Consider the following 144,179-nt stretch of genomic DNA (forward strand, 5'->3'; position numbering starts at 1 on the left):
GTAATAGTCACTTTTGTTTCTCTACTGTAATAATATAGTCTACAGAAATATTTGGTATCCCACAGAATTAGGAATTGTGGAGTCAATTTAAGTTGGATGTCAAAGATCAAGTCTATTGCTGTCAGAACCTTATGTCAAAAACTCTAGGGCATTCTGAGAATTCATGTAGTTGTGTGTCAAGGGCTCAAAAGCATCTCCAATACCTATTTGAAAAGTGTCAACTCATTTTTGTTATACTGTCATTTCCCAGAAAAAATCTCATTAATAATTTATATCTAATTTCAGCTTAACACATAGATTCTGTTAAAAGAAAAGTGAGTGGGATTAACATAGTCAAGTGAGGAGGATTAACCAAATCAAATGTCAAATGAAAATGATGACAAGTACCTAGCATTCCATTTCCCCCCTTCTTGGCACCCCCATTTTCAGGAGACATTTATCAGAAAAAAGTCTTTTTTCTGTGAAGTTTTGTACGTACATTTACAAATCATGCTCTTTATATAGAGTAATTTATTTGAAGACTGAATATCTCAAACATGAAACCAACTTTATAGATAAGACTGATATAGATCTGTGCCTTCTAACCATTACTATCTTTTTTTTTGCTCTTTTTATCATTAGGCTAAGAGTCTTAACTGTGTATTTCCAAATATAGGTTTCTCTAGTCCATTACCCCAAATGTTTTTGGCATATTCTTCTGCATATGCCCATGGGTGTTTGTGTGTATCTTTTTCTAAAGAAAAAAAAAGTTTAATTGATTAATTTTGATCACCTCTCATTTGCCATCCCTTAATATAATTATCCCCCCAACCTTGGAAAAATAAAAACAAAAAAGTGAGATGAAATCATTAATTACCTCAACATATAGAGCAAGGCAACAAAATATGCAGACTTCTACACCCATAGTTCACTACTTCTTCACCAAAAATAAGGAAGTACACTCTAACCTCAGTCATCTTTCTAGATTCTATTCAGTCCTCATGCTTACTAATTTCTGGGAAGACAGTCCCGCATTGTCCAGTCATCCCTAGTCAAACACACAAAGATAGATGGGCTTTCTCTTCTCAGATACTCACAGATGCTATTTCCAAACTTTGGATTTTTACCTCTTATATGCCTTACCTAGCACCCAAGCACAGAAATTCTCACTGCCCCCCTTACTCACCTTCAATTTACATTGCATCACTGCTCAGATGTCAGCCTCATGCACACACGTATACGGACTACAAATACGTTATAATTAAAGAAATAAAACTTGTTGGCATGGAGCTAGAAAAAAGTTGAAATGCAGGGGAATATTCTAGTTATCCTATTTTTAAGGCCTTTAATTTAATTCCTTTTCTTCCAATCAAATGACACCCATTTCAGATTGCATTAACTGTCCTCTGTGTGCATGTGAGATGGATGAGGTAGGAGCAAGAAGAGAGAAGGGACAGATTCTAAGAGTATGATTTTACATTTATCCCTATTAAATTTAATTTTATTGGCCCAATATTACTTCCTGTCTTTGTCATCTAAAGTGTAAGCTATGCTTCCTTTTTTATTTCATCTGCAAATTTGATAAGTTATCACCTATGTTTTTGTCAAAAAAATGTAAAATGACACCAAGTATCAAGCACGGATCATTAAGGCACTTCTCTGGACAACTTGATTCAGTTTATGAACCATTTATGAAGTATTTAATGTCTGCCAGGGGCATTCCTAGGAGCTGGGGATGCAAAGATAAAAACAAAAGCACAGTTGATACAGATGTAGGGAAGCTTACATCCTGTTGGAGAGAAGCAGCATGTACATAGATAAACATATACAAATTTTGGGCAGAGTAGTGCACAGTAATCTGGAGAGAGGTTCAGAGAGCATACCAAGGAGGATGAGAAAAGAAGAGGCCTTGAGGAGAAGGTGGCATATGAGCTTACTCTTGAAGGGATTTAAGGATATCAAGAAGCAGAGATAATAAAGACTATCCCGAGCATGGAAGACAGCCCATGCAAAGGCACAGAGACTAGAGTTGGGATGGCATGTATGGAAAGTAGCAAGTTTGCCAGTTTGGCTGTAATGTAGAGTGTATGACAGGAAGCAAGAGAAAGTAAGAGCAGAAAAATAGGTGGCATCCAGATTTCTGAAAAGCTTAAATGCAAAATAGCAGAGTTTGTAGTTGATGTTAGAAATACTGGGGGACCACTGAAGCTTTTGAGGAAGGGACTGACATAGCCAGGACCTCACTTTAGGAATATCAATTTCACAACTTTATGGAGGTTGGACTGGAGAGGGGGAGTAACTGAAGGGAGAGAGATCAATTGGGAGGCCTCTGAAAGAGTTCAAATGAGAGATGATGAGGGACCGAACTAGCATGTTGGCTGTGTGGGTAAAGGAGATGGAATAGATGCAATAAAGGTTGTAGAGTTATAAAAGAAAAGAGTGTAAGGAAGAGAGAAGAGCTAAAGATGACTCCAATATTGTGGACTTCAGTGACAAAAAGGTGACCTCTGTAAAAGTAGGGAAATCAAGAAGTGTGTGGATTTTGGGAGGAGATAGAATTCTGTTTTGGACCTGTTGAGTTTCAGATGTTAATGGCATATCTGAGAGATGTCTAACAGAAAGTTAGTGTTACAAAACTGAAGTTCAAGAGAAAGATAAGAAGATCTGGGAGTCATCTGTGTGTAGACAGATAATAGTTGAATCTATGACAGCTGCTGAGTTCATCAAGGTACACAGAGGGAAGAGAGGGAAAGAGAAAAACACATACATACACAGACAGAGACAGACAAACAGAGACAGAGAAATAGAGGAAGGAGAAGAAGGAGAAAGAAAGGGAAGGAAAAGGCAAAGGAGGAGGTCAAAGGGGAAAAGAAGAGGGAGGAGGAGGAAAAAAAGGAAGAAAAAAGAGAAGGAAGGGAAGGATGATGATGATGATGAGGAGAAGCAGCAGATATGGGGAGGATCAACAGCAAAAGTAGAAGAGATGGCCTTGGCAAGAAGGACCAAAAAATGATGACAGAGTGGGGGACAACACCAAGGAGATCTGAGGTTTAGAACTGGGGAGCTAAAGGAATTCATGATAGAGAACCTCAATTTTTTTCAGTTAAGTATGGGAAAGTACAGGTCTCTTGCTGTTGGGAATTGGGGGAAGGAAAATGGTTTGTGCAGAGAAGAGAAGGTTTGGTACAGTTGTTGATGTGTGCAATAGAGTTAATCAGAAAAGAGTAAAAAGGTTTCTGTGAAGCCATGAAGGTCCAGCTGACATTAGATAATATAAATTTTTAATGTACCATTTCATCATGGCTGTGCAACCCTTAACTAGCTTTCAGCAGTATGTGAGGAAGAGAGGAAAATGATGGTGTGGATAATCCAGTGTTCATGCTTGGAATAGGATGAACTTCAACAGGATAAGGCAAGGCAAAATGTGAAGGATTTATTAAGTGCTTATTGTGTGCTAGGTCTGTGCTCAGCACTGGTGAAATGAATACAAGCAAAAAGAACGGGGGAAGATAACATAAAACCTAAGGGCCACTGTATTCTTATTGTTAGCAGGGCAGGGTGTGGTGACTTGCATGATCTTCAGACTTTCACTAAGTCAAAGAGGCCCAGACTTCATGTGGTGGACTTTTTTTGTGCCCTTAGGTAACCAGAAAGCCCAGGAATACAATCAGAAGCTACCAGGAAACTGCATCTGAGAGGCATGTGCCAATCAGACCCTGAGAATAGCTTTGTCATCTTTTGGAGAAAACTTGTCTGTGTTGTCAGGGGAAGGAGAGGAGGAGTGGGGAGCCTTTACGGTAGATAGTATTCCTACCACAGATAGTAAATAAATAATTGCTGGGTATTTCAGCATGCTTGTTTCATACTTAGACAAATATAATGGATATAATCAAGAAAGAAGCTAAGGATCTGAAGACATTATTAGAAAAATTAAGCACGTTCAACCTTTGGTAATAACTGAACTGCTTAAGGAGTATATTTTTTCAGTATTGCATAATAACTTTACAAAACTTGACCTTGTACTAAGACACAAACAACTCATGAATAAATGCAGAAAAATTAAACATGTTATTTATAGACCATAATACAAAATCAATTAACCAACACACATTTATTAAGTGCTTATTATGTGTTAGTCATTGCACTAATCAAATACTGAGGATACAAATAAAAAGCAAAAAACTGCCCCTGTCCTCAAGGAGATTAAATTCCAGGGAGGAGAAGATCTATACCTGAATAAGCACATGCAAGATACGTACACAGTAGACAGCAGGTAATCTAGAAGACTAATTAGCAAGTGGGAGGTAGGGCTGGAAAGCCAAGCCACTTGCCAAAAGTTGGCATCTGAGCTCTGGTCAAATATATACATCAGTACCCTATTGGTGGGTCTATGAATTGGTCCCACTATTCTGCAAAACAACTTGGAATTATTCAACAAAAGCCATGAAACTATTCCTATGCTTTGATCCAATGGCTCCATTTCTAGGCAAATACTTTAAATAAGTCTAACAGATAAATAAAGGTGTCATACATATCCAAGTATTTGTTGTAAAACAATTTTGTGGTATCAAAGGACTAGAAACAAACTGACTACTTGTCAGGAATAGTCGAACAAATCACACTATATGATTATAAATGAAACGTGATTATATCTGGAATATAAATTTAAGGAGATCTTATTGTATCACAAGAAGTGATTAATGTGAGCAATTCAGAGTAATAAAAGAAGATTTGTATGAACAAGTAGAACCAATAGAAGAGTATTCTCAATGACTACCATAATGTTAATGAAAACAACATCAAAAGACTGTTGAAACTGTATTAATTTCAATGATCAATTTTGGTACTAGAAAACAGAGAATGAAACATTCTTTTCTCTTCTTGGCAGAAAGGTAGGGGCCTACGTGTATAGAATGTTGCATATCATTTAAAAGCAGTCCCTTTACTGACTAATTTTTCTTTACTGTCTTTGCCAGTTATAAATGAGGAGTGATATCAGGTAAATAATAATATATTTTTAAAAATATTTAGGGAAACAGAAAAGAAAAGAAGAATGTGAATACCTGCTGCTTGTATGGAAGGGGAAATGTTGATGGATAAAAGATGTATCTTTACTACTAAGCTTTTATTTTGGTCCTGTTTTCTCTGTCAAGTAGAATCTTCTTTGGATTGAAAGGCTAGCTAAAAAATAAAGGGGATTGAAGCTTAGGATAGGCAAAGTGATTGTAAAATAGAGTGTAGCTGCCCTAAAGGGCTCAGGAGTCCTGGACAGAAGACCTATCAAGCCAGGCTGTAGAAGAATATGTAGATGTGTTTGCTCAACCACTGTCAGTGATCTTTGAGAAATCTTGGAAAAGGCAAGGAGTGCTATAGTATTTACTATACCAGAAAACAAAAGATACCAAGATCTTAAATGTACTAATTTTTAAAAGGGGGAAAGTAGATTAAGCAAATTAAAGATTAATGAGTTCGACCACCATCCCTGACAAAATTCTAGAATCTATAATTAGCAGCAAACAGCTATCCACTAAGAATAAAGCATTCCAGATTAATCTTATTTCCTTTCTTAACAGGGTTACTAGACTGATAGATTAGGGGAATACTCAGATGTAGGCTATCTAGATTTCAATAAAGCATTTAACAAAGTTTCTAATAATGTCCTTAAAGACAAAATAGAGAGATGTACACACATAGAGATAAAAAATGTTAGAAGTAGAAGTGGTGAGTTTGGAACTGGTTAATTGATTGAATTAACCAATCATTTTCATCCAGGAGAGAGGTGTTTAGTGGGATTTTAGAGGGATCTGTCAGAACTCTGTCATTGGCAGGGCCAATAAAGGTGGAGTTAAAAAGGCCATCTGGGTAGGATCTCAAACTCAAAAAGAACTGCAAATTTAGCATGTGCTCTTGCAAGAATCACCTTATTTAAAAATATTAACTAATTTATTTTCAGTTTTTTAACATTCACTTCCATAAGATTTTGAGTTCTAAATTTTCTCTTTCTCCCTCCCCTCCCCCTTCCCCAATACAGAATGCAGTCTGATGTAGGCTCTACATATACATTCATATTAAACATATTTTCACATTAGTCAAGTTGTAAAGAAGGATTGGAACCAATGGGAGGAACCATGAGAAAGAAGAAACAAACAAACAAAAAAACCCAGAGCAAATAGTATGCATCTGCATTCAGACTCCATAGTTCTTTTTCTGGATGTGGATAGCATCCAGAATGAGTCTTTTGGAGTTTTCTTAGATCCTTGCATTGCTGAGAAGAGCTAAGCCTATCTAAGTTAGTCATTGCACAACGTGGCTGTTACTGTGTACAGTGTTCTAGTTCTGTTCATTTCATTCAGCATCAGTTCATCTAAGTCTTTCCAGGTTTTTCTGAAGTCTGCCTGCTCATCATTTCTTATAGCATAATAGTATTCCATTACATTCATATACCACAACTCGTTCAGCCATTCCCCTAATTGACACGCATCCCCTCAATTTTTGCAAAAAGAGCTGCTATAAATAGTTTTGTACACGTGGGTCCTTTTCCTATTTTTATGATCTCTTTGGATACAGACCTAGAAGTGGTATTGCTGGGTCAAAAGGTAAGCACAGTTTTATAGCCCTTTGAGCATAGTTCCAAATTCTTCTCCAAAATGGTTGGATCAATTCACAACTCCAGCAACAATGCATTAGTGTTCCAATTTTCCCATATCTTCTCCAACATTTATCATTTTCCTGTTTTATCAAGTTAGCCAATCTGATAGGTGTGATGTGGTACCTCAGAATTGTTTTGATTTGTATTTCTCCTAGTAATAGTGATTTAGAGCATTTTTTCAAATAACTATAGATATCTTTAATTTCTTACTCTGAAAACTGCCTGTTCATATTCTTTGACTATTTTTATCAATTGGGGAATGACTTGTATTCTTATAAATCTGACTCAGTTCTCTATTTTAGAAATGAGGCCTTTATCAGAGGCACTGGTTGTAAAAATTGTTTCCTAGCTTTCTGTTTCCCTTCTAATCTTGATTGCATTGGCTTTGTGCAAAAACTTTCAACTTAATGTAATCAAAATTATCCATTTTGCATTTCATAATGTTCTCTATCTCTTCTTCGGTCATAAATTCCTCCATTTTCCATAAATCTGACAGGTAAACTATTCCTTGCTCGCCCAGTTTACTTACAGTATCAGCTTTTCTATCTGAATCATGTACTCATTTTGACTTTATCTTGGCATACGGTGTAAGATGTTGGTCGATGCCTAGTTTCTGCCATACTATTTTCCTGTTTTCCCAGCAGTTTTTGTTTAATAGTGAGTTCTTATCCCAGAAACTGGAGTCTTCAGGTTTATCGAACAATAGATTTCTATAGTCATTGACTACTGTGTCTTGTGTACCTAACCTATTCCACTGATTCACCACTCTCAGGAATCACCTTCTAATGGGCAACTGAGACTGATTTAGGAACCCAGAACTCTCAGATGTACAAGGTAGCTGCCGCTCAGGCAGGAAGTGCTCATCTCTCAGGATTACTGGTTCCTTGTTGCAGATCTAGGCTTAGGGAAGAAAGAAACTTAAAAGCAAAAGAAGGTTGCCAATCACTAGGCCAGAATATAATGATTGTTCAGTGATTTTAGCCAACATTCTCAGTGGTTGTGGGGTAAAGAGGAGGAGAAACCCCTTCCTCCTTGTTGGAAATTTTAGAGAGAATCACTGAAAGAGTACAAAAGAATCTGTTTAAAAAGAAAAGGAATAGAACCTTTCTATAATCTACCGAGGAATATCTTCAGGGCTCAACTGCTGGCTGTCTTCAAAATAACTTCCCAGATGTTGAGACCAGTGATATCAATTAAGTAAAAACACATATCCATCCCAATGGAATCAGAGTGTATTTTCCTTGGGATCATCCTTCTTATAAATAAAAAGTTATTAACCTGCTATTTTTAGAACACTGTACCAGGTTCTGAGGGAGGAAAAAATAGATAAAAGCTTTTCTGAGAGTGCTTATAATCTAGTAGGGTGATATGATCTATGCACAGTTAAAATAATGTGTACTAAAACATTGAAAAAGTACAAATTAAGGTGATAGAACAGGGATCCAAAAGATCTCTGTAAGCTGGAAGTGAAACTGAGTAAGGATACACACATAAAGGTTGAATCAGTTCCTTGGACTCGCAATTGTACAAGTATAGAATGGCAGTGATAGAAATAAGCTTTAGTTTAATGAAAAAGGCCTGGCCAGAGTTTTTATTGTATTTCAAATTCACTATGAGTTAATAGAACATGACTGCCAGCAAAGCTAATTCAATCTAAGCCTGAATTAACAGAAGTATAGGGTTCAAAATGAGGAAAGTGATAAGCCTATAGCACTCCACCAGTCAGACCACATCTGGAGTACAGTTTACTTCTGAGATCTAAATTTTAGGAGGGACATCACCTAACCAAAAAGTGTCTAGAAAGTTGTGCAGAGTACAATATTTTTTACATGTGCTTTTGATCATCTGAAACATTGGTAGCTATTATTATTAACGAAAGGTGGTATGCATAGCGGATAGAAATCTGTGCTTGGAGTCCGAAATTCAAGTCCCATCTCTGACAGAAACAAACCTGGGCAAATTGCACCACCTCTCTGTGCCCCATGCAAGTAAGCATCTAAGTTGTAGGGAGCTGGTAGGAAGTATCCTCACTGAGAACTCACTATACCAATAAAATCACAGATTTGATCCAACAAAACATTATCGATTATTTCTATTAAGTCTTTTTTCCCCTTTATAAAGAAATATTTTTGGAAAACTTCAATTATAATTTAGAGTGTGGAGTAAAGGGGAAAGGGAGGAAAGATGGCCTGGGTACTAAAGCCAGTGTTAACACTGTGACATTTGGGAGATAAGGTTTCATGAGAGTAAAAGGTTGAATTTGTCCTTGTTTTGCTGAAGTGAACCAGAAATAAGAGATTTTCATTTATATTTTAGTAAGAAGAATCTCTGGGCCAAAGTCAAGTTCTACTGGACCAGTTCTGGTAAGGAGTTCATTCTGCAGGAGGTTAAGTAACTCAGCTTTGGCTTAGAGAAATCTCTTATAATTTTACAAATTATCTATCTCCTGTATTCTTTGAATTCTTTCCTCAGACACATATACTCTAGGAAATGCTTACCTTTTAGAGAGAAAAAAATAAAAAGCAAAACAGAACAGTACTCCCTTTTTACAATGACCCAATCAAGAACAGCTCGTCTCCAGGAACGAATCCTTTATGTGATCCAGTGGCATAATGCATTTTGTGAATAATTGATATATCCAAGCCTAGGATACATCACCAACTTCATATCATTTACTATTCTCTGCCAGTCAATGTAGGTACGGGTCACTGGAAGATCTCTTCTTAAAATTCTTTTCAGTGAAACTGCTAGGTCCTGGAATTCTTCTATGACTGCAGCTTGAAATTTGTTTTCTTGTTCTTCTACAAACTTGGCAAAACCTATAGCCAGTTGAGCTTGGTTAACCACATCCAAGCAGTCCTGCACATCCTTGCTGATATCAAGATGAAAGTTGACTTGTTTATAGAAGTGTGCTTTCACATAAATTGACCCTATTACTTGAGTGAGAAATGGAGTTATTGAAAAAATCCATTTTGATTTCCAAAGGCCATTCCAGTAATCTGAAGCTTTGTAATGATGATCTTCTATGCAGGCTATTAAGAACTCTTTATTTCTTATGGTTTTCCTAAGTACATTGCAATTTCCTGATGGGAAGTGTTTGCTCACATAGATTTTTAAAGCATAAGATACCACCATCCTCAGACATTCTGCCTCATTACGTAGAACACCATGACTCTCAATGTCTTTCAGTTGATTCTCAAGAACATCAAATTTGAAGGAAAGCCTGGTATGAGAGTCAAAGAAGCGATGGTCACCCAGTTCATTGTGGTGAGCAAGTAGTACCTGATGTCCATCTATGTTGAGTGGTACAAAATATTTTTTGCAGTATTTGTTACCAGCCCATTCACCATGTCGTCGCATTAATTTTTCGTCCTGAACCAGCAGAGAAATGTCATCAAAACTGTTTATAAATTCTCCTGGAGGGGCTTGGGTTAGCAAATTTTGAATGGCTTTTTCTTTGTCTTTCTCACTCACATCATAGTGTAAGTTCTCCATTGTAAAGATAATGAAATTAAGTATGACCAAAAGAATAAGAGAACATTATAAAAGCTACCTTCCCCATTGACATGTTAAATGTTCAAGAAGAAGTTTTTGTGATCACCCATTATCAAACAGAAGGTCTGGAAGGTTCTGACCTTCCAAATGTTGTCATAATGCATTTTACTCAGCAACATCTAGAACTCTTGAGAATGTCACAGAACGTATTCGCGTGGAAAAAACTTATAAGACCAGCAGTCATCTGATGGGCTGATTTCAGTGTAACAGCTCACTGTATTCTGAGGATTTAAAGAACCCAGGAATCCTGAATACTTCTCTGTAAAGGTGGTATGTCTGTGCTTGTGTTCCACACTGGGAGATAATCTAGAGAAGTAGCACCAAGAGTCAAGGCAAAGTTAAAATATTTGGTACCTTAAGGGACACTAGTGAAGCTGGTTCCTTGAACTTCTTGAGCCATTAGTATAGAGCCACTGACATAGCAGGCTCAAGTTATTTGAAAACGCCCTATGATGAGAAGGCCTGAATAAGTGTACAAAGAAATAAATGTAAACATTCTTATTGTCTAAGTTCATGGGGAGAAGGCCAAACTCTTCTAGTTTAAGGAAAATGTGTTGTTTTACATGGACATAAAGAAAAGTAGCCTACCCTACATCATATAGAAATGGACTGGAATAGGATATTTTACCTCGCACACTGCCATGTAAAAGAAAGTGAAATGCTATAGATCATTGGTGGTTCTCTGCTCTTTCTCCAGCATCTTCGTGGCCGCAGCAGGTGCATTAATGCGATCTATTACTTCAAGAGGCAAACCTGAGTACCTTTGAATGCACCATAAGAACAAGAAACATGGAATACTTGGCTAATTAAGAATGAGGCATAAAGGGGTCCGAGAAATGGAGAACAAATATCCACTTAGAAGTCACTTCTGCTTCCCCCGTTCCTTCTCCTGATCTCATCCCTTTCTGGGTTTTGATCTCGAGGTTTTCTAAGATTTTCTGTTAAGTTAAAATCCATTCCTTGAGCACACGCTTTTTGTTAACCTCACGTTCTCTTAGGTTTCTCTAGTTTTGATATCAGTCTCCTTATCTGGTAAAGAACAAAAGGGTTGTCATGCTTGGCCAGACCCATGATCCACACAACAGAATTTTTCCTTTGCATTAGCACCATGGCATGCTTTTTAAGAGGACAATTCCCTCTGAAATGCCAGCCTCATAAGTTTAGATGTGTACCCCCAAAATACTTCAGTAGATCTTAATACTCCATCATAGAAAGGCACATCTCTCATGACTTGATCTGAATCTTTTAAAAAAAAGTACTTATATTTTAGTTCCTTATCTCTTAGCAGTAATAGAATCATAGTATAGATTTAGAATCGGAATGGGCCTTAGAAGCCACCCCATCCAACTGTCTCATTTTGTAGATAGTGAAACTGAGGTCCAGTGAGGTTAAGTGACTTGTTCAGGGTCATTCAGCTATTGTCTGGATTTGAGGCAGAATTTGAACTCAGATCTTCTTGATTGTCTATCACTCTATCCATTGTGCCACCTAGCTGTTCTTATGATTTCTGAAATTTTCTCCAATTCTTATTATTAAACAATATTTCTTTTCCGTGCCCTAAATTTGTGTATTTCGAGCTTCAATTTTAAAGCTCTACAGAAACAGTAATTATCTTACTGTTATCATCATCATCATCATCATTCCCATTAGTTTTAATGAGAATTCATTTTTCTGGTAAGTCTATGTTATTGTTATATCTGCCCCTGCCATGATTTTATCACATCAGATTAAATTGCCTCTCATCATTCATTTTATAGTAATTTTTATAGTTTATATATATATTTATATATAAATTTTATAGTAAAGATCTCCTTAATTCTCATAATAAATGGCAGTTTATGTCTCCCCTTCATCATTTTAGATTTTCTTTTCTGGACTTCATTGAGGTGTGAAAACTCAATCTTTATCCAACTTGCGGGTGTGGACATACTACATTTTCCTATTCCTGAAAGTGCTCAGAATTTGTTAGCCTCTCTTGGTACAGCAAGCCCATTAAACTCATACTTTCAGAGATGAATCTGCAATAACTACTATGTTCCTTGCTGGTGTCATGACTTCCTTTTTTCAGGTTTTCTTTCTCTCACCTGTAATTTTTATCGTTTTGTGTCTTTGAATACCTTTACTCTACTGAGATACTTATATTGGTCCAAAAACAGTCTCTCCCCCCGCATCTAATTTTTATTATTCTTTGGTGGGTAGCTAGAAAACATATGTGTATACATACATACATTTATGTATGTGTATATATATATATATATATATATATATATATATATATATATATGTATGTATGTATTGGGAGAGAGGGTAAAGGGGAGACAGAGGAAGAAGAAGAGAGACAGACACAGAAACCAAGAGAGAAAGAGTGCATATATGTTGGATGGCAGGGCCGGGATGGGTGGAGAAGTGTTACATGGTAGGAAGAGTGCTGGATTTAAAATAAGAGGACATTTCCTACCTATGTGACCTTGGGTAAGCCACTTCCTTTCTCTGGGTTGTAGTTTCCCCATCTGCATGTATGATATACACATAATACGGCAGCTAAGTGGCACGATGGATAGAGTGTTGGGCCTGAAATCAGGAAGTCCTGAGTTCAAAGCTAGTCTCCTCTTACCTGTGTGACCCTGGGCAAGTCACTTACCCTTTGTTTGACTTAGTTTCCCCATCTGTAAAATGAGCATAATAATAGCACCTACCTCACAGTGTTGTTGTAAGGATCCAATGAAATGATGTTTGTAGAGGCACAGTGTCTAACCTATAGCAAGTGCTATTGAGATGTCAGTATTATTGTACACACATACATACACACACATATACGTATTTACACACATGCAAATGTATACACACACGTACATACCCCCCATATAGGTATATATACATATGCATATTTTCTTTTAGCGTGATCTTGCTTTAGGGATATGGCCAAGTTAAACTGGCCCTGTATTTGAACTAATACAGCATACTGTCTGTACCTTTTGAAGCAAAATATAGAGCACCATTTAAAACAAATATTTTAAACTGCTTTTGAGCCAAACTTTAAATATTTAGGTACCTAATGATTTGATATACTAAATGTTAATCATGAGACTTTCCTTAACTTGTTTTTTCTCCATACATGGTTCTTATCTGTTATTCAGGAGGACTTTAGAGCAGGAAGAATTAGCGTAGAAAAAACAGTGAAATTACTTGAAAAGCTAGATATCCGGTGTGATGATAATCATGTCAAATACGTTTTTAAGGTGAGAAGATATATTTATTTATTTTTCTCTTAAGGGCTTGTGGTATTGGATCTGTTTTATGGTTCCTACACAAATTGCACATGACGAGTGAAGGTCTTTTGGAAATCGAATTACACATTAAAGCCCATTTCTGGCAATGGATTAGTTTAGACAAAAGGAAAATATGACAAATATAGCAGAGGATGAGAATATTTAATCATCTATAAGATTTAATACAAAGTTGATTAATCTTTTTTTGTAGAAAATTTGCTGACCATAAAAATGTGGATGTAATATCATCTGATTTAGAATATGTATCATCATTGTTATTGAAGCTAGGTTCTCTACAACCCTGCTGTTTTAAGGTCCTTTTTGAATCTTAAAGTGCTATCTAAATAGTCACAACTATGATTGTTATTATATAAATATGAATTGTTGTTATGCAGGATATGAATAAGGGTTCCATGAAAAAAAAATCATTGTTAACTCCAATTAGTCACCAGTGCCAAAGCCAAAACAGAACCGGTAAGGTGGGTGGAAGTGAGTTAACAAAGTGGTAAAGGGTAGATATCTAGGGCTTGCCAAGGGAAATACTACTCTTGGAGCATGAGTGGAGCTAAAGCTGGAGGGAGAGCTGACTCAATACTTGCCTCCTTACTCCTGCCTCTTGTTTTGGACACTGAAGCTTTCCCAAACTGCGGTTCTTATAATTAAACACAATATTCCAAGTGTGGTCTGACCGGAAAAGAGTATGAGGAAACTATCACCTCTATATTTCAAGAAGTTACATCTTTCTTAACCCAGCCAAAGGGTGAAGTTAATTCTTTTGGCCTCTATATCACACTGTGTTGCCTGATATTTAACATGTGGCCTCCTAAAAGTCCCAGATCTTTTTCAGACAAAAACTGTGTAAGCATTTTTCCTCCTTCTTGTGCTTGTGGAGTTGGTTTTTTGAACCAAAGTATAAACTTTACATTGATCTATTTTACATTTCATTTTACTAGATTCAGCCCAATGTTTTAGCTCATCAGTTTCTTTATTTTTGAATCCTGACTCTGTTGTTCAGTATTAGCTATTCCTAATTCTAGGTCTTGTTCAAATTAGATATGCATTCTATGTATGCATTTGTCCAAATCATTAATAAAAATGTTAAAGCACATGTAAGACCAAGCACATGGGGGCAGTGTGCTGGAGACTTGTTAAGTTGATCTCCAACCATTAACTGAGTTTCAAATAACTCCACATTTTCTACAAGAATAGATACTATATCAAAAGCATTGCTAAAATCTAGGCAAACTAAGTAGAATTTCATGATTTACCTTTTTAATAATGCTGTCAAAATGGGACATAAGGTTGGCTTGGCAAGGCCTCTTCTTGAAGTAATTCCGGCCTATAAAAATTATTGTTTCCATTTTTATATACTAAGTAGCCTATTCTTTAACAACCCATTCTCGAATTTTTCTAGGAATCAACATCACCATTGAATTCCCTCTCCTGTAGCCTACTCGTTCATTTTTTATTTGAAAATCAAGAATAGTGTTTGTCCTTTTCCAGTCCTTCAATAGCTATCTTGTCTGTTTTCTATATGTTGCTTCAGACATCACTGAAAGTGGTTCAGCAATCACATTAACTGATACTTTGAGTCTCATGAATCTCGTTCATCCAGGTCAGGGGTCTTGAATTTGTCTTAAGTGGCTAGATGCTTTCTTACTTCTCCTTATGTATCTTGTGTTAGCACCTCCATTCTATCCATTTTTGTTCTGTTGTTTTCAATGAAAAGGTCATTCTCTTTGGTGGGGAAAACATAAGGAAATAAAAATGAGCAGCAATACCTTCCATCTGTTGTCAGTTGTCACCATCCCATCTTCCTTGAATAATGACTCTCTCCACACTTAATCTTCCTCTTAATCCTAATGTAGCTTTTGTCCTTAATTTTTCTCACCAGTTAAAGATCGTTCTGAGCTTTATCACTCCTGATATTCTTATAGTATCATGTTACACTTCTGTAGTCATTCTGTTACCTTCCCTTGTATATTCCATGTATGCATACACATATAATACATAAACATGCATTTTTGTATGTGGGTACACATACATATGTGGATGCATTATCCGTATATATGTGTGTGTGTGTGTGCATGTCTGTGTGTGTGTGTATGTGTGGTCCAATGTGGATGCACAGAGAACTGATACGTATGTGTATGTATTTATGTATATACAAAGAATCTAAGTGTTTGTTCATTCATACACATACATATATATGTATATATGTGTGTATATATGTATACATACATACACATGCATATTATATATGTACATATATATATATATATAGTTTGGTCTATTCTTTCTGCATCCATATTAGTATCTTCAGACAATTCTTTTTTTCCCTCTCTTTTTTTCAGAATTATTTCCCATTGTCTCACTAAAATATAATTATTTGGAGAGATGCATTGAGTTTAAGATGCCTGGGTATATCCAGCTGAAAATGTGATGGAGCTCAGGAAAATGATGAGGCTGGAGTTTTGGATCTGGGAGTCATATATATACAGATAATAACTTAGCTAATAGGAGCTGATGGAATCATTAAAGGAGAGTGTAGAACAGAAGTGGGCACAGGATAGAACCATGGGGTATCTCCATGGTTAGGGACAGAAGTTGGGATGATGTCCACATAGAAATCTGAGGAGTGGTCATTACAGGTTGAAGGTGAGCAAGTACAGTAATGAAAGCATATCCAGGAGGACAAAAAGAACTTCAAAGAGGTCAAGAAGGACGAAGCCTAAGAAAAGCCTAATGGATTTAGTAATTTAATCGAATTTAAAATTAATTTTAGCAAAATGCAGCAGTGATGTAACAAGTGGCAGAGTTTTGCTATTGGGTGAGGATCTTTGAGCAGAACCTTCATGGATAAGTCTAGACATCTAAGGCCTTAGCTAAATGAGACAAGAGTTGTCACCTACAAAGGGACAGAATTCAGAGAACTGTTGGCACTCAAAGAGCCAGAGAGAAATTGGAATTACTCTCAGGCATGATCCAGTGCTAGGTTAGAGAGGGACAGATAAAAATGGGGATGAATGTTGTGTTGACAAAATATGTCCTCATTACTGAGAAAGATCAGTAGTCAGTGAGCAGTCCTCCATGGTAGATAAATGCAGAAACTGTGTCAAATATAATTTTAAGTGTACATTTTTAATTCTTCTTAGGAGAAAGCTACACACTTTAGTATTCTATGGATTTCTTTGAATTTTAGACATTTTGTAAAAAAATTTTTCTATTTTTGCCTTCTTGGAATCCCCCTTTGAATAGAACTGCTATGCTTTATTGTATTTTTGATTTTATTTTAATGCTTTAATTTTATTTTAAAGCTTCATAGTTTTGTTTATTACTTTAGATGGTTGTTTGCTTAAGCATTGGTATCTGATACACTGTGAGAGAGAGAGAGAGAGAGAGAGAGAGAGAGAGAGAGAGAGAGAGAGAGAGAGAGAACATTTATTGCTCTCTAATTAATGCTAAGAGATAGGGCTACAAATACAAGTAAACGAGATCATCCTTGACCTCAAGGAGCTAAAATTCTAGTGGGGAAAGCAACTCATAAAAGGGAGTGGGGGGCTGGAGTGAAGCTGGCCAAATACTCCTGCAGAGTCCTGGTGATTTTGGTCAAGATAAGATGAAAGTTTACCTATCAGAAACCAATGTCTCAGAGGTACAGTCCAATGTTTTGCAGGCAAGAAAATGAGAATTGTGGCCAGAGAGCAGGCAGCATGATGTTATTTAATTTAAAATGAACAGAATGGGTGGAAAATCACTAGAAAGTTGGTTCAAAGTGTTGGGATTTAAATCTCATGACAGACCTTTTAAAAATTATTTTGAATTGTAAAAATGTTAACAAACATGACATTTTCCATATACGAAAAACAGAAATGGAGAATTGTACATGAAATTATGAATCTCTTTTATGTACCTGTTGTTTTAAAAGTATATATTAAATATGTCATGGTAGTGCCCACACTGCACTACCTGTCTGGCTCCGTTTCTGAAAGTCCTTTTGCACTCTTCTGTTTATTTCTTTAATGTTTCACTGGGGCTCTCTTCTTCTTTTGATGACAGTACTATCTCAGACCCCCTTACTCTTTACAATTCCCACTCCCTCCCAGGAAAGTCTTTTCTTGTAACTAATATAGTCAAGCAGTGGGCAGAGCATGCTGATCCTGGATTCAGGAAGATCTGAGTCCAGATTTGACCTCAGATGCTTTCTAGCTGGGAAAGTCACCTAACCTCTGTTTGCCTCGGTTTCCTCAGCTTGAAGTAGGGATGATAACAATGCCTACTTTGCAGGATTGTTGTGAGATCAAGAGAAATAATATTGGTAAAGTACTTAGCACAATGTCTGACATGGAGTAGGCACTTTCTAATTATTCTCCTCTCCTCCCCTGCTCTCTCTTTTTTCGTTTTCCTTTTCCTTCCTCAGTCAAACAAAATAAATCACACATTGGTCTTGCCTGAAAATCTTATTCCACACTCATAAGTAATTAGAAGCACCATGAGATTGGAGATTTGAGGATGAATGTCTCAGTTTTCAAAAAAGAGGGAAGATTACGTATCACAGGTCAGTGATCTTAACTTTGAATGCTAGGGAAATTGTGGAATGCATCATTAAAGATATGTTTGCTGACATTTAGAAAAGGATGTGGTGATTGCAGGGAACTGCAATGATTTTAGTTAAGAACTTGTCATTTCAAACTAACCTCATTTCCTTTTTTGTATTGCTAAATTAGTAAATGAGGGATATGTTGTGGATTTAGTTTGCCTAGATTTGAGCAAAGCTTTTGATAAAGCATCTCATGTTATTCTTGTGGAGAAAATGGAAGGCAATGGATTAGACAATGACACAAGCAAATAGATTCAAAACTGTTTGGATAACCAGGTTTGAAGAGCAGTTGTTGATGGTTTAATATTAGTGTGGCAAGAGGTCTTGTGTATCTCCCAAGTGAATTGTACTTGGACTTTTTTTTTTAACAAATTACTTGAATAAAGATATAGATGTTATGCTCATCAAAATTGCAGATGACATAAAACTAGGAGGGCTAGCTAACACAGTGTGTGACAGAATCACCAATTAAAAGGATCTTGACAGGCTAGCACTGGGCTATATCTAAATAAGATGAAATTCAGTAGGAATGATTAAATTTGTCTTTACAATGTCTTGCACCTGGGTTCAAAAAAAATAAACTTCATAAGTAAAAGATGGTGGAGACATGAATAGATAGCAGTTCTGAAAATTATCTGGGGGTTTCAGAATATTCTAAGCTTAATATGAGTCAGCAGTATGATGTGGCAGTGAAAATAGCCAATGTCATTGGAGTGCATTAAGATGGGTATAGGTTCTGTGAATAGGAATTTAATAGTGAAGTCCTACTGTTCTCTGCCTTTATTAGGTAGCTGGAGTACTGTGTTCAGTTCTGGGTGCCACATTTTAAGAAAGCCATTGATAAATTGGGGATTGACTGGGGTAGGGCAACCAGGATGGTGAAAGGCCTTGAGTCCACGACCTATTAGGATTGCTCAAAGGAACCCATCATCCTTAGCATGGAGAAGATTCAGATTTTGGGGTGGGGAAGGTAGATAATAGCTATCTTCAAATATTTAAAGGGTATAGATGTGAGGAAGATAGCTTTCTATCATTGCTGAACTCCACTATTGCCTACTGAAAAAAAAGTTTTCTGCAGCATTAAACTTACCAGAATAAGGTTGTTTTTTGGAATTCAAGTTCTGAGTCTGTGAGGACAGTGCAACGAGCACAAACTTACTACATTTTGCCACTAATACTTCACCTTATGATGTTGGAGCTGTGCCTAAGCTACAGAATGTCAGATGACACTGTGATACTACTTACCACTCAAGAATTATGTCCTTTGCAGAATGAGGTTTTACCCACATATAAAATAACCCTTTCCTATTATCAACTTCAACTGTGACTTGTAAATTTATAATATAGACTTATCACAAGCTTCTTTTAGGTTATAGAGGTAAATGCGTACATCTTTAACTATTTTATAAAGAATGCATCACTGCAGCCTTCTGCTCAGTGATTATGACTACACAATCCAAGCTGCATTGAATGTTGATGAAAAGAGCGGTGTGCTGCTGTAGATCCCAAATTATGTTTTGCTATTTTGACTAAAAATGTGCAGGTTAGAAGACCTCCTTGATCCTTTACTTTGAGCTCCTTAACTCATGCAATTAACCGTGTAGGAATTCTACCCTGAAGAATTCAAACCATTTTCAAGTTGTCAACATAAATGATCTGGCCACAAAAGATGCCTTTTATTGGGGGGAAGTTATGTTGCTGTTCCAGAAGGCAGTCATCATATTACTTAGCGAGTGTTTATATACTCTTTAGGGAGATCATGAAAATGTGGCATTATGCCTGGAATCACAGAAATCAGGGACACCATGAAGGATGAGAAAATTCTGAGGGTAACAAAAATTCTGAACTGAAGGCATTTAACCCTTAATCAGTGGGCATTAACATCACTGATCACTAATTTGACAAACAGCTGTAAAGTGCCCACCTTGTCCATGAAAGTGCTGGCTTTTGGAGAATAGAAGCTGTTTTTTGTTTCTATTTTTGTAGCTCCAAAACTTAGCAGAGTGCCTCGAACATAGGCACTTGAAGAATTGAATTGAATTAAGTTGAATCGTGGAAAGCCCACTGCTGGGGGATGGGGGAGCTATAATGTTTAGATAAGAAATGGCACTTTCCCTCCTGAAGCTTATTGACTGACAAGTAAGGAGATAAGACGTATAAAGAAATAATTGTTTTTAAAAAAAAACCTGAAAAGTCCAAATAAAGTCTATACCCTAGTGGAGTGCAAATTCCAAGCTGGAAATTGGGCCTGGTGAAAGACTGTGGACAAGCCTAGCCCAGCTGGAGAGGCTCCTTACTAAGATGGCCACAGAATGATATATCTTTTGGTCACAGCAACTTTCCCTCTCTTAATTAGAGATGGGTTGTTGCATTCTGCACTGGGGAAGGGATTACTCAAACTGATGAAGCTATAGGTCCTTGAAATGTTGAAATAAGTGGCAGAAATGTTTTGTAAGATCAGTTGGCAGAGCCTTCGATAACCATTAAAGACTTTGAGGATGAGGGAAAGCTTTATGGAGGAAGTGACCTTTGACTATAAATGGATGGGCAAAAATTCAATAGCCAAAAAGAGAAGTTATTTCAAACGTATAGATCATCATAAGCAAAATCTTGGAAGTGAAAAAGAATAGGGCATGTCTGCAGGACAGTGTTAGTCTAGTTTGACTGAAGTAAAATTTACACTGAATGAGAAAAGGATAGAAAGGTCAGGTGGCTTGTTTTTAGAAATCAGATAATTAGATTGATTTTGGGGGTGTGGTTTGTTCAGTTCTCACATAGATCTCTGATGCATTGACATGATTTAGACTGATGGAGGAGGGGAATATAGACATAGCATTTTTAGGTGGCACACTACATGGAATGCTGGCCCTGGAATCCAGGGGACCTGAGTTCAAATCTAGTCTTGTACTTAATAGTTGTGTGACCCTGGGCAATTACCATAACAGCCTATTTGCTTCTGTTTCCTCACCTGTAAAATGAGCTAGAGAAGGAAATGGCAAACCACTCCAGTATCTTTGCCATGAAAACCCCAAATGGAGTCACAAAGAGTCAGACATGACTGAAAATGACTGAATAGTATGTCTATATTTCAGCAAATTACTCAACAATATCTTCACCCTGTTTTGTGGACATAGTTGATGGACATGGGTTAGATGATAGTAGAGTTAGGTGGATTCACAACTTGTTAAATGACAGAAAAAAAAATGATTATGTGAGAAGCAGAGTGGAGCAGTAGCTAGAGTTTGGACTTGGAGTCAGGAAGATCTAGGTTCAATTTCTGCTTTACAAACTTACTATACGACCCAGGAAAGGTCATGTAATATCTCTATGCCTCAGTTTTCTTATCTTTAAGATAAAGGAGTTGGAATCAATATCAACATTGTCTTCTAGCTCTACATCTATGCTGCTATGAACCTTGTTTGTTGTGATTTCATAAACTGGATAATGGGAGAAACGCTCGATGAGGATTACCGCCCTCTCTTCTCTGCCACTCCTCAAATGTCTTTGAAAACTCTAGGACACTAGATTTGCCATTCATTAAAGGGTCTATTTGTTCAAGTTTAGGACACTGACACATTTGAAATCACTAATCTTTTCTTATTCTGTTTAAACTAGCATAGACCAATTTCTTCCTGTTTTGCCAAAAATTTTCAGGGGATAAACTATGCTGAACAATTACATTTCTTTTAAAATAAAGCTCACACACTTGTCTTGGACCTCAATATTAAGATCTTTGCAATGCTTTTTATATAATATTCAGATTTAAAGAAAATTAGTTGCAGCTCTGTTGACTATGTTCTAAAACATGGTGCCCAGAATTAAGCTCATTCCTCCAAACGCTACCTGACCAGAGTAGAGTTCAGTAGGTTTATTGACTCCTTACTGTTGGAGGCTATTCCTTTCACAATGCATCCCAATTTTCTATTAGCACCATTAGTGACCTCATCATCCTATTGACTTACTGAGTCTGAAGTCCATTAAAACCCCTATATCTTTTTCAGATAAATGACTATATTACCATGTTATCCCCACCTTATACTTGTGATGTCTATTTCTAAACTAGGAACAATGGGTAGAAGTGGCAGAGATAAAAATTTAGGCTTTGTGTAAGGAGAGGCTTTGTTATAAGAAGAACCTCAGAATGGAATGGCTGCCCTTGGGAAATAATTGACTCCTTTCCATGGTGGTCTTCAATCAAAGGATGCTGGATCATTTGCTATGTATGCTGTAGAGTGCATTTTCTTTCAGGATGGATTTATAAGGCCTCTGATGTCCCTTCAGACTCTAAAATTCTGTGACTGTGTGCTTTCTTGCTTTTAAAAAGTGCATTTTCATTAAGCTTTAGGCAAGAAAATTGCTTTTCTAAAACCCACTTACAAAAAAAACCTGGCTAAACTAATTTCATTGTATGCCTAATATGGCAGTTCTCAAAACTGGAGTTAGAATTAGCAGATAGAATTGTTCTTTGTGAGCCTTAGCATCATAATATTGATGAGGGCCACATCAAAATCTTACACCAGATCTTTCTTAGTATATTTTTTCCAAGATGTACATAGATATCTATTTTTCTAATTCTTCTGCTTCAGTGTCTGTGTGATTTTTGGCAATGTGTTTCACAGACCAGAGCCTCATTTTTTCTAATCTGCATGATGGAAATCATAGTAGGTACCAAGTGTATCTTGTAGTGTTGTGAGGATTGAATGACTGATATATTCATTAGTTAAGGGTATTATAATTCTGAGGACAGCACATCTAGCTACTTTCTATAAAATTCACTTTTTTTTGGTATATACAGTACTATAATGAATTGATTTTTCTTCATTTCTCTCCCTTCTCCTCCCCCCACCTTATATAGGCTTCGTTTTGCCTGTTGTGCTTTTATCCCCTTTCTTTCCACTGTTCACCGTTTTCCATTTTACTTCTTTCTCCATTTTGCTGTCTTTCTTATTATCCCTTCTCATCCCTGATCCTCTTGATTTCTCTGTGCTTGGACTCTCATAGGACTTATTTTTGCAGCTTGTTCTTTCTTTCTCTCTCTCTCTTTCTTTTTTGGTTCATCAACCAATCATTATGTTTCTTTGAACTCAGGGCCTTGGGAGTTATTGAACTGAACTCTCACAGAATTTCCCTGTGCTTTTTGAACTTTGAATCAGGAATCCTCAGCATTATAATCTCTCCCCAGTGTCAATCTGGATTTAATGTATTTGTGGAGTAAAAGGTTACTTGAGGGTTTTAGTTATTTCAATTAATCAAGATTTAACTTTTCTTTAACATAGAATATTATATGAACCAGTATAAAGTACTATGGGATTCAGATGTTTAATAATTCACATTGACATTCACCCGAGTTTGCCAAAATTAATGAAGTTTTATTGTACAGTACTAAAAACAACTGGGGAGGGGTGGTAGATGGAAAATGCAGTACGTCAACAGTATGATGTTGTAGTAAAGGGGGCTAATGTCATTTTGGGCTTCATTAAGAGAGGCATAGCATCTAGGAAAGAGGAGGTATGGAATGCTATTTGTTCTTCGTTCCTATTCCCCTCCCTAAGATTTCCCTTAAGATTCTAGATCTTTTTTTGTCTACATATGAATTTCAAGATTATTTTGTTTAACCTTTGGTAGTTTGAATTGTATAACACTAAATCTACAAACCAGCCTAGATAGTTCATAAGTTTTATTATGTTGGCAAAGTCCAGCTTTAAGAAAGAAACACCACTCCAGTTAATGAAGTAACCAAAATAAAAAATGAACAAAGTGAATTCACAACAAAGATATGGAAGCAATCATCAGATTACCTAGAAAATATCAACCCCCCAAATTAACAGAACATGAAATAAAGAATTTATTCCAATCTCTGTAAATGAAATTGCATGAACCATGAAGGTAATTTTGTTGGTTTCTTTAAAGACTATTTGAGGTAGGGTGGTTTGAAGCCTCTATTTCGTGTTATATTAATTTAGACATTTTATATTTTATGGGTACTAATAAACTACCAAGGACTAGCCAAAATAATAACAAAATCAACTGGGAAGAACAAAAGGTCTAGAATCTGAATGAATGAATGAAGAAGCATTTATTTGTGATGTGCAAAGCATTGTGCTAAGCACTGGTGATACAAATAGAAAAAAAAAGCAAAACAGTGTCTGCTCTCAAGGAATTCACTTTTTAGTGGGGGGGCAACAAATGTAGGTGTTTTTAGTTTCAAGTCAGATGGAAAGACTCGGTGGTTCTTAGGACACAGAAGTAGTGAGCATCTCCTTTAGTAGCATTTCCATTGATAAAACTGTATCCATTTCTGACATTGGGTCATTTGACAGTACCATTTCAGCAAATCAGTGATAAAAAACATGAACTCCTAGGGGAAGAATTTTTTATTTGATAAGATATCTGGGAAAACTGGAAAGCAGTTTGGGGGAAAAAGATTTAGATCAGTATGTTATACCATACACCATGAAAAGCTAAAAAATGTATATGTGTTCCAAACATTAAAGGTCACACCATTAAAAATTTAGGCATCAAGATCAGATAATTTTCATAATTATGTCTAAGGAGAATTCTTAATAAAAAAGGGATCAAGAAGAAATCATAAAAAGAAGAAATGGATAATTCTTATTATCTGAAATTGAAAAGATTATGATTAAACAAAATAAATGTAGTTAACATACGAAGTTAAAGCATTTATTGGGGAAAATCTTTTAGTCAAATATTTCTTCTATAGTAATATATAGGAAATTAGCGCAAATATATTGGAGGCAAATTGTTAATCAGGAATTGATACCTATGATAAAAAAAGAAGATAGCAGGAAAGCACCTAGTTACCCTTGATGAGTTCAAGTCATTAAATCCAGATAAACTATATTCTGTGATACTGAATTAGGAGATATGATTGTTGAGCCACCATCAATGATCTCGGAAAGATTGTGGATGATGACAGAGTGTAATGTCAACATTGAAGAAGGGCAAATTTCAGAGAGAGAGAGAAAGAGAGAGAGAAAGAGAGAGAGAAAGAGAGAGAGAAAGAGAGAGAGAGAGAGAGAGAGAGAGAGAGAGAGAGAGAGACAGAGAGAACCTATAAATTACAATAAATTTGACTTTAATATCTGCCAACATTCTAAAACATTTTATAAGGGAATATTTAATGGGTGTGCAGAAATGCAAACGGTGACATAAAGAGCCTAATATGGTACCAACAAGTCATACCATACTAAACACTATCTTTTGAAACTGAGAGTAGACTTGTAGATCAGTGGAATTATATAGATGGTGATTCAACTAAATTTTAGCAAGAAACGTGTGGGAGTCTTTCATGCTATCTAGTCTTTGGAACTGATCTGGGTGTTGCAACCTTTGAGCCACTTCACTCCTCTATTAAACTCACTTCTGATATATCAAATCTATTGTTACATTGCACTGTTTCTACCTTCTCAACATCTTTTGTACATGTCCTTTCTCCACTCACACAATCACCTTGGTACATGATCTAATCACTTCATATTTGGACCATAGTAATAGCCTGCTGGTTACTTTCCCTGCCTCAAGTCTCTTCCCACTTCAGTTCATCCTCTAATCAGTTGACAAAATGATTTTCCTAAAGGACAAGTCCATGTCATCCCCTACTCAATAAACTCAAATAATTTCCTAACATCTTCAGAATAAAATATGCAATCCTATATTTGGCTTTTAAAGTCCTTACATCCTAGCCCCTTCCTACCTTTCTAGTCTTTTTACCTTTACTCTCTTCTACAAATTCTATGATCAAGTGACATTACCCTCTCTACTGTTCCTTGCATAAAACTCTCTACCTCTCTGCTCTATGCCTTTTCTTTTTTTTAAGTAATGTTATATTTTCCCCCAATTACATGTAAAAACAATTTTTAACATTCTTTTTAAATTTTTGGTTCCAAATTTTAATTTTTCCTTCCTCCCCACCTTTTCACTCATTTTGTGGAAGAAAACTCAAGAAAGAAGGAGAAAGAAACTGGAAAAACAGTATCCCTCAATCTGCATTCAGATGGCATCAATTTTTTTTTGGCAAGTCAATCGAGGTTAAGTGACTTGCTCAAGATCACATAGTTAGTGTCAAGTGTCTGAGTCCAGATTTAAACTCAGGTCCTCCTGACTCCAGCACTATTGCACCACCTAGCTACCCCACCATCAATTCTTTCTCTGGAGCCAGATACCATTTTTCTTCATGAGTCCTTTGGGGTTGCCTTGGATCATTGCATTGTTGAGACTAGCTAAGTCATTCACAATTGTTCATCATAAAATATTGCTGTTACCATGTACAACATTCTCCAGGTTCTGCTTACTTCACTTTATATCTGTTCATGTAAATCTTTTTAGGTTTTTCTGAAATTATCCTATTCATTTCTTATAGCATGATAATACTCCATTACAATCATATACTACAACTTGTTTAGCCATTCCTCGACTTATGGGTATCCTCTCAATTTTTAATTCTTGGCCCCTACTAGAAGAGCTACTATAATTTTTTTTTTTTTTTACAAATCAGTCCTCTCCTCCACTGCCCCTCATAAATATAAAAAAATCTCTTAGGGATATAGACCTAGTAGCGGTGTTGCTGGATCAAAGGATTTGTACAGTTTTATAGCCCTTTGGGCATAGTTCCAAACTGCTCTCCAGAATGTAGGATCAATTCACAACTCCACAGTGCACTAGTGTCCCAGTTTTCCCACATTCCCTCCATCATTTGTTATTTTCCTTTTCTATCATATTAGGCAATCTCAAAGTGTGGGGTGATACCTCAGAGTTGTCTTAATTTGCATTTCTCTAATCAATAGTGATTTAGAGCATTTTTCTATATGACTATAGATAGCTTTGATTTCTTTGTCTGAAAACTGCCTGTTCATATCCTTTGACCGTTTATCAATTGGGGAATGACATGTATTCTTAAAAATTTGACTCAGTTCTTTATATATTTTAGAAATGAGACCTTTATCAGAAATATTTGCTGTAAAACTTTCCCACCAGTTTTTTACTTTTCTTTTGATTTTGGTTGCATTGGTTTTCCTTGTGTGAACCCTTTTTAATTTAATATAATCAAAATTATTCATTTTACATTTTGTAATGCTCTCTATCTATTGTATGGTCTTAAATTCTTCCCCTTTCTATAGAACTGACAGGTAAACTATTCCATGCCTCCCTAAATTTGCTTTTGGTATCACCTTTTGTGTCTAAATCATGTACCCATTTTGACCTTATCTTGGTATTCAGTGTGAGATCTTGGTCTTAAATTCTTCCCCTTTCTATAGAACTGACAGGTAAACTATTCCATGCCTCCCTAAATTTGCTTTTGGTATCACCTTTTATGTCTAAATCATGTACCCATTTTGACCTTATCTTGGTATTCAGTGTGAGATCTTGGTCTATACCTAGTTTCTTCCATGCTGTTTTACAGTTTTCCCAGCAGTTTTTGTCAAATAGTGAGTTTTTGTCATCAAAGCTGGGTCTTTGGGTTTATTAAACACTAAATTACCATGGTCATTTACTATGATGCATTGTGTACCAAATCTATTCTAATTCACCACTATTTTTTAACTAGTACCAGATTGTTTTGATGATTAACAATTTAAGACCTGGTGTAGTTAAACCACCTTCCTTCATATTTTTTTTCATTGATTTCCTTGATACTCTTGAACTTTTGTTCTTTCAAATGAATTTTGTTATTATTTTCTCTAGCTCTATAAAATATTTTTGGTAGTTTGATTGATATGGCACTGAATAGGTAGACTAATTTAGTGGAATTGTCATTTTTATTGTATTGGTTCAGGGTACCCATGAGCAATTACTAGTTTTGCAATTATTTAGATCTTACTTTGTGTGAAAAGTGTTTTGTAACTGTGTTCATTTCCATGCCTTCTCTGGGGGGACTAACTGTTCCCCCTCCCTGAAGGGGCATTCCTCCTGTATCCTCTTGACTTCCCTGACTTCCTCAATTCAATCCTTATCTTCTTGAAGAGGCTTTTCTATTCTGACACTCCCTCTCTCATTCCCAGTTAGTGCCTTTTCTATGAGATTACTGAGATTGCCTCCCATTTACATTATGTTTACCTTGAATATATGTAGTTGTTTGTATATTGCCTCCCCCAGTAGAATCTGAGCTCCTTGAAGGCAAGCACTGCATTTATTGCCTTTCTTTATATCCCCAGAATTTAGCACAGTGCCTACCACATATTAAGAGCTTAATAAATGCTTGTTTATTGATTAATATGTGATAATACAGCTAGATGAACTCAGAACTGCTTTAATGATTGAATTCAAAGCCTAATCATTAATGGTTATGTTTCTATTTGAAAAAAAATGTATTAAGGGGACTTTCTGGCCCTGTGTCATTCAACACATTTATTAATTACTTTGATAAACTTATATGCGCCATGATTATCAAATTTTCAAACGACACAAATCTTGGGGGAACAAAAAAATCAGATAATAGATTCAGTTTCAAAGAAAATTTCAATAGTCTAAAGTATTTGGCTAAATCTAATTTATTCTGAAGTTCAGTAGGGATAAATGTAAAATCTTATATTTTGGGAATTCAGTTTTGTAACTAAAAAGTCAAAGAAGTATAGCTTGATGGTGTTTTGTCTAGAAACAATATAGGAGTTTTCATAGACTGCTAGCTGAATATGAATCAACAGTATGGCTGATAAAAAAGTGAACATAATCTGCATTAGGAGAAGAACAGTATCTAGTACTACAGAGGTGATAGACTCCTTATACTCCACTTTGATAAGATCAAATCTAGAGTTCTATGTCCAATTCTGGGATCACTCTCTAAAAAGGACATCGATAGACTAGATAGTCCAGAGGACATCAACCATAGTTTCGTATTATACTTGATAATAACATTCCTCCCTTCTATTCCTACCAATTATCTTGATCTTCTTCCTCATTCTCTCAAGTCTGGAATTCTATAAACAACTCTCTCTTTATGCAATTCCTTCCTCTAACCTTATGCCAAGGCATTCTGCACATGGCTATTAGATCGCTTTTCCTAAAACTGTTTTCATTATGTCATTTGCCTACTCAAAAAAGGCTATAGGGGTTCCCCATTGCCTACAGGATAAAATACAAACTTAGAGTGTTATTTAAAGTCCTCTACAGTGTGGCCCCAGTGTACCACCCAAACTTTATCACCCACTGTGCCTCAACCTTCTTTAATTCTACTTACTGCTTCCTAAGTATATTTTGTACATGACGTCCTCCATTTCTTATGTCATGCCACTCTCCCATCTGGAATGTATTTACTTTTCTTATTTGTTTATCCATATTCTATTAACTTTTCAAGGGTCATTTCCATTCCCTACTCTTTCATGAACTTTCCCTGACCACCCCAGCTTTGTCTTTTGAAAGATTATATGACTTATTTTCTCTTTCTAAACTTGAAAATACGCTACTTTCAATTGTTATTTGATTCAATTGTTTATCTCTTGTTCCCTTAGCTGTCTTGAAAACTCAAGGGTAGTTATCATTTTTTATAGTGTTATGACTATCATACCACAGTATTATTCTAACATTTTAATAGATCAGGGGTGGGGAACCTGTTGCCTCGAAGCTGCATGTGGCCCTCTAGGTTCTCAAGTGCGGCCCTTTGACTGAATTCAAACTCCAAACGTTGTCCTGGATTCAGTCAAAGGGCTGCACTTGAGGACCTAGAGGGCCACATGTGGTCTTGAGATCATGGGTTTCCTACCCCTATAATAATAGATAATCGATAATATCTGTTGAATGAATTGAAAGACAATAATTTTTCCCCTCATTTTAATCTACATTTTTAACTGTGGAGTAATATAAGTGATAATCTAAGTTCCTGACTCTTTCCTGTTCTTCTCACCACCTTACATAGGAGGCTTCACATTTCAATCTGTGTGGGTTTTTGATAGTAACATTTTACTTTCTTTAAAATGTAAAATATTTTGTACATAAAATACTTTAACTTAAAATATAAATTTTTTGGTAAAAAAATGCCTATGTCACTCCATAAATTCTTTCTTTTTTTTTAGTAGGAAAATGACACACATAGGAATGGAAAAATAACCATAGAGGAATTTAGAGCAATTTATCGAAATTTTGCCTACAGAGAAGAAGTTGTTGAGATTTTCAATACCTATTCTTCAAACCGCAAAATTCTGTCTGAACAAAATCTGACAGAATTTCTTAGACAAGAACAGTATGTTGAGATGAGTAAAATCATTGCCTCTGAAATAATTCAAAAATATGAGCCCATTGAAGAAGGTATAAGCTATTCTTAACTTGTATTAGTATTTACATTGCAAAGATTTGTAAAGTTATATATGAAATATTTTTTATAAGTCAATAGTATTGAACTGAAATTTAATGATGGCCCGTATTTATTTATATGAAAATGGGACATGCCATATTAAAATATTCTCACACATACAATATTGACCAGTTTTGTGTATAACTTTTCTTTTCTAGGAATACCCTTCTTTTCCTTAACTGTTACTTTCAACATATACTTTCTATTTTCTCTGTGTGTCTACTGTCTCCCTTCCTTGCTCCCATTTTCACCTTTTCTTCCTATTTTTTCCTTTCTACTTTCTTTCCTTATCTATGGCCACCACCTATTCTTTATACTCAGCGTATTTCCTTCTCTCAGGTACCTCACTTTAGAGATCACCTATGATTGATAGCCAGATTGACAATTCAGGGTCTCCCAAAGGATACTCAGTAGTCTCTTCCTTTTCTTTCTAGTGCATTATTCAAAGGTGGCAAGCTGAATAAAAATGCTAGAGGTACATAATAATAACATATGCTCTATAGTGTTGTTGGTTTTTGGTTATTCAGTAATATACGCAAAATACTAGCAATAGTTAACACATGACTTAACATATACTAACATGCGATTGCATGCAAGGCATATAGTACATGGGCAAACATTAATATTACCATCTGGGTACATTTTTAACCACTTTGCTTTCTCTTGAACCAAAATAAGTTTTCTTAATCATAGGTTAGATCATTAGATTCTCATGAACTATTAACATTGCTGCTGGTTGATGGTATAAGCTGACTTTTAGCATTTTGTAACCTCTGGATTGTACCACAGCAGGTCTCTATATCTGATATTTAGTTCTATTCACCTAGTCTCTAAACCATTTAGTGACAGCACACTTTAAAGCCAAGCACTCCAGTTTGTTCCTGGGATAGCAAGTCTCACTGTCAATAGATCTTCTACTGGGGAATGCAATCAGTTCCCCATGATCAGCACTCTTGCAAAAGATAATTGCTTCACAGCCTTCCAGACTAGTATTTGTACTCTGGACAAAAGGTTTCCATGGATCTGCACAGACCAACCTTGGTTTATGTATCAGGCAATTGACAAAGTCTTTGAGAGCTTTTTCATATTTGTTTCTCTAGTAATCTCTAAATGGATTCATAGCATTTAGAAAAAATTAACCTTTCCCACTTTTTTTTTCCTGATTCTCTTTGTGTCCATGAGTGAGATTGCATAACGATTTAGCCATAGCTTCATACATTAAAAATTCGTGATAATAGCCTCCCAGGCCCTAAAAATGTTCATAAATCTTGCAATATTTTGGATGTGGCCAGTATGTTTTCACAGTTAGTCTTATGTCTTGATAATATTCTGCAGTTTTCACACTTAACAGAGACTCTGAAAAACTGGCACTTGTCAATTGACAGCTTCAGACCAGTCTTCTTTCTGGCTGATCTAACATCTTCATTAAAACATCTTCATGTTCTCTCAGTGTCTTTCCAAAAGCAATGAGACTATTTAGGTACACCAACACTTCCAGAAAATGTGTATCTCTTGCTACTTTTTCCATTGGTCACTGGAAAGCATCACATGACATTGAGATGCCTTGGGGCATACATTCAAATCATAAAAATCTAATTGAGCAGATAAAAATTGTGATGAAACCGCTTATCATCTGTCATAGGAATCTGAACTTATTCATACTGTAAATCCAACACCAACATTGAAAGCTACTGGCAGGCTAAGAAATAGTCCAGGGCTTCTTGGACCCTTGGTATAGTGTACTGACCCCCTTGTATTTTCTTGTTCAGTCTTGTAGTTTTAGTCCCTGCTCTACTATAAATAATGTATACAGGATACTGGATTCTGTGATGATATCATTGGTCAAAAGTTCTTTCAGGTAGTTTCTGAAGTATCCCAGGAAAAATAAACCTAGATTGGAGGTGGAATCAAGATAGTAGAGTAGAGGCAGCAACCCAGATGAACTTTCCCAACACCGCACCCCCCCAACAACTTTAAAATAATGCCTAAAATTAAATTCTGAAAGTCTGGGTGAGACACTTTTTTTCCAGCCCAAGACAACTTAGGATGTCAGGAGAAGATGTTCGTGACTCCTGATGTGGGGTTGGCTTGGAGTACCAGCATTGGGCCTTGGAGGCAGTATAGGCAGCAGCAGCAGTACTTTCAAGAGCTCTCAGACCACAGATGATAAGGGGGCTGGAAAACTACTCAGAAACAGATTACAAAAGACCCTTTGCTGGCACTAGGTACAGGACCTGGCACTGTTCAGCAACTCTATTGCCCATATGCAGTTCCAGGGTGCAGAGGATTGCCTGTGGTCAGCCTCAAGGGAGCAGGACCCCTGGTCACAGTTCTAAGGCAGGGAGGAGCACTAGTGCTTGCTGCAGCAGAAGATCAGGGGACCTGCTCACAGTTCTAGGGACAGGAAAAGCACTAGTGGTTGCAGCTGCAAGGGAGCATTGGCCCTTCCTGGGTAAAGACCAAAATGAAGACCAGGAAAGCAGTGACCACACCTCTCCCTGGATCACACCACCTTGGAAGCACTGAAAACTCACAGAGCCCTAGAACTAGTTCTGAAAATAATAACACCAAAAAATCTGAAGCTTGGGATAGTGCCTCCCCACCCCCAGTTGAGCAGAGGGAATTTTAGCATAAAATTCAAAGTGAAGAAGTAGGCTGGAAAAATGAGTAAACAACAAAAAGAACATGACTATAAAAATCTACTATGGTGGCAGCGAAGACCAAGATGCAAACTCAGAAGAAGACAACAATGTGAAAATAACTACAAGCAAAGGCTCAAAGAAAAAGTAATAATTTGATATAAGACCAACAAGAATTACTGGAAGAGTTAAAGAAAGAGATAAGAGAAGTAGAGGAAAAATTGGGAAAAGAAATGAGAGTGATTTGAGAAAATTATGAAAAGTGAATTAACAACTTGGGAAAACAGGCACAAAGTAGATCAAGAACTGATCTCAAATCTGGGAAGACCTCGGTTCAAGTATTGCATTTTAACACATATTGGCTGTGTCACCCTAGGCAGGTCACTAATCCTTTCATTGCTCTATGTACTTCTTTAACACTATAGATTACAGAGAAGATGCTGGCCTGCATTGGCAGATGGAGTTTCTTCCCTCAGAGTTTCCTATACAAATGAAATCACAGGTCCAGTTGCTGTTGAATTTCTGACACTTATTTTTGTCTGTTCATTCACTGGAACAACATTTATTGTACTCTTTCTATGTTTGAGACTTCATAAATATACAATTGGTTACTATACACTGTACCAGCTTACTAAAGTCAAATTGAATTCTGGTTCTATTATCTAAGGTACTGGCTAACCCCAATTCCAACTCCATTTTAGCATTATCTACAAACAGCAAATAAATTTAATTCATATTTTGCCACTAGAAAACAACTATTGCTATTTAGTTTCCCATATTTTGAAGCATACTTAAATATATCAGTTCTACTGATTATACGAGAACAAAGGGCTATAAAGTTACAAATTATAGCTGTTATAATTTTTTTTCAAGTAAAAAAAGATTTTATTGTGGGGTGGTAGGAAAAGAGAAAGACACCAAAGCAAAAAGCAGCAGGGTCTGCAAGCTTCAGTGGGGTATTCAAAAAAAATGTTCATATTTATTTCAAGTAAGAAAAGATGTGGGGTGGTAGGAAAAGAGAAAGACACCAAAGATAGATGGGCCAGATGAGCATGTTTGCTGGATGCTGTCTAGTACTCTTCACTTTCGTCTTTGCCCTCTATAGAGTCTGTGCCTACCTCCTCATAATCCTTCTCTAGGGCAGCCAAATCTTCCCGAGCCTCCTAGAACTCTCCTTCCTCCATGCCTTCACCCACATACCAGTGCACAAATGCCTGCTTGGCATACATAAGGTCAAACTTGTGATCTAGACGGGCCCATGCTTTGGCAATGGCTGTTGTGTTACTCAGCATGCATAGTGCCCGCTGTACTTTTGCCAGGTCTCCACCAGGTACCACAGTTGGGGGCTGGTAATTGATACCAACCTTGAAGCCAGTGGGACACCAGTCTACGAATTGAATGGTTCTCTTAATCTTGATTGTGGCGATGGTGGCATTTACATCCTTGGGTACCACATCACCTCGGTACAGCATGCAACAGGCCATGTACTTGCCATCACGTGGGTCACACTTTACCATCTGGTTGGAGGACTCAAAGCAGGCATTGGAGATCTCTGCTACAGAGAGCTGTTCGTGATAGGCCTTTTCAGCAGAGACAATGGGCGAGTAGGTGATGAGGGGGAAGTGGATTCGAGGATAGGGCACCAGGTTGGTCTGGAACTCTGTAAGGTCTACATTGAGAGCGCCATCAAAGTGCAGGGAAGCAGTGATGGAGGACACAATCTGGCCAATGAGCCGGTTGAGGTTGGTGTATGTAGGGCGCTCAATGTCCAGGTTCTGGCGGCAGATGTCGTAGATTGCTTCATTGTCCACCATGAAGGCACAGTCTGAGTGCTCCAGTGTGGTGTGAGTGGTAAGGACGGAGTTATAGGGCTCCACTACAGCTGTGGATACCTGTGGGGCTGGGTAGATGGCAAACTCCAGCTTGGACTTCTTGCCATAGTCAACAGAGAGCCTCTCCATCAGCAGAGAGGTGAAACCTGAACCTGTGCCGCCTCCAAAGCTGTGAAATACCAGGAATCCCTGTAGCCCTGTGCATTGGTCTGACAGTTTTTGAACGTGCTCCAATACAAGATCAATTATTTCCTTCCCAACAGTGTAATGGCCCTGGGCATAGTTATTAGCAGCATCCTCTTTGCCAGAGATCAGCTGCTCAGGATGGAATAGCTGTCTATACATGCCAGTCCGAACCTCATCTATTACCGAAGGCTCCAAGTCTACAAAGACTGCTCTGGGGACATGCTTGCCAGCTCCAGTCTCACTGAAGAAGGTATTGAAGGAGTCATCACCAACCCCCAAAGTCCTATCACTGGACATGGTACCATTGGGCTGGATACCATGCTCTAAGCAATATAATTCCCAGCAGGCATTGCCCATCTGCACTCCAGCCTGGCCGACATGGATGGAGATACACTCGTGCATGGTGGCTCTGACTTGTGAAGACAGGAGGGTGCTGTTGACTGCAGACGAGTTACGGGTCTCTGCCAACACGGGAAATTCTAGCTGTTATAATTTACAAGGTACCATATAACACTTGTCCTTGAATGCACGCAGCTTCTGACATAGAAGTGTGCAAAATAGAGGTACATGCACTGTACGGTGCTGTCAGAGGTTATAGAACATGAAGAAGACACTACTCTTGCACTCAAGATGTTTATAATAAATAAGCAAACTCCTAACATTAAAGAAGATACCTGTGGAAGTGTGCATGTGTAGAGACGTATCTTTTTTTTAAGCAATAGAAGAGTTCTTGAAAAATTACATTAGTTGATTTTCTTCCTTAATCATAATTTAAAATACATTAGGAAAGCTTGCCATATAATGGAGTCCTGTGACAAATATTTTTGAAACTAAAAACTAAATAGTGAAGTAAATAATACTTAGTTTACCATTAAAAAAACCGATCTTTTATAGATTTTAGGTTAAGAGAAGTACATATGGCATATTTTAGGGCAATTAGGTGGCACAGTGGGTAGAAGATTTGGAATCAGTAAGAGATACTTATTATTTAAGTGACCTGGGGCAAGTTACATAACCTTGATAGTCTAAGTTTCTTCATATCTAAAGTTAGGATAATAATGGCAACTACTTCCGGAACTGTTGTGAAGGTCAGATGAGACAGTATATGCAAAGGACTTTGCCAATCTTAGAGAACTGTATGAATGCTAGCTATTATATTTTAAAATACTGGAACAAATTTATATGGATTTTATATACTTTGCTTCCTGATGATCAAATAAGAATGAAATCGTTTGAGATAATTAACTGAGAAATTTTATTAAATTAATTTTGAACTGGAAGATCTCAGAATTAACTTATTAAAATTTATATACCAGGACAGTTTGAAATTCTAGAAATTTTAACTATGTATAAATATTTCAGGGATAACATCCACTGCTAAATGTTTTGAAATAGGTGTACTTTGAATTGGTAAAAATAATTTTTGCTTTCTTTTTAATCTTTTTTTGTAGTGAAAAAACAACACCAGATGACAATTGAAGGATTTATAAGATATATGAACTCAAACGATTGCTTGCTATTTAAAAAGGGTTGCACACGTGTTTATCACGATATGACTCGTCCTTTAAGTGATTACTTTATTTCATCTTCCCATAATACCTACCTGATTTCTGGGCAGTTAATAGGGCCAAGTGACCTTTGGGGCTATGCAAGGTATTTATTTTTGCATTTAATTTGAAATATTGTGCCACCTAAAAAGCAGCTAGCTCCTGACCCATGCTTGTACCATATGCGGACCATCAGTTGACAGGAGTACAGAGTGTGTTTGGCATCTCACTGGAGCAGGTAGGCAATGACTATTCCTATCTGTGTGCCTCATAACCACCTACTTTGCTAGTGAGACATTTGACTAGTTTCCTATGTAAGGCCATGTCTATGCCCACTGACCAGTTAGGGGTAAAAAACGTTTTTTCTAGTTTCATAATTAATGAAGTTAATAAGATGAGAAAAAGAAAAATTGAATTCCTACTTCCACCGTACTACCACCACTGAAACTAGTTTGTGTTTGTTCCAGGGCTTGATATGGTTTGTAGATATGTATGTCCATAAAACTGTTTCTGTGCAATCCAGTGATTATATGCCATTCTCAATGTTTTAAATATAATTTCTGACCAACTTAATGAAAAGAAAGAATGCTTTTCATTTAGATAGCACATAATAATTTTTTAAAAGTACTTTCATGTGGATCATTGTATTGTAACAAATCTATACAATTTTGAAAGATCCCTCTTGATTTATACTCTATCATCACAACTGTGCCATTGAAATTAGGAGAAATTTCAAATTGGAACCAGTTTTCAAAATTTACATAAAAGGTATTTATAAAACATGTGCTTTCTAGTAGTAAAAGTGTGACACATTCAATCGATAGAGTTAAAATAACTACTTTGAACTTAAACCTAGAATTCAGGTCTAGTGTAATTACGCCAAAGACTTTATTCCAATAAATAACAAAGGCCAGTGCTTGGGAACTTGATGGATAACAGATTTTAGAAATTCAGTAGAGTAGAAACTGCTCTCTTGGTGGTTCTTTGATGGAGCCCAAACCTAATGCCAATAAAGAATTTCTAAACAAAAACTGATTTACTAATCTCTTTACCTCTAGCTGCAGAGAATGCGTGAATCAGACAGGTGAGAAAGTGAGCACCAGAGGCATAGTCCCTGATACATCACTCTCTTTAGAGGTGATGTTTTGTAAAATCAGCATGGAGTAGAAACAGGGCAAAATTGTGACATAGGTGAAACTCACCTTTGACTTCACTAGCATCAACATTCTGTGTTCTTTACACTTTCAGTGTAAACTTACACTTTGAGTGTAAATACTACAAATACTCCCCTAATCTGAGCATCCAGGATTCCTAATGTCTCTCCATTTTACTTACGATCAACATCTACCTCCTGGGCAAGATGAGATGAGGAGATGAATTAATTTCACTAAGATGTAAATGACTGATGAAACAATCATAAAAGAGTAGAGAATTTTAGAGTTGCAAGAGATCCAAGATTAATCCATTTAAGAGGTATTCACATTTTAACAAGAAGAAACACTTCACTCTAAAGCAGGAAAAAAAATCTGACCGTGGAATTTGGTGAATCAATAACACTATAACATCATACCACAGTGGCAGAGATACTGGAATCATGAGGAAATTGAGGCAAACAGGGTTTAGTGGCTTGCTGTAACAGCAAGTACCCTGGCACACCCAGGATGGCCTGCAAGCACAGGTTCTTTGATCTGCTTTTCTTAAAGGAAAGGCAACTTTAAGGGGGTCAACAATCTTACTTTAATTAAACATATATAAATCATTCATTAATTCAGGGGAAAGGTCAGCACCCTGAACCTGGAGAAAATACAAGCAGAGAGAAAATATAAGCAGAGAAAGTATCACAGAGATCAACAGATAGGGCTCCAACTGTCTGAACAAAGTAATACAACCACCTACATACACCACCAGATTGGGGGAGCATCAAACATCTGAGTAGTCAGGGGGTGTTAACTCAGAGTCCTGTCCAGGGAATCAAAAGATCCTTCTCATGAACAAGCACCCAAAGTAAAATACCAGCCTCAGAATATATATACACTTCTCAGAGCCAGAAGGTGTAACAAAACTGTTACTTGGTGCTACTGTGGCTGTGTAAGACCAATAATACCAGCAGAATGGAGGGCTGCTAGCACAGGTTCTTTGATCTGCTTTTCTAAGGAAAGCAACTTTAAGGGGTTTACAATCTCACTTTAATCAAATATACACATATCATTCACTTAGTTCAGAGGAAAAAGTCATCACCCTGAACTTCAGAGCAAATACAAACAGAAATTACAAACAGAGAAAATATGAATAGACCAAATAACCCAAATCAACAGACAGGCTTCTAGCTGTCTGACCAAAGCTATACATACACAGTTGCCAGAGAAAGAAGCACCAACAACTGGGTTTTCAAAGCCAGGGGGCTTCTTAACAGCTACCCAAAGTCTCATCTTCTCAAATCACGTGACACTCTTCCAGTGAGTGAGCCCCCATGCAAAATGCTAACCTTAGAGTATATATACCCTTTTTCAGGGCCCAAGGGCTTCACACCTCTCGTTACCTAATTAGCAAAAGAGTGTGGGCCTTCCTACAAACAAAGGCAAGACTCAATCAAAGGCACTGGATTGCCTTAGTGCTGAGAAGCACTTCAAAACAAAAGACAACAAATGTCCCACTTTGCTTGCCATTAGAGAAGGCTTCACAACCCTCATGACTCAGTGCCTAATTAGCTTAGTACCAACAGGTGTGAAAGCCTTCCTACAAGCAAGCCACCCCCTAAGCAAGCTTCCTCTTAGGCAAGTTCCTCTCCTAGTGGGCCCTATGTGACTCAGGATGAGTGATTGAACACATGTGGTCACATGGGCCTGTTAATGGATGGGGAAGATCTTCCTGTTTCATTAACTTTATACTCGTCCAGAGTCACACAACCAGTCAGGATCTGAGGCTGGATCTGAGTTCAAGAATATGAGTCTTCCTGACTCCAGGCCGGGTACTCTACCTGCTGTGCCACCTAGGTCTCCAAATGAAACCTAAGAAGGGACAAATTGAACACTGCAAGATTCAGGGAAATTTTTGATCTCATCCCAAGTCAGGTCCTTATAGTATGCCTTTGCTGGTTTCCATTAAGTCTTGTGATCCTCAGAATACTAAACTTGCTGATATATTAGGACAAATGTAAAAATGTATTTATTTAAAAAAATATAAGTGGGTTTTGGGGGGTGATCTGTTGTTCTAGGTTATTTGTTACCTTACTGACTTCCCTATACTGGTGAGATGTCTGAGAAGTATTTGGTTTTCATTTTATTCAGTGCCCTTGTGAAGGGATGTCGTTGTTTGGAAATTGACTGCTGGGATGGATCACAGAATGAACCTGTTGTATATCATGGCTACACACTAACGAGCAAGATTCTGTTTAAAACTGTCATCCAGGTGATCAACAAGTATGCATTTACGGTGTGTATGTACTGTTGTTAAAGTGTAATTACCTAATCCAGGCTCTTAGTAGTAGTATTAGCTTTAAATAACAATACTCAGGTTAGATTGTTAGATAAACAGGCAAGTGTATTTTACCAACACTATAAATTCATAGAACCTGAGTAGGAAGAGACCCTAGAGAACCAGTTCAGCTCATACCCAAATAGTAATACCCTCTATAACATATATGAGAGGTAACTATCTATTTTTCTATCCATTTGAATACTTCCAGAGAGGGGGAACTCACTACCTCCTAAAGCCATGGTATTCTATTTTGAGATTACTCTTAATTAGGAACTTCCTGCTATTAAGCCTAGATTTTCCTCCTTGCAACATTTACCCAATGTTCTGACTTCTGCCCTATTTGGGCCAAGTAGAACAAGTCCAATTTCTCTTCCATGTGACAAGACCTTCAAATTCTTAAAAACAATTCTCATATCCCTTTCTAAGTCTTCTCCAAGTGAAACACATCCATTTGCTTCAACTGATCCTCATATGAAATTATTCTTCATCATCCTGCTAGCCCTCCTTTGAGTGCTCTCCTTATCAAAATAGTGGCCAAACTGAACACAAGACTTCAAATTTTGTTTGTCATAGGCTTAGTACAGCAGGACTCTGACCCCCTTACATTTTCAGGCACAAAGCCTGTCTTAATACTGCCTAGGATCACGTTAGCTTTTCTTGGTTGCCACATCATACTGTTGACACATGTTGGATTTGCACTAAAATCCTATAAGCTTAATCTATATCTTAATCCTATAGCTTAATCTTATAATCTGTAAGATGGACAGAGACTGTTTATTCTTTGTATGTGTGTTCCCAGTTTAGTAAACACTTATTATGTATTTATTGATTGAATGCTTAATTAAGCACATCTCTTCAATATATCCTACACTGTCTCCTTTTCACTACTCTCACAGCTACTCCTATAATTTAGGTCCTCATCATCTTTTGTCTATGTGATTCAATCAATTAACAAGCTTTTTTGTATTTGGTCTTGGAAGCCATAGAGAAGTTTACTGAGGGACAGGGCATGACTGGTCAGACATGAGCTTTAGAGAAATCACTTTGCTGGCTGAATGGAGGATGAATTGGAATGGGGAGAGAGTTGAGGTAGACAACCCCACCAGCAGGCTATTATAATCGTGCAGGTGTGAGGTGATGAGGGCTTGCACTAGAATGGTGGCAGTGTTAGACAGAAGGAGGCCTAGTGGAGAGATGTAGTGAAGGTGAAATTTATAGGCTTTAGCAGCAGATTGGATATAGTGGGGGTGGGGTGGGGTGAGAGATAGTGAGGATCTAAGGATGACAAATAGTGTGCAAGCCTGAGGAACTGGGAGGTTAGTGTCAAATTCAAATAGAAAAGTGGCCACTAAATCATAGATAAGGATCCCTGAAGGCCACATATTGACTTAAGAAAGTCACATTATCAAGAAAACCTTCAGTGTTAGCCACATTCCATTGTATTTTTGTTTATTTTCTTAAATACTTCTCAATTACGTTTTAATCTGATTTGGCATTATGGAGTATTATGGTCACATGTTTGACACCTCTGCTTTACAATAATAAGGAAGTTAGGAGGGAGGAGAAGATTTAGAGGGGGAAACATAATGAGTTCAATTTTGGAAATGTTGAGTTTGAGATGGCCACTGGACATATGGTCCAAGAGGGCTGAAAGGAAGTTGAAGGCACAAGACTAGAGATCAGTAGAGAGGCTAGGGCAAATAGGTAGATTTTCAGATTCAGTAGCAAGAGAGGTGATAATTAAATCCATGTATGCTGATGAAATCACTAAGTGAAATAGTACAGAGGGAGAAGAGAAAGGGGTCCAGGAAAGAACCCTATGGGACACCTATGATTAGAGGGTGTGATCTGGGAGACAATTTAGCAGAAGAGACAGAGAAATGGTCAGATAGGTAGGAGGAGAACCAGGAGAGGCTGGAGCACCTCAGACCTAGAGAGAATAGAATATTGTAATGGCAAACAGGGTGAGACTTTTTGTTCTCTTTTGTTTTGGAGTGCTTTTCAGCACTAAGGCAATCAAGTGCCTTTGAGTCTTGCCTTTGTTTCAATCAAGATTCTTTGATTGAGTTGGGAGTCTTTGATGACCTGCTTAAGTCACAGGAAGGCTTAGGTTACATGGGTTTGAGTCCCATGGTTGTGATGCCCTCTGACCCTGAAGAAGTACAGATACACGCTGAGGTTAGGATTTTGCTTTGGGGGCTCATTCATTGGAAGATTGTTCCTGTGATTTGGCCAGATGAGACTCTGGGTGGTAGCTGTTGGAGCACAGCCCCAGCTTTGAAAACCCGGATGTTGGTGCTTCTCTCCCCGGTAACTATGTATGTAATGCAGACAGATAGAAGCCTATCTGCTGATCTTCTTTCTATTGGCTCTGTTTACATAACTTCTGCTTGTAATTTCTGTTTGTGTTTTTTTCTGAAGTTCAGGGTGCTGGCTTTTCCCCCTGAACTAAATGAATGATATATGTATGTTTTTTTTTTAATTTAAATTTATTTATTTGACATATTTAGTTTTCAGCATGGATTTTCACAATAGTTTGAATTACAAATTTTCTCCCCATTTCTACCCTCCCCCCCCCACTCCAAGATGGCGTATATTCTGGTTGCCCTGTTCCCCAGTCAGCCCTCCCCTCTATCACTTCCCTCCCCTCTCATCCCCTTTTCCCTTCCTTTCTTGTAGGGCAAGATAAATTTCTACGCCCCATTGCCTGTGTATCTTATTTTTTAATTGCATGCAAAAATTTTTTTTTTTGTTTTTGAACATCTGATTTTAAACCTTTGAGTTCCAAATTCTCTCTCCTCTTCCCTTCCCACCCATCCTCCCTAAGAAGTCAAGCAATTCAACATAGGCCACATGTGTATCATTATGTATAACCCTTCCACAATACTCATGTTGTGAAAGACTAACTACATTTTGCTCCTTCCCAACCCATCCCGCTTTATTGAATTTTCTCCCTTGACCCTGTCCCCTTTCCAAAGTGTTTGTTTTTGATTACCTCCACCCCCATCTGCCCTCCCCTCCATCATCCCCCCCCTTTTATTTTTTTTTTATCTTCCTCCCTCTTCTTTCCTGTGGGGTAAGATACCCAATTGGGTATGTATGGTATTCCCTCCTCAGGCCAAATCTGATGAGCGCAAGGTTCACTCATTCCCCCCTCACCTGCCCTCTCCCCTCCTCCCACAGAACTGCTTCCTCTTGCCACCTTTATGCGAGATAATCCACCCCATTCTATCTCTCCCTATCTCCCTCTCTCAGCATGTTGCTCTCTCATCCCTTAATTTCATTTTATTTCTTTTAGATATCTTCCCTTCATCTTCAACTCACCCTGTGCCTGCTCTCTCTCTTTAACATATATATATATATATATATACACACACACATACACATATATATATACATACATACACATACATACACATACACATAGATATATACATACATACACATTTACTTATATATATACATAAACATATATATATATATGTGTGTGTGTATATATATATATATACATATATATATGCAAATTCCCTTCAGCTACCCTAATACTGAGGTCTCATGAATCATACACATCATCTTTCCATGTAGGAATGTAAACAAAACAGTTCAACTTTAGCAAGTCCCTTGCAATTTCTGTTTCTTGATTACCTTTTCATGCTTCTCTTGATTCTTGTGTTTGAAAGTCAAATTTTCTATTCAGCTCTGGTCTTTTCATTGAGAAAGCTTGAAAGTCCTCTATTTTATTGAAAATCCATATTTTGCCTTGGAGCATGATACTCAGTTTTGCTGGGTAGGTGATTCAAGGTTTTAATCCAAGCTCCATTGACCTCCGGAATATCTCATTCCAAGCCCTTCGATCTCTTAATGTAGAAGCTGCCAGATCCTGGGTTATTCTGATTGGGTTTCCACAATACTCAAATTGTTTCTTTCTGGCTGCTTGCAGTATTTTCTCCTTGATCTGGGAGCTCTGGAATTTGGCAACAATATTCCTAGGAGATTTCTTTTTTGGATCTATTTGAGGAGGTGATCGATGGATTCTTTCAATTTCTATTTTGCCCTGTGGCTCTAGAATATCAGGGCAGTTCTCCTTGATAATTTCTTGAAAGATGATATCTAGGCTCTTTTTTTGATCATGGCTTTCAGGTAGTCCAATAATTTTTAAATTATCTCTCCTGGATCTATTTTCCAGGTCAGTGGTTTTTCCAAGGAGATATTTCACATTGTCTTCCATTTTTTCATTCCTTTGGTTCTGTTTTATAATATCCTGATTTCTCATAAAGTCACTAGCTTCCACTTGCTCCAATCTAATTTTTAAAGTAGTATTTTCTTCAGTGGTCTTTTGGACCTCCTTTTCCATTTGGGTAATTCTGCCTTTCAAGGCATTCTTCTCCTCATTGGCTTTTTGGAGCTCTTTTGCCACTTGAGTTAATCTATTTTTTAAGGTGTTGTTTTCTTCAGTGTATTTTTCAGTGCTTTTTTGGGTCTCCTTTAGCAAGTCATTGACTTGTTTTTCATGGTTTTCTTGCATCCTTCTCATTTCTCTTCCCAATTTTTCCTCTACTTCTCTAACTTGCTTTTCCAAATCCTTTTTGAGCCCTTCCATGGCCTGGGACCAGTTCATGTTTTTCTTGGAGGTTTCTGTTGTAGGCTCTTTGACTTTATTAATTTCTTCTGTCTGTATGTTTTGGTCTTCTTTGTCAGCAAAGAAAGAATGCAGAGTCTGAGACTGAATCTCGGTGTGTTTTCGCTGCCTGGCCATAATCCCAGCCAACTAACTTGACCTTTGAGTTTTTCAGTGGGGTATGACTGCTTGTAGACTACAGAGTTCTATGTTCCACGTTTTGGGGGGAGGTGCCAGCTCTGCCACACTAGCACTGCTCCTTCCCCAAGAACCCCCAACCCGAACTGGGCTCAGATCTTCGGCAGGCTGTGCACCCCTGCTCTGATCTGCCACTTAATTCCTCCCACCAGGTGGGCCTGGAGCCGGAAGCAGCAGCAGCCCTAGCTGCCCCACCTCCGCTGCCCCCGGGGCTGGAAGCCGAACCGCGAGCTCCTTCCACTTTCCGCAGCTTTTCCCACTAACCTTCTCTGTTGTCTTTGGTGTTTGTGGGTTGAGAAGTCTCGTAACTGCCGCAGCTCACTGAATCAGGGCGCTAGGGCATGCTCTGCCCGGTTGCTGGTCTTGTTGGTCCACGCCGCTCAGGCTGGGCTCTGCTCCACTCCGTTTCCAGCTCCCAGCTCCGTGCGGGATAGACCTCACCCAGAGACCATCCAGGCTGTCCTGGGCTGGAGCCCTGCTTCCCTCTGCTGTTCTGTGGGTTCTGCCGTTCTAGAATTGGTTCAGAGCCATTTTTTATAGGTTTTTGGAGGGGCTCGGCAGGGAGCTCAGGCTGGTCCCTGCTTTCCAGCCGCCATCTTGGCTCCACCCAGCCTATATGTATGTTTAATTAAAGTAAGATTGTTAACCCCCTAAAGTTACTTTCCTTAGAAAAGCAGATCAAAGAACCTGTGCTAACAGCCTTCCTGTGTGCTGGTGTTATTGGTCTTACACAGCCACAGCAGCAGCAAGTAGCATTGTTGTTACAAAAATCAAGGAGGAGAGAGTGACCAACCAGGTCAAAGGCTGCAGAGAGGTTGAAGATTGAGAAGAGGTCATTGAATTTGGCAATTAAGAGATCAATTAAGAGAACCACAGTTTTTTATCTTATGATCTAATATCCATCTATATGGAACAGTAAACTCATGGATTCTGGGAAAGTTTCTCATACACTAATCAAAGCCACACGAATGGGCTTAACAAATTTGCAAAGCCAATGATATAAGGTGAGGCACATTTTCCCCTTTTTCATTTTCTTTCACTGCCTCAGCCAATTATAAAGCAATAAGATAAAATATATATCTTGGAGCAGAGGTAACAGAAAATATCATATCTCTCTACAAGCACTGTTCTAAAGCCCCTGGGAATAGAGGAAAACAGGTCAAATGTCACTAATGTATATCATTGAGATGATCTTTCTTGAACATGAGAGGAAAGCTGGAAACCATAAACTGATCATGCCCATATAGGTGGTGGAAACTTAGGTTTACATGTGGCCCTAAAGAATTGCCCATATGGATCTCTAGCCCTCTACTGCCTCAGAGGATTCTAAATACAAATTTCCAATAAATGTCATTGGGATGCATATTTTTATATATCTCTTACTTCTCTAGTCAGTCTGCTGGTTTACCATTTGCTGCCAAGTAATAATGAAAAATGGTCAGAAAGCCTTTAATTCTCTCTTTAATTTTCCCCTATGGTCTTAGAATAGAACTAATTTAGGTAGTCCATAATTCTCAGAGACATAATACCACTGGAAAAATAATGGTGTTTAAAAGTATGGTGTGTGTGTGTGTGTGTGTGTGTGTGTGTGTGTGAGAGAGAGAGAGAGAGAGAGAGAGAGAGAGAGAGAGAGAGAGAGACTGAGAGAGAGAGAGAGACTGAGAGAGATTTTGGAGTACTTTGGTTTCATTGCAAAAAATGCCCAATTTTTCAAATCCCACCTAGCCCCTCTCTTTTCTTCTACTTCTTTATTTCTTGATATACCTTATTGCCCATAGGCAATTCTGTCTAAGATATGTGAACTGATGAACTAACTCAACGAGTCTCCACCCAACTGCATTTCATAATCTTTGCAATGTGCATTCTTCATCTTCGCTTGGTTTTTCCTGTGCCAATTGTTAGGTCAATCTCTTGATTGTCTATAAATCTAATTTGAAGACCTATGCAATATCTTGAGCTATATCAATCTTGACTTTCTTATTATGAATAAAAGCAGAACATGCCCATACATTGTAGTTAAATAAAAAGATAACTCACTAATTTCTCCTCAGAGAGGCATACAAAGGAGTTTGTATCAATTTTGTTATTTGTTTAGCTCTACAAAGTACCTGTTGGTAGTCTAATTGGTATAACTCTAAATCTGTAAATTAGTTTAGGTAGTTTGGTTATGTATATAATGTATATTATGTATATTACTTATGCATTAAGTTGGCATGGCCCAATCATGCATAATGATTATTCTTCCAATTACTTAAGTCATTCTATATTTCTTTCAAATTGTTTTCATCTTGTATTCAAAGGCGATGATCTTTCATATGGCTGTTAATACTGTGAAATTTTTTCAAGAATTATTGATTCCTATCCTTTGCATATACACATACATATCAATTTGGGTACCAGTTCTTAGTTTTACAAGTCTGACTTATTTTCATGTATGTATATATGCATATATGTATATTATATTGAATAGCAGACCCCTATAAAGATTTTTCTCACTTGATGGTTCTCTTTTTGCCCCAGCTATACTAATTTAATCTATGCAAAATATTTTCAATTTTATGTAACTGAAATTATTTATTTTTTGTCATTACCCTTCTCCCTTGTTTCAGTTAGAACTCTAATTCTAACCATAGCTCTAGAAATCATATGAGCTTTTTTTTTCTTATGAATTCTTGATTTTTTGGCCATTACTATTCAGGTCACAAGACCATTTTACATTTATTGTTGCATGTGGTACAAGGTACAGAGGCATTGTGGTATAATGAATACAGAACCAATCCTAGAGTCAGAAGGATATAAATTTAAATCCTACTTTTGATACATACTCTCTGTATAAACCTGAACAAATAATTTTACCTCTCAGTGCCCCAAGCACTTATTTTCTAAAACTATAATTTGCAGAGAAATGATTGACCTGCCTTAGTAGAGGGAGTTTCTTCATTGGGAACTCCCTATACCAATGAAATCACAGGTCTGATACTACAAAATGATATATTATTGGCCTTAGCCCAATTTTTGCCAAACTGCTTTCCATTTTTTCCACAGATGTTCTTGGGAAAAGGTAGTTCTTCCTCAAATAATTCTTGCTCTCTCTTTATAATTGAGTTGTTTCTGATTCTTTTTTGTCTATTTGCTTCCACTGATCTGCTTTTCTATTTTTTAAACCAATATCAAGTAGTTTTAATGATTCCAACTTCATGATACCATTTGAAGACTGGAAGAGCTATTCTCCCTTTATTCCTACATTTTTCCTTATTTTCCTTGAGATTCTGGACTTTGTTCCTCCAAATGAATACTAAGTACCTATTGGTAATCTAATTGGTATAACTCTAAATCTGTAAATTAATTTAGATAGTGTGGTTATTTATCTATCATATATGATGTATATTACTTACACATTAAGTTGGCATGGCCCAATCATGCATAATGATTATTATTCCAATTACCTAAGTCATTCTATATTTCTTTAAGGAGTGCTTTGTAATTGCAATTATGAAAGTCTAGAGTCTGAAGTGTGCCTTAGTAGATTGACTCTCAAATATTTATGCATTTTGCAGCTACTTGGAATGGGACTTCTCTTTTTATTATTTCTTTCTGGATTTGGTTATTGCTGTGTCTACATGCTGATGGTTTTCATAAATTGAATCTATGCTACTACTTTACTGAAGATTAGATTCTTTGCTGTTTCTCTTGGATTTTCTAAGTAAACTACCATCTAATCTGCAAATAGGGACAATTTTCTCTCTTCTTTTCCTGTTTATGCCTTTAATTTCTTTCTCCTATTTTATTGCTGTAGTTAGCATTTCTATAACTATGTGAAAAAAAAAACAATGAGGAGAGGGATCTTTCTTACTTTACTCCTGTATTTTATTGGGAAACTTTTAGTGTATCTCCATTGCAAAAAAATGTTAGTTTCTCCTACCCAGAGAACACTGCTTGCCCTCATCTTGAATCTTCTGTTGCATTCCTCCCCCACTATCCAGTCAGTCTTTATTGATTTTATTTTCATTATATTCCTTGCATCCATCCTCTTCTTTCCCACTCATAGTTACTATCATAATTCAGGTATTTGCCACCCTTTTTCTGGACTGTAGTAATAGCTTTCTAATTGGACTCTCTGCTTCTCTGTTTTTCTCTCTCCAATCCACTCTCTACAGAGTTGCCAAAATAATTTGCCTAAGGCATAAAAATCTGATCATATCATTCCCTTGCTAAAAATTTTTAGCGTTTCTATATTCACACTCTTTAGCTTAACATTTAGAGCCCTCTACATTCCAGATTCAACTTAACCTTTCCAAATTTATTTCATATTAATCTCTTTTACTTACATTATATTCTACTCACATTAGTCAACTACACCAACTATTTCTGGTTCTTGGCATTCCAGATATAACAGAGGTTTGAGAACTGACTGGCATTCTGAGACTTTTTTTTAAGATCAGAGGGACAAACATTCCCTTGCATTCCTGAAAGTTTTTTGAATTTTTGTGATATTTGATTTGGGAGAGGGGGATTTGAGTCACACTTGGGAGTTTTAAGAGACACACATAGACTTCATCAGGGCAGATTGAGAAGAAGGATCAGGGAATTAACAAGCTGAAGTGGAAAATATTGGTGGTACAGGAGGAACATCTGGCAGAAGAAACTGAAAAAGAAGAAACAAGAGTTAGAACTGAAAGTATGGAGGAATTGTTGCAGAGAAGGGGGAGAACAAGGTGGGCCATATAGCCTTTTAGGCAGATGATGATGAGGATGATGATGATGACAATGATAATCTAGCATTTATGTAGCAGCTAGCATTTGTGTAGCATCTACTACATGCAAGCCACTGTGCTAAGTGCTTCGCAAATATCTCCTTTGGTCCTCACAACAGCCCTGGTAATTAGGTGCTATTATCATCTCTGTTTTACAGTTGAGGAAACTCAGGCAAATAGAGGTTAAGTGACTTGCCAAAAGTTGCACAGCTAATGTCTGAGGCTGGATTTGAACTCAGGTCTTCCTGACCACAAGTTCAACACTATCTACTATGCTATCTAGCTGCCAGATGCCTAACTGCATCTCAGAAATTAGAACTCAGGGTGAGGACCACTTTGTTCTGAGGTATTTAGAGAAGCCATACAGTCCAATTTGATCTCTCCCTTTTCTGATTCTACTTTCACCTACCTCTTTCATGTCTTCTCTTTGATTTTTTTTGTCAGGTGTTGCCCCTGTACAAATGATTCCTGTTTAGGTCACTATATCTTGAGTGAGACTGGGGATGCTCTCTCCCTGTTGCTTCCTATCAGTCTGCTTTGTTGCAGGCTATGTATGTCTTTTAAAACTCTCAGGTGTGACTCAGATCTCTTCCAGTTCAAAGGCTGAAGTAGTTAAAGTCACTTTAAGGACTTCAAGGGAATGCTCATCCACCTTAAAGTATAAATCCCAGTGTAGCCAGCATGCTGTGAACTCATGATTGCAAAGTATGTCTGGCTATATCTGCTTCCCCAGGGCTCTTGGGGTAAAATTGACAGGGTTGAGGCCACTTTCTTTAATATTATAAGCTTGGGTACCTATTCTGGGTGTGTTTTCTCCACTGTTAACCAACAGTGCCTAGATGCTCAGTTCCATTTAACCAATTAGTTTTTACAAGGGAATATTAACTTCTAAGATATAGCAAGAATGGAACTACAAATATTCCCCACCTCCCAATAGCTTAGAGGCACAATTCTTCCCTCTATTATCTTTGTCATTGGGAAGAATGAGCTCAGGTTTAATATAGTGTTGATCTTACCAAATTCACATTCAAATGTGGCATGACTAATGGATGAGTCCTTTCCTTAGCTATCACTGGGATGAGTCCTTGCTCTTTGAGGTACTGATGCTGGGCTGTCTGAAAAACTAATCATGGACTCAATTCTTGGACTCCCAGATGCCTTACTGTCCTGATCTCTTGAAAACTCACAAAGCTGTAGATTCCAGATTAATTTATTTCACCTAAAGTGATAAATTAAGGCAAAGAATTGAGGCCTGTTTTCTTGGGGCCACATGTTGGCCTCGGATGGGGAGAGAGTCTGACACTTCTCCCCTTACACCATGAAGAGGCTGCTATTAAAACATGTGGCTTGCATACTGTAATCACTTTCACAATGCTTATTCATCCTCTGGTTTCTATAAGGCACTTCCTTTACATATCCTCACAGATCTCCCAGAAGCAACTCTCCACAGCCTTGTGTGTGTGTGTGTGTGTGTGTGTGTGTGTGTGTGTGTGTGTGTGTGTAATTGCATCAGTGGCATCCTGACCGTACTTTCAGGGTTTGAGCTCATTGTTCAGTCCTCTGTTACACCAGAATGTTAATTAGTTCTCAAACCCCTACTGTTTATGCCTCATCTCTGTCCCTTTGGACAAATTGTTCCACCATACCTGAAATGACCTCTTCATCTCCACCTCTTAGAAACCCTGGCATCCTTTGTTAGGACAGACAAAGTGGGACTTTTTACTGCTTTTTCTCAGCACCAAGGCAATCAAGTGCCTTTGATTGAGTCTTGCCTTTGTTTGTAGGAAGGCCCAAAACCTTTTGCTAATTAGGTAATGAGAGGTGTGAAGCCCTTGGGCCCTGAAAAAGGGTATATATACTCTGAGGTTAGCATTTTGTGTGGGGCCCACTCATTGGAAGAGTCCTGGTGTGGAGACTCTGAGTAGCCGTTAAGGAGCGTCCCTGGCTTTGAAACCCAGATGTTGGTGCTTCTCTCTCTGGTAACTATGTATCTATAGCTTTGGTCAGACAGCTGGAAGCCTGTCTATTGATTTGTGTTATTTGGTCTGTTTTATATTTTCTCTGTAATTTCTGTTAGTATTTGCTCTGAAGTTCAGGGTGCTGACTTTTTCCCTTGAGCTAAGTGAGTGATGTATGTATGTTTAATTAAAGTGAAATTATAAACCCCTTACAGTTGCTTTCCTTAGAAAAGCAGATCAAAGAACCTGTGCTAGCAGCCTTCCTGTGTGCTGGGGTTATTGGCTTTACACAGCCACAGTAGTGGCAAGTAGCATTGTTGTTACATCCTTCAAGGCTCGGTTTAGGTGCCAACTTCTATGGGAAGCCTCTCCCATTTACTTCAGTGCTTTCTCCTTTGGAAAATTACATTGTATATATTTACCTGTGAACATGCTATTGCCCTCCTGTAAACTCCTGTAAGTAAGTAAGATTGTAAACTCCTGGAGATCTTTGTATCTATTTGTCTTTATATCTCTATGAATTGCATATAGTAAATGTTTTATAGATGTTTATTGAATTAACAGCATCCCTTGAGAATGTCCCCTTCACTTTAAACAAACCTATTGCTTTTCCCTATTTGCTCTTCTGGGGACACTTTCATCTGTACATAATTATTTTACTTGTTTGCAACTGCCCATTATTTTAGAAATTTATGTTTAAAAAAGGAAATATCACGTAGTTGCTTTTTCCTTATCTAAATTGTGTCAGCTCTCTCCTCCACTTTTTGTTTGTTTGAAACCCACAAGAACTTCTCTTGTTCCCTTTTCCAAGGTCCCCAAACTTTTAAAATGTATGAAAAACCCAAAGAATTTATATGATTATTTTCAATAAAATTATTTTGTCTTTCTGGTGACTAATCTTAATCACAATCTCTTTTTAGGCATCTGACTATCCAGTGGTACTCTCTCTAGAAAATCACTGCTCCCCTCATCAACAAGAAATAATGGCAAGTAATTTACAAAGTATTCTTGGGGATACACTTCTTTCTGATGTGCTTGAAAATTTTCCAAATGAATTACCTTCACCTGAGGTAACTATAGCATAGGTTAATATAGCTTTGTAAATATAAGAATGTTCTTTTCTCTCCTATTCCTAATCCTTCTTCCACACAACTGCCCAATGTGAATTATTTAAGATTCCAGCAATTCAGGTTTTTGAGTTAAGTTGTGATGATTTGGTTTACTGTTTTAGAATTTTTATATTTTAACTGTGATCTTGATTATGCTGGGTAAATTATGGATTGTAACTCTTCAGTTAAGATATCAATTAAAGACATATTTATAACATGTGAATATATACCTAAGTTCAAAATTATTTCAGTATAATATAGAGGAAGGAAGTCCTCAACACGGGTTCATACTTCTATGTAATCATAAACAAACCCCTTAACCTTGAGGGCAGGGCCTGTTTCATTTCTGCTTTTTGTCTGTAGTGCCAAGTATGATTTCTGGCACGTAGTAAGTAATGAACGAATGCTTGCTGATTAATAAATGAACTATTCTTACCCACTGTAACCTCATTTGTGAAATGGGGATAATATTTTTGCTACTTAAATCACAGGCTTATTAAGAAAATAAAATGTAAGTATATTGTGTTAAAGCACTTTGTAATTATAAATGCTATACAACTATAAGTTGACTAATCATTTTCATTAATTATTAATAATGTTTTGTGCTTTCTCCTTCAAATTGTCTTGTATTTACGTGTTGAACTCTTCCTGTTCTCCAGGAAAATGTAAGCTCTTGAGGGCAGGGACTTATTTTTTTCCCTTTACATCTCCAGTGTCTAGCATCGTGCCTTGCTACCTAATTTCATTGCATAATACTTGCTACATTTATTCATTACACAAAAGGTAATGAATAAATGCTTCTTGAATGAAATTGAATTTATAAAACCATAATAAAGAATTGAGGAATAAAGGCAAAAGAAGGGACGTGAACAGGTAGTCCTCTGAGACCCGTCAAATAGCTTTCCAGGCAAGGAAAATTTTTCATGCTAAGATTTTAGGTCAAGTCAATAAAAAGCATTCAATTTCTTCTGAAAAAAAATGCTATTGGAGTTTGTAGGAAGAAGAAACTGTGTCCAGTATGGGGGAGGGGCACATTATAGAACCTTTATTGAAAGAATTGGTAATTTAGATTGACATTGAAGGATGTTTAGGATTTGGATAGGTGGACATGATTGTAAGGCATTCTAGATGAGGTAGATAGGGACACAATGCAAGCATATCTGCAGAGATCAGAAAGCATGGGATATGTATGGGAATCCAAATTGATTAAAGGATAGGGTACATATACAAAAGTCATGGGAAATAAAGATAGAAAATTGATTGAGGCCAATACATGCAGCATTTTTAATACCAAGTTGAGAATTTGAATTTCTTGTAGTGGGCAGTGAGGAATCACTAAAGACTGTTGATTAAGGGGTTGACAAGAATCAATAAATGAACAAATGACTCATTAAAGCTCTGCTTTAGAAGATTAATCTAGTAATAGTACCTAGAATGTCACAGATTAGTTTCAAAGAGATGAGAAGAATGTGGACTAATTCAGAGGCTGCTTTAATGGTATAAATAAGATGTATTAAAGACCTGTACTAGGGGGAATATAATTGATTTGATAAATTTTGAGGAAGAAGAAGCAATATGATTTGGTAAATGACTGGATATATGAGTGATAGAGAAAGAAACAAAGGTGACTGAAGTTTTGAGCCTGGGGGATTAGTAGAATAGTGTCATTAATGGAAAAGGGAAAGAAAGATGAGCAAATAACCAGGTGCTACATCTCCTAAAAATATTTTCTGTAATCATGTTAGTTAGGCTATTATCTTATCTCTCCTTCCATTTCTAATTTTTTTAAAAAATATTTATTTAGTTTTAGTTTTCAACATTCACTCCCATAGAATTTTGAGTTCTAAATTTTCTCCCCATCCCTCTCCTGCCCCCTCTCCAAGATAGTGTGCAATCTGATATGGGCTCTACATATATATATATATATATATATATATATATATATATATATATATATATATATATATACACATATATTTTCACATTAGTCATATTGTAAAGAGGAATTAGAACCAATGGGTGAAACCATGAGAAAGAAAAAATTACAACAATAAAGAAGGAAAATAGTATGCTTTGACTTGCATTCAGACTCCATATTTCTTTCTCTGGATATGGATAGAATTTTCCATCATGTCTTTTGGAGTTGTCTTAGATCCTTGCTTTGCTGATTAGAGCTAAGTCTATCAAAGTTAGTCATTGCACAATGTGGCTGTTATTGTGTACAAGTCCTCCTGGTTCTGCTCACTTCACTCAGCATCAGTTTATGTAAGTCTTTTCTGAAGTTGGCTTGCTCATCATTTTTTGTGGAACAATAGTATTCCATTACATTCATATGCTATAACCTGTTCAGCAATTCCCCAATTGATGGGTATCCCCTCAACTTCCAGTTCTTGGCCACCACAAAAAGCATTGCTATAAATATTTTTGTACATTTGGGTCATTTTCTTATTTTTATGATCTCTTTAGGATATAGTCCTTGACATGCTATTGCTGGGTCAAAGGGTATGTACAGTTTTATAGCCCTTTGGGCATAGTTCCAAATTGCTCTCTAGAATGGTTGAATCAGTTTGCAACTCCACCAACAATGCATTAGTGTTCCAGTTTTCTTACATCTTCTCCAATATTTATCATTTTTCTGTTTTGTCATGTTAGTCAAGCTGATAAGCATGATGTGGTACACATTTGCATTTCTCTAATCAATAATGATTTAGAGCATTTTTCATATGACCATAGATAGCTTTAATTTCTTCCTCTGAAAACTGCCTGTTCATTTATCAAATGGGAAATGACTTGTATTTTTATAAATTTGACTCAGTTCTCTTTATATTTTAGAAATGAGGCCTCTATCAGAGACATTGGTTGTAAAATTGTTTACCAGCTTTCTGCTTCTCTCCTAATCTTGGTTACATTGGCTTCGCTCATGCAAAAACTTTTCAATTTAATGTAATCAAAATGATCCATTTTGCATTTCATAATGTTCTCTCTCTCTTGTTTGGTCATAAATTCTTCCATTCTCCTTAAATCTGACAGATAAACTATTCCTTGCTCTCCTAATTTGCTTATAGTATCAGTCTCTCTATCTGAATTGTGTACCCACTTTGACTTTATCTTGGTATATTGTGTAAGATGTTGGTCTATGCCTAGTTTCTACCATACTATTTTCCAGTTTTCCTGGCAGATTTTGTTAAATAGTGAGTTTTTATCCTAGAAGCTGGAGTCTTCAGGTTTATTGAACAGTAGATTACCAAAGTCATTGACTACTGTGTCTTGTGTACCTAACCTATTCCATTGATCCACTCCTCTATTTCTTAGCCAGTACCAAGTAGTTTTGATGATAGATGCTTTATAATATATAGCTAGGCTATCTTCCCTTGCATTTCTTTTCATTAATTCCATTGATATTATGGGCCTTTTGTCCTTCCAGATGAATTTTGTAATTATTTTCTAGCTCTATAAGTTTTTTTGGTAATTTGATTGGTATGGTATTGAATAAGTAAATTAATTTAAGTAGAATTGTCATTTTTATTATATTAGCTCGGCCTACCCATGAGCGACTGATATTCTTCCAGTTGTTTAGACCTGATTTTATTTGTGTGAAGAGTGTTTTATAATTGTGTTAACATAGTTCCTGGTTTTGTCCTGGCAGGTGGACTCCCAAATATTTTGTATTGTCTGCAGTAACTTCAAATGGAATTTCTCTTTCTATCTCTTGCTGTTCAGTTTTGTTAGTAATATATAGAAACACTGATGATTTATGTGGGTTTATTTTATATGCTGCAACTTTGCTAAAGTTATTTATTATTTCAAGAAATTTTTTAGTTGATTCATTAGGATTCTCTAAGTATATCATGTCATCTGCAAGGAGTCATAGCTTTGTTTCTTCTTTGCCTATTTTATTTCTTTCACCATTTCTAGTACAATACTGAATAGCAGTGGTGATAATGGACATCTTTGTTTCACCCCTGATCTTAGTGGAAATACTTCTAGCATATCTGCATTACATATGCAGATGCAGATGCAGACACAGATTGCTGATGGTTTTAGATAGATGCTACTTATCATTTTAAGGAAGTCTCCATTTATTCCTTTGCTCTCTGGTGTTTTTTTTAAAATAGGAATGGGTGTTGTATTTTGTTAAAAACTTTCTCTGCATCTCCATTTATAAACTTTAAAAAGAATAGTTTTATTGCCCCAATTTTCTCACCACCAACTGACTCACCAATCCCTAACAGTCTAAATTCTATCCCTACTACTCTACTGAAACTATTCTCTCAAAAATTCCCAATGATGACCTAACTGTTAAACTCAGCAGAAAGAATGGAGTTCGCTACATAAGCTAAAGTGTAACATTTACACTGGTAGGTTATACCAACCATCATTATCTATGTTTATATACTACAAATGTTCATTATTCTAATTAAATATCATGAAATGGTTTTTAATTGATATTTATGAAGAATTAGTAAAAAATGAATTATTATACCTACCATTCAATTTATATCCATAGGCACTGAAATTCAAAATACTAGTAAAAAATAAGAAAATTGGAACAATAAAGGAGACAATTGAAAGACTGGGCAGTGACAAACATGGCCAGATAGTAGAATGTGAAGAAGAAGAAGGAGAAGATGAAGATGATGATGAAGAAGATTCAAAAGAACATATTGATTCACCTTTGATTAAAGAGTACAAAGAAAAAGAGATGGAAGAAAAATCATGTTCAAAAAGGAATTTCAGAAGTTATTCTAGGAAAAAAAAGGTAAGAAACTTTAAAAAATTTACCATTGAGCAGATTTTTTTTCTTACTATTCCCTTTCAGTTATCTATTGGTTACAAACATAAAGAGGCTTTAGAGGTAGCTAGGTGGTGTAGTGGATAGAGTGCTAGACCTTGAGTGAGGAAGATCTCAGGCTAAATACTTCCTCAGATGCTAGCAAATCATTTAATGTCTTCCTCAGTTTCCTCATCTGTTAATCGGGGGTAAGTTTATCCCAGGGTTGTCATGAGGATAAAATAAGTAAAGTATTTTCTAAAGCATTGCATAAATGTCTGCTATTACAATTTGGAAGAATTTTTTTTACCTATCATGGGAACCTGAGTGCAATGTTCAAGTTTTATTTTGGATTAGTCAATATTGTAGATGGATTATGGCTACTTTCCAAAGTTGTATGCAGTGTATGTGTTATGTGTCAGGTATGTCAATGTTATTTACAGAAATATCTCATAAACAAAATAGATATAATAGGAAAAAATGTTTTGGGTTGACACTGCAACTTGAACAAGAATTGAATAAGAGAACAGATTAGGTTGAACTTGTGCACTTCTTGTGAAGATCTCAAGCTATTCCCTAAAATAAAGGTCCATTAAAAATGTCCATGGTGTAGTGGACAGAAAATTGTCTTGGATCCTATTCAATTCATTCAAGTCTTCATTCCAGTCACACTTCTGACAAATAATAGCAGTGTGGTCTTGGGCAAGTCACTTGAGTTGTTCTAAGCAATGTTGCAGAAGATTCTGACTTGCATAGGTAGAAGGAGTTGCCTCATTGGCAACTGCTCCTTCTCCACTGAAGTCACAGGTCTAGTTCCAATCTCTCTTTTTTCTATGATGTTAAGTGGTTGTGAATCATGAAATACCAGAATATCACAAGAATTAAAATTGTGGGTTACCCAAAAAACAATGGGGAGGGCATAGTAAATGTGATGAGGCAAAAACATATTACCAATTGAGGGCAGGGACAGTTTTGTCTTTGCATCTCCATTGTCCAACACAGAATCTGACATATAGAAGTCTTAATAAATGCCTTTTGATTGATTGAATGAGGAATTGCACTGGAGAAATAGCTTAAAGGATAACCACAGAGAGATATAGGACTGGAAAATGAGTTGAGCTTGTCGTGTGGTCAGGATGAGGGAAAATTGATGGGCAGCCTATATATTCCACGGTATCTTTTGTGTGTGTGTGTGTGTGTGTGTGTGTGTGTGTGTGTGTGAGAGAGAGAGAGAGAGAGAGAGAGAGAGAGAGAGAGAGAGAGAGAGAGAGAGAGAGAGAGAGAGAGAGGGAGGAACAGAGAGAGACAGAGACAGAGAGACAAAGAGAGAGACAGAGAGAGAGAGACACATACACAGGCAGAGAGAGACAGAGAGACAGACAGGGGGACAGAGAAGGAGAGAGAGAGAGAGACAGAGAGGGAGAGAGAGAGAGAGAGAGAGAGAGAGAGAGAGAGAGAGAGAGAGAGAGAAACAGAGAGAGAGAGAGAGAGAGAGAGAGAGAGAGAGAGACAGAGACAGAGAGACAGAGACAGAGACAGAGACAAAGACAGAGAGAGATCCCTGTGTAGGATTTGTGGGAGAACATTGCTAAGATCCATGTAGGAAGAAAAGGTGGAGATGGATTGTGATCTGTACCATTTATTGGAGAAGACCAATGATCCGATGACAAACAAAAATCTACCTAGCATGTTATTAATGTACTTAGGTGCTAGGGCTAATGCTTATGAGGCAGATCTTTATGAGACAACTAGGACTTGGTGGATGACAATGACAAGTGTACTTCTCTGATATGCTTCCACTAATTAATTTTCACTTTTCCATTCTGTATGTGGGTGAAATCATTCATTTTTGTCACCCAGTCTCAGGGCAGCTTTCATTACACATCTTTAGCTGTCAGTAATGTGTATATACATACAAATACAAACATATATGTGTATTATGAAAGCTTCCTCTCTTCCCAGTTCTTTACTTCAGATCACCTCAACATAATATCCCATCCTGTCCTGGTAGTAATAATAATTTCCTCCCAACTACACTGGAATATATTCTTACCTATCCAACCTCTCCTTCTTAGTCTCCTTTGCTGGATCTTTACCCAGTCATGCCCACTAATCCTGGGTGTCCCACAGGGCTCATTCCTGGCCTCTCTTTTCTTCTTCTTTTCTACATTTCACTTGGTGATCTCATCAACTCCCATGTATTCGATAATCACCTCTATGGTGATGATCCTCAAATCTACTTATTTAGCTCTAACTTATCTACTATTCTCTAGTCTCACATCTCCAACTGCCTATTGGATATTTCAATCTAGATATCCCATATACATCTTAAACTCAACATGTTCAGAACTGAACTTATCTTTTCCCCATGCTCTGTCCCCTCCCAAATTTGCATGTCACTGGCCATCTTCCTACTCCTCCAGGATCACCACCTAGGTATAATTGTCAAGTCCTCACTCTCATTCACCTCCCCCTCCCCATCCTTCCATATTCATTTTGTTGCTAAGCCTTATCAATAGCATTTTATAACATCCCTTGAAAATATATATACTTCTTTCATCTGATACTGACACCACCTTGGTTCAGGTTCTAATTTCCTCAGTTCAGACTATAACAGTTCGCTAGATGGTCTGAATGCCACAAATTTATCCTCACTCCAGTCCGTCCTCCATTCAGCCATTAAAATGATTTTCCTAAAGTGCAAGTCTGACCATGCCCTCACCCCTCACTTCAATAAAGTCCAGTGGTTTCCTATTGCTTCCAGAATATAATATAAAATCCTTTGTTTGACATTCAAAGCCTTTCATAACCCAGCCTCCCCTCTAGTATTCCTACACTTTACAATTTCTCCTGTTCTATCTACACTGTGATTCGGTGACACTGGCTTCTTTTGCTGTTCCTCAAACAAGACACTCCATTCTCCTGACTCTGGGCATTTCTCCTGTCTGTCTCTCAGGCAGGAAATGCTCCCTCTCCTCTTCTCTGCCTCCTGGCTTCCTAAATAAAGATTCAGTTAAAATCTTACATTCTCCATGAAACTTTTCCCAATTTCTCATAGTTCTAGTACCTTCCCTCTGTTGATTATTTCCTACTTATTCTGTATATAGTTTGATTGTGCATAGTTGTTTGCATATTGTCTTCCCCATTAGACTGTAAGCTTGTTGAGATCAAGGAATGTCTTTTGCCTTTCTTTGTATCCTTAATGCTTGGCACAATGCCTGGCACAGAGTAGGCTCTTAATAAATAGTTGTTGATGAAGATGATGACGGTGAGGTGGAAAATAAAACACTGAGAACTTAAATGGTTTGCCTATGATCACACAATAAATAAGTGTCAGAAACAGATCCCAGGTCCTGTAATCTATGTGCTATAGCTCACTTGAATCGTGTGGCACAGATTTGGCCTGTAGACAAATAAAAGGAAAGTAACTAAGTGGTTGTTCCCATGGGAGTAATAATAGTAACCAATCGAGGGATGCAGGAGTGGAAGAATTGAAAGTAGTTTTGTTTTTTATGGCCAGAGAAGTACTCCCTACATATGGCTTGACTTTCTTAAAGCAACAACAAAATGATCTCTTATTCAGATAGCTTTTAATGTTTGCAAATTGCTTTCCTTTCAAGAACCTAGTGCAAATGTTATTATCCTCATCTGAGAGAAGAAACTGGTTCCTAGTGATTAAGTGACTGACTTGTTAATGATGGTACAATTGCTAATTGTCAGAGATAAGATTCAAACCCAGGTCTTGAGCTCAAGTCCATTTTGTCACTGATAAAAGAGACAGCATTGGGACAAACCAGCATACTCAGTGCCCAGGAAGAAGAACTACAATTTTTTCTTCATTACAAAAAGAGAAAAAGACCTCTGTTCTCTTCAGTGTTATATAAGGTTAGAGATATACCCACTAATGACTAAGCTTAAGGGAAATCACAGGCCTTCAGATTCCAGGTTCAGCTCTCTTTCTACTCTACCATGAAGCTGGCTACTGCTCTGGTACCTACAAAATGTCACAGACCCACAGGATGAATGACTGTGGTCAGAGTGGCCTTTGTTTTCTTTGAGTGACTCAATTTATCTCATTGAGCCTTGCTGGGTGCTGGATCTGCGGCTTCTCTTCTGGGGCAGGAAGCCCAGAGACCATGCCTGGGAGCAGAGAACTTCCTGTGTGATGATTCATGGGGCTGGTTGAGGGGAGGTGTTAACTCCAGAGCCATGCTCTATTGGGTGTTAACCTAGTCTACGGATGTGAACCTCCCAGGATCCTGGGGGGAGGGGCCAACTCAAGAACCAATCAGTCCTGGTCATTCAGGCGGCACTTGATGATGTCAAAAACTCTATAAGAGGGGAGAAGATGGCTTGGAGATCCCGTTTCCTTTCCCAGTTGGCACGGCAGAGGTGGCAAGCATGACTCTGGGCCAGCCCGAGCTCTCGGGATGAACCTAGATGTTGGTAACTATGAATTGTATTGGGTCTGTCTGTTGATATTTGTAATTTGTTTGTATTATGTTCTGAAGTTCGGGGTGCTGGTTGTTTTTCCCCCAAACTAAATGAATGTCCTAAAGTTCAGGGTGCTGGCTGTTTGTTCCCCTGAACTAGCTGACTGTAATCTGTATTTGGTCTGTCTGTTGATGCTTGTCTGTATGCTCCCCTGAACTAACTGAATGCTGGATTAAAGAAAGCTGGTCAACCCCTTCACCGTGCTTTCCTTGTTTAAGCAGATAAAAAGAACCTGTGCTTTCCCGGCGTGCCCGGCAGCCTCCTGGGTGCTGGCTGTGGGGGGGGGGCGATCTTATGCCCCACAGAAGCTGCTAGCTGGATTGTTAAAACAATGACAAGGAAATTCATCTGCTTGATGAGGAGGAACAAACTCATTGGGTGAAAAAATGGAAAGATTTAGCTTCTTTGGGTAATAATTATTGTATCTTATATGATGTTTAATGTGAAGTATAATTGTGCTATTTTCACATTAACATTAAATATTTGTTATATATTTGCAAAAGAAGTGCATTGACTAGATTAAATAATTTTCTATATGATAACTTTGCCAATAATGAACTAAGACCACAGGATTGAAAGTGTAGTTCCTTGATTTGAAAAAAGTTTTTCTTTCAAAGAACTTATGAAACATTGCAAAATAATTATATTCTATTTATAGACCAGAAAGATAAAAATAGCCTTGGAGTTGTCAGATCTTGTCATTTACACCAAAGCTGAGAAGTTCAGAGGCTTTCATCATGCCCAACTTTATCAGAAATTCAATGAGAATAATTCTATTGGGGAGTTACATGCAAGAAAACTTTCAAAACAAAAAGGTAATGTCAAATTGTTTGCCTTCTCAATGAGGGGGGAGAAGAGGGAGGGAGAAAATTTGGAACTCAGCATTTTAAGAAATGAATGTTAAAAATTTTTGACATGTAATTGGAAAAAAAGAAAAGACTTGAAAAAGCCAAACAAACCAATTTCTTTTGGTTTAGCTATATTATATTTATAATCTATGTTTATAGCATGCATTTATTTAAAATCTTATTTTGTTACTAAATTAATAAGACTAGTATATATGTGTGTGTATATATATGTAATATATGCCCTTGATTTCATAGAAAGCTTTAATATTTTTAATATAGTAATTTTTTTTTAAAAAAGCATGTACTTTGAGCTAAGCCCAAAGAGTTTTATTTGACAAGACTTATAAATGTAAATATTTGCTCTATATTTTAAAAATTAATAATATTAAAGCAAATAAATATGGTATTTTAATGATAATGCTTAGTTATCTAGTGGTTTAAGCTTTCCTTTCATTTTTCATTTCATTTTATTCCTATAATCAAACTATACTATATTGTATTACCTTATTACTATACTACCAGTAATTAACATTTATAGCACTTCCTATGTGCTAGACACTGTGCTACGTGCATTACGAGTATCACATTTGATCCTCATGACACCCTGGGAGGTAGGTGCCATTATTATCTTCATTTTAGAGTTGAAGAAACTGAGGCAAATACATATTAAGTGACTTGCCCAGGCTCACCTAAATAGTAAGTGTCTGAGGCCAGATTTGAACTCAGATTTTTATGACTTCAGGTCCAGTGCTCTTGCCATTATGCAACGAGTTGCAAGGTAGCTTAGAGATTATTAACTCAGTTTTTTTCCCTTTAAAATGTGGAAATTGAAAGAAGAGGTCTAATAAGTTGTCTTATTTTATACATTGTGGACCAGGGTTCCTTTCTTTATACCATGTCGCCTATTTTTTACTACAGTGACACTATCCTGAAGAAGGAAGATACCCCCCCTTCCATTCTGTACCCTTTATTTATTCCACTCCAGTCCTCCTTATACTTAGGTCTGGTTTGAGCAATTTGCGAATTCATTTAAAAATGGCAGTCTTAGAAGATGCTGGCAGACAGTTTTTCTTAAGGGCTTTCCCACCTTCTTAGAAAATGATAAGAGTAGGAAGATAGGTACTCAAGCTGCTTGTCATGCTTCATGATTAAAGAAATAAGTGGCCGAGCTGGAATTTCTTTATATAATGATGGTGAAGGAGAGACATTTTTTCTCCTTCTGATTTATGAATAAAGAGTTAGAGAATAAGTTCTCTACCCAGACTTAGGGATATCCTTCTGATTTCTGTTTGCATTATTCTACTAAATCTGTTCTTTCCAAAGGTCACCAGTGACCTCCTAATTGTCAAATCCATAGGCTTGACCATCTTTGCCATATCTGCCACATTTGGCATTGCTGAACATCCTGTTTTCCTGGGTACTCTCTTCTCCTTTGGAATCTGATGTTCTCTTCCAGTTATACTTCTATATTTCTGTCTTTTCCTTCTTTATCTCCTTTTCTGATTTCTTACCTTCCTCTTTCCCACTGAATGTGGGAAAGCTTACCTTCAAAGCTCTGTCCTTCTCTTCTTTTTATGTAATCTCTTTCCTGAGTCTAATAAATTCCAAAGGCTTCAAATGCTACCCCTATGACTCCTTCAGGGGCAGCTAGGTGGTGAAGTGGATAGATCACTGGGCCTGAAATCAGGAAGATTCATTCTCATGAGTTCAACTCTTGCCTCAGACACTTACTTGCTACTCACTTAACCCTGTTTGCCTCAGTTTCCTCATTTGTGAAATGAGCTAGAGAAGGAAATGGCAACCCACTATGTTTTTGCCAAGAAAACCCCAAACAAGCTTACGAAGAGTTGGATGTGACTGAAACAACTCAACAACAACAATGATGTCCAGAACTAAATATCCACTTTAAGATCTATATAACCATTCCTAACCTTCCCCTTAAGCGCCAACTCTACTTTTCTAGCAGCTTATTAAACATCTACACCTGGATGTTTCACCAAAACTCCAGATACAATGTACAATGTACATTATCTTTCCTCCAAAACCTGCCGCTTTCCTTAATTTCCCATTTCTTTTGGACACCACCATTTTTTCACACTCCAGGGTTGAAACTTTAGTCTTTTGTTTGGCTGTGCACTCAGTCCTTACATCTAATCACTTATCAAATCCTATAGAATTTCCTTTTGCTATATCTTTAACATCTGCTTTCTCCTACCAGCACCACTTTACCCAACCCAATTCAAGACATGATATCCTAACTATAATTTTGCTGCCTCCATCCAGTTTCTCCTTTCTACAAGTCGTTCTTGACACCACTGTTAATGTAATCTTTTTAATACACAGTCCGCATTGGATGTGTCTTTAGAATTTCATTCTTAGAAGTTTCCTATCCATCCTTGGATGTCATCCAGTAGAATTTTAGTCAGTGGAATCCTTCCTAACTTTTTCTCTGAACCTTTGGAGTCTGCTTATCTAAAATATAGGGTACATATAAGACTATCTTTAGTTTTCCTCTCTTTCATCAGAACCTATAGGAAGCAGTGCTCACTTCTTCCCAAGGCTTCCTTTATTTCCACTCTAGAAGCTGGTTCCTCCACATTAATGATTATCAGAACCATAACAGAATTTTCTCTTGTTGATTCCTTGACCTTCTGAAATATGACCTTTTCCCTAAGGTAAATGAAGAAGTTGTTACTTGATATACTCTTTTTTGAGGGTTGGGGAAGAAGAGAGTGAGTGAAAGAGAGCTAGAAAGAGAGAGACAGAGGTACAGAGTAGTAGAGACAGAGATAGAGAAAAGAGAGACAAAGCTACAGAGTTACAGAAACAGAGAGTGATAAACAGGGATTGACAGAGATAGAGAGAGACAAAGAGAGATACAGAGACACAGAAAGACAGAAACAGAGAAAGAAAAGAGGTACAGAGACAGAGAAAGACAGAGAGACAGGCAGAGAAAAGAGAGATAGAGGCAAAGATATAGAAAACAGAGCTATAGAGAAAGAGATAGAGACAGTGCACTATGTGTCTTCACTAGTTTGATTTTTATGAAATGATTTTTTTCCTCCAATCAGAGGAAAAATAATTCTCATTCCCTGAATTTCAGTGATTGAATAAGTTTCAGAAAAATTTTCAAGTAGAAGAGGAATAAAGAACAGCATATGTCTGAGTCCATCTTTTCCTCCTCCTTGAGACTTTTTTTTGGTTTTTAGAATATGTATAGCTCTCACTTCAAAAGCTAATGCTTCTGAGCGGATCAATGGTTCATGGAAATCCTTGCTGCCTGATTATTTGACAATGTACTCTCTTTATCAAAAATAGCATAAATAGACTGATTCTCCATATTGAGATGTGACAGTGAGATTACTTGTTCATATAGCTTGGCACCTGGCACCATTGCACAAAATATTCAGTCTTTTTCATTTGGCTATACTCTTTATGTTGATTGCCATGGGTTGTGTGTGAAGGAGTTTTTGTGTGAAATTTGTGAAAGATGAGGGAAATTGTAAGAAGATGCAGAGTAAATATGGGCAAGGCTAGGTTGCTACTTTAAAAATCATTAAATTTCATTTGATTCTTTTGAAGTTTATTTTATCGGATTAAAATTTAAATATACTTAATAAAAATTCAAAATAATACTCACTAGTTTTGGAATGATAAACTTCAATTTTGTTTATTAACTAGCTCCCTAGATTCTTGGGTGATTTTTCAAGGAAAATAAATTATATATTTTCCATTATTATCATGCCTTTAATAATAGTAATTATTATACTGCCTAACCTAGTTGTATACTAATTTAGAATTTTTAAAATAATGATTCGAACTTTAGTAATCATCAGCAAAAGACACAGATTTGAATGCACAAACAACATTAATAATGATAAAAGCAATAACCTCCTCAAAGCCCAATCCATGATAATATTATGAGGGGGCAAGGGAAAAATGGCAAAGTAAGTGCATGCGTACCAAGACAATGTACAACAGGAGCTCTGTGTGCCCTGGGACTGCTTTGAGCTTTGAAGTCCTGACAAGAATCCCTAAATTCTGGCCAATTAAGCTCTGTGACAATGCTAGCACACTGACCAGTGTGACATAACTACTTCTATGAACTTAAAAAATATGGTGGCATATGGCTACAGCCTGATCCTATTTGGAACTATATTGATGATCTACTTGGCATGGAATATTACTGCTTCTTTGTGCCTTGATACCCCAAGAAGGCAAGGATGCAAGGATACTTTGCAGTGGGTCAGAAATACTAATAACCCATTTACTGGAAATGCTTAGGTGTGGATGGTGCTGTCCACTAAAGTAAGTGAATCAAAACAACAGGAAATAGACTGAAAAAAATGAATGTTTTCATAATGTGCAAGTACTATATCATGACACAATTGGAAACAGAGCTTACTGGTTATTGAAACGATTTTTATATTGCTTCCCCCCAATGATAGCCTTTAAGTTATGCAACAATATACTCTGACAAATTTAAGACAATGATAAGAAGTAGCAATTCTTAAACACAGATTAGATGAAATAAAAAAAAACCTGAAAGTTAAAGAGTTACTTAAATCTGAAGAGGAAAAGTCCGAAGGACCTGAAGGCGTTGTAAATCTACATTGAACACAAACTTCAGGATTGCTACCTAATAATGAAATAGATGGCAAAAATAAAGTTGATGCCTCAAACGATTTTGAAAAGGAGATGGGCATACTTAGAGTGGAATTTTTAAAAGTCCGTTTTGGGTTTGATGGCACAAACCCTACTAATAGTCAGTTAGTATTGATTAAGGGCCTGTTATATGCCAGGTACTGTACTAAGTTCCAGGGAAACAAAGAAAGGTATAAAATAGTCCCTGCTTTCAAGTCTAATGGGACAGACAATATATAAGCAACTATGTACAAGATATATACAGGATAAATTGGGCATAGTCTCAGAGGGAAGGCTTTAAGATTAAGGAGGACTGAGAAAATTTTCTTTTGGAAGGTGGAATGTTTGCTGAGACTTGAATGAAGGCAGGGAAATTGAGAGAGCCCCAAAAGCACTTCAGGAATGGGGTACAATCAGTGAAAACACTTGGAGTTGAGAAATGGAGCGTCATGTATGAGGAGCAGTAAGGCGGCGACTGTCACTGTATCATGGAGTACATGGAAAGAGGGGTGGAGGAGTGTAAGGCATAGAAGAACTAGAAAAGTGGAAAGGGTCAGGTTATAAAGGGCTTTAGAAACCCAAACAGAATAATTCACAAAGGGTAGTATCTGTGAAAGCTAGCATAAACAAATACATTTCTCTCACTATTTGAGGGTGTAAAAAGATTTCAGGGCCCCATACAAGTATGTGTTTGTGGGTGTGTATGTGTATGTACATGGATACACATGTATATATATATATAGACAGAGACACACACATACATATATAAATAGTCATTGCCATGGTGAGGGCCATAGGAATAAAGGTGGAACTACTCAGTAATACTACTTAGGACAAGTGTAAAATACCTGCCATTGTAAAAATGTATTGAGAAAAACCACTGAAGACCTGCAAAAAATCATTGGAAGATGACATAAATATCTAGTCAATACATGTAGTAAAAACATGAACACCATAATGTCTAATTAAAGTTGCTGAAAAAGAAACATGTGAAATGGAATCTGGAAAATAAAAATATGTTAGAAATTCTTGATACTCTTAATTAACAATTAACGAAAGTCAAAAGGTAACACAAAGGAAAGGAAGGGAAGAGAACAAGCATTTATTAGGTGCCTATTATGTGCCAAGTGCTTTACAAATATTATCTCATGTAATCCTCACAACCCTTGGAGCCAGGTGCCATTATTATCCTTATTTTGCAGTTGAAGAAACCGAGGCAGACAGTGGCTAAGTGACTTGCCCAGAGTCCCTAAGCTAGAAAGTGTCTGAGGCTGTATTTGAATTTGGGTCTTCCTGCTCCATCCACTGCAGTGTAGAGAACAAAATAAACAATTCAACATAAGGACCCCCAAAGAAGAAAGATGTGAAATTGTGATGTTATCTACATTGTTAAATGAGGTCTGCCTGAATAAAAACACAAGATGTATTAACCATGAGATAGAAATTTTACATGCCATTAATATAATGAATTATAGAATGGCTACTTCCCAGGAGGCTTCTGAAACTTAGTTTTCTCTACAAAAATGGAAAGCAGCATGTGCACATAATATCCATAACTATTAGTTTAAATGTTTCATAATAGTGCATGCAGCTGCAGCTACTCACTGGCTGTACCTATTGTTAGCATGATTTACGAGGTGGTTCATGGTATCTAAAAGCTGAGGGGGCCAGACTGAGCTAACATATGATTGGTGCTCAATATATGTAAAATTCTTAATACATGTCAAGGAAGAAATGAATCTGAAGGCTTTAAGCTTGAATTCAGAAATGAAATCAAATCACAGAATGAGGATAATGTTTACAAATACCTTTGTCTTCTCTGGGCAACTCACACCAAACATAAGGCTATCAAGGAGAAAACTGAGGTTATGTAATGAAAATGACTAGCATCGAGCAAAGTCAAATCATAATAGGAAACAACTAATTTAGAACAATTAATATCTGTATAATACCCTTCTTAACATAGACTTTTGGTATGATTAAAATGAATGATAATCCTTGTATCTAAGCAAAATCCCATACAATGTTAATAAAACACAGGACTCATCACCCTAAAGCAGTTATAGATAGATTATTTTCTTGTCAGAGACTAGATTACTAGATATTCTCAGAGCAATAAGCAAATTAAAAATTTACGGAAATACTTTGGAAAAAAACATACTTCACTTTACCAAGGAAAAATAAAAGCTGACATGAAATATATGCCAAGGAAAGTTTATAATGTGACTAAATATGGTTTATTTCTGTATTCAATTCAATTTGATTAACATTTAATAAGTTCCTACTATGTGCCAAGACCTTGCTAAACACTAGGGATATATAAAAAAAGAGACAATCCCTGCCCTCAAGTTGCTTAAAATCTAATGGAGCCTGAGATGAATGAGTGTCAAGGGATACCTAGGGTGAGGATGTGCTGATTCTTTTTAACTGTTGTTTCATTTTCGAAATATTTACCAACCATCTTTTTAATTATCCATTCTAGAATATTTTTGGGAATAGGTCACCATTCTTTAGTTTACAGGTTACATTTTCTTCTTATTTTTGAAAATAGGGATATTTTTCCTTCCCTAACCTTGCAGTATGTATACTATTCTCAATCATCTCTCAAAGATCTACAGACAAGCTTTACCTGGCAGTTGTTTCATTACCTAACATGTTAATTCATTTGGCCTAGTTGTCTTATAAGTGTTTTCTTACTATCTCCCTACTTAAGTATCAACTATATTAGTAATTTTTGTTCTGTTCTTTCCAGGCCAAAGATAATTTTCTTCTTGAGTTGATGAATTCTGCCTTCTTGCTACCATCAATTATTATCATAATCCCATTCGCCTTAAGTAATTGTCCTATGTATTTACTCAGTATTACTACAGAAATCTCCTTTTGGTTATCTTTAGTTTTCCTTACTAGGGAAGTTATTGTTTTTGCACTCCTGCCACTATTCTCATAATAGTCTGCTGCGTTTTTATATTCATCCTATGACACTTGCTCTTGCTTCCATCTTCCATAAAAATCTTTTTAAACATCTAAGTTGGTTGGTGAATGAAGTTTGTGTGCCTCCATATTAGTCTCATCAGAAAAGTCTCCCTTTTTCTCCTCACTGAAATTGTTTCTATTTATGTCTCTAGAATTTCATTTTTGAGAGATTGCTATCCTGCTAAATTTGAGTCCAAAGGATCATCTTCTTTCCATGAACGCTTTGAAATCTTTTCTCCCAAAATGTTGGTTTTATATGAGACTGTTTCCACCTCTCCTCTGTCTCTGTCCAAGACTCTTAAGATGCAATGGTCATGTCCCCCTCTCTGAGTGTCACCTTGATTATTTCCCAAGACCGGTTGATTCTACCTCTATGACATCACTCATGTATGTTCCCTTTTTTCTACTTGCATGACCCAGATCCTAATTCAGGCAGTTATCACCTCTCACTTGGCCTATTTTAGTAGGCTCCTAATGGTTTCCCTGATACAAGTCTTTCTCCTCTCTCTTCATTCTTTACACACATTGCCAAATCAATGTTCCCAAAGCACAAGTCTGACCATGCCACTTCCCTGCTCAAGAAGTTTTAGTGGCTTCTTATTGACTCTGGGAGAAGATACAGACCCCTTTAGTATATAAAGACATTTATCATCTTTCTCTAACTTTTCCTTCCAGAGTTATCTTACATTACTTCCCATCATACACTCTATGTTTCAGCCAAATTGAACTACTTGCTATTACCCATACATGTCATTCGATCTCCCACCTCAGTGCCTTGGTAAAGGTTGTTCCTCATTTTTGAACTATGCCTCCTTCTCTCCATTTTCTCTTGGTCCCTCCCTAGTCCTCTTTGATGATCCGTTCAAGTGCTACCTCCTATGTAAGACCCTTTCGGATCTCTTCAGTAAGCACTCTTTAACTAAAAAGAGTTTCTTTGTTTTTGTATACCTCTGTATAGGCTAAAAGATTTAGCTCTAGAAAGGACTTTAGAGGTCAGTTAGTCCAACCTCCTCATTTTGCAGATAAGGAGAACGAGGCCCAAAGGATTGAAGAAATTTGCTCGGGTCACAAAGGTAATAAATGGCAGAAGTGGCATTCAAACCCAGGTTTTCTGATGCCTCCTTTGTACTGTACCACATTGCCACCATGTTGTTTACCCTCCAATAACATAGAAGTGCCTTGAGGCACTCAGATTGTTTCATTTTTGCCCCTTTATTTCCAGTGCTTAACATATTGTCTGGCATATAGTAGGAAATTAATAAATTTTCCATAAATGAAATGTAAAAGGTTTCTATAATTTTTACCATAGCAACCAGTTTTTTTTTTTTAGTGAAAATGAGATCTAAAATAGAATTTTTCTTTCTTCCTTTCCCTTTGTAGTAAGCGTTTTGTTGACTTGCTTTTAAGGACATTGTCAGTCCTTTATGGAATTCTCTACTTCATCCTTCATAAAAGAAAAGAACAAATAAGCTGCAATTGTTTTCATGGTTTTTCCTGTTGCTCATCATAAACAATCCAAAGCAAGATGAATAAGCATCCCATAAAATGATGTCATTTGAGGGCAGTGTGGAGTTAGCTCCACCATCTCTTATACTTGTCCAAGGGAAAATGTGTGAGCTATCATTTCACTAAATGAAATTTCCCACTGGTTCTTATTTTGTTTTATTTCATTTATAACAAGAATGCTAAAATTAATGTAGTCCAGTATACTCTGGGGCCTCTTAAATTTTTTCCATGACCACTCAAGAGACTCGATAAAGATGCATATTGCACAAATTATGACATGTAATTTTGGATAAGGACTCCATTGAGTAAGACCACCAATTCATATGTCTTAGACAAGTATTGCACATGGACAAAAATTGCACTCAGAAATGAATATATGGAGAAGGGTGGATTTGATAGGATTTAGGAAGTTAGGCTTCCTAAATTCAATGGTTCCCAACTTCTCTGTGATGGAAAAACAAGATAAAAAGAGCAAAAATTTCCCCAGTGATGTTCTGTATCTGAGTTCAGTTCTGGCTTGGGGATAAATTAGAAGGAGAATTGATCAAAGTCATTTGCATACATTTCATTGTCACTTAGAAGTGAATCCTTTTATAAATGATTTTGTGGTAAAGCATCAGACCGACTAAAGTAAAGACAATCCATGTAAAAAACTTATGTAGCTTAATGAACTTATTGAGGGATATTTTTGTAGCTATATGGGACCTTGGAACAGCTGGAAATTGAGGTGGGGTGAAGGTCTTCAGGGCTTCAATTGAATTTCTAGCCATCTGGACTGGTGCCTGAGATGTCAAATCAGCCACATGGTGTGGCAGCAGCCCAGATGGCTCCTAGAGATGGCAGCATCCAAGATGGCTTCCAAGCTTTCCCCTATAGATGAGAAAGATTCCATCTCTAGCATATGTTGGTGATGTTTTGCCAATTGTCTTTGCTTCCCAAAATACAGAGGTAGTTGTTGGAGGGACACAAAAGTTTTATCTCTTATCTCTGCTCCAAAATCTACTGGATTTTCAGTACAGTTATTAGTTGATGGGATGAAGGAAAGAAGGAAGGTGAGAGAGATTGAATCATTCTATGTCTGACTTTATTTATGACAAATTTATGTAGCCTATGCTCATGACTTTAGATAGTGTCTGAAAAATTTTACCTGAAAGCATGCGTTTACACTTCCACATAGATGACCATCAGTTCCTTAGACTGGGACTTCGCAGCTCAGTATATGCAAGATTAATAAAACAAATGTGCTACTAGGCTTTTTCATAGACTGAATTTCTTATTAACTTTCTCAAGTCAGTCTTTAGACTCTAAAGAATGCTATGGGTACAATAAATAAGTTAACATTCACATAGGGCTTTTTGTTTAGTGCATCACGTATATTTCTGAAGTGGATCAGAAAGCAATTACTAAACACTAGACTACTCCTTAACTTACCACCACAATCTCCAAAGTTTAAAAATTAAGAATAACTCAAAAGGTCATGGATAGATACAGGTAAGTAAATTATGATGATATCACCAATGAGGACCTGTGTGCATGAAGTGGCTGAAAAAAATTAATCAGGGAAACAATGTGGTCTTATTTGTGATCAGAAAAGTACTACGCATGGGGGCAGCTAGGTGGCACAGTGAGTAGAGCACCAGCCCTGGAGTCAGGAAGACTTGAGTTCAAATCCAGCCTCAGACACTTGACACATGTACTAGCTGTGTGACCTTGGGCAAGTCACTTAACCCCAATTGCCCTGCCAAAAAAAACCAAAAAAAAAACCCAAAAAAAGAGTACTACATAACACATAATGAGAGAGACAGTTGAACAACACAAGTGTTTCATTAGTACCCACATGATGTTAAAAGGTCCAGACAGAGGCCTCTAGTACACTAGTATCCAAAGGAGGTAACTAAGATGGTGAAGGTCATTGAGTTTATGTTATATGAGGATCTGCTAAACAACTGAAGATTTTTAATCAAGAGAAGAAGAGACCTAGGGAAGACAGGATCACAAGCAGGGATGTGCTAGGGCTAGCTTATTCTGGCTCTACAAAGCCTATTGTTAAATTTTACATGTGAATATTTATACCTCAGAAACTCACAAACACAAAATTGGGTTGATTTATATTTTGTTAATTATCTAGATGTAATAAAATGATAGAGAAATATTTATAATGCAGGTTAAACTTTTTGAAAGCCAGTTGTTAAACATTCACCAGCCCACCCCTTGTCATAAATGTTTGAAAAATTGCCATGTAGGAGAAAGAATAGACCCCCAGGAGGTGGGTGTCAGAGTATTGTCCCCTATAGGAGGCTCAGCACTGGACATGTATTCACAAATACCAACTAGGTCAGCTCCTCATTATTCTTCACCTGGATTATTGCAAAAATCTTCTAATTAGTCTCCTTACAGCCTCTTCTCTCTCCAGTCTACCCTCCAATTGGCTGCTAAAATAATTTACCTAAAGCTTAGGTCATGATATGAAATTTCCTTGTTCAAGAATCTTCAATAGCTAATTATTTTATATAGAAAAAATACCAGTTTTTCTATTTGGTTCTTAAAGCTTTGCACAGTCTGGCTTAAGCCTACCTTTCAAGACCTATTTCCTAGTCTTTACCTTCACACATTCCATATTCTAGCCAAACTGGCCTATTTGCTTTCCCCCTTCCTCAGATTATCTCCTCCTCAATTTTTTTTTGTTGTTGTTAAGTCATTTCAGTTGTGTCTGACTCTTCACAACCCAGTTTGGGGTTTTCTTAGCAAAGACACTGGAGTGGTTTGCCATTTCCTTCTCCAGTTTTGATGGAGAATTGGGTTTGGTGATAAAAGTCTTCTAGGTAATTGGCCAGCTATGACATCCATTGCTAGTCATCAGCTCAGTTATCAGTTTTCCCTGAAAGTTGTCTTTCTCTTGTTGTCTCATGTGTACTTTAAGCGTTTCTCTTATAAAGTCTAAGAAATAATAATGATTTATATGCTTCCTCTTGTCTATGGCAATTCAGGAGCTGCCCCCTCACCTCCCTTACCTCACCTTCCATTGAAAGAGAGAAATGTCTCTTATCTTTTTAGGGACAAACACCTTTTTTTGGTCTCAACCTGAGCCTTTGTCATTAAATCATGCTAATCAATATAGGTGGAAAACAACTTTTTATTCCTATCAATGGGAATACCTCTTAGCAAATAATCAAGGAACAGTTGGAATGTTGGCTTCTTCTGCTATTAGCTTATAATAAGGAAGCAGAATTATTTAAAATAATTCCCTTCCTCCTCCACATGGCTTGGCCAATATGGATTCTCTATTTTCCTTTTTTCCTGGAATCCTCAGCCAATGCTAAGTTCAAATTGCATGGATCCCACTAACTTTAGTGTAGTATTAATGTGATCAGAGATCTTCTCCACCCATTCAATAGGCCTCAGGTGGGGCTAGGTGGAAAAGCTTGATTATATCTTTGTTTATAAGTTGGCCTAAAGCCTCTACTCACTAGGTACTAAGCTGATTTGGGCATGAAGCCCTCAGGGCCCTAAGGGGAATTGCTAAGACCAGAGCCAATGGTATGTGTGCTGAGTTCCAGTCAATCATGAATTCAGCCAAGCAGAGACCTGAGTTCTAGCCAATCAGACACCAGCTAGGACTGTATATAAGGAGAGCCCAGCGTGTGAGAGAACCAGAATTGAAGAAGGACAGAAGTGAGAGCAGCAGAACTGAGTAGAAGACACTGAGGCAGCAGATGTGAAGAGAGTGCTGAAGAGCAGACATTGAGAGACCAGCTTCAGCAGAGTTGCAGAAGGCAGTGCTGAGCAGAGAGTTAGGATTTATGAGTGACTGTTTATAGGGAGACCCTAGGAGGGGGGAAGGTTACAGGATGACTTGGTTCCTTGCTATAATGCTGTGTTATAATTTCCTTGTTGCTACGTTGAGGTGGGCTTACTGGTTTTGGAATATAATTGCTGCTTTTTCGAATTGGGGTTATCGGTCTTGTGATTTTATCCTCTGGAGTCTAAATAAAGGTTATACTTCCTCTGCCATCTACCTGGAGAGTTTTTCATACTTTGCAATTCTGAACCATACAGGCATGTTCATGGTCATCCTCAAAGTAATGAATCTTGCCTTACTAATACATTTAAGTAAGAGATAAATTCGTTAGTTATGTCTGCTTCTGGTATATTGAGCATCACCTCCAGCAATGCTCTCTATAATGGATAGCCAGGATATAGTTGTATTGCTTCCAGTAGACTTTAAGCTCTTTGCACTTAAATTTTATTTTGTTTTTGCCTTTATACTTATCATATAATCGTATATTTTTATATATGTGTGTGTATATATGTATGTATATATACATATACATTAGTACATATACATACACACATCTATATATGTATATATGAAAATACATGGGCAGGTAGGTGGCATGGTGGATAGAGTGCTAGGCCTGGAGTCAAGAAGACTTATCTTCCTGAATTCAAAACTGGCCTCAGCTCTGTGACCTTGGGCAAGTCACTTAATCTTATTTGCCTCAGTTCCTTATCTATAAAATGAGCTGGAGAAGGAAATGGAAAACCTCTCCAGTATCTTTGTAAAACCCCAAATGGGATCGTAAAGAGTCGGATATGACTGAAATGACTGAAAAAACAACATATATTATATGTAGTAGTTGCTTAATAAATACTTGATGAAATTGAGTGGAATTATTGAAAAATATCTTTGTTAATTTAATTGTGTAATATGTCTTAAAATTATTTGAATTGGCATTTTGGGTTCTTAGAGAGTTTGAATAATTTTATTTGGTTACTGATAATTTGTTTCTTTTTTGGAGAATCACTTTTTTATACTCTTATCTTTTGTCTCTTGAATATAGCTTTCTTTCAGATGTCAAATTTTCATCAAAGTGTTTAGAGAAAAATTTTATTCTTATAAGGTTTTCCTTTATATTCCATATTTTTTTGTCACATAAAAGCTATTTTTATACAATTTAATCCATTTACTTTCTCTTATATTTCCTGTATTTTGTTGAATATATAAACATCTTCCTTCTCTCTAAAACTGCAATAGTTGTAGGATTATGTTTTTATTATCATTGATAAATTTGGTATTAATTTTTGTATTAATTAATACCATATAGTTTTTATTGAACAATTTCTTTTCACAAAGTTTGGTGATAATAATAACTAATAATAACATAGCAATTTACATATATTTTGTCATTTGATTCCTCACAACTCTGTGAGGTAGGTGCTATTATTACTACGTTTTATAGGTGAGGAAACTGAGGCTAAGAAAGATTAAGTGACTCACCCAGAGTCACACAGCTAATGTGTTTGAGGCAGGATTTAAATTTAGGTCTTTCTGACTTTGGAATTTAGTACTCGATCCACTGTGCCATGTACTGGCTGGCTGTGTCAAACTCTGGTCTATTATATGTCTTTAATTTTAATTTTGACATCTCTGCTTTTTTCTTGAGCATTATTTTTCCATTTTGTATCCATTCCCTTTGAAGCTCATTTACTTAGCCATTCTTCTACATAAATTTTATGTTTATAGAGAGAGGCAATATGGAGTAGTGTAGAAGTATCCCAGGCCTGAGGGCCACAGGGTGAAGGTAGCAGGAGTGGAAGAGAGGGAGGGCCCAACACTCCCCAATACCATCTGTAACAACAATGTTATGAGCAGCTGCTGTAGGGGTGTAAGACCAATAACACCAGCCCACAGGAGGGCTGCTAGCATAGGTTCTTTGATCTGCTTTTCTAAAAGAAAGCAACTTTAAGGGGTTAACAATCTTACTTTAATTAAATACACACACACATACACACACACACTATATATACATGTATATGTGTATGTATATATATGTATATATATTTACATATATATACATACATGTATATATATTTACATATATATACATATACTTAGTTCAGGGGAAAAAATCAGCACCCTGAACTTCAGAGAAAATACAAACAGAAATTGCAAGCAGAAATTATAAACAGAGAAAATAACACAAATCAACAGAAAGGCTTCTAACTGTCTGACCATAGCAATACATACACAGTTACCAGAGAGAGAAGCACCAACATCTGGGTTTTCAAAGCCAGGGGGCTCCTTAATAGCTACCCAGAGTCTCATCTGGCTACATCACATGAACACTCTTCCAATGAACAAGCCCCCAAAGCAAAACCTCACTTCAGAGTATATATTCTGCTTCCAATCAATGACTCTTGATTCAATCAAAGACTCTTGATTAAACAAAGGCAAGACTCAATCAAAGGCACTTGATTGCCTTAGTGCTGAGAAGCACTCCGAAAGAATAGACAGCAAAAAGTCCTACTTTGCTTGCCCTTATACCATCCAAATCAGATTAAGTTGCAGTTGGGAAAATATTTAACAAAATAAAATAAAAATACAATAAAACATAAAAAAATAATGTTAATATGTGATATTCTAAGTCATTATATGGTCCACAGATATCTTTAGGTTAGTTGCCCCTGGTTCTGCCAGAGTTTGACACCACTAGTGTAGTGGATAAAGACTTAGCCTTGAAGCCAGAAAAAGGTGGGTTCAAGCCCCATCTCTGACATACACGGTTTATGTGACTCTGAGCAAGTCACTTAACCTGTCATTGCTCTAGTCAACTCTTTAAGACTGTAAGTTGTAGCAAATGGACTAACCTGAATTTGTAGAATGAGTTTCCTGACATAGAAGTTGCTTATACTAAGAAAGTCCCGGGTCTAGTTTCTATCCTTTATAAAGTAGTCAGTTATTACTTTAGTTGGTATTGCATTATATCTGTAAATTAATTTGGGTAATATAACCCATGCTTAGAACAAAAATAGCTATAGTAACAATTTAAATTTATACTGAGCTTTAAAGTTTATACAGTTCTTTCTTCATAAGAACTCTGCAAGGCAGGTAGTATAAGTATGTTTTATAGGTGAGGAAAATGAGTGTTTAAGTGACTCACTAACCATCACACAAACTGATGTGTGCTTGGGGCTGGGCTTTGAACCATGTTTCCTGATTTCAAGGCTAACAATATCTATTACATAGATATCTTTTCAGATGTTTGATTATTTCTTTATTTCTGTATTTGTCCCATGATGGGTGAAGACCCAAGTATCTACTACATATGGTTATGGTTGTTTAATTTTTATTTCTCCAAGTATTCTTATCTTCTGTTTTTTTTGTTAGTTTTGTTAGTGTTAGAAATGTTGATTATTTGTGTTTTTATGTTCTATGCTTCTATCGTGCTAAAGGTTTTCCTAATACTTTGGACACTACCTGTGTGACCATGGGCAAATTTAACCCCTCTGGGCCTCAATTTCATCATCTGAAAAACAAGGGGTTAAAAAGATGACTTCTAATAGTCCCTCCAGGTCTAGTTCTAAGATCCTTTGACTATAGTATTTCTAAGGACAAGACCGTGAAAAGAGCTTAAATATTTAATCTCTCTAATTCTTTATTTTCTTATCTATAAAATGGGGATAACAATGTTCTGTCTCCTTCACAAGGAACTCTTTTAAAACTATACTGTATGAAACAAATGTAAGGTCTAATTATTTTCAATGTACGTACTTTTACTAATATCACATGCTAAAAGTATTAAAATATTAAAACATTTACACTAAAAGAATTAATAATATGGCTTCTTGCAAACAAGAAAATCAGGAACTTCTTGTTTCACTTATTTCAAATATAGAAATACTTCACGATGTTCCAATAATACTTGTTTTTAGCTCGTGAATTTATCTCACATACCAACAACTTCATTACAAGAATTTATCCAAAAGCGACCAGAACGGACTCTTCTAATTACATTCCTCAAGAATTTTGGAATGTAGGATGTCAGATGGGTATGTTGAGCAGTTGTATCTTTATTTACAAAATATACAATGAAGAATATTTTATTTTAATGATCTTTTGGTAATTTACTATATACTATTGATTTTTACTGAAGTAGATGTTGATTCCCTTCATTACTTCTCTTAGAATTGGTAATATACTATTTATGTTGACTGAGTCTAAGTAGGAATATTTTTTTAAAAAATCATATGCTCCAAAAAGTGAAGCAGTTCTTAAATTAAAATAGGGATGCAAGAATTCTTAAGTAGCTAGGTGTGAATTTGCTGTTTGTTTACTCTTTAGGAACTGTTGTAGACATGCTGAATTTCAAATGCCTATAGGACACCTAGTTCAAAATGTCCAAAAGGCTATTGGTGATGTGGTACTATAGCTAAGGAGAGAAATTAGAACTGGAGAATTTATACACACACACACACACACACACACACACACACACACACACACACACAAACATATCTGGGAATCATCTGCATAGAGATGATGATTACCCATGGGAGCTGATAAGATCACCAAGTGAGAAAGTGCATTTAAAATAAAAGACATAGGACAAAGCCTTTGTGGAAACCCATGATTAGTGAGTTGTTTGTCCTTCATTCAAAGAGGACCAATGGTATTAGGAAGGTGATGTCTTGACTTACAAGTGAATTGCATTTAAGTGAGTCAGAGCTGTGCAAAGTCATCAATCTCATTCTCTCCTCCAGGGTCAAGTGAGTCCAGTGACAAGACATAGATCAGGACAATTGGAAACAATCCCAGCTATAGTGGGAGACTTCAGTCTTTTTAAGCTAAGGTCTTTCCCAGGTCTCAGTTTGTATGAGGCAACACCCATTCAGTGATTTAAGGCTAGGTAAGAAATGAGGGAAAAGATGGCCTGCATACTCAAAAAAATTGGAAGACCCTTAGGGTTTCTGGCCAGAACAGAAACAACTGTTATTTACACTCACTCTGAGCCATTAAAACCCAAACAATGACCAAGTGAAGCTTGGGCCAGGACCTATTTTTGGCCAAAATAACTTTGGAGAGAGCAGTTTTAGTTGAATGGTGAGATTAAAAGCCAGAGTCAAATTGTTTAGGGTTTAAAAGAAAATGAGAAGAGAGGCAGTGAAGACACTTAGTAGAGATAGCATTTTCTGGAGTTTAGTTGAAAAGGGGAAGACTGATAGCATATAATAGTGATCAAGGATGATTGGACAAAGTGAAGGTGTTTTTTTTTTTAAGGATGAAGGAGACTTGGACATGTTTGAAAGTAACAAGGAGGATCCAGTAGATAGGAAGAGACTGACTTGTTCAAGGTCACTCAGTAGGTATATGTGAGAGATAGGACTTGAACCTGTCTTCTAGTTCCCAGAAAGCAATAACTGTTTCACTTTCCAGGCTGAGAAAAACCACAACCACCAGGATTTTTAACAATTTAGTCCTATTTGCAAGGCAGCCAACATGAGCATTGTCTGAATGACTGTTACACTGAAATTAGAAATCATCTGCCTTTCTTGTCAAGCTCTCTTGGTTCCCCAGTTTATCAATTAAAGGCAATCTTTTTCTTCTCTAAAGTTCATTATTCTGATGCTACCTTTATCTATTAAGGAGCTGAGGAATATCAGAAGAAATTAATCAATGAATCCTAATAATTATTTTTCTCTGCTATTTCTTAGGCTTTTCCTTTCTTATCTATTTCTCCTCTGCAATATGTACCGAATATGATTTAAAAGAATAAAATTCTCTGTGATTTGTGTCATTATTTATCTTAGCAATTAATCCTTCCAATTCAGGTGCACAAAAATTGATGACAACCTATGGATAACTGACAAAAGGAGAATATGCAACTAAAATAAGAATACTATTCCAATGTCACACATTCTTTTAAAAATGTAGCATGATTAATTTTAAATGGATTAATTAACTTGATATTTCTTAAATGCAGCCTCCATTTCCTCAAAACATAACAATTATTTTTTTCACAGTGGCCTTAAATTTCCAAACCCCTGGATTACCTATGGATCTGCAGAATGGGAAGTTTCTGGATAATGGAGGCTGTGGATATCTTTTAAAACCAGAAATCCTGAGAAATCCTAAATTAAACTTCTCTCCAAATGAATTTAAAGAATATAATCCAACCACACTTTCAATAAAGGTATGTTTGTTGGCAGTCTTCTGAATATTGGCCCATGTTTCCTATTGCTAATAGCTAATATTTATGTGATACTTTAAAGCCTGCAAAGAGTTTTATGAACATTATTTCACTTGAGCCTTATAACTATACTGTGAAACACACATTGCAGGTAATATTAGTTCCATTTTACAAATGAGGAAACTAGGAGTAGAAGAGGTTGGGATTAAGTGACTTGTCCAGGGTCAGGAGGTAGTATTTGAATCCATGTTTTCTGTGTCCAAGTTCAGCTCTATGTTTTCCATGTCACATTTTTGACAGGGTTATGCAAAAAAAGAAGAGATTTCAAAATAAAGATGATCAAGGTCATGGTCATTCTGTGTGGATATAAGCATCTTAAGGATGTGAAGATTTATCATAAGCTGGTCCAATATTAAGAACCCAGCTGGACCCGAGGGACTGGGGCACTATGACTACTCCCTTTTCCCAAGGGGCACATCTGCTCTAGACCTATGAGAAATCAACTAGGGTCAGCTTTGAGGGAAAATGGCCTTTAATGATAGGTGTTAAGCTCCTCCTTTTCAACTCTTTGACTCATTAAACACCCACCCCAACAACCCCGTGACAAATTCCTTAATTATTAGGTTTTGCTTCATGTTTTCTTAAAAAAGAGAGTAAGAATTGTAGTCAATGTAAATTAAGTATGGAATGGGTATTTATTTCCTAAGCACAAAATAAATGCTGAAAAGATACAAAAGATTTATAGGTTGCATTGACAGAACTTAAACAAGATTTAATAACTTGAGTTACAACTACTGTTACAACATCTTTGGAAACTGATATTTAAACCTCTTTGGAACATAAGGTAGTATGAATAATAGTTGAATAATTATTGCAATATTTCACTTTGTACTGCCCAAACATTTGCTAGTCCAGGATTTTTGGCAAAATGGTCCTATCTTCTTGTTGGCGGTCATTTCCAAATGGTGGACTACTTGGTGGAGATTTTTCCCTTTGTGCCCCCAGTCAACTCCAATGAAAAGGACCCAGGACCTCCAGACCTTTCTAACTTACAAAATTGTTTCCCAACCATAGACAAATCCATCTTGGGTGTAGATTTTTATTCATCTAAGATTAGGAATGAACAAACACAAAAAAACGCAGCTCAAAATCTAGGCTCAAGATCACCTAGGTAGGACATTGCTCACAGTCACATGGCAGCCAGGCTGGGGCACAGGCAAACTGTTGCTCTCCCCAGCCTTTAAACAGACCTGACAAAATCCAAAGCCAGAAAGGAAGAGGCCACTAAAGTTGGGATTGCTGTCTTCAGCATCTACTGAGTCTCTTCTTGCTTAGTGGCCAATAAGGGGACTGACTTGTCATCTCAAAGTACCAAGCCCCATTAGTACTGATTCAGGTTAATATACTTGGTAGAAAGCAGAAATATAGATCACTGGTGCAAATAAAAACCTAAAGAACTAGACTACTTTATGAGACCATGGCAGGATTGCCTGGCCACACTGGTGAGCCAGGCTAGGGAAGCACACCAGAAAGACGCTACATGGCAGGGAGCTGTTTACATAGAGATTTGGGTAGTGATTTTGGATGAAGCTGATTATGCCTGTGGCATAAGAGCAGGCTGCCCCTCTATTCATCTAATGTGTCTAGAATTCAGCCTAGGAGTTGTGGAGGAGAGAAAACTGCTGCCAGGATACCTAGAAAACCCTTCCCAAGACATAGCATGGATGGTGAAGGAACATTGTGAATTTGTGAGGGCCTGGACAATGAGAGTGGGAGTGGAGGATATTGGTGAGACTATTCTTTCCCATTCATGGTACAGTGGGAAGAACCCTGGCAATGGAGTGTGGTGTTAGTGTGATTAAAGTTCTTCCCCACCCATTCAATAGGCCTCAGGTAGAGCTAGTTAAGGGAAGCTTCTCAGGTGGAACCAGTTAAGGGAAGCTTGATTAGGAGAGGTTTGATTGTAGATAGGCCTCTACCCTTTATTTACTAGGTACAAAGCCCCAGGTGCACACCCTTTTGCTAACCAGGTCTGAGGCCCCAGGTCCATACCCTTTTGCTAATTAGGTCACAAGAGGTGTGAAGCCCTTGGGTCCTAACAAGAGTATATATACCCAGAAGGCAGCTGTTGAGTACTGAGAATGCAGGAGTTGGAAGAGAAGCCAGAATTCAGAATTCAGCCCAAAAAGGAGTAAGAACTCTGAGTCAAAAGACCTGCAGAGAGAGTGCAGAGCAGAGAGTGGAAACCAGGGAGCTGTGGAGACCAGAAAACTGAGTGGAGAGAGAAGGCAGGCAGACAGTCAGGATTTGTGAGTGTTTATGGGGAGGCCCGAGCAGGGGAAGGTTACAGGATGACTTGAGTCCCTGCTGTGATAGTGTGCTTTAAGTTCTTTGCTGTTATGATGAAGTGGACTTACTGGTTTTGGGATACAATTGTTGCTACAGCGAATTAGTGTCATTGGTTTTGGGATTTGATCCTCTGGTGTTTGAATAAATGTTTTAATTACTCTGCCTTCCATATGGAGAGTCTTATATCCTGCAATACAGAACTATAAAGGCATAATCAAAACATCATAGATATTGCATTTATTGCCTTAATAATACATTGAGTTTGAGGACTTGAGTTTACATCTAATTTGTGTGATTTTGTGCTAGTCACTTTGAGATTTGTTTTTTTCATCTGTAAAATAGGGTGTTACACTTGATAGTCTCTCAAATCCTTTCTATCTGGATATATAATCTAATAATCCTTGAGATTTTGACTGTGGTGGTGAGGTGGAAGGGATGGGGATTGGGGTGGGGGTGGGGAAGGCAGTGAAGAGTTACCTAACAAAAGCCTGTGGGATGTACTTGATTTCAGGTACTGAAGTGTATTAATTGTATGGGCAGAGAGCCCAATTGTGACAAAAGTAAGATTTGCAGAAGAGTAATAATAATGTGGTAGGTATCCGATAGGGAACTGTGTTTTGTCCTAAAAATTCTTCCTGTACAAAGGGCAAAGCTGACACTGGTAGCTAGTAATCGCAATGCCCCCCGATTCCCTGGCCCAACAACGAGACTTTTCCTATGTGGAATTTCATTGGCCATGATAGACTTTCTAACTAGTCTAGGGGATGATGGTTTAGTTGTGTAGCTTCCCATTTAGTGAAAAAGTTGAAATGTAGATGAGGAGGAAGCTGGCAAGATAGACTAGAAACCATCATCAGCACCTACTAATCCAAAAACCACTGGAAGTGTGACTTCCATGGGAAAGATTGTCTCTCTTTCATCCTCTGAAAAGAGAGGACTGGGATAGCCAGCTGCTACACATTACTGGCTATCATTATTGTTTCAGTCACTACCAGGAACAGGAACTTGCAAAAGAGAGAGAATGAGGAGGGCTGTAGATGCTTCCTGTAAACCATGGACCATAACAGTGAAACTCTCACCCAGCTATCTTCCACTTCATGCTGACTTTCTCATTGAACCTACTTTCCATTTCTTTTTTCTTTTAAACAGTCTGTTCACTTTCTAAATTGTAAAACTCTTCTCAAAAAGGAAACAGGTTCTCTAAGATATTCTCTGCTCTTGTATGTGGCTGTGCTAGGATTAAAAGGGGAAGTAGTGTAGATCTGGGGTCTGTGCAGGGGAGAGAGGAGAGTGACAGAGACAGATTCTCTTTTAAAAGCACTGGTGTGTCTGGCTGGGGGCTGGACACAAACCAAAGAGATATTTCTTTAAGAGATATTACTATGCTAATCCAAGTAATATTAATAAGCAACTGAACATCAAATAACTCACAAGGAACTTGCCACCTTTAGTGGCTTGTGATGGGAAATAAAATAATTTCTTTTTACTTAGTTCCACCCATTTTAAAAAGAGAGAAAAGAAATTGAATGATTTCTGCAGTTAACAGAGGGTCATTCTTCTCCTTTACCTTTCAAAGTATGGGGGAGCAGGAAAAGGTTTCAGAGACTTTCTACCTGAGAGGTAGTTCTGTGTTACTAGTCCATTCCAGGATCTTTTGCTTCCACTGGCACTACTTGTGTTGTTGCTCAACAGTTTGCTAGTTGGCAAATTTCCTACTGTAGGGTAGGAAAGGGTGTATTTCTTTAACACTGCAACCTTGTCCTGAGCTTCTTTGCAATTCTCAAAATGGAAATTCTTCCTTTATATCTCTCCTAGAAGTCTTTTTCATGAGTTCCAAATCACTAAACTGGTGAATTCTGGAAAAGAGTCTCTTTGGTTATTTTCCTGAGTCTCATGTGAAGAATTATACTGGAAGTGGGGAAGTGGGGAAAGAGAATTTCAGGGATATTATTACCCCCTCCATATGTGACCTGGGTTCCCCTAAAGAAAGTAAAGTTGGGAACTCAGCTTTTAAGGTAGGGGGAGGAAGGGAAGATGCTGCCATTTGGAGTGGAGAGATAGCACTGAGGACTGTTTAGCCACCCAGAGTTTTAATATTGTATCTTTTCAAATTGGATTTTGTTCAGTTAATGTATTCTAAAATATAATATGAGTATGTTTTTCCTTTGGGTTATGCAAAATTGTGGAGATAAGAATCTTGATGGAAAATGTGGATAAGTACAAGCCAATTTGTGATAAATGTATGAAATACCACTTGCAAAAGATTTTATATTTAAAAATCTAAAATGAACCTAGAGAAATCTAGGCCAAGGAGAAAGAGGGAGTCAAAAACTTCAGCATATAGGAAACTTATTATATTACCTTGGAACAGTAGCATCAACCCCTTACCTATGGAGGGTAGCCTACCTTTTTTAATATGATGTTGTATATTTAAACCATTAGTCCAATAGGGTGATAAGTCACCAATATCGAGTTATAATAAATAACATTATAGTATAGCTGGACTTGCCAGGAGATAACCACTCATAATTGATATATCACTTTAGGACTTTCTCTATGGTAAAACTCTGTGAGCTGGATACTACACACATAATTATCTTCATTTTTAAAGATGAGGAAGTTGAAGTTTAATGACTTGTCTAGGGTAACACATTAAATATTAGATTTGGGCTTCGAATTTAGATCTCTCTCTTGACTCCAAATCAAACGCCTTTTGGACTTCTGTTACACCATTCTGTGTTAGCAGCCTAAAGCCTGGAACAGATGGTCTCTTGAAGGTCCTTTCAGTTCTAAATGAATTAAATATGAGTTAAATTTTTGTGATCACATGAAAAAGCCTTTTTAAAAAAATCATTGATCACCTTAGCAGTCTGGTGAAGTCTATGAACCCTTTTCTAGGAATAATGTTTTTAAATGCAACAGAGAATATACATAGAAATACAAAGGAAACCAATAATATTGAAATACAGTTGCCAAAATATTTTTCTAAAAAAGCTTGCAGACCCCAGATTAAGAACTCCTGCCTTAGTTAAAACATTGCCCTAAATAACAAAAATCAGAAATGAAACACAATTCATACACACACATACACATGTACATACATACATATACATATATATATTACATATATATATTTCTCCTCTGGAGTTTTGTTTACATGTATGTAAGAGAGATATATTTTATGGGACACAGTTATATTCCAGTTCTGGTCTGTTTTCTATCAGTTGTACAGAAATTAGTGACAGATGATAAGCAAAGAACCATTAATAAATAATTCTCATTTAAGTTCTGCTATCTGGAAATTATAACATAAGAAACAGTGGATTTTTTTTTTTAGAATTTGAAAGAAGGCATTTATCTGATTTTACTGTCTTTGAGGTCTATAATACATAAGTACCCCCACATATATACATGCACTTACATTTATACATGTATTCATACACATGTGAATAGAGGTAGTTTTGCAGTTAGTAGAGGTTCTCAAAATAAGTTAGCCTATTTTAACAAAAATATCTGTTAAAAGTTCCAAAGCTCCACTAAAGGTACAATTAAAACATATATTATCTGATCCCATGGAATTCTATTATGGCTAAATCATTAGACTAACTCCATGAAGATGTATATATAATTGACTAAAGGGGAAAAATGGGAACTCTGTTTTGTATTATTTTGATAGATAAATCATTTAAAAATAGCTTTAGATTGGACCAAATTTTCTTTAATGAGAGGTAGTGCTGAATTATGTCTGATCTTGGAACCAGAAGACATGGGTTTGAATACTGCCTCAGATACCTCCCAGTTGTGTGTTCCTGTGAAAGTGATTTATTCTTTCTGAATCAAAGATACCTTATCTATAAAATGGTAAAAATACTGGCATTCACCTTACAGGGTTATTGTGAGGCTCCAAGGAGATACTGTATGTAAAGCACAATGAAAACTTTAAAGTGCTATCTAAACCTTAGCTCCTTGTCTTCTGAATATATTTTTATGTTGAAAATGAATTCTGATGAAAATTTTATACTCCAAAATTATTCTTATACTTAAATTCCATTTGTGCAGCTCATAAGTGGTTTCCAGTTGCCTCCTACTTATAGAAATGATCCACTAGTGCTGATAGAAATATATGGCATTCCAGATGACCAAACAAAACAACAGACTCATGTAGTTAGAAAAAATGGTAAGTTCTAAAGTCATTTTTCCTCAATTTTAAAAATGAAATATTTTATTTAAAACAATATTTATGAATTGTCATGATTTGTATTTTTTTTGTGTTAGATTCAAGATTATCAAAATGTCATAAAGCAATTATTGATGAGCAGATTTTAAGTTCTGGGTAAATTTTTAAGAATGCTCATACAATCATCCTGTTTGACTTACAGAGATTTTTATTAATCATGTCTATATTTTCTGTTGCTTAACATATCACTAAATTGACAGTACTTATTTACCAGGTACAGAAAACTCAATTCTCAAGCCCCAAATAGGTAACCATAAGACAAAGAATATTGAATGCCATGGCAGAACATAATGTCTTTAAATTTCCTCAGTTTTTCTAGGTTAAGGATCTGTATATTTCAAGTTAGATTCAGTGGGTTTGGGAGGCCAGTTTCTATTCTAAATAACTCTTGAATGTCTAAATTCAGACATGTATAGGCTGGAGAATCCAAGACAATTTGGAGGCCATGCAGGAGTTTAGGATCATTCCATTATGTAGGGAAGGAATGATGAGGAATCTTTGTATGATCCTGAATCCGAAGCCTTTTCTGGAATGAATTCATATGCTCCAAAATGGCTCATAAAATGATCCACCTTCCACTGATCCTTTGGGGGATGATTCTCCAGACCCCAATGGAAGTATCTCAATATATATCCTATGGCCAAACATGGAAACAGTATGTCTTGAAAGGGCAAGAGAGTGGTCTGGGGCTGGTCCCCACTTCCTCTTTCCCTTAGAATCTACCTTAGTGCTTGGCCTTAGGAAAGGTAGAATAAGCTTGGGAAGTATTGCTCCCAGTACTTTTGGTGGTCGCTGGAGAGAGAGGAGCTGGTGACATTTGAATTGGAAGAGATCCAAGAAATATCTTGACCAATAATCCAAATCATGAAACCTCTATAATATCCATGAAAAATTTTCATCCAACCTTCACTTAAAGTTTCCAGCTGACAAGAGAATAATACTTCTTGATAAAGGTCATTACCCTTTTAGATACTTATGATTGTTAGGAAGCCATGTTGAGCTGAGTTCTTCCCCCTTGTGTAATCTACCCATTGATCTTAATTCAAGGTCCAAATATAGAGAATCAAATACCCCTTTCACATGACAATTATTTAAACATTTCAAAATAACTACCAGTCTCCCTCCAAGTCTTGTTTTCTTCAGATTAAACACTCCCAGATTCTTTAATAATTTTTAAAAATATAGCATGGTTTCAAATTTCCTCACTGATTGTCCTCCCCTTGGCAAACTCCAAAACCTAGAAATATCTCTTCTAAAACATGATGCCCCAAAATGGACACAATAATATAGGTGAGATTTAACTAGAAGAGCTTATGGGACATCTCTCTCTCTTCATGAGCTTTATATAGTCTCTCAAATACCCAAATGGTTGTTTGATCTCATCAATTCAGGAATTTCCTTTAGTGATACAGATGACAACCCATCTATGCCAGCCCATAATTTCCTATTCTCATTCAGTTCCTCCCAAAGGTTTCCCGCCACAAGGAGTCTGTACAACATTCTGGAGGCCTTCCTTGCTTTCTCCAAATAACAGGAAGATGCCAGAGAAGTACTCTAGTTGTTTAGCTGTCATGTCTTAATGTCACCATTTTTTCTCTGTTATAAAATTCTTGGATGACATTGTACATTACTGTCCTGCTTTAGAGGTATTCATTGGTTATATATAATAGACTGCTCACACCTGTTACGGATCTTTCCATTGCTCTCCATGGGATGAATATTATTTGTTCTTTGGAGGTAGTAGTATTGGTGGCAACATTGGTCAAATGCTGGTATTGAAAATATGGGCCTAGGCTGTTGTGGGAATCTTGGTGCCAGTAAAAATGCTATGCAGTTTCCTGAAAGCAAGCCAATAAATTTTCCTCCTTTTTCAATTCTGAATTCAGCCCACTGTCAATTTCTTTTGTCTGTTCTAAAATAGACATACTACTGGACAAGGACTATAGGTGTCCATTCAAATGCATGCTGAAATCTGGAAAATAAACATTTTCCATCTATTTGGTCTTTCTTCTTTGGATAGACAGGCCAAACTCTTTATAATCATAGATGTCTTCCTGGAGACTCTTTAGTATCATAAGCCTTAATGCAATCAATACAATGTCATCCACAAACAGAACAATCTGGAATACCCCCTTGCTTACAGAGTATTTCTCCTTGCCCTGGACTCTGTGCTGGATCTCCTCCATCACTGTGGTGAATATTTTTGTTGATCATGTGTTTCCATGTTTTATGTCTCTTCTGGTTTTTACTATCAGAGAGACACAACTTGGAAGGAATCTTGAATGCTATTGATTCGTTTATGGGAGGCATCTTCTTGTAAAACAGCCTATAAGGCAGTTGCATTGAGTCTTCATTTTTCTATGTCTGTCTATATAGAGGAAGCAATTTACTCCCTGGGATTTGATTGGAACTGCATTCTCTCCTATACTGGCAGATGATTAAATGTTTGAATTCCGAGCTAATCTGAATCCATTCCTTATATACTTTGAAAATTGGACCTTTATCAGAGTAACTTGTTGCAAATATGTTTTCCAGTTATCTGCTTCCCTTCTAATTTTAGCTGCATGTGTTTTGACTACAAGCAAGTATTTACAAACGATGGATATCATCCCTACTATTTCACAATTGACCAAAAATATTGAGGATATTATATGCACATACATATATGCATGTATATCCAGATATACATAAATATACTTGTATTTATATATGTTTATGTATTATATGTATGTAACATATGATAATACAGGTGTATCATACATGTGTAGACATATAATCCATACATGTGTGTATATTTGTGAATGTATACCTGTATATTCATACATCTATGTATGTGGATGGATGTTACATTGTCTGTATTTTTGGTTGATTGTAAGATACTAGAGATGAGACCCATTGTTTGTAAAAGCTTGCTTATAAACAAAACAAATGTAGCTAAAATTAGAAGGGAAGCAGGTAACTGGGAAACATTTTGCAACCAGTTACTTGTATAAAGGTCCAGTTTCCAAGGATATAAGGAACTTATTCATATTGGCTCAAAATCTGGGCATTCAGTCATCTGCCAGCATAGGAGAGAGTACAGTTCCAACCACCCCCCTGAGAGTAAGTTCCTTCTTTTCCCTGTCCTTGACCAGTAGAGAACCTCATGAACTTTGGAAGGTTGGAGGATTTAGAATTCTCATTAGTATCCTAGCAGCATCCATAGGACCGCAATAACTATCTGCAGTGTGTCTGCATTAGGATTCAAGTACAAATTAGACACACGGGGAAAGGCAGCTTCAGAACTACAGAAGGATCTCAGCAAAAAAGGACACAATGATGTGTCTTAATGAAGGCCTCACAAAGTAGGGGAGAAATTCTAGCAAAATGAATTCTAGTTGTGCTACCCTGCTTTGCTGTTATATAGTCTACATTTGATTATTTTTCATTTTGAATCTTTAAGCAGCAGAATAAAGGCTCAGGGTATGTATATCATTAAGAGTTAAGTAAAATATATTTGTAATTTTGGATGTCTATGTCATAGAGCAGATAAAGTTGGTTTTAAAAAGTAGCAAAGGTGGCCCCTTGCATGGAATGATTTTCTGTTCACTAGAGAGTAATACTTGGGTATTGTAACTGGAACTCTCTGATATTGTAATTAGATCTCTGATTTTGTTAACATGGCTATTCCTCCCAGTGGTCCAGGTCCCAACAGATCCATGCCTTCTTATCCTGTGTGGCTCCTATTTACATACATCTATAAAATCCTCCACAGAGGGGTCTACATAACATTCTAGGATGTCCTCCCATTGCATGGGGAGTAAAAAGGCATGTTAGTTATACTACTTTTCCAGTCATGAAAATCCTTGATATTGCCTTTTGTGTTGCTTCTTATAAATGATTCCTCATTGGCACAAACTATCTATGCATATAGGTAGCAGCTACATGATGTAGTAGAAGAGTTCTGGACCTAGAGTCAGGAAGAGAAGTTCAAATTCAGCTTCAGGCACTTACTAGCTGTGTGACCTTGGGAAAGTCACTTTTTGCCTCAGTTTCCTTAACTTTAAAATGGGGATAGTAATACCTGCCTCTCAGGGTTGTTGTAAAGTGCATAGTACAGTATCTAGCACATAGTAGGTGCTATATAAAACGCTAGCTATGATATCATAATGATCATAAGTAACGGTAATATGTCATTCCCCCATGCATCTCTTGATTGCTCAGTAATCTGAAATATTGATTTTTTTTGAAATTGTGTCATTACATGATTCATAGCCATTCATGCCTCACCAGAAGACCTTTGATGTTAATAAGACAGATTTTTGTTTTGAGGAACTTACAAGATCATTAAAAATACTGTATAGTTTCCCAATTGGAGAGCTATATCAATCATCACCTTTGAATATAAACTTAAGGTGACCAGAATAATCACTGGGCCAAGGGTTTGGAGAAAAGGATGAGTCCACCACTAACTAGTTATATGACCTTGGGTAAGTCATTTAAACATCTTCATTCCTTAGTGTTTCCAATGGAAAACCATTAAAATGATTCAAAGGAGATAATTCAAACATACAAAATGAGAGGTGACTTTCAGATCATGTGACCGACAAGATGGAGGACAAGACATTTTCTCTGACCCTCACCTCTCAAACATCTCTAAAGTAGAAATAATGTATTGAAGATAAAGCAACTTCAGCTGTCTCCATGGTCTTGGGCAGCAGGGACCCAAAGGAAGGTAAAAACCTCCATGAACTAATGCCTAACTTGTGCTCACTCAGTATCTCCTCCAATTCTTATGGCTTACCAAAAAAACACAACCTTACAGCCCAGTCAGCCTTCCCTCTTTGTAGCATTATGGAAATCCCAGCTTCAAACTGCATATATTTGCTGAGGTCTTAATAGCCAGTTCTCTAGCAGTGTTGGGTGCTGCAAAAATGATTTCTGCAGGAGAGTGGAGGAATAGTGAAAAAAGGCTGAGCATTTGTAGGCAGCTAGGTGGTACAGTAGATAGGGTACAAGGCTTGGAGTTGGGAAGATCTTTTTTTAAAATTTAATTTAATTTATTTAATTAAATATTTCTGAATTACATTTAACATTTTTTAACATTCATTTTTTAAAAAATTTGAGTTCTAAATTCTCTCCCTTCCTCCTGTCCCTCCTCCACCCAGTGAGAAGGCAAGCAATATAATATTAATTATAAATGTGAAGTCATGCAAAACATATTTCCATATTATCCATGTTTTTAATAATTAATTTATTTTTAGTTTTCAACATTCATTTCCATAAGATTTTGAGTTTTAAATTTTCTCCCCCTCCTTCTCTATCCTCCCCAAGACGGCATGCAATCTGATGTAGGCTCTACTTATACATATTTTCACATTAGTCATGATGTAAAGAAGAATTAGAACTAATAGGAGGAATCATGAGAAAGAAGAAACAAAACAACAAAAGAAAAGGAGAGCGAATAGTATGCTTCCATCTGTATTCAGACCCCAAAGTTCTTTCTCTGGATGTGGATAGCATTTTCCATCATGAGTGTTTTGGAGTTGTCTTAGAGCCTTGCATTGCTGAGAAGAGCTAAGTCTACCAAAGTCAGTCATTGCACAATGTGCTTTTACTATGTACATTGTCCTCCTGGTTCTGCTCATTTCACTCAGCATCAGTTCATATAAGTCTTTCCAGGTTTTTTTTGAAGTCTGCTCATCAATTCTTATAGAACAATAGTATTCCATTATATTCATATACCACAACTTGTTCAGCCATTCCACAATTGATGTACATCCCCTCAGCTTCCAATTCATTGTCATCTCAAAAAGAGCTGCTATAAATGTTTTTACCCCTCCTGGATCACTGCTTGGTCATGGCAGAGGGGCTTGTGTAGCTTGATGAAACTATGACCTATGTCATGCACTATTACTCAAGATGGACAGGTCATAGTGAAGATTTCTGACAAAAGGTAATTTACTGGAGAAGGAAATGTGAAACCACTCCAATATTTTTGTGAAGAAAATCTCATAGACAGTATTAATACGATGAAAGATATGACGTCAGAAGATGAGGTCCTCAGGCCAGAAGGTGTTCAGAACTTTACTGGGGAAGAGCAGAAGACAACTACAAGTAGCTCTAGAAAGAGTGAAGTGGCTGGGCCAAAGCCAAAAGCAAGTTCAACTGTGTAAAGTCCAATGCTATAAATATCAATATTGCATAGGAACCTGGAATGTAAGATCTATGAACCAAGGAAAGCTAGAAGATGGAAAGATTAAATATCAACATCTCGGGTGTCAATGAACTTAAATGGATGAGGATGGGTGAATTTAATTTAGGGTATATTTAGATCTGCTACTGAGGGCAGGAATTCCTTAGAAAAAATGGTGTAGCCTTCATAGTCAATAAAAAGGTGTGGAAGACAGTCCTGAGTATAATCTCAAAAATGAAGAATGGGCAAATCTGGGAGCAGCCATCTCATCTAACTCAGAACTTCTGCAACCTGACCAGCAAGTTCAAGTTTGGATATCCTTCAAAATGGCATCTACTGTCTAGGATCAGCCAAATTTGAATGTCTTAAAGGAAGACCAAGTTCCCCAGGACAAGATCACTGTTGTTGAGGTTGGTGCAGTTGGCATGGCATGTGCCATCAGTATTTTAACAAAGGATTTGGCTGATGAACCTGCCATAGTTGATGTAATAGAAGACAAACTAAAGGGAGAGATGATGGTTCTCCAACATGGCAGCCTTTTCCGCAAAATGCCAAAGATTGTTTCTGTCAAAGACTATAGTGTGACTGCAAACTCAAAACTGGTCATTGGTATGCTTGGGGCACATCAATAGGAGAGAGAAAGTCATCTTAACTTGGTCCAGCATAATGTGAATATCTTTAAACTCATCATTCTCAATATAGCCCTAATTGACAGCTGCTTATTGTTTCCAATCCAGTGAATATTTTGACATATGTGGCCTAGAAGCTAAGTGGCTTTCCTAAAAACCATGTTATTGGAAGTGGTTGCAATCTGGATTCTGCCCATTTCCATTGACTAATGGAGGAAGAGACTTGGTGTCCGTTCTTGTATGTACGTGCATATATATATGTCAACAGTTGTAAATTTACATATTATATAAAAGGTCTGTATATGCAAAATGATGTAACCAATTCCTCAAATGTCATACTAACCCTATATACTTACTAAACAACAAATAATTGGAAAAAATGACAGAATGGTATCTGTTCGACTCCAAGGCAAACCATGCAGTATCACAGTAATGAAAGTCCAACCACTCCAACCACCAAGAGTTATCAGTTCTATGAAGACCTACAACATCTTCTAGGGCAGCTAGGTAGCATATTGGCCCTGGAATCAGGAAGACCTGAATTCAAATCCAGTCTCAGACACTTACTAGCTGTGTCATTCTGGGGAAGTCATTTGAACCTATTTACTTCAGTTTCCTTATCTAAAAATGGACTTGGAGAAGGAAATGGCAAACCATTCCAGTATCTTTGCCAAGAAATTTGGAGTTTCCAAATGGGGTCATGTAAGGGCAAGCAAAGTGGGACTTTTCATTGTGTTTTTTTTTTTTTTGGACTGCTTCTCAGCACTCAGGCAATCAAGTGCCTTTGAGTCTTGCCTTTGTTTCAGTCAAGAGTCTTTGATGACCTGCTTAAGTCATAAGAAAGCCTAAGTCACATGAGTTTGAATCACATGTTTGTGATGCCCTCTGACCCCGAAGAAGTGTATATATACTCTGAGGTTAGCATTTTGCTTTGAGGCCTCACTCATTGGAAGAGTGTTCATGTGGTTTGGCCAAACCAGACTCTGGGTAATCATTAAAGAGTCCTCCCTGCCCAGCTTTGAAAACCCAGATGTTGGTGCTTCTTTCTCTGGTAACTATGTATGTATTGCTATGGACAGACAGAAGCCCAGTCTGCTGATTTGTGTTATTTTCTCTGTTTATGTAATTTCTGCTTGTAATTTCTGTTTGTGTTTTTTATGAAATTCAGGGTGCTGACTTTTTCCCCTGAACTAAGTGAATGATATATGTATGTTTAATTAAAGTGAGATTGTAAACCCCTTAAAGTTGCTTTCCTTAGAAAAGCGGATCAAAGAATTTGTGCTAGCAGCCCTCCTATGAGCTGGTATTATTGGTCTTACACCTCCATAGCAGCTGCTGGTAACATTGTTGTTACAGCTCATGAAGAGCTGGTTATGACCAATCAATTAAACAACAACAATATCACCAAAATAACACCAAAAAAAGATGTCACATTCATCACAGTGGATTTGAATACTAAAGTAGGAAATAAAAAGATAATTGAAATGATAGGTAAGTTTGGCCTTGGAGTACAAAATGAATCAGGGCAGAGACTAAGAGTTTTATCAGGATAACTCATTGGTCATAGTAAACACTCTTTTTCAACAACCCAAAAGGTGACTCTACATGTGGACTTTACCAGATGGTCAATATAAAAATCGGATTGATTATATACTTGCAGTCAAAGCTGGAGAAACTCTATACAGTCAGCTAAAACAAGACCTGGAGATGACTGTGGCTCAGATACACTCAGGCTTCTTATTTGCAAAATTTGGACTTAAATTGAAGAAATTCTGGAAAACCATCATTCTGTGTAGTTATGATCTAAATACCATCCTTTTGAATATGCAGTGAAAGTGAAGAATAGATTAAAAGGATTAGATCTAGCAGATAGAGTGTCTGAAAAACTATGGACAGAAGTTCACAATATAGTACAGGAGGTAGCAACAACAACCATGCCAAAGGAAAAGAAGAGCAAGAAAGTAAAATTGCTATCTGATGAAGTTTCACAAATAGCTGAGGAAAGAAGGAAAATGAAAGGTAAAGGAGAAAGGGAAAGATATACTGAATGCAGAATTCCAAAGAATAGCAAGGAGAGATAAGAAGATTTTCTTAAATGAGCAATACAAAGAAATAGAAGAAAACAATAGAATGGGAAATAAGAGATCTCTTCAAGAAAATTAGAGTTATCAAGGAAAAGTTTCATGCAAAAATGAGCATGATAAAACCAAGACTAGTAAAGACTTACCAGAATTAGAAAGATTAAGAAGTGGTAATAATATAGAGAAGAATTATGTAAGAAAGATCTTAATATCACCAGTAAGCATGATACTGTGGTTACTGATCTAGAGCCAGACATCCTGGAGAATGAAGTCAAGTAGGCCTTAGGAAGCATTGCTAACAATAAGGCTAGTAGAGGTGATAGAATTACAACTGAACTAAAGTTCTAAAAGATGCTGCTGCTAAGAGAATGTACTCAATATGCCAGAAAATTTGAAAAACTCAACATTGACCACTGAATTGGAAAAGACCAGTTTATGTCCTGATCCTAAAGAAGGGCAATGCAAAAGAATGTTCAAATTACTGAACAAGTGTCCTCATTTCACATGGCAACAAATTTATGCTTAAGATCCTAGAAGCTAAGCTTTAGCAATATGTAAACTCAGAATTACCAGAAGTACAGGCTGGTTTTCAAAGAAGCAGAGGAACTAGAGACCAAATTGCCAACATTCACTGGATTCTGGAGAAAGCAAGGGATCTCCAGAAAAAAAACATTTACTACTTCTTCATTGACAACACTAAAGCCTTTGTGTAGATCACAACAAAATGTAGCAAGTCCTCGAAGAAACAGGAATACAAGATCATCTTACTTGTCTCCTGAGGAAACTATATGTGGGTTAAGAAGCAACAATTAGAACCAAGCATGGAACAATTGATTTGGTTTAAAATATGGAAAGGAGTGCAATAATGCTATGTGTTGTCACTTTATTTAACTTATAAGCAGAATATATCATGCAAAATTCAAGGATAAATGAACCAAGCATTGAAATTAAGGTTGCTAGGAGAACTATCAACAATCTCAGCTATGCAGATGATACCGCTCTGATAGCAGAAAGTGAAAAAGAATTAAGAAGTCTTGTAATAAGGATAAAAGAGGAGAGTGTAAAAGCTGGCTTGAAACTTAATATAAAGAAATTAAGTTTGTGGCAACTGGTCCCATCACTTCCTGGCAACAGAGGGAGAAGAAATGGAAGTAGGGTCAGATTTTATATTTTTGGTTTCAAAGATCACTGCAGATAAAGACTGCAACCATGAAATTAAAAGACACTTGCTCTTTGGAAGGACAGCTATGACAAATCTGGACAGCATACTAAAAAGCAGAAATACTGCCTTGCCAGCAAAGGTCTGTGTAGTCAAAGCTATGATTTTTCCAGTTGCAATATCTGGCTGTGGGAGTTTGACTATGAGGAAAGCTGAAAACAACAGAATTGAAGCTTTCAAACTGTACTGCTGAAGAAGACTTTTGAGAGTCCCTCAGACACCAAAGAGAGCAAATCAGTCAATACTGAAAGAAATTAACTCAGACTGTTCATTGGAAGGACAAATACTGAAGCTGAAGCTTAAATACTTTGGCCACATGATGAGAAGGCAGGACTCATTGGATAAAACCCTGATGCTGGGAAAGACTGAAGGCAAAAGGAAAGGGGGATGGCAGAGGATGAGATGGATAGATAGTGTCATGAAAGCAATGAATATGAGCTTGGACATGAGATAGTGAAGGATAGAAGGCCTGGTGTGCTGTGGTCCCTGAGATCATAGAGAGTCTTACACAACTGAATAACTAAACAACCAATAAATATTTTTGTAGAAATATGTCCTTTTCTTTTTTATTTGATCTCTTTGGAATGCACACTGAATGGTATTGCTGGGTTTTGCTATAGTTTTATAGCCTTTTAGGCATAGTTCCAAATTGTTCTCCAGAATGGTTAGACCAGTTCACAATTCCAACAGTGCATTTGTGTCCCTATTTTTCCACATCCCCTATGGCATTTGTCCTTTTCCCTTTCTATCATATTAACCAATCTGATAGGTATGAGGTAGTACCTCAGAGTTGTTTTAATTTGCATTTCTTCAATTAATAGTGATTTAGAGCATTTTTAAAAATGTGATTACTGATAGCTTTGATTTGTCTTTTTGAAAATTGTTCGTATCTTTTGACCATTTATTAATTGGAAAATAGCTCTTATTTTTAAAAATTTGTCTCTGTTCTCTATATGTTTGAGAAATGAGGCCTTTATCAGAGAAACTTGTTATATGTTTCCTCTCCCCCCTGCCCCAGTTTCCTGCTCTGCTTCTAACTCTGGCTATACTAGTTTTATTTGTGAAAAACCTTTTTATTTTATTTTCATGTAATCAAAATTATCCACTTTACTTATGAGGATCCTCTTTATCTCTTGTCCAGTCATAACCTCTTCTCTTATGTATAGATCTGACAGGTCTTTTCATGATCTCCTAATTTATTTATTATATCACCCTTTATCTCTCCCCAATCTATTTGCCAGTTCAGCTATTTTCCAATGAGATAATTCATATTATCTTCCATTTTTTCTTTCTTTTGACTTAGTTTTATTGTTTCTTCATGTCTCATAGAGTCATTAGTTTCCACTTACTCAATTCTAAATTTAAAGCAATTACTTTCTTTAGTGAGCTTTTGTACCTCTTTTTCCATTTGGCCAATTTTGCTTTTTAAGGTTTTATTTTCTTCAGTATTTTTTGTGCCTCTTTTACCAAACTGTTAATTGTGCGCTCAGTAGATCCTCTGAGGATGAGATGTAACAAAGTATAAATCTATTCTCTGCCACCTTTGCTAATTTTGGCCAAGAAAGCACAGTTTCTCCACTAGCTAGCACCACACCATCCATATGTAGAACCATCAGTTATAGCAAGTAGAGATATTTTGGATACTGTAGATAAATTTACTTACCGTGGCAGTATATTTTCCAAGAATGTCTACATATACAATGAGGTTGATGCTCAGATTGCCAGAGCTAGCTCAGTGTTTGTGAGGCTCTGAAGCAAAGTGTGGGACAGAAGTGGTATTAGACTGCCTACCAAACTGAAGGCCTACAGAGCCATTGTGCTGACCTCATTGTTATATGCCTGTGAAACCTGGACAGTGTATCAGCATCAAGCCAGGAAACTGATTTCCTTCCATTGTAACTATCCTAAGAAAATTATGAAGATCACTTGGCAGGACAAGGTAACAGACACTGAAATCCTTTCTTGAACTAAACTTCCAAGCATTCAAACTCTACTGCAGAGAGCACAACTCCTATGGGCTGGCTACAGATTGCTGAATGCACATTTGCCTAAAAGACTATTTTACAGAGAACTCACAGAAGGCAGGTGCTCATATGGTGGTCAGAAGAAGCAATGCAAGGACACTCTTAAGGTCTCCCTGAAGAAACTTTGGAATTGATGTGACATAGGAGACACTGCAAAGGACCACCCAGCATGTCATGCCTACATCAGAGAAGGTATTATGCTCTATGATTGAAGCAGAACTGCAGTAGCTCAAAAGAAATGTGAGAAGTACAAATTTAGAGACATCTCCACTCCAAAAGTTCATATAGGGCATTTGTGCCCAACCTGTTGTAGAGCCTTCCAAGCTTGTATTGGTCTGATCATCCAGAATCAGACATACTATACCTTGACTCCAACACAGTGATGTCCTTTTGGCCCTTTTCAAGAACAAAGGACAACAACCAATTGTATTTTCATAATTTTCCTGCATCTGTCTCATTTCTTTTCCCAATTTTTCCTCTACCATGCTTACTTGATTTTTAAAAATTATTTTTAAAGTTTTTCTATGAATTCTTGTTGGGCTTGTGTTCAATTCACTTTTTTTCCCTTTGGGGCTTTGTATGTAGCTCTTTTGATGTCATTGTCTTTTAAGTTTATATCTTGATCTTTCTTATCACCACAGTAGCTTTATATGGTCAGATTTTTTTGTTGTTTGCTCATTTTATCAGCCTCTTTCTTGACTTGGAACTTTATATTAAAGTTGGGCTCTGTTACTAGGGTAGGAGTTTGGAGGGAGTAATGTCCCAAGATCCATACTTTTTCTTACTATTGTTTTCAGAACTAGTTCTAGGAGTCTGGAAGTTCTCTATCCTTCTGTAAAAACAATGTTGCTAGAAGCTGCTGTGGAGGGTGTAAGACCCAACAAGACCAACAACAAGAGTTGCTAGCACAAGTTCTTTGATCTGCTTTTCTAAGGAAAGCAACTTTAAGATTGTTAAATCTCTTTAATCAAACATACATATATCATTCACTTAGTTCAGGGGGAAAAGCCAGCATCTGCAACTTCAGAGAGAATAGAAACAGAAATTACAAACAGAAAATATCAACAGATAAAATAACACAAACCAGTCCATTCATAGCAATACATAGTTATCAGAGAGAGAAGCACCAACATCTGGCTTTTTTTTTCAAAGCTGGGGGCTCCAGTGGCTACCCATAGTCTCCTCTGGTCAAATCACATGACACTCTTTCAGTGAGTGAGAGCCTCAAGCAAAATGCTAACTTCTGAGTTTATATATCATTCTTAGGGCCCAAAGGCTTCACACTTAATCAGCAAAAGGGTGTGAGCTTGGGGCTTAGCACCTAGCAAGACTTGATCAAAGGCACTTGATTACTTTAGCATTCTAAAAAGGAAAATAATAAAAAAAGCCCCACTTTAATTACCAATACACCTTCTTAGGTGGTGTGATCTGTGGAGAGGTGTCATCATTGCTCTCCAGGTCTGTGCTTTGTTCCTTACTGAAGAACGGTCGCCGTTCCCTTAGGATGGCAAGTGATATTATTCCTCAGATCCTTGCTCCCTTGGGATTGTGATTGATAATGCTCCTCAGGGCCTCTGCTCCCTTGGGCTGCAGGTGATATTGTTCCTTAGGGCCCTTGCTCCCTCATGATCAAAAATGCTCCTCTCCACTGTTGAACTGTGATCTGGGAGTGAGCATAGGTAATTGAGTTGCTAAACAGCATCCTGCCTTACACCCAGTGCTAGCACATGGTTCCCCTGTAATCCTTTTCTGACCAGTTGCCTGACTCCCTTATGTAAGGTTAATGGGGTATAAGATCTTCCCTGCCCACTAATAGGCCTCACATGGAGCCCATTAAGGGAAGCTTGCTTAGGGGAGGCTTGCTTGTAGGAAGGATTTCACAACTTTTGCTGATTTCTAATTAGGCACTGAGTCACGAGGTTTGTGATGCCTTCTGGCTCTGAGAAGTGTGCGTATACTCTGAGTTGGTATGCTGCTTTGGGGGTTTGCTTAGCAGAAGGATCTTTTTTGACTCCCTGATCAAGACTCTGAGTAGCCGATGTTCAGATCCCTCAACTGCTCAGATACAAAGGCTGTCTCAATCCAGTGGTGTATGTAAAGTGTATAGCAATATTGTTTTGATTCAGGCAGTCAGAGTCTGTTGGTCTAATTTCTCTGCTTGTATTTTCTCTACTTATATTTTCTCTGATGTTCAGGGTACTGACTTTTCCCCTGAACTAATGAATGTAATTAAAGAAGATTGTTGACCCCTAAAAAGCTATCTTTCCCAGTAAAGCAGATTAAAGAACCTGTACTAGCAGGCCATCCTGGGTATGCTAGGGTGCTTGCTGCTACACCTTATCATCTCTGGCTTGAGAGCTCCCAAAGCTGCTGCTAATTCTGTCACCGCCATGAAGTCTTTCCACTGTTGTTACATCCTCATGGGCTCTGGGATAACCCTTACCCTAGTGTCACAGACCTATCGTTCAGACCTCCTAAGTTGTTTTGGGGTGGAAGAATGTTACATTTTGACCTTTTTTTTGGTTCTCTTGTTCCAGTATTCAATCTGAAGGTAATATTTTAAAACTGTTTAGAGGGGAATGTTGAGAAAGCTTGGCTGTAGTTCTTCCTCTACTTTACCACCTTAGTTCCACTCCCAGAAGTCCCTCAGGAAGATCACAAGTTCAAATCCTGCCTCTGTGTTATCTTGGACAATTCACTTAACCCATTTACCTCAGTTTCCTCTTCTGTAAAATGAAGATTCCCAGGGTTGTTGTGAGGATAAAATGAGTTAATCATTGTAAAACACTTAACACCCCTACAAAAAGTAAGCATAGAGAAGTTTAAATATCACAAAAATAATTTATCTACAATCAAAAGCAAACATCATATCCAGTAGTGATATACTGGAGCCTTTTCTAATGAATAGGGGAGTAAAGAAAGGATGCTTATTCTCCTTAATATTATTTGATATAGTTCTATAAATTTTAGCAACAGCAATAAGACAAGAGAAGGAAATTGAGGGCATAAAGATAGACAAAGAGAAGATAAAACTATATTTGTTGATGATAGGATAGCATGCTGGGAAAATCCTAGGGAATCAGCAGAGGTACTAGTAGGAAAAGTAATAGCTTCAGCAGAATTGAAGGCTGCTAAATAAATCTTCAAAATCAATATAATTTCTATATAATAATAACAAAATCTAAGAAGCAAAAATAGAATGGAAAATCTCATCCCAGATAACCACAAAATATATAAAATATCTGGGGATCAATCTGTTGATGCAGAAAAAAGACTTGTATGGATTCAGTTACAAAGTACTCCTTAAAGAAATAAGGAACTATTGGAGGAACTATTCGGTGCTCATGGCTGGACCATGCCAGTATAATAAAAGTGACAATCTTAGCAAAGTTAATTCGTATTTTTTATGCTTTCAATTACCAAAGGGGAAACTTTATAGAACTTAATAAAATAACAAAATTCATTTGGAAAAACAAAAATTCTAAAACATCAAGGAAGAATGATCAAGAGAAATAGGAATAAAGGGGGAAAACACTTTGAGACCTCCAACTATGTTATAAAGCATCTCTCATCAAAATCATCTGGTATTGGTTTAAAAATAGAGATATAGATCGATGGAGGAGACTAGACAAAGGAAAGTCAGAAGCAATGGAACTCAATAACAGTGTTTGATAAAGTAGAAAATGTAAATTACCTAGGAAAAACTTATTTGACAAAACTGCTTGGAAAACTGCAAAGTTGTCAGGCAGAAGTTAGCTTTAGACCAACACTCATATCATATTCCACAATAGGTTCTAAATGGATATGAAACCTTAATATTAAAAATCAAATTATAAAAAATATGCAATTGCAAAAGATAAAGTAGATAACTTTGATTACTTGAAACTGAAAAGCTTCCATACAAATACAGTTTTTTTTGGATTAGAAGGAAAATAGTTGAATAGGAAAAATAATTGTATCACATTTCTCTGATAAAGTTTTGGTGTCCGAGATATATAAATAATTAACAAAAATATATGCACACAAACACACGTATATGACTAATAGCCATTCCCAATAAATGTGTGGTCAAAGGATATAAACAGTTCTTAATAGAAGTATTGCAAAGTACTCACAATTGCATGAAAGAATACTGCAGATCACCATTAATAACAAATGTAAGTAAAATAACTCTGAGATTTCACTTCATTCCCTGAAAATTCGTAAAGATGACAAAAGTGACAATAATCAATGTTGGAGGGGTGATGGGATAATTAGCACACGAATACTTTGTTGATGAAGCTGTGAAATGGTACAACCATATTGGAAATAATTTTGGAATTATTCAAATAAAGTGACTAAAATATTCATTCTCTTTGAACCAGAGACTACATTCCTGGGCTAATACCCCAAGGAAGCCATTATAAGGAGAAAGTTCCCATAAATACCTGTTGTGAGTGAATTTATAAAAACTCAAGAAACAAAATCTGAGCTATGCAATTTATTAACAAAGCATACAATAGGTCCAGGACCCCCTCAGTAGGCACAAGGTCGCTAAAAAGAGATTAATAATGGCTTCTATACAAAAGTACAGTTACTATTTTTAGATTACTATTTTTAGATTTAGTGACTTTCCAGAGTTTTAGGACTCTGGTTGTATCCACCTGCATCCTGCAAAACTGTTAGTGGCACAGTAATAAATGACTTCCCTGAAATTACATGACTTACAGGAAAATGAGATTTAACTCTAGCAGCTGTACAAAATGTTGGCAATGATACAACATTGAGTTTGTTTGGTTATCTCCATCAAAATATTTCTAGAATCATTTTTTGTGACAGCAAAGAGCAGGAAGCAAAGTAGATATCTATTGCATCGAAAATGGCTCAACAATTTGTGGTACGTAAATGTAATGAAATGTTACTGTGCTGTAAAAAATTATGTATGTGATGAATACAGAGAAGCATGGAAAGATCCACATGAACTGATTACTAGTGAAGTAAGTGAAGACAAGAAAACTATATACACAATGACCATGCAATGTAAATGGGGAAAAAACTGCCTATGAAAAATCTAGTGACTAACAAAATTATTAAAATCACGCATGACTTGAATGAAGAGATATAATCGAGGAGGTTGAAGGTCAACAGATGTTGTACATTGCATTTGTTTTAGAATTTTTTCAATTTATCAGTTATGCTGACTTTTCTTATTTTTTTGACTTTGAAAATTATTGCTTGCTATATGGAATGGCTATCTGGAAAGGGAGGAGGAAGGATATTAAGGAAAACTATGATTATGGAAAAATAAAAGACATTAAAATTTATTTTTAAAAATGACAGATATTTCAAAATAAAGAGTTAAATGATATGAATGGGCAATTCTCTAAAGAAATCCAAGTTCATAACATTCATATGAAAAAATGCTCCCGCTTACTAATAATAGAGAAATTATTCTGGGGGATTGCATCGTCCCTGGTACTCAGACCTTATCAATATCCTCCACCCCTCTGATTTGAGGGCTGGGGAGAAGAGCAAAGTTCTCCCAAATCCTCCATTTAAAGAGGACTTCCAGGCTAGCCCTTCCTTCATTTCCCACTAGCCACACACCTTTGTGCTAGACTTCATTATACTCTCAAGCAGGGAACCTTCTTTCCTGCTCTCTTTCTTCCTTTTTAGTTTCCTTTTGTATGTTATCTTCCCTCATTAAATTGTAAGCTCCTTGTAGTCAAGGACTGTCTATTTTTTTCATATTTGTATCCCTAGCACTTAGCACAGTCCTTATCACGTAATAGACACTTAATGTTTATTGATTGACTGAAATGAAATTTTAAAGAATTTTGACAGCTATCAGAGAGGTAAAGATAAAAAAAGATAATAAAGGAAAATGAAAATTGTTGGAGGGGATCCACGAAAACAGGCCAACTGGTGTGCTTTGGTCTAGTCATTCTGGAAAACAATTTGGAACTATTCCCCCAAATCACCAAACTGCAAACACTCTTTGATCCAGATATTCCGCCCCTGGGCTCATAAACCAAAGAACCAGGTAGAACTATTTAAATAGTAACGAATATTGTTAAGAAAAACAAATAGGAGAGACTAAGTCCTCTGATTAATTCAATTACTGATTATGACTCAAGAGGATCAGTGATGAATGAAATATGTTACCCACTTCTTGTGGAACAGAATGATAATGGCCTCAATGTACGGAATGAAACGTACATTTTTGGACATAGCAAATGTGTGCATTTGCTTAGTTTGATTGTTTATTTGTAATAATAATTACATTTTGGGGCATTTTGGAGGCATGATGGGAACAACAATAGTATTGCCCCCAAAAAAGAAGAAAAGAAAGGAAAGAAACGCTGATCACTGAAACATTTTAAAAATAACGTACAGAGGAGAACAGGAGGAAGTTCATAAAGAAACACAGACGAGCAGGATAGCTTTGATGGAAACATGATGAATTTCTCATATTCTTATTTTTTTAAAGTAAGCTGTACGCAATAGAAATTTTTTCATTTCACATATAATTATCTTTTTCTGTTATATGAAAATACTAAGTATGGAGAGAGTATTAAGAATATTTAAAAAATAACAATATATTAACTGTTATATGAACTTTATATAAACTCTTATATAAAAATAACATGCCAACCACTCTAAGTTGTAAAAGATGATTAAATAGGATGATAAATGAGATGTAACAAAATTTCTTGACATTATTAGTCTTGTAAGGGTATGGAGGAAAAGCTATGAATGTAAATTAACCTTTTATTTTATCCAAAGATTATCTCTCTATCTATGTTATTTTATATTTCAGCTTTTACTCCTCGATGGAATGAAACTTTCACATTTACCATCCATGCCCCAGAAATGGCACTAGTACGCTTTGTTGCTGAAAATCAGGCTACAATAGGTTCAAATGAATTCCTTGGACAGTACACATTACCACTGCTATGCATGGATAAAGGTAATCCTTCTAAAACTAATATTTCCATTTTAACAAACATACATTAAGTACTACCAATGTGTAATTCAACATGCTAAGCACTAAGGACACAACAATCAAAGACAACTTGGTCCATACCCTTGTAAAGCTTTCAGGCTAATAGAGGAGATAATTTGTGTGCAAAAATAAGTATGATACAAGGAGGAATGTCATGTAGGTAAAGATTGATTTAGCCAAAATGCTCCAAGAAGTATGGGGAAAAACACTTTCCACTTTAGTTGAGGGAAGACTTCATGGAAGAAAAGGAACATAAACTGAATCTTGAAGGCAGATCAGGGTTTTAAGAGGTGGGAGGAAATCCACTGGAGGCACGGGGGACAGTCTGAATGAAATCATTGAGGTGGGAGAGAATGGAGACAATGTAGGAAGTTCAGTGTGACATGAAAGGGAGTGATGTCAACAAATACTATAAAGGCTGGAAATGTTTATTGAGGGCCTTAAATGTCAGGCTGGGTATAGATTTTATCCAGGAGGGAGCTTCTTGGATACATTTCACCGGGGAGTGACATGGTGAGATTCCTTAGGAAGTGTAATTTGTCATCTGAAAGCAGGATAAGCTGTATATAGTAAAGATTAGAGGGAGGGATATGAGATAGAAGCCTGTTATGATTGTTCAGGTGATAAGTGATGCAGACTTAGGATTATTGCAGAGTAGAAAGAAGTGAGAGATATATTAACATTTTTAAATGGTTGGACTTTTCCAGTATTCTATCCTGATAACAAAAAAGCACTATAGGAGAAACAATAGTGAGGCATGGAGATACTAACACATGGAAAAGGCATCAGTTTCACAAATTGAAAATATTCACTAATGATATAAGCTGAATATAAGGACATGCTCAAGGTACTGGCTCCTCTACATGTTGGCTTCGTCCTAAAATCTTTTTCTTCCTCCCGAGACCTCTCTGAAGAGACCTGGAATAATATGTGTCCTCTCTAAAAGCTGGAAACAAAAAGAATTCTCTTCTCTCAAGCTCTCACCAACTCTGTCCCTCATGCAAGTGTAGAGCAGGGTTATCATTCTCTCTACCAATGAAGAGAGTCTTATGCAAATGCTTATGTTTGGAACCTGGGTTACATTAGTGTGGTAAATCGCTCTGTAATGTAGATCACAACCTGTCTATAACTTATTTTCTTGTGAGTTGCTTGAGAATCAGAGAAGTGACTTGGCCATGGTCATATAGTTCAATAAGTTCAAGAAATAAGATTTAAGATTAATTATTATAATTAAGATTCTTATGTACTCCATGCCCAAGCACATTATCCATTATAAAATCCCACCTTTTAGAAATCAATAGGAAATGAATAAAATGATTATCTTGTAGGAAAGGGGATGAGTTGAGGAGAGATAGTATAAAGCATTAGCATGGTGTTTTTTATTCTTCCAACAGTTTTTTTTTTTAGCATCTCAGGAGTAGGTTTGGGATGGAACAGGAAGAGAAGAAAGGCAAGGCGTAAGGTAAACACAAACTGGAGAAGAGTGTACTGAAGTGGCTGACCTTGAGTAAATGGAAGGAAATGTGACCAGAAAAAAATGACAGACTGAGAAAAAAGAGAGATTGAAGGACTGGAATTCTCAATGAGGGTGAAGAGAAGGATTAGGAGAAGTGAGTCCAAGGGAGAATCATTTGAATAGAAAGTTGATATCAGAGAGAAATTTCAGCTTGAGATCTTGGAGGTGGAGATGTTGGGGTGATGGTGATATGTAAAGTGTGGGAGTTTAGAATATTAAGGAAAGAAGAAACCAATTAGAAGGGTTATAAGTATGGATGCTGAAGTTGTTAAAAATGTTGTTAGAGTGTGGTGGGGAGACGATCATAAATCAGGTGGTAAAGTCACTGAGGAAGATATTTCCAGGTAAATGGTAGATACAAGGATCAAGGCAGGATGGCCTTTAAGTGAAAAGAGGTCAAATAACAGTAGCAGAGGATCTAGACATGGCAGTGGAGAGAAAAGAGCATCTTATTTTTCTCTTCCTTGTCCTGTTTTTGGGGGGTGGGGAGATTAGGGAAGAAAGGACCAGGACTGGAGAAGGTGGGTGAGGGGAGTTTTTTCCTCAGAGGATAGGTCGGTTTCAATTGGCACCAGGAAAAGAAAGGAGTATAAGAGGAAGAGACAGATCTTTGGTGGGAAGTGTTTATGACTGGTCAGGAAGTGGTTTGAAATCACAGAGACTAAGAGCACTAGAGGCTGGAACACAAATTGGAAGTATTGTCGGCCATGAGTCTGGGGTAGTTGCATAGGTAGGAACCTAACAGAAATCAATCAATACACCAACAAACAAGGTCCTTGTTATATTAAGTTGATGGACCCTCTACTTATTGTGCCCCTTGCTGATATTATGCTCACTTGATTGTAGTTGATAAAGGTCCAGTGGCTTTGATGGAGGAAGGGACGTGGTGGTAAAATCGGTTCCTTTTCCCCAGGAGTAGATCCCAGAGACTATATGGCATTTTACAGTAGCTTCAAATAAGAATCTCAGTATCAACCATTTTTGACACCCTTCTCCAATAATTAGGCCACAGTACTTCACTCAAACATTCAATTATAATTGTACTGGTTCTTTCTCATTAATAGATATCAGAACTATGCTAAACATAGGACTACACAAGAATAGAAACTGTTTTATTTTGACAAATTTAAAACAGATGTTTTTTTAAATTATTTTTTATTTGCCTAGCCAAAAAATCATTCTTTTTCTGTAGCAGTACTGTAGCAACCTTTAATTTACTTATTTTCATTTTTCTAACCAATTATGATTTCATTACAGGTTATCGCACTATTCCTCTATTTTCCAAAACAGGTGACAATCTTGACCCTGCTTCATTATTTGTTTATGTGTGGTACCATGAATAGCATTTACAGTATTCTACGTGTAGTGCATCTCAATAAAGCAACCAAATGAACATCCCTATCTTTTTATTGATGTGTAAGTAATTTCTCCATATTTTGATCAACTATGAAATAGTTGAATCAAGAATCAAGAAGAGGTGAGTTCAAGCTGCCTCTCTGACAGATTGTCTATGTGACACCAGGCAAGTTAACTTAGCTTGTCAGCTCCCCATGTAACTTCTCTAAGTCTAGAATTTAAGAATAATTGCTGAACTGCATTGATAAAGGGGGTTTCCTCACCAGAGTTCCCATCATTAGAGAAATAATATATCTGGACTAAAAGCAAAAGAAAGAAAAAGAAAAAGGAAATGAAATGGTTGTAAAATATTTAGCAGTATAAATGGAGTGAGGAATCTGAAAATTTCTGACTTTTATGTAATATTTCGTTGTTGAAATTACATTGTCAGATTCTTTATGCCCTATTTCCTAGAAATGAATTAGTCACTACATTCTCAGACATAAATATAAAGAAGATTTGATTATTTAATTCAAATTACACAGACATTTGTGAAGGTCTATTAAATTGATTTTTCATTATAACCATATACAGTTTCCTCGTATATGGTCTTTATGGTTCCGTCTGGTCTTGCTGAATTATCATTTTATGAATTTTAAATTTTGCAACGCATGTACATATTGTTACTCTTCGCTTTTAAATTTAACTTCTGTTCTACTTCACATTCTGACCTTCCTGACTTCAATAAGATTATGCCTCTCAGAATGTAATATACCTCACATACCAGACTGTGGAAACTTAATAAATATCCTACATCAGTATGAAGGGTGAAAATAATGACTTTTTGCATAAGGAGAACCATCTGCTGCTGCCCAGCAAAACAGAAAACGAACTATCCAGCATGATAGCATGTTAACTATTCACATTTTTTGCACTTAAGACTAAACGTTTTTCTATTAAAATCTCACCACTAATTCATGTTCATGAATCCAGTGTTAAAAACTTCTGAGATTGTTAAATGGGCTAGGTGATTCAGTGGCTAGAACATTGGACTTGCAATCAGGAAGACCTGAGCTCAAATGTGGCCTTAGACATTTACTAGCTGTGTGACCATAGCTAAGCCACTTAATCATTATCTGCCTCAGTTTCCTTATCTGTAAAGTAGGGATAAATATAGCATTTACCTCCTAGGGTTGTTATGAGAATAAAATGAGATATTTGTAAAGTGCTTAGCAAAATGCCTAGCAGATGGTAGTAGCTTAATAAATATTTCTTAAAAATAATTTTTTTAAAAAAGTCTTATCAAATCATCAATTATCATTCTTGGGGACACTAAGAGGAATAAATGGGTGCTATCAACATTATATATCATTTTCCTAGGTTGTCCTGTTTCAATCTCTTGTTGCTGAAATGTTTTACCACTTGCTGGGTTATTTTATTAAACTCTTGGCCAAGTTATCTTTAATTTCTCAGGTTGTTCGACTTGATAGTCATTTCACTTGCTCCTTATCTGCATAGTGTCTCAGAGAACCACAAACCTGTCACAGGTCATCCTTACGTTCTTTGAAGATGAAAGAGTGAATGACCAATTTCTATTCTTGGCAATAGTTTATGGAACCAGAAAGAGAAAAAGAAAGAAGAGTAGAGATAGGGACTAGAACTATGATTTTATTGATATAGAGAAACTTGGGATGAGTCTGCTTCCTCCACTGATGCAAGTGAACACCTTCTCTACAACATTGTTGAAAGACTTGCTTGGAGAACTGAGAAACTCCATGATCCATAGAAATGAGATAGATTTTTCTCTCTTACTTTCCTTTGGACAAATTTTTATTTTCTACAGTGTCTTTTTACTATTTCTCACTGCCCTTCAAGAAAGTCTCTCAATCATTATTCTATTCTGCATATGCTACTGCATTGTTAGAGCATAATTTTGAGGAAAATCTGTAATCCTCAAGTTGCTTATTTCCTTCACTTTTAATCTTATATTTCTTTTTTGGGGTATATTATTATATACCTTTCATGCTTTTCTTTTACATGGGAAATCCTTAAAGGGGGCTTCACTTCCTAGAGAAGACTGAGGATTTTTAAAACCACCTTTCAGATACATAAGGAGAAATCTGCTATATATTCCCTGTGAGTAGGTTCTGCAACCTCGGGCATAATATTGATTTCTGAGAGGACTGGTGGTAGAGATATGGAAATGGTGCAGGAAACTTCTGCCATAAGGAGCTTCCAGAAAAATATGGTGGTGAGTGGCTTCTTCCAAATCAGCTAATCAAATAATCAACATATATTTAAGTGCTTATTATGTGCCAGATACTGTGCTGTGTTGAGGATTCAACAAAATCTAGGCAAAAACAATCCCTGCCCTCCAGGATCTTATATTCTAATGAAGAAGACAATGTGTACATAAGAGGACATATGTACATATGGGGTATATATAGATGGAACATAGAAACATCTGTAGGACTATCAAAATGAGAACTTTAAAAATGATAAATTATTGGATGTGTATATTCACATTATTTCTAACTTATTTATTTCTTATTGGGTTATTTTATTGAACTGTTGTCTAAGTTATCTTTAATTTCAGTGGTATAATATTTTCATATCCTATTGGGTTAGCTGGAGCCAGGAATATCACCTACAAGACCACTGTGTGGAGCTGGAGTCAGATTTCCTTGAAAAAAATTATAAAAAAACCTGAAGAGCAATGGGAGGAGTATTATCATACAAAAAGGTCAAAAGAAAACAGGCAAAGTGATAAAATAAAGGGAAAAAAAGGAAAGATAAGGAGATAATAAATTGGACAAAGTGTGCTCATGGTTTGTTCAGCCCACGTATCTTCTTTCAAAATAACACTAAAGGATATGGTGTCATCCTTAACATTCAGTTCAAAAGGCAGGAACATACCTCCATGTATTCTAATTCCCCTTGATTGATGAATAATGTGTCTATTAGTTGTAAATTTATGTATACTTCTTTTGAGGTTATTTATGTTTTCAACCAGTATCATCTTTTGCCCTACTAAAAAAATGAGCAGATCCAAAAAGAAATTGTGGCAAGTATGCTGGGTTGCATCCTATAGAAATATTTTTACATCAAGCTAAAATGTGTATTATTATATATATACAATACATGTATAGATATATTTACAAGTTTATATATGCACATATATCTCCCTTATATGTTGATATACAATGTATATATTTTTCATATAAGTTAACATATTAACATTCACATAGAAAATATAGGAATAACATGTGTTAACACATATACATAATATATATGCAAACATAAATATCTAGATTATATATATGTGTGAATTTATATAGGCTGTGAAATGCAAACTGAAATCTTGCATGTCATTAATATAATGAATGACAGAACTATCACCTCAAAGGAGGTGAGCTTTTCTGCAGAATAAGAAAGTGGCAAATCAGGATAAGATTCAAAATTATTGGCTCAACTGTTTTATAGTGATGCAAGACACTTTGCCAGTTTTCTCTTACACAAGTCTGATCCCATCTTTCTTAACAGAAATGATCACATATTTGTTATTAAAAAAGGAGACCACAAGTGATTGCCTGTTTATGTACTTACTACAAAGCGTTCACAATGTTTACTGCTCAGTTTATAAATATTTAAAAAGAAGTACTCCATTGGTGGAGGAGTAAAAGGGGTGGTTACCCCAAATTTCAGATGTGAAAAAAATCAACTCTTTTTTGGTGACTATTGAACAAGCCACCTGAAAGCAGAATAACATTTATATTATCTTTTTTTTAATTATTGTAATGCTTAGTTCTCTATTCATGGCTTGGTCATATATTACAAATATGCAAAATACTTCTACAAATAATAACACATGTCCACAGGGAAAAGTGTTCTATATTTACTCTTCCAGCACATTAAAGGCAAAAAAAGATATAAAATGACATCATCTGGGGCCATGGTTAAGATCACTGTGGTTGTTGCCTAACAATCCATTATCCTTGCTTCTGAATAGAACTGAATATAGTTTCAAAAAGAGGGAGTCATACCAAACCTTAAAAGGCTGATATCAAGTTATGTGACTCCAGTGAAAAATAAATTAAACATCAATCTCGTCTTGTGGAAACATTCTCCAATATGATCAAAATGTCATTTGGAAATTAAGTACAAAATTCTTAATCTGCAATAAAGAAGAGCAGAGACTAAAAAGCTTTGAGTTTGAACCTAGAAGTAAAATCTGACCCATGGGTACCAGTAATACTTTTAGAAACCTTAGTCATCTGCAAGTAAGATACACTGAGCACAAGGACAGGAGAAAACTGAGACTGCATATGTTAATAGCTAAATTGGCACCCTGAAGTCAAAGCTTAATGGGAAAAACACAATTAGAAAAATTACCACTTATACTATACTATGAATATTTTTGGCAGAGTAAAATGGATAAACAACAGTTCTAGTTTAAACAGTTTAAACAAAAAATTGTACAAGGTTAATAAATTACAGAGCAAGAGTAAAGACTGACAGCTACTGGATTTGTTGAATGTAACCAAAAGTGGTTTATCTCCACACTACATATAAAATAGTGAAGAGCCAAGAGCAGAATGTAAAGAAATTCCATATGTGATACCCACCAGTGGCATGTTAACGGAAAAGCATGGGAGAAATGATTGAGCAATATAGATTTATTTGTAAAAACAAAGGCATATATATGATAGTGATTCATGGTCATGTTATTGCCACCAAAACCTACAGAAAGGTTATCCAGTAATGAGTCTTGTTGATCATTGCAAATTTTATAGTCAAGCGGTAGAAACTGTACAGCCTATCACTGCAGGCTATAAAAATTAACATCTACAGGATACCTTGAAAGATTCAATTAAATGGCTGGAATTACATACCAGAAACTCATTACCCTTTGTAAACTAACAGGCAACAAATTCCTGTATGACAAATGTAAACTATGAAGAAATAGAGGAAATAAGAAAATGTCTAGATGGAGGGAGCCATATCAATGAAACCAGATCCACAATATATAGTAAACCAAGTTTTTTAATATTAACTTTCATATTTATGGATACCTTTTGTTTTTCCATCACCCTTATTTTTAATATTTCTCTCCTCTCTCCACTAACCATCAAGTATCCCTTGTAATAAAGAAGAAAAAAGAAGAAAAAAAAGTTAAAAGAACATTATCAACATCAACTGAGTCTGATGGTTTATGTAATGTTTCATACCTATAGTTCTTAACCTCTTTGAAGTACTGAGTATAGTGTATTTTCCCATATTGTCTTTAGAGACAATCTTAGTCATTATATTCCTATAGCATTGTTTCATTTGTTATTTCCATTTATCTTTATGTAGACATTATGTAAATTGTTTTCTTGGTTCTTCTTTCAACCTGCATCAGTTCATATTTAGTCTTTGTTTTTTTTTTAAATTTTCATGTTTGTTACTAATTATGGTAAAGTAATATTCCATTACTTTGATATGCCATAATTTGTTTATTATATTCTTAGTTTATGGATCTTGCTTTCAGATCTTTGCTGCAACATAAAATGCTGCCATGAATATGTTGGTGCATATGGCACCTTTCTCTCTTTAATATCCTCAGGGTATATGCCTAGCAACAAGACTCTGAGTCAAAGGGCATAGACATTTTAGTCACTTTCTTTGTATAATTCTAAATTGCTTTCCAGAATGGTTTGAACATATTCCAGCTCCACCAATTAATGTCTGTTTTTTTTCACAGCCCCTTCAAAATTTATAATCCCTAAATTTTGTCATATTTGATGTTTTTCGGAATGAACTTCAGAGTTGTTTGACTTTTATTTCTGTTAAAGTTAGTGCTTGTGATAGTTAATAGTTTGAAATTCTTTATTGGGAACTGTTTGTTACATCCTTTCACTACTTATTCAATGGCTCTTATATATTTCTGTTAGTTCTAAAATATTGGATATTAACCTTTAACAGAAACATTTTATGTAACTATTATTTTGTAATCAATAGTTTTTCTTCTTATACTAATTGCATTGATTTTGTTCTGCAAAGCTTTTCAATTTTATGTAACCAATCCACATAATTGTAATGTATTTTACTGTCTGATTCTTATTAGAATTCTCAAGTTGTAATCCAGCTTTAAAATTTTTTTGTATTTACTTTTGCATTCACTATTACCTAACACATGATTAATTTTTGTAAAGGTGCTATTTGATGTTGAAAATAAGTATACTCCTAAAAATTCCATTTAATAGTTGCCAGATATATTAATTTTTTCCTAATATTTTTGTTCAGAGTTATAATTGCTTTAGTCCTTAGAGAACTTATGTTTTCTTCTAATTTTGCTCTCATTACTTTGATCTAATATTTCTTTTCTGCAATTCTGTGTTTTCCCATCCTGTCCCTGCTATTCAGTTTTTCAACAGATTCACTATTAATATTTCCCACCTTCCATCCTAAACTATTAATTCTTTTGTCCTTCCAAGTTATTTTTAAGAGCTATGATTCTCTTCCAAATTTCTCCTATTGAGAAGCAATGTGCACAGGTAGATAGAATTTTGGACTTGGGATCAGGAAGAGCTGAGTTGAAAACCCATATGTGATACTTAATAACTAGGTGAGTATGGGCAAGTTATCTAACTTCTCTGAACCTCAAATGATTCCCTCAGACTTTAAATTATGGACAGATTATAATCTATGACAGTAGAAGGAGTTAAAAATGACAGATAAATTGCTGTTTTTGTGGTGCTTAAGGGGGATATTTTCAGCCATTCTCTTTTAGATTATTTGTAAATTTGATTCTTCCAAGATTATGACATTCCATGATGAAGCTTTATAGAAGCTGTTTGAAACAATTATTTGAAAACATTGCACAATTTTCTTTTTTTGTAATTTTTTATTCATTTTAAACGTAAATACAAAATGAGAAAAGAAAAAAAAAACCAAGAACATTGCCATATACACAGCAAAACATAAGAGAGGATTCAATATAAAACAACAAATTTTCATTTCAAGAAAACCTATATAATAGGTACTATACATTGTTTTCAAAGCTACCTAGCTTTTCTTTGCTTCCTTGTAAATTTTCTTTTGTTCTCTGATGTTCATTTTTTACTTTATTCCCCCCCTTTCCCCTCCTCCCCACCCTAAAGATGGCGATAATATGTATATGTATGTGTATGTGAATACGTATGTGTATATGTAAGTGTGTGGACACTAACACATGGATATCTATAAACACGTATATATACACACTCATATACATATACATAAGTAAAACCGCACTATGCATGTTTCTGCTTGTCATTTCTTTCTCTGAAGGTGCATAACATCTTCCTTCATAGGTTCAAGTCTTTCCATGTTTTTCTAAATCAGCTAGATCATCCTTTCATATACCACAGCCATGTTCCAACACAATCACATCCTATCTAAGAGATTGTCTATGAAAGTTGGCTCCCAATTTTTTGCATTCTTTCTATTCTTGGCTACATTGGCTTTATACAAGAAAACTTTAATTTAAAATAATTGAAATTGTCCATTTTACATTTCAACAATGCTCTCACCTCATAATACAATTTTCCAAATTTAATTCTGCTCAATATACTCCCTCTATTCCATTCTGGGCTGAGGTCATTGTCCAAAAGCATCTAAGACACAAGTATTGATGAATGTCTAAGGGAATGTCATAGCCTAGTAGGTAATATTTGTTTTCTTTTTTACAAAAACATTTTTTCTTTTCATTATGAACTTTACAAATATCAATAAACAATGAACATTAAGAAAATCAGAGATCATTGACATTTCTCATGCTTTAGTTCTTCAATTAAGCTTCTCAACAACTCTGAGAATTCTTCTGAATCTCCTTAGTGCATGTTACACTTCCATCTGTTCTGTCCCAGTTTCTGGAGGCCTAGCTGCAGTTTCTGTTCCATTATTTTTCCTTCTGGATATTTCTCCTCTAATCTTGCCTGCCATGGCATGTCTTCTTCCTTATGAGCATGGATCTTTCATGTTTATTCATTTCTTTAGTCTTAATGTTTTATTTTCTGTTCACTTTTTTGGTAAGAATTTATTTCCTTTTCCTTCTTTTTTTGTCATTCTTTTACTTTACTGACACAAATCTTACTGTTTAAGATCATGAAGGGGATTTTAATATTCATCCATTTAGCCAGAACACTGCCAATTCTAATTTAGCCACTTCTTTAAAAACCGTGTTCAGACTTTACTGACATTAAGAGTTTACCACTCTATAATTTTAAACTCCTTCTATGATCACAGATTACAACTGTCCATAATCTATTGTCTTAGAGAACTGCCCCAGGGTCATAGAGGTTAAGGGACTTGCTTATACTCACACAGCTATTAAGTGTCAGAAACGGATTTTCTACCTAGCTCTTCCTGACTCGAGGTCTAACCTTCTATCTCCTGTTCATATTTCCTCTTGAAGGAATTAAGGAGAGAAATTATAGCTCTTAAAAATGAATTTGAAAATATAAACAAGAGAAATGATTGTTTAGAATGGAAGTCCCAGAAGAGAGTGCTACATTTATATTCGACATTAGCAATTTTTCACTGTACATCATCATCCAGAATTCTTCTTTACTATTTATAATGAATTGCAGTTTAAAGCACACATGTATACATGTATACACAGAGAAACTACCTTTAGGATTCATGTACAAAAATCCAGGGGCAGTTTGGTAGCACAGTGGATAGAGTGCTGGGCCTGGAGTCAGGAACATTTATCTTTGTGATCTAATCAGATCTATCAAATCTGTCCTCAGATACTTAGTAGTTGTGTGACCCTGGGCAAGTCATTTAACCCTGTTTGTCTCAGTTTCCTCATCTGTAAAATGAGCTAAAGAAGGAAATGGCAAACTGCTCCAGTGTCTTTGTCAAGAAAACCCCAAGTGGGGTCACAAAGAGTAGGACACAACTTAGTTGACTGAACAAATAGAAAAACAAATTGATGAAGTCAGGGATGTTTATTGCTTTATTTTCTTCCTCTTTTGCTCTTACCACATCAATTCTGTACTAAAATCATTTTCAGCAGCACATGCCACCAAAAGAATGAGAGACAAAAGAATTCACTCTGAGATGATATGCATCATTTTAAGATGATAGGTTGTAAGCTATCATCTTAAAATAATCAGAACACTTCTACTAAGCAGGATATGCAAATCATTGCAGCAAAAAAAAAAAAAAAGTACCAGTGCTCTTGACAGCATTTTCTCTCTCATACTGTAAAAAAAAATGGTATTTTTATCACATAATTATTCAGGTACTTCTAAGAGAGGGGATATTTAGTTTAAATACATTAACTGCCTTGCATCTATTCTCTAGTGCTGAAATGTATTTAAATTTTAAGTGATTTTAGGACAAAGATGCAAGAATGTCATAGAATAAGTACAACATGTATGTGTGCATGTTCGTGTGTGTGTATGTGCATGTGTGTGTGTGTAAAGAGACAGTAAAGTTCTGTCCATCACTCCACACCCCCAATAGCTAAAACAGAGCACCAGAATTCCAAAGCTAAGAGGGTTCTGCTGCTGACAGATACTTATAATAAATTTAGGTCAAGTGGGTGGAGAACAGTGACCTTGCCTCCTTTTTTGGTCCTGGAAAACCAGAGAGGGTCTTGGGAATTTCTAATCCTGTCAATTTTTTTGGAACAAAGTTATTTTGATCTAAACCTCAGATATAGGGTTAAAAGCAAAAGATTTATTTCTGATCTGAGGCCATTCTACCAGGCTTTTATAAGCTGGATGTGCTTTGGCTATGCCTAAGGAGCCATTAGCCGATCCTTATGAGACAGATATTTTCTAGTCATCAGGCTAACGTGGCACCTGGCCCTAAAGAGGTGAAGCCCAGAAGGTGCTGGCTTTTCAGATACCATAAGATCAGAAGAGTTACTTGCCTATAAGAGGACAGGGGCATCTAGGAGAGAAAGAAAAGCAGAGAGTGGCAGAGATATGATACACAGTGGGAAGCAGCAGAAATGCAACATGACACTTGGGGGTAAACCAGAAGAAAGCACTACAAGCCTAGAGGAAAACACTGTGATGAGCTCACCGGAAGATATCAATGGCTCTGAAGTGGTAAAGGCATGAATTGTGCCCTGGCTGTATGTGTTCCCATCATGATGACAACTAATGACACCCTTTATTCCCATTGATGATATGTGTCTTTGTGGGAGAGTGTCCCAAATATACTGTGTTGCAGGGATCTAGTGCTACTTTTCTTATCATGATATCCTATTATGCCTTTGAAATAATTTTTTTCTAATTAGCCAGGGGACATGATTAACACCTGTGGAGGGAGGAAGTTGTGAGCTGTTGTAATGAGACCCACAAAGTATTTTGAAATTTGAATAGTGATTCTGGGAGCTTCATGTTTGACAGGGAGGTGATATGGGTATATATAATTATGTATATATAGACATATATATGAAATAATCATATTAAGCATTCCATACTTTATTAATTTTAATATCTAATCAATTTTACCAATGATTTCAGAGGGTAGATTTGGGAAGAAGGATATCTTTAGTCATATGACATGAATAGAGGATCTTAGATCTATAAGACTTTATTTTAATATTATCTTTATTTAGGCCAGTTGCCAAATATAATACCTTGGCAGAACAATGGCAAAATGACTCCTTTAATACTTAAAATGGTTATCTGCTTTTATTGGTGTGGATCCTTCTTCTGTATGCAAGAAAATCAGAGACCTTCAGCTCCTTGTTAACTTGTCTTCATGAGATTCTATGGTTAAACAAAAACATCACCTGATGGCCAGCCTTCTGTTGAACTTAGCAAGGTTGGTCCTAAGGCAGTGTATATCTGGGTCCATACCCCAAAGCCTTTCCAGCTTGGAAAGTGCCTGCTAGAGCTTGTACTCCATTGACATAGACTTTGAGAACCCCAAGTCACCTCTATGCTTAAGGGAGGGGCAGAACAACTACAGAATAAATGTTAATATTGTACAGACCAAAAATGGCTATTTCTTTAAAAAGGATAATCTGTATTACATAAAGAAGAATCACTCTATTTTTAGCTGTCTTATGGAAACAGATCTGGGGTCCCCCAAAGTACAAGATATCCACTGTGTCACCAATTGGTATGTGGAAAGAGGGTTTACTTTATTTATTTAAAATTTTTTTTGAAGGTTTACTTTATACATCTCCACTTACATTATATGGTCTTGTTTATAGGCCATTGCCTATTATAAACCAAAGTGCTCAGGTATTTCCTGCATTACAATACATGAAAAAACTTATGTTTTCCCTTCCCTGAAACTTGTGCCATCTTTCACTCCCCACAGTACTTCCCCCACCCCTCCCCATTGCAGAATTTGACAATTGGAAAGGATCTCACTAGACATTTAATACAACCAATACATGAAAGAAGTAACTACTAGAACATACCCAAATGGTCATCCAGCCTCTGCATAGAGACATCTAAGAAGTAGGAACCCACCATTTCTTGAGGCAGCCCATTGGATAAATGTGATTGTTAGGAAGGTATCTTTTTGCCCCCTGGTTTTGAGATTAATTTTCCATTTTTTGCAATATCCACCCAATGCTTCTTGTTCTGCCTTCTGGGGCCAAACAGAACAAGTTTAATCCTTCTTCCACAAGACAACCTTCCATATACTTGACAACAGTTGACCTCCTGTCCCACACTTGACTTCAATCTAAACCAGGGCTGTCCAACCTTAGGTTCTTATTGAAACAATAGACAATATATTTTGATTTGCCATTTTAGTGAGAGCTCTGCAGTAGCTTGGCTTCGTTTACTAAAGCATTTATGTAAATTTCTATGCTTGTAGGCCAGCCACATAAATCGCACTGTGGTCTGCATGGGGCCCATCGGCCGCATTTTGGACAGCCCTGATCTAAACATTCACAGTTATTTTAACTAATCCTCATATGACATGGACTCAAGACATTTCACAAAGTTGTCTTTTGTCAACTGGATATTCTCAAGTTTTCCAATGTCCTTTTCAAATTGTGGTGCCAAGAACTGAACACAATGCTCCTCATGAGCAATGAGTACATTGGGAGTCTCACCTCTTTATTTCTGCAAGATATCTCTTAATGCAACCTAAAATCATATTAAGGTTTTTTTTTGGCTGCCATATCACACTGCTAACTTATATTGAGCTTGTGTCCACCAAACCCTCCAAATGTTTTTCAGACAAGATGCTGCCTAGGTATGTTTCTAAAATCTTTTACTCATGAAGTTGATTTTTTTTTTAAATTTTATAAGACTGTATTTATCCTTGTTCAATTCCATCTAATTAGCTTCATCCTATATCACCAATGTGATACTCACAGCAAATGCTATGAATATGCAGGCGAATTCCCAGGTTTGAATCGCAAGGTATAACAGACTCTCTTCAATGAAGGCGAAACCAAAACATTTATTCAAACACCAGAAAGCCAAATTCATCATAGCAACAAAGAAATCTATACACATTAGCAATGCAGGGGGCACCGACATTCCCAAGCCTTACCTCTGTTAGGGCCTTCCCACAAACGAACACCCTCAAGCAAAATCACTCCCTCTCACAAGCTGCTCCTCTGTGTCTCTCTCTCCCAGCTCTGACTGCTCTGTCTCACTTCCTTTCAGTTCTGCTCCACGCTTCCTGCTCTGCTCCTTCCCGTTCCACCTGTTCAGCAAGCTCCTCTCACCATAGTCTCATGAGACTCAGACTCATGTGACTCAGACAGGTCACATGGGCCTATTAATGGATGGTAAGATCTTCAGATTGTATTACCATTACATATCTCAGTGCTCTAATGTGTAACTACCTCTTTTGGCTTCCCGTTGGTGAGTATGCTACCTGTGTCTTTATTTGGGTCAGTGATTGAAAAACGCATAATGCCAATGTGGCTACTAGAAAGATAGATATAATTACCCATTATTTAAAAAATAATAATAATGGTGAGTCATCAAGAAATAAAAGGATAATGGTAAATATAGTGGAATATGATAGAAAAAGAGGGAAGAACTCTTCCTTGGCCTCTTATTTCCTCAAACAGCAGTATGGAGTTAGTCCTGCAGTGGTACCAACTTTGTGTGTGTGTGTGTGTGAATATTTTAAATAAAGTGTTGTGAACACCCTGGGTGATTTATCACACTACTTATAATAATCTTTACAATTATTTAGTCCTAAAGCCATCATTGAAGAATTTTAAGTGTGAAGTCCTTGGACCACCATTAGAACCCCCAAAGAGTTTGTAAACCATTAAATGGGGATCACTGAAGTGAGAATAAAAGGTTAGATGTGTGGTCAGAATGACATGAGCTCAAACACACTTCAGATATTATAACTACGTCAAGACTAATTGACTAGACATAAGCTAATTGATTACTGTCTTAGAGCCTTTATTTCCCATTCTACAAAATCAAAATAATACTTGTGTTTACCTCACAAAGTGGTTGTGAAGCTCAAATGTAATAAGGTATGCAAACAGCATTGAAAACTTTAAAATTATTACTATTTGTTATTATTAAAGTAATAATGTATATAATGGTATGCATTTATAATCTTAGATATATTTGAATATAGCTACGGTGAGAAAAATCATTGTAAATATATATATTCTTGTGCATTTTCTCTTTAATTATGTCCTGGTATAATATGCCTGGTTTGAAAAGCAAGGTGTGGTAAATGCCCATAAATGTATAAATATCTTAAAACCTAAAAAATCAGCTTAATTATTTTCTTTCTCAAAATCATCAGGAAAATGTTTACATACCTTGGAACAAAATGTGTTTCACCAGTGGAGGAAGAAAGACAATCATGGACTTGTGTTATTAAGCACCCAAGTTAATACTAAACTCAATATAATCAGGTATTAACTGATGTGAGTGCAGTGGACAGCTTTCTTTGAACAGAGCAAAGAAAAGGGGAAGTAGGGAAATAAGTTTGCTAAGTAATCCTGTGAATAGTGATGAACTTTGTCTTGATAATATATGACAAAATTACTGCAAGTCTTCCAGCAGGAGGTGGATGTAATTAAAGCACCAAGAATGAAGTATCATTTTGACTTTGCCATTAAAAATCAACACTGGGGAAATGATCCTGGTCCATGGATGGTCGGGGAGGGGTGTATATGTGTGTGGGAAGGAGTAAGGAATGAGAGGAAAAACAAAATGAAAAACAGCTCCATTGAATTCAATTTAACTTTAAAGTAGAGCACCATTTTAAAAGATCAGGACAGTCCATTCTGCTTCAATTGATGTGTTTTTAATGAGTAAATCAGCACTATGTTATTAAAAACACAAAGCATACAATACTTATATGATACACATGCATGTTGTTTGTCCTTCATTTTTGAAGAGGACCAATGACATCACAGGTGATGTCTTGACTTGTGCATGAATTGGATTTAAGTAAGGCAGAGTTGAACAGAGTCATCAACCTCACTCTTTCTTCCTGTCACTGAAGCCCAGTGGCAGGACAAAAGTCAAGACAACTGGCAATGGCCTGGGATGCAGCAGATGACCTTTGTGTCTTCAATGCCAAACCATGCTCTAAGAGCTCCACAGTGCCTGCTTCAGCCACCTTCATGGCCATTGGAACAAATTGTTCTCATCTGCCTATACCACTAGGGAAAGTATTCACTTGCTTGGGATAGACATCTCCCTAATTGACCAACAGATTTGAGTTCTGTTATCCTCAACCTGATTTAGACTGTCTGCAAGATGGTTCACTGGGATGTGGCTGCTGTGTGTGCTACAGCTTCTTGGAGCCACAGGTGAGAGCTGGGTGAATCAGGCAAGCACTAAAGGTGGATGAGCAGCCCTGAAAAGGAATGGGCAAGCCCTCACACCAGAAGTGTGTACACCTAAACACCCCATACACCCCAGCTACTATGCAGGTATATTCCATATGTAAATGTATGTACATAGAGCTTTAAAAAACTAATTTTTGTGATATACTCAATATGTATAGATAAGTCTATCATCTATCTACCCATCTCTCTTTAAAAAAAACATTCAGTATTTACTATGTACCAGGCACTGTGCTAAGTACAAATATCTCATTTAATCCTAACAACAGCTCTTTACAGTTGAGGAACTGAGACACATAGAGGTTAAATGACTGCCTGGGGTCACACAGTTAAGTGTCTGCTTTAAACTCAAGTCTTTTAGACTCCAGTCCCAGAGCTCTATCACTGAACCGCATAGCTGCTTCTAGAATTAAGAATGTGATGGAGAAAATATTAATAATGCAGATTAAACTTTAAAAATGTGTCTTATGTACCTTTTTTTCTTAAAGAACTGATCATCCAACATTTATCAGCGCATCCTGGTCTTTCCCCCTAACCCTTCCCCCCCCCACATCTTCCAAATTTTCCTGAAGAGTGCGCCACCATCTTCCCAGTCCCTCAGGCTCAAAATTTAGGTATTATCCTTAACTCTTCACTGTGTCCTGCCTACTATATCTGATCTGTTGCTAAATCTGTCTACGTTACCTTCATAACATCTTTTGTATGTTTACTTTTCTCCTATGACATCGCCACTACACTGGTTTAGGCAGTTCTGAAACATCTTCCTGCCTCAAATCTCTTCCCATTCTGGTATATTCTCTCTCAGCTGCCAGTGGTCTTTCAAAAGTACTAGTATGACCATGTCAGTCCTCTACTCAATAAAAGCATTTTTTTTCTGCAGGATCAAATAAATTCTCTGTTTGGTTTTTAAGGTCTTTCGAAATCTGATACTTTCCTACCTTGCCAGTCTCCTTTCATTTTACTCTCTTCCATATACTCTGTGATAGTTACTCTGTCATCCTTGCTGTTCCTTCTACAAGACACTCTGTCTACCAACACTATTTCCACTGGCTGTTCCTCATACTTAAAATACTCTCCTTTGTTTCTGGAACCTGGCTTCCTCTTTGAGATCTCTTCCAATTACAATTAGAGATAATCTCAAAGGGAAGATACCAGCAATATGTGTGTGCACACATACATGATATATACAAGTATATGTGCGTATATGTACATCATATATATGTATGTATATATATGTGTGTGTGTGTGTGTGTGTGTGTGTGTACTTGATGTTGTTGTATTTGTCCTTCATTCTTGAAGAGGACCATGACAACGTTAGGGAATGATGACATGACTTGCAGTTGACTTGGATTTGAGCAAGGGAGAATTGTACAGTCACCAGTCTCACTTTCTCCTCCAGAACCATATATATACACACACACACACACACACACACACACACACATACATATATATGTATACACACATACATGTATATATACACACACACACATATATACATATACATAGATATATATCAATATATCTATATATCTATATCTATCTATATCTATCTATCTATCTATATCTATCTATATCTATCTATCTATCTATATATATATATATATATATCAGAGATAATCTCCTAGGGAAGACATTAGCATTACGGGCTTTTTTTTGCAGAAAGTACAATGAATTTTGTGTGTGTGTGTGTGTGTGTGTACATATATATGTATATATATATATATGTGTATATATATACATACGCATACACACACATATGTATATAAAATTCCATTGCATTTTGTATATATACAAATGTATACACACACATATATAGAGAGATTTCTATCCATATGTCTATATCATAAAAAGATAGATCTCCCTCTACATATATATGTTTACATATGTTTGCATGTTGTCTTCTTTTTTAGGTTCTTGAGCTTATAATTGGAGATAATCCTTGGGTCCTTGGGGCAAGGACCATGTTTTAATTTTTCTTTGTATCCCCAGAGCTTATCAAAGTTTGTGGCACATAATGTGTGCTAAAATAATTCTTATCGATTGATTAATGAGCTATAGTCAATCAGGAAAGCATGGGCACAAGGCAGGAGCTAGCTGTAGGTGTAGTTGATAGGGCACAGCCCAGACAACAGCAAGACGAGATGGCAAGAAGATGGTGGTAAAGCATAATTTCATGGTTTACACTACTGGGGAGAGCTCATTACATCTTGGCAGCCCCAGCCAGCTAACCATACATCACCACCTTCGGCCTGCCATAGCCACTACTTCCCTGTCCCAGCCTGCTCTCCAGGTCCCCCAGCTTTTTAGTGTATATACACACAAATATGTTGAAGGATAAATCTGTGTTATTGACTTGTAATCCAGGAATTATACAATTATCACTTCAGGCGGAAGAAACAGTCAACCTTATCATTAATAATAATCACTGTTGCTAACTATAATCGTTCGCATTTAAATAATGCTTTCAGTATTTAAAAAGTGTTTTGTTCACATAAAAATGAACTCTTGTACCAGAATTAAACAAAGGAGTGGCAACGAACATTTGTACCAGTAAGGAAAACTTTATTTAAAAAATTAAATTTCAGTAGTTTTTACTGTGATAGTATAGATATTATTATCCAAGATTTTACAGAAGTAATTTCAGAATGGTGAAATGACTTAAGATTATCATAGGATATTAATATTTGGAACTTAAAGGAATATTTACACACATACACAACACATACATGCAAATATAATGGAGATATCTAATCTAATACTCTCAATTCAAAGTTGGAAGAAACTAAGTCTCAAACAGACTTCCTCGAGGTGATTTCCTCCTCACACAGTGAGATAATCTAACACCTTCATTTTTCAGGTGAGGAAACAAGCCCTGAAAGGCAAAGTGATTTGCTGGTGGTAAATCTTGTGGGCCGGGATACTGGTGGAACTGGTGAGGCTTCAGTTAAATGCCTGACTTTAAAACCACTAACTGTGGCTATTGTGTACCAAAAAGCAACGAAATAGACCTGGGGCAGTTTGAGTTAACTTCTACTTCCCTGTCTCCTCATCTTTCTCCCACCCCCAAGGTGGACTGATGTGCTAACTAGCTGTGGGCCTTTTGGGCAACGAGGATATAAAAACAGTTTAAGGTGTTGGCAGAGAGCTCCTGAAACCACAGGGAATTTCCTTGCCAATTTTTATTCTTCTTGAAGCTGCTTTGAATTTCTTGTGGAGTGCTTTTTCACTTCCTGGTGGATTATTTTTTTCCTCATTTAATATTTTGTTTTTTCCCCAATTACATGTAAAAACAATTTTAACATTTTTTTTTCAAAATTTGAGCTCCAAATTCTCTCCTTTCCTCTCTACCTCCCATTGAGAAGGCAAACAATTTGACACAGGTTATATATGTGTAGTCACGCAAAACACATTTCCATGTAAGTCATACTGTGAAAGAAAACAGACAAAAAACCCCAAGAAAAATAAAGAAAAAAATGTCTTTGATCGGCATTCAGACTCTACCAGTTCTTTCTCTGGAGATGGACAGCACCTTTTATCATAAGTCCTACAGAATTGTCTTGGATCATTGTATTGCTTAGAATAGCTAAGTTATTCATAGTAGATCATCATACATTACTGCTGTTACTGTGTACAATGTTCTCATTCTGCTTATTTCACTTTGCATCAGTTCATGCAAGTCTTTCTATGTATTTCTGAAATCAGGTTGTGTAGTAGCAATTTAGATTTGAAGATCTTTCCCACCCATTAATAGGCCATGTGACCTGCTTATGTCACAGGAAGCCTAAGTCACATGTGATAGGAGGAGCTTCCTGACAGGAAAAGGAAGTTGTGTCACAGAAAAATGCAGTGAGAGAGAGAGAGAGACAGAGACAGAGAGAGAGAGACAGAGAGAGAGAGAGAGACAGAGAACAGTTATGGCTGCTGCTAATGGCTGCCGTCGTGATAGAGCTGAACAGCCTGACTCAGCTGTACTATGAGTTTGTCTTTGGGAAGACCCCAGCAGGGGGTCAGAGAGGTTTTGGGATGGCGAGGCTCCAGGTTGTGATATTGTGTATTGAATGTTTTATTGCTATGATAAATTAGATAAATTGCTTGTGGAATAGGTTCTCTGGCGTCTGAATAAATGGTTTACTTCTTCTACCTTCTATGTAGAGAGTCTCGTATACTTTGCGATACAGAACTATGGAGGAATTTTGACAATTATCATCTACGTTGTTATCATTGCCTTACTGATACAGGAGTCTATATACCCTGTTCTGTACATCTTAACTCCACCATGTTGATGAAGAAGACTTGAATACCTAATTGTTCTCAGTTGTACATGGTTACCCCTAATTGTTTTATAGTTATGTATAGGTATATAGGTGAGGTAAATATGTATATTTAGATGTGTATGAATGTATATATGTATGTCTGTATGTGTGTGTGTGTGTGTGTGTGTGTGTAGTTGAGGCCAGCTATGACGAGTTTTAAATATTAAGCTGAAGAGTTTGAATCTTATTCTAGAGACATTATGGAGCTCCTGAACTTTCTTAGGCAAGAGAGGGGAAATTTTATAGAGTTGGAGTAGTGAAAAGCTGAAGAAAGGCCAAGAAGGATAAAAACTACTGCTAAAAGGCTGCTGCTCTCTCAACTATTGCTAGACTAGTTAACTGGGACCCCAGGAGGAGGTTGTTATATCTGGGGTTATCCTTCATGTTGCAAATGGTAACCCTGATGAATTGTGGTTGATTTTCTCTACTACTATAGCTCACAAACACCCACCAGGATACTCTCCCATTGATTATTAGTTGATATTAATTAGCCAGCCAGGCTCAATTAGCTTTTAGAAGCATGTATTTTTTAATGTGGTAGAATAAGATTAGTTGGCAAAGAACACTCCCCACCCCCAGACTGAGGGCACACTTCCACAAGTATATATGTATAGTTCCAGGGCAGGTGCGTTTAAGTTTAGAGAACATGTGGCCAAATGGGTAACTCACAGCTCCTGGGTGCTAGAAATCCTCTTCTTCTCCTTGTGGGGTCCTCATTCTGTTTCCTTTAGACATGGTATTGCTTTCTCTTGGGTTCCTTGCAAAGTCTTGTATCTCTTTTTTCTCAATGTGTTTAGTTTGGTCTTGGATCCCAATGCACAGGCACTGCTATTCCAGGGGCACAGCAAGGATACCAATGGAGAATTCATATCTTCCAAACTCCCAAGATCATCCTTTGGTCAAGATGTGGTGAGACAGAGGCTCTCTCCTCCACCAAAAGTCACTCTTTCTGAGGTTTGGTTGGAAATATTTCTTCCACTGGGCTGGTCTACTGTTTGAATTCTGGGTTTCAAAATGGCATGCTACTTTATCAAGGCTCCCAAGGATATGACTGACCAACTCTCTTCAACCAATCCCAATACATTTCCTATGTGATGCCATTTCATTTAATCCAGCGCTTTTATACCTTCCAAACTGATTAAGGACTCTTAGCCTCTAGTTTAATACCTTTGATTGATTGACTGTTTCAAAATAAATATTTTCACCTGATAAAGGTATGATGGCAAGAGCACACAGTTAGTTACTTAAAGTAGGGTGGGTTGATTGAGTGATTCAATCCACCCCACCCTTACATAGTTATCAAGAGATCCTTAATTACTTTGGGAAAAACAGTTTCAGTTGAGAGGTTAGAAGTTATATTACAAGGGATTGAGAAGTGATTGATAGGAGTGGAAGAGGAGGTAAGGAGCTTAGAAGGATTTTTTTAAAAAGGAGTTTGGACATAAAATGGAAAGAAATAGAGCAATTATTTCTTAATTATACCTGCAGGATTAAATTGAAAATCCTTTGTTTAACATGCAACCTCTTCACAACCTGGCCTCTTGCTACTTTTTTGTCTTCTTATACACATACATAGGTTCCTAAAGTGGGTGATACTGCTCCCTGGGAGGTTCTGGAACAATCCAGGGGGGTGGTAGGAGTTTGAAATGACACATATTAGAAAAACAAAAACAACAAAACAGCAAACAAATCATTAAAGGGTTAAAGAAAGTAGATTTCCAGGGGGCCACTGAGTAATTTTTTTTTTAAAAAGGGGGCAATAGACAAAATAAGTTTGGGAACCTCTACCTCTCCTTTACATATCCTGCAATCCAACTACACTGGCCTATTTGCTGTTCCTTCTACAGGGTACTCCATTTCCCGTGTCAACTTGCAATGGCTGCTCCCCTTTCCTGGAATGCTCTTCCTCTTTACCTCCATCTTTTAGATGACCTGGCTTCAGCAAAAACAATGACCATTGTTAATAACTAGCATTTTGTAACAACAATTTGGATAGCAGCTATTGAGGGGTGTAAGACCCAACAAGACCAGCAACAAGAGCTGCCAGCACAGGTTCTTTTGTCTGCTTTACTAAGGAAAGCAATGTTAAGGGGTTAATAATCTTACTTTAATCAAACATATCAAATATATATATATGTGTGTGTGTGTGTGTGTGTGTGTGTGTGTGTGTGTGTGTGTGTGTGTGTTATATATATAAACTCACTTAGTTCAGGAGGAAAAGCCAGCATGCTAAACTTCAGAGCAAATACAAACAAATTACAAACATACACAATATAAACAGACTAAATCACAATTCATAGGTACCAGAAAAGCATCAACATCTGGATTTACTAGCCAGGGAGCTCTTAAAAGTTTGCCCAGAGTCCCACGCCACTCTTCCAGTGACTGAGAGCCCCAAGGGAGAACGCCAACCTCTGGGTTTATATATCTTGTTCAGGGTCAAAGGGCATCACAATGTGTGACTCAAACCCACATGACCTAAAACCATCACAAACCTGGGACTCAAACCCATGTGGCCTAAAAGCCTCTGGTACCACAAACATGTCACTCAAACCCATGCAAACCAGGCTTTTCCTTGAGACAAGGAGGTCATCAAAGACTCCTAATTTAATCAAAGAAACAAAAGACCTGACTCATCAAGGGCACTTGATTAAATAAGGGCTCCAAAAGAGAAAACAGTAAAAAAGTCCCACCTTAATTAATAATACACATTAATATATCTCTCTAACATTCACAAAGCATTTAAAAAATACCATCTTATTTTATCCTCACAACAACTCTGGGAAGTTGGTGTTATTATTATCGCAGTTTTATAGATAAGAAAACTGAGGCATATTGTGGTTGAGTGATTTGTCCAGGATCACACACTGACACACAGCTAATAAGTGTCTGAGTCTGATTTTTGAACTCAGGTCTTCCTGAATCCAGGTTTAGCACTTTGGCATCTGGTAGACTCATAACTAACTGCAACCCTCCTCGATGGTGTTCCAACTAATGAGCTATACAAAATGTACCAAGATAAGGGGCTTAATAGCAAATGGAATGGAGAAGTAAGAACTGCCCCTACACAAACTACAGATCTTGAACCCTTGTATCCAAGTGAGTCACACCTTCAAGGAGACTAGGGAATAGGCCGAGCCTCAGCTCAGATTAAAGAAACACACAGACGGGACTACGTACCCCATATTAATCTGACTATATATTGGAAGAATGGATCAAATACTGTAACTAGGGCAATGATAGATGCTGGGGCAGAGGCCAGCTTGATTTATGGAAACCCTGACAAATTTAAGCATGGAACTCCCAGTACCATCACAGGACTAGGAGGGACTGAAATATCAGTCAGACAAGTGAAACTGATGATGAAAATTGGACAATTGCCTAAGAAAGAATATACTGTGGTCATTGTACCCATTCCTGAATACATCATTGGAATATATATATTGAAAGGCATGTCTGGATTTGCCTGAGGGGAGATATTAATTTGCAGTAAGGAAGATAGGAATTAATGCAGTTTTGGTGGGAAAAGTAAAGATGGACCCAATGCCTTTACCTGAATCTTCTAAAATAATTACTTTGAAACAGTATCGTGTGCCAGGTGGGCAAGATGAAATTGCCAACACTATAAAGGAATATGTTGAAGCAGGAGTGTTAATACCTACAACCACACGATGGAATAATCCTGTCTGGCCATTACAAAAGTCAGATGGAACATGGAAAATGACAGTGGATTACAGACAATTGAATAAAATGACTCCACCCTTGTATGCTGCTGTTCCAGATACTGTTGCCTTAATAGAAAGGATGCAGAAATATGATGGGATTTGGTACGCAGTTACTGATTTGGCCAATGCTTTCTTAAGATCCCAATGGACTCCAAACAGTGGGACCAGTTTGCTTTCACGTGGCAGGGCCAACAATATACTTTTACCCGATTGCCACAAGGATATCTGCATAGCCCAACTATTTGTCATAGGATTGTGGCTAAACATTTGGATGAATTGAAGTTACCTGGTATACAGCTTTACCCACTACGTTGATGATATTTTGATACAGGGAGAAAATGTAAAAGAAGTGGAGAAGTGTTTGATATTTTTAATTAAGCATATGAAAAGCAAAGGATGGGAAAGTAACCCTGCAAAGATTCAAGGACCAGCTCAAATTGTAAAGTTTTTGAGTATATGATGGAATAAAGGACTGCAAGAAATTCTCCCACAAGCTCAACAAAAGATCGAATATTTTCCTATTTCCACCAATAAAAAAGAGGCACAAAAATTCATAGGACTGTTTGGATATTGTAGGCATCACATTTTACATCTTGGACAGATTTTGAAACCCTTATATAAAGTTACCAGGAAAAAATATGAATTTGATTGGGGACTTGAACAGAGTAAAACTTTTGAAGAAGCTAAAGCTGCTATACAATTGGCTCTGGATTTATGGCCTATGCAAAGTGGACTGGTGGAATTACAAGTGACTGCACAAGATGACTATGTGAATTGGAGTTTATGGCAGAAACAATGAAGCTGAAATGTACCCTTAAGATTTTGGTCAAGTAAACTACCTTCATCTGGATTACAATATATACCTTTTGAAAAGCAGTTGTTAGCTGCATATTGGGCCTTGGTAGAGACTGAGCAACTGTCCCTGGGCCATGAAGTGATATTAAGGCCTGGAATCCTGATTATGACTTGGGTAATGAGTACCCCAGCATCTCACAGAATTGGACATGTGCAAGAAGCTAGCATAATTAAATGGAAATGGTATATTCACAACAGATCGAAGATAGGTGAAAGTGGAGTTTCTGCTCTGCATGAATCTATAGCAAGCATCAACATTGATGGAAAATACAAAACCCCTGAACCAAGGCAACAGTTGGCATAATCCTTGGTAAAATGGAATGATGGATATGGTGGACTGACTGAAAAACAGAAGAAACACGCATGGTTTACTGATGGGATAGCAACTTATTTGGGCCATAAAAGACATTGGAAAGCAGTAGCCTATAACCCATATACTAAGAGAACTTTGTAAAGTACTGGGATAGGTGGAAGTAGCCAATAGGCTGAACTTATGGCAGTACATCAAGCTATTAAAACAGAGAAAGAAGGACAGTGTCATATATTCACTGGTTCGTGGGCAGTAGCTGATGGGTTAGCTACATGGATGCCAATGTGGAAGAACCAAAATTGGGAAATTCATGGTAAATAAGTTTGGGGCAAAGAACTATGGGAAGATATATGGGACATGTCTTTGGTTACTAATTTGTCAGTTTTTCATGTAGATGCTCACGTGCCCCTCACTATGCCAGAATGTGAGTATGATGCACATGCTGATCAATGAGCAAAGATTGCTACTGAACATATTGTCCCTACTTTGACAGCTGATGATCTGGTACTAGCAAAATGGGCCCACCAAACAGCTGGCCATTTAGGGGTCCAGACCACACACCAGTGGGCACAAGATCGAGGTATTAGTATCTCTTATTCATTTTAAAGCAAGTAACAGAGGAAGGTCATATATGCCAATTGGAAAGGGAACTAACTGTCCCTTGGATAGTAAGTGGAGAAATAGCAAGGGGAAAAGTTCTAGCCCAGATTTGGCAGATAGATTATATTGGACCACTACCCCAAGATAAAGGATGCAAATTTATATGTACTTGTATTGACACCTATTCAGGTGTTCTAGTGGCTTATCCTTATAAGAATGCAACCCAGAAAACACCTGTAGAACTCTAGATACTTTAAGCTTATATTATGGAACCCCAATGCAGATTCAAAGTGACAATGACTCAAAGGTAATGCCAAGATATTGTGTATTGAACAATATAGAGTGGATATATCATTTTCCATATTGTCCACAAGCATCTGGATTGATAGAAAGAATGAATGGATTGTTGAAAGAACAGTTAAGAAAGTTAAGTTCTAATAATTCGTATCAACATTGGAAGGATAATTTGTTCACTGCTTTATGTAATTTGAATAATAGACCATTAGGAGGAAGTACACCTCTAGCCAGAATGATGACCCCTGAATCTGCAAATTAGAAAACAGTAAACACATAAGATCCAAAATATTGAGTATTGGACAGTGAAGGAAGATGTCCCACCACCGTATCCAGGAATACCTGGTTCAGCAGGATATGATTTACATTATTTAGAAAACTTTTGGTTGGATAGAACGGAGACAAGAAAAATCTTTACTGGGATATGTATGAGAATTCCTAAGAATAATTTTGGATGGATATTACCTAAACCAGTATTAGCAGCTCAAGGAATACATGTATTGGCTGGAGTGATAGATTCTAGTCATCAAGGAGAAATTATTGTAACTCCCTAGAATTTGGGTGAAGAACCTATACAGTTGCGTAAAAATGATAGACTAGCTCGATTATTATTCCTTGTGAAATGATACCTCTTGTGAAAACTGACCCTCCTTCCAAAATGACTATCAGAGGAAAGGAAGGATTTGGTTTTACAGATAGAATAAAATTGGGAGCTAAAGTCTGGGTAAAATGGAAGCTGGATGATGTTCCAAAGGCTGTAGAAATCATAGCACATGGGAAAGACAATACTGTAACAGTGATTTACCCAGGAGAAAATAATTATAAAATTGTACCTTTGACTCATGTATTCTGTTGTGAATGAGGCTATGATAGTCTCTTTGTTTCTTTTTGGCTTTTCTCTATTAAATTTATTTGTGAGATTTGTTTCCTGAAGGCTTAGTACCATCTACCTGCAGATGCCTGATCACTTAAGCCAGATGTCACCTCTGGACCTGTCCATGACTGTGATGTGTCATCCCTGGACCTGGCACCAACTGAGTTCCAGATGCCAGCTTGCTAAAGAACTGACCTCTTGAATAGGACTCTTAATCTCTTGGGGGCAGGGACCAGTTTCAGCAGGAGAAAGCTTTGGAAGATGAGATCTTGGCCCCTTACCCCAAGATTTTGAGCCCCATTCATTTGAGGAGGGAATGATGACATTGTTTTATATACTTTTCTTGTGTTATCCCTTTTATATTGTTGTATAAAGTTCTATTGACACCAGTTATCCCAGAATTCCCATTGCCCTATGTAGTGGATAAGAAAGATCTTGGGGCTGAATGTAGGAGCAATTTGGATTTGAAGATCTTTCCCACCCATTAAGAGGCCATGTGACCTGTTTATGTCACAGGAAGCCTAAGTCTCATGTGGTGGGAGGTGCTTCTTGACAGGAAAAGGAAGTTATGTCACAGAAATTGCTGAGGGGTGGGGGGAGGAAGAGAGAGAGGGAGAGAAAGAAAAAGAGAGAGAGAGAGAGAGAGAGAGAGAGAGAGAGAGAGAAAGAGAGAAAGGGAGAGAGAGATCTAATGGCCGTCCTTGTTATTGTTAGAACTGAACAGGCTGACTTAGCTGTATTGTGAGTTTGTTTTGGGGAAGACCCCAGCAGGGGGTCAGAGAAGTTTTGGGATGGTGAGGCTCCAGGTTGTTATATAGTGTGTGGAATGTTTTACTGCTCTGATAGATTGGATAAATGGCTTGTGGGATATGGTTCTCTAGTGTCTGAATAAATGGTTTACTTCTACCTTCTATGTGGAGAGTCTCATGTATGGATATTGCAATACAGAATTACATAGGCATTTTGACAATTATCATCTGTATTATTATCATTGCGTTACTGTTTCAGTTTCCCTCCTGGTCTCAACTTGGGACTGATATGCTATTTTTTGTTTTTTGTTGGTTTTTTTTTTTAGCAAAGAAGAAAAATGAGATATCTAGCTCTGACTTCCTCTAGTCCCCGATGCTTTGAATAACAGAACCTAGAGTACTGGTGGGCCTAGAGGCTAATGCCATTCTCCCTACATTCCTGTACCACCAATTTATCACTCTAAATTTTGCTGTTCCTGTGGTGAAACCTCATTTGCCTCACACTGGTTTCAACTCAGAAGATCCTAAATAGGTGAAAGAAGATTGAAGAATGGAGACTGACCACTTGATAACTCAATATGCACTATAAGAAGCCCTCATGAAACCACTTGCAAGTTCTTATTAATTTCTTTCTCTCTATATTGATTCCTACAAGAAATTCACAAGCAAAGTGATGATTAAAGGGAAAAAATAATAGCAGAAAGAAGACATTACTTGGAATCCTTATATAATAAATCATAATCAGAGGGTTTTTTGCATATATGAGATTATATACCTGTTTTCTTTTTAATGGTAATTCATGGAAGTAAAAAGGGAAAAACAAAATTATTTTCATTAATTTGTAACATCCTTGCTCCACACCCTTTGCTTCTTTTCCCATGATTATGAGGATGGAGGAGGAGAATGGTGTAGTTCAGCTCCATACTTTGGGCTAGCTGCCGTATGTGAAATCTCTGAGTATGGGTATGCCTGTGTAGCATATACACTACTAAAGAAGGAAAAAAAACCCAGAAAAATAGCTTAGGGTAGAAATGATGCAGAGGTGGCTGCCAAGGGATCATGTAACATACCATTTTTAGGCACACAGAGAGAGGAATCAAAATGGTCATCATGACAAAGAAGTATTGCTCTGGTTCAGCCACCAAATTTCCCTAATAAGGCCTCTGGCCTGGAATTAATTTATAAGATGGTTGGTGAGGCAGGGGAGCCTGGAGGAATGCCATAGATAGAGTAGGCAGCAAGAAGAGAAAGCAACTAGAATAGCTTTTTTCTGACAATAAGAGAGGAAATGCATGCACATGACTAATAAACAACACCATGAATCTAAATATTATTTGTTGATAAATAGTTTCAATCATGTCCAACTCTTCATGACTTCATTTGGGATTTTCTTGGCAAAGATACTGAAGTGGTTTGCCATTTCCTTCTCCAGCTCATTTAACAGATGAGGAAGCTGAGGCCAACAGGGTTAAGTGACTTACCCTAGGTCACTTAGCTAGTAATTGTGTGAGGTTGGATTTGAACTCAGTTCTTCTTGACTCTAGGCCTGATGCCATCTAACTGCATCGTCTCCCCTCCCCACCCCCAACCCCAGGATATATTAAGAAACATGCTAAAATAGTTATGAGAAAGGCAAAAATCTCTTCTTCCTTCACAAAGGAAGTGATAGTTGAGCCGGACCTTAAAAGACATATAGAATTTATTAACTGGAGATTGTAAGAAAGGCATTCCTGAAGGAAGCTACAGTGTAAACAAAGGTTATAGCTGGGAAAGGATTGGTTGTTTTGGAGAAAACATGAGTGCAGCTTTGTCATAGGCGAGTGCTAATGGATAGGCTGGAAAGGGTGGGCAGGTTATGGAGGCCATAGATTACCAGGGTGAGGGATTTCCGATAGATAATTGGAAACTAATGAACCAATTAAAAATCAGTGGCATTACACAATCTAAGAGGTACTTTAGGGAGATTTATTTGGTGACCCTTTACAGATTGGGGACATAGGCTGGACACAGAAGAATACTTAGGAAGCTGATATAATAGACATGAAGTAATAAGAGTCTGATCTGATGTGGGAGTAATAGAATAGGGAGAATAGAAAGGAAAAGAGAATTATGAAAGGATTGTGAAAAAGAAGAATTGGTAGCTTTGGTCATGATATTGAACCATTTTAATTTATTCCATGGCCATCGATAAACATTTTTCTTACTGAAAAATCTATTGCTTTTATTGGATGAGCAATTTTCTGACAAGAAAAATAAAACTAATTTAGTTCTATCTTATGAAGACCTAAAGTTGCCAATACTAGTGAAGCACATGAAAAACATCAAGTCCATCAAATGCTATAATATTTCAAAAGATCTGGATTTTATCATTGTTGGTGCTTTTAAAAATTTAAGGATAACTTGTTTTAACATTATTTTCATTTTCCAGCATAGCCCTCTGCCCTCTCTGAGTCATTCCTCAGAAGAAAGAAGAAAAAGGAAAGAAAAAAAGTTGCAGTAAAACTTATGACTATGTCAAAGTTCTCAAAGCATGCTGTGTCCCACTTCTATAGGTCCTCAACTCCACAAAGAAGGGAGGGAGAAGCATTCTTATCTCTTTTTGAGGGTCAAATTTGGTCATTATCATTACATGACATTCAGTTTTTGTTGTTCTTTTTATTTATGTGGTTTTAGACCTTATGTATTCTTTTCCTAGTTCGGCTTACAGTTTACATACTTTCCCATTTCTCCTTGTAGTCTCCATACGCATTTTTTACAATTGATATTAACATCTTTTCTTCTTATGTCATCTGAGTTTCCCAATATATTCCCCATTCCTCCCTCTCCCAGAGAGTCATTCCTTCCAACAAAAAAATCAAAAAAAATAGTGAGTTCCTATTGGTCAGAGAATGACTAAACACTTTTTCGTATATGAATATATTATGCAATACTAATTGCCGAACATGAGAAAAATTAAAGAAACATGCAAAGACTGGTATAAATGGATACAGACTGAATGAAATAAGCAGAACTAGGAGAACAATATACAGAACAACTCTATATTATCGAAACAAAATCAAGCTGAATGATATATAATTGCAATGATCAATCATTGTCCCAAAGAAGAGACTATGAGAATAGAAAGTTACTTATGATGTCAGACACTACTGTATTGATTGATTTTTACTGAACTGTTTTCTTCTTTGTTACAAGGGAAAGCTTGCTTGGGTAAGGGTACAGTACAGGGACATATTTAGAATGACTATAATATAAAAATGAAAGGCATCAATAAAACTAGGAGCAAAGAGAAGAAATAAAACTAAAATAAAATCAATGTAAACTATATCTGTAGCATTCTCATGGTCTACCAGGAAGGTACTCCACATAAAAAATGAGTTGATTGTTACCTAGCCTGAATTTTTTGAAGTCATCATCATTTTGTTTTTTAGAAGTTCATTGGCACATTAATAATACATCCCAAAATTTTGCCAGCAACTGAATTCAAGCTCCCCAGCACTTTAAGACTCTATTCTTTTCCCTTATTTGAAAATCAGGATGACATTTATGCTTCTCTGGTCTCAGGACACCTCTTTCGTTTTCCATTTTCCTTCAAAGATCACTAACAGTGGCTCAGCAATCACATTTGACAGTACCTTGTTTGTAGTTTATTTGGTCCCGGCGACTTGAAAATGTTAAGGGCAGAGAAGTGCTCTCTCACCATCTCCTTACCTATCTTGGGAATCAGCTTCCTATTAGTCATTTTTGTTCTGTTCTTTCCAGTACAAAGATAATTCTCCTTGGCAACAAAAATGAGCATAATATGAGCAGGGAAGCTTTGCTCCTTCTGTCGTTGGTTATCATTGTCCCACCCACTTTGGACAGTAGTCTGGTACTATCTTTTGTTTGATGTTCTCATTGTCATTAATGTAGCTTAAAACAAAACAAAAAAACCCCTTTTTTCTTGGTCTTTATTTTCCTCACCAACTTTGACTTATTCTTCATTTCAGTTCCAATTTCAATGAAAATTACAAATCAGGGCTTGATTTAAATTTTTTGGAGAGCTCATCATCAAACATTTACCAGCACACCCTATAGAATAATTTGTATTTTCTCCTAGAAGGAATGGTATGTTTGAGACCAGTAGTGTGAGGAGACTCACAGGTTAGGAAAAATATTTTGACACTTGTATAGAGAATGGACTGGAGAGGGTGGAAAATGGAAGAGGGAAAACAATTAGAAGATTATCACAAGTTCAGAGACTATGAAACCCTGAATTAGGGCAGGAATAGTGAAAGTAGAGAGAGGAAGATAGATTTGATGGTGGAGGTGAATCAGCAAGACTTGTCAGTGCTTGGACTGGGGAACAAGGAGTGAAGAAAAGAGGGGTCAAGAATGATTTCATGCTTGGGAATGTAATTGACTAGAAGGATAGTAGTGCCTTTAATAGAAATAGGAAATTTTATAGGAATGATAGGTTTATGGCGAAATAATGGATGAGCTTCGGACATACAGAGTTTATAAAATTTTGCAAATGTTACGTTTTGTCCAATGAAATCTAGGTATATGATATTCTATTATTCTATCAATCTAGTTATCCAGTAAAACAAGAAATGAGGTTAGTCATCCTGTCCTATTCTTAATGAAGTAGTTCTCAGTGATCAACACTTTGCTTTCTAATAATGGCTTTGATAATATATTATAAGAGTTTGCCCAGAATCATAGTCAAGCTTACTGACCCATAGGTTTTCGACTATACCCTCTTCACTTCTCTGAATGATTTAATTCCTCCCCCATCTCTCCATGCTCCCCAAGAGATCTTTAGATTTACTTGATTTATTTTTTTGTTGTTTTGTTTTTGTCTGTATTAAAGTGTTCTTGGTGATTTTGTTGTGTTGTTTCCTGTGTTATGATATTAATTTTTTTTTGATTTGGCTTGTTCTTCTGTGAGACTTAGGGTCCTCAAGTTATCTCTACAATCTTGTCTTAAAGAAATGTCAGTTTGTCTTATGTATAATTCATATGTTCTTTGAATATTGTTGCCTTTTCCTTCACTTCTGCCAGATTTTCCTACATTTCCATATTTTTGTGGTCCAAATATGTTCATCTTTCTCTTCTTTAGTAAAATTCTCCATTTTGGATTTCATTTTTTTTTCTAATATACTAATAGACTTACAAAGTTCTATATTGAGAGCTCTAAAGTCTGATTATATATATATATATATATATATATATATATATATATATACACATATATATACACACACACACACACACACACACACACATATACACACACAAATACATCTGCCTAATTTATTCTTTTATAGATTTTTCATTTCTCTTTTGAACCCTCAGATTTTCTTGTTGTTGTTTCATGCTTCATAGCATTCTGGGTGTCATCAGGCGTCAGTTCACTTTCCTTTGTTTTATAGTATGTTAGCTTTGTTTTCTCTTTAAGGATTAACAGCATCTTTGTGTTGCTTTTTGTGTTGCTTTAGCTGTTTGTGTATCTTTTATTGATCTTTGTTCTTTTGGAATCTTTGATGGTTTAGGTTTTGTTTTTTTAAGTCCTCTTGTCATTCATTTTCTGGCTCCTTCCCCTTGGGTGGCAGGTATTCACCTAGGTCTGTTCTATAAGAATGTGGAGTAAGGTTATCTGCAGCAGTGGGTGATCTTAAGAGGAACAAACCTCTAAGTTAACTTGTGTTTTTCTTTAGGGCCATTGGACATTGTGGGGGAGTGGTACTGGATGAATCATTTAAGGATTTATATTCTCTCAAAAGGGTTTTTATCTTGTCAGAGTTGTCTTCTTTCTCCTATGAATCTGGATGTAATCAATCCTCACACTGAAGGAAATAGGAGTTTCTAGTCTTTAGGGTCAAAGCCCTGATTACCTTCTGTTGAGACAAGATTGACTCCAGATGGGTTTGAGTCCCAGAGTATTGCATCTACTTTATTATGGCACCATTACTCTTTCCTCCCACTCTGCTCCTTTCCTTTTTAACTGAGCTGAATTGATATCTGCTACTTTTAGGTAGAGGGAGAAAAAAGAGGTGTTTTGGGCAGAATCTCTTCAGCCTTATGGGTGTGTGTGTATGGTTTGGGAATTTATACCCTATAGTCTATAGCCTTGGGAGTCTTGGCCTCTGTCAAAAGGCAGTAGTTTTGAAAAGAAAAACATCAGTCCCCTTCTTTCTTTTTTTTCAGCTTTGTGTGAATGGGCAGAGTCAATGCCTTCAACTTATTGACCAGTGAGGTGAGAACAGGGTTATTTCCACAGAGTTAAGTGAAGCAATGGGTGATCTTAAGAGAAACAATCATCTATGTTAACTTGCATTTTTGTTTAGGGCCATTGGACGTTGTGGGGGAGTGGTACTGGCTGAGTTGTTTAAGGATTTGTTTTCTCTTAAAAGGATTTTTATCTGATCAGGGTTGTCTTCTTTCTCCTATGGATCTGGATGTAATCACTCTACATCTGGTGCAAAATTCCTTATAATAGAGTGGGTATGGGGCTTGGAGATGCAAAGTGGTTTGAAGAAAGTAACTAATCCATCCATAATCCTGCTGGTCAGTAAACCAGAAAATTTCACTTTTTTGAAAGCCCAGGCTACATTTGCTCATCTGCAGTTCTATGGGAACTTTCCCATTCTCTATTGTTTTACAAGGTCTCTGGCAGTAGTGTGGCGATCACATTGGCCAGCTTTTGCTAGGAGTCAATGATACAGTTTATTCAGGTCCTAGTGACTCAAATACTCATTGAGGCAACATGGTTTATTAGTAGAGAGCATATTGGATTCCAAATAAGAACACTTGGGATTCAAATACTGACTCTGTTCATTGCTACCTGTGTGACATTGAATCAGTCACTTTCCTCTTCTAGCTATCAGTTTCCTTTTCTGTAAAAGGCCTCTTCTAGCTATAACACAATGAATTCAACACAGATCAATTGAAGTATTTTAAAATCAAACCCAGTAATATAGCTACCTCAGGTGTCTGATACCGAATTTTATCTTTAGATAGTCAAGCTGCTAACATTCCATCTTAACATCTGTCTGACAGAAATAAAGTGAATACCTGCTGAGGACTATTTTTTCTGAATGTTCAACAACTTGGGAAGCTTTCCCTCTTGCCAGCTGACACAACCATAAATGTACAGATCTCCACATGAATGAGATTACATTTAATCACTCTTCTTTTTTGATGGGCTTTTGCCTCTAATCTCTGTTCTTTAACTACATAACTCTCTCAATTA

General features: G+C 36.8%; 3 protein-coding genes across 3 annotated transcripts; 1 reads left to right on the plus strand and 2 right to left on the minus strand.

Annotated features, from left to right (window-relative positions):
- Window positions 1-9,210: 9,210 nt before the first annotated feature.
- On the minus strand, window positions 9,211-10,201 carry CAPZA3 (capping actin protein of muscle Z-line subunit alpha 3). Its single transcript, XM_036758620.1, has one exon. It carries the CDS (start codon window positions 10,121-10,123, stop codon window positions 9,221-9,223), a length of 903 nt encoding a protein of 300 aa, XP_036614515.1. The 5' UTR covers window positions 10,124-10,201; the 3' UTR covers window positions 9,211-9,220.
- A 3,104-nt stretch (window positions 10,202-13,305) lies between these two features.
- Window positions 13,306-110,436, plus strand: PLCZ1 (phospholipase C zeta 1). The gene is made up of 12 exons (XM_036760662.1): window positions 13,306-13,422; window positions 30,082-30,310; window positions 36,465-36,666; window positions 39,848-39,992; window positions 52,486-52,635; window positions 57,182-57,433; window positions 62,598-62,754; window positions 79,624-79,740; window positions 81,712-81,881; window positions 88,287-88,404; window positions 107,392-107,541; window positions 110,351-110,436. The coding sequence occupies exons 2-12, from the start codon at window positions 30,256-30,258 to the stop codon at window positions 110,434-110,436; spliced, it is 1,602 nt and encodes a 533-aa protein (XP_036616557.1). The 5' UTR covers window positions 13,306-13,422; window positions 30,082-30,255.
- LOC118850389 (tubulin alpha-1 chain-like) lies at window positions 34,159-35,416 on the minus strand. The gene has a single exon (XM_036759748.1). It carries the CDS (start codon window positions 35,413-35,415, stop codon window positions 34,159-34,161), a length of 1,257 nt encoding a protein of 418 aa, XP_036615643.1. The 5' UTR covers window position 35,416.
- Window positions 110,437-144,179: the final 33,743 nt, after the last annotated feature.

This window comes from Trichosurus vulpecula, chromosome 5, assembly GCF_011100635.1.
Source record: "Trichosurus vulpecula isolate mTriVul1 chromosome 5, mTriVul1.pri, whole genome shotgun sequence".
NCBI lineage: Eukaryota > Metazoa > Chordata > Mammalia > Diprotodontia > Phalangeridae > Trichosurus > Trichosurus vulpecula.

Bases quoted from the DNA above. Each gene is read 5' to 3' on its own strand.
- LOC118850389 (XM_036759748.1), bottom strand. From the start codon at position 35,415: ATGCACGAGTGTATCTCCATCCATGTCGGCCAGGCTGGAGTGCAGATG.
- PLCZ1 (XM_036760662.1), top strand. From the start codon at position 30,256: ATGAGTAAAATCATTGCCTCTGAAATAATTCAAAAATATGAGCCCATT. The intron at 36,667-39,847 runs GTATTTATTTTT...CATTTTATTCAG, and splicing joins GACCTTTGGGGCTATGCAAG to TGCCCTTGTGAAGGGATGTC. The intron at 39,993-52,485 runs GTGTGTATGTAC...ATCTCTTTTTAG, and splicing joins TCAACAAGTATGCATTTACG to GCATCTGACTATCCAGTGGT.
- CAPZA3 (XM_036758620.1), bottom strand. From the start codon at position 10,123: ATGGAGAACTTACACTATGATGTGAGTGAGAAAGACAAAGAAAAAGCC.